The 141,690-nt window shown below is 41.1% G+C and overlaps 5 protein-coding genes and 1 long non-coding RNA gene across 8 annotated transcripts; 3 read left to right on the forward strand and 3 right to left on the reverse strand.

The window, feature by feature from the left end:
- The first annotated feature begins 9,218 nt into the window (after positions 1–9,218).
- LOC121690512 lies at positions 9,219–10,636 on the forward strand. The gene is made up of 2 exons (XM_042071101.1): positions 9,219–10,377; positions 10,508–10,636. Exons 1-2 carry the CDS (start codon positions 9,326–9,328, stop codon positions 10,566–10,568), a joined length of 1,113 nt encoding a protein of 370 aa, XP_041927035.1. The 5' UTR covers positions 9,219–9,325; the 3' UTR covers positions 10,569–10,636.
- A 139-nt stretch (positions 10,637–10,775) lies between these two features.
- Positions 10,776–17,185, forward strand: LOC121690513. 2 transcript variants are annotated; one of them, XM_042071102.1, is made up of 5 exons: positions 10,776–10,962; positions 14,584–14,836; positions 15,902–15,970; positions 16,112–16,278; positions 16,806–17,185. In XM_042071102.1, exons 1-5 carry the CDS (start codon positions 10,859–10,861, stop codon positions 16,954–16,956), a joined length of 744 nt encoding a protein of 247 aa, XP_041927036.1. In that variant the 5' UTR covers positions 10,776–10,858; the 3' UTR covers positions 16,957–17,185. The 2 variants fall into 2 exon arrangements, 1 of the variants encoding a protein (XP_041927036.1); XR_006025104.1 differs by lacking the exons at positions 14,584–14,836; positions 15,902–15,970; positions 16,112–16,278; positions 16,806–17,185 and adding an exon at positions 11,030–11,333.
- Positions 17,186–36,139: 18,954 nt separating this feature from the next.
- LOC121689350 (macrophage mannose receptor 1-like) lies at positions 36,140–39,757 on the reverse strand. The gene is made up of 6 exons (XM_042069081.1): positions 39,721–39,757; positions 38,721–39,086; positions 37,373–37,708; positions 37,089–37,180; positions 36,712–36,826; positions 36,140–36,382 (listed from the first exon to the last, which is right to left on the reverse strand). Exons 1-6 carry the CDS (start codon positions 39,755–39,757, stop codon positions 36,369–36,371), a joined length of 960 nt encoding a protein of 319 aa, XP_041925015.1. The 3' UTR covers positions 36,140–36,368.
- A 1,637-nt stretch (positions 39,758–41,394) lies between these two features.
- LOC121689912 lies at positions 41,395–47,537 on the reverse strand. Of its 2 annotated transcripts, none has more exons than XM_042070145.1 (2): positions 47,154–47,537; positions 41,395–42,982 (listed from the first exon to the last, which is right to left on the reverse strand). In XM_042070145.1, exon 2 carries the CDS (start codon positions 42,954–42,956, stop codon positions 42,123–42,125), a length of 834 nt encoding a protein of 277 aa, XP_041926079.1. In that variant the 5' UTR covers positions 42,957–42,982; positions 47,154–47,537; the 3' UTR covers positions 41,395–42,122. The 2 variants fall into 2 exon arrangements, with proteins under 2 accessions (XP_041926079.1, XP_041926080.1); XM_042070146.1 differs by lacking the exon at positions 47,154–47,537 and adding an exon at positions 43,022–43,056.
- Positions 47,538–50,935: 3,398 nt separating this feature from the next.
- On the forward strand, positions 50,936–120,491 carry LOC121689826 (C-type mannose receptor 2-like). Its single transcript, XM_042070055.1, has 9 exons — positions 50,936–50,942; positions 60,455–60,461; positions 78,757–78,771; positions 79,159–79,318; positions 113,594–113,640; positions 113,978–114,349; positions 114,592–114,921; positions 119,814–119,902; positions 119,996–120,491. Coding segments are annotated over exons 2-9 (1,155 nt in total). The 5' UTR covers positions 50,936–50,942; positions 60,455–60,460; the 3' UTR covers positions 120,137–120,491.
- LOC121689864 lies at positions 58,212–65,031 on the reverse strand. The gene is made up of 3 exons (XR_006024904.1): positions 64,975–65,031; positions 64,292–64,424; positions 58,212–58,433 (listed from the first exon to the last, which is right to left on the reverse strand). It is a non-coding gene; the product is annotated as an uncharacterized LOC121689864 (long non-coding RNA).
- Positions 120,492–141,690: the final 21,199 nt, after the last annotated feature.

The raw sequence follows: 141,690 nt of genomic DNA on the forward strand, positions 1-141,690 counted from the left end.
CAGGCAACTGTAAGACACCATAAATGTCTCAAAGCCTGGATACTATTAACTAGTAGCCTAGTACACGTTTTCTCATGCCATACAGGGTGGCTAGCTGCCTGCCAATCTGCAAGTCCACTCACTGGCAGAAAACAAAGCGAGTGGGTTGGGGACGCCTCACGATACCCTCCCCGGCGAGGAGAACATGTCGCACACAAACTAACCCAGCAGATAGAACTTAGATCGCAGTTTACCTTTAAAAAAATCCATGGAAAACAACATCCACTGAGAAGACAAATCCATTGTTTAAATCCATCACAACTTTTCAGCAAGCCCATTCGCAATATAATTATGTGCAGGCTAGCTAGCCTAAAATCTATCAAAGTGCAACGTTGTTCGGATGTTGTCATTCAATTTTAAGTGTCGCTATGAGTAAGCTATTAGCTAAAGCTAGACAGTGTTGGTTGCAAAATATTTGACTCCCATACGAACAAAACTACACAGCATGTCCTTAAGTCGATGTCCCTTTAATTTGTCAAGAAAGAAATCCAATCAATGTGTGACTCCTCCGCCGCCCGCACGACACAGACAGTAAATTATTATGTGTCCATGAGTAGCAAAATTCCTGTAATTGCATACGTTTCCAATGGCATTGGCTTGGATCATGTTGTGGCTGTTTTTTGGTTTTCTGGCTCTTAAAGTGTTATTTTACTTAAATTAAGTACAACGATAAAGTTTTAAAATGTTCCAGTGTAGCCTTCTCATTATTTTGTATTTTGTAATATTCTGTTGATGGAGGCCTAATATTAAGCCTTACTAGACAAAACTCACTAAATGTTATCTTAAGGCTATCATTGTTATCATATAAATGTTTCAATAGAGTGATAAAAGTCCAAATGGTCAATAAATGAGAAGTTAAGGTATTTTGCCTTTGTATGACCCATTATTGTTTTGCAGATAATGCAAAGGCAGAATACAGTAACTTCCAAATAAGGGTCAAAGGTCAAGTTTGAGCTAATTCTTTTTCATGTAGATACATGTATTCATTATGACAATTACTTGGCAAATTTTCAGTGTCCTACCTATCATACAATTGGCTGGACAACAAAAAAACTTTAAAGTCATTTTTCTCAGTTTCACACTCTGGCGAGTTAAGGTCTTTTGCCTTTGTAGGGCAGCATACTCAGAAGACAAAATGTGTGTTTGTTTGAAACATCTTCCTGGTTGCCTCTGAGGGTGCCACCATCGTTCCAGAACAAAGACATAGATAAATGGAGTGCAATGGAAGCTTCTAGAACACGGAACAAAGACATAGATAAAGGAAACGCATTGGAAGCTTCTAGAACACGGAACAAAGACATAGATAAAGGAAACGCAATGGAAGCTTCTAGAACACGGAACAAAGACATAGATAAAGGAAGCGCAATGGAAGCTTCTAGAACACGCAACAAAGACATAGATAAAGGAAGTGCAATGGAAGCTCAACGATTTCTCCCATGACCCAGCCAGCAGGCATCAGTGATGGGGATGAAGATGACACTTTAAAAGGGCTTTTACTGACGCCTGGAGACACGCATTGGTCATAGTCCCACACAAGCATTGGTAGGCTATATCTTCTGAGAAAAGTCAAACTATTGCCATTTCCACACAACAGTTTTGATTGATAATTCTGAACGCAGTGTTTCATTGTGCAGGGAATTTGTGGTGTGGAAAAAGGAAGTGAGATTTGAGGACGTAATGAGAGATTGTTTTGAAAATGTGTAATCAGAGGAGTGTGAACTACTCGTATGCTTAATTTGCAGCCAGATTGCTCCTAAATTTCATGTTTTGACAGAAAGTGTTCCTTTTCTGCAGGGCTTCCCCTGAACCTGCTGGTTCGGGTGCAGAGAGACCTGTAGTGCCTCCTGGAGGGGAGTGGGGCGAACAGTCTGTGGTTGGGGTGAGAACAGTCTTTGATGATGCTGCACGCCTTACGCAAGCATTGCTTGCCCTGGATGGCCTCGATGGAGGGGAGTGAGGAACCGGTGATGTGTTGGGCAGTTTTCACCACCCTCTGCAGTGCTTTCCGGTCGGAGGCAGATCAGTTGCCATACCATACTGTGACACAGTTGGTGAGGATGCTCTCGATGGTGCAGCGGTAGAAGTTCACCAGGATCTGAGGAGACAGGTGGACCTTCCTTAGTAGGTAGAGGGGTCGAGGTATGGAGGGTCCAAGAGAGATATGGACTCCCAGAAACTTGAAGCTGGTGACACTCTCTACCTCAGTCCCATTGATGAGAATGTGAGTGTGTGTGTGCTAGCTTTAGACTTCCTGAAGTCCACAATGAGCTATTTGGTCTTCTTGTTGTTGTCAGTGCAGCACAGCCTGAGGTCTGTTGGTTAGGAAGTCCAGAATCCAGTTACAGAGGGAGGTGTTGATGCCCAGTTCACTGAGGTTGGTGATCAGTTTAGAGGGGATAATGGTGATGAGTGCTGAACTGAAGTGAATGAACAGCTATTGTCAAGGTGGGACAGGACAGAGTGAAGTGGCATAGAGATGGCATCCTCCGTACTCCTGTTCTGACGGTAGGCGCATTGGAAGGGGTCCAGTGAGGGTGGTAAGCAGGTGGGCCAGGACAAGCCTTTCGAAGCACTTCACGATGATGGGGGTTAGTGCAACTGGACAGAAGTCATTAAGGCTTGTTGTAGTGGAGAGTTTTGGCACCGGCACGATGATTTAAAACACTTGCAATGCTTTCATACATGTACCCACACACACACATACACACACAAAACTCAGTCTAATCACATAGTCTGTACACACCCCATAGTGTGTGTGTGACTCTGGACAACCACAATTGGCACGGTGCTGCTAGTTCCTTAAGGGGTCAGGGAGTGAGGCTGACATCATTAGTGTCTAATGAGCGATAGGAATTCATCATCCATCTATCATTAATTCAATCAATATATCATCATGAATTACACATTGTGTCTGGTGCTGGGCGAACTGTCTGCAGTGTTACCACATGTCCGATAAGCAACACACACACACACACACACACACACACACACACATTGAACTCCTCTCTGAAACGTCACATGCACTGATAGAACCATCTGGTGTCAGAGCAGAGAGGCTTCTCTGAGGGAGATATATAGAGGGAAAAGGAGGGAGAGGGAGAGAGGAGGGGGAGAGAGGGAGAGAGGAGGGGGGGGAGGGAGAGAGGGAGAAGGAGGGAGAGAGAGAGAGGAGGGGGGGAGAGGGAGAGAGGAGGGGGGGGAGGGAGAAGGAGGGAGAGGGAGAGAGGAGGGAGAGAGGAGGGGGGGGGGAGGGAGAGAGGAGAGGTGAGAGAGCGAGGGAGAGAGATAAATAGTAACAGACAGGTGAAGGAGTGATGTAGAGAGAAACAGCATTTGGGGGAAATAATGAGAGAGAGAGAGAGAGAGAGAGAGGGAAGATGGGAGGAGCTGAGGAGGGAGGTAGAGAGAGAGAGAGAGAGGGACTGTATGTAGCGTGACGGTGTGAAAAAGGGGGAGAGAGAGATAGCAGTGTACGTGACTGGCAGGAAAGCAGTGGAGAGTGTGTGAATCATGTCAGGGGATGTCTACGTGTGTGTGTGTGTGTGTGTGTGTGTGTGTGTGAGTGAGAGAGAGAGAGAGTTGTGTCAGGTGATATCTCAACAGCAAGTGCTGGAGTTATCAGGAATGGAAAATGGTTCAAGGAGTTTTATTCTCTTTTTTCCTTCTGTCTGGTACTATTCACTGCCTTCCTGGTCGACACTAATGTGTGCACATGCACACACACACACACACACAAACGCATGCGCACACACACACACACACGCACACACAGTCTTCTTTCAGTGGAGTTTCCATGGCAACGGTTCCCTGTTCTCCCGAGTGTGAGTTGTGTGGCGGAGCAGTCTGGAACACCCCGGCCCTCTCAACTCGGCTCGGACACACACACACACACACTACTAGAGTGTGGCTACCCAACTCGAGCCTGTCCAGGCCCAACGGGTCGGGTCGGGTTCGGACAAATATTTAGAAATGATACTAGGGTTATATGCATGGGATTCTTTACATTTAAAATTAAAGCTTATTATGTTTGGTAACCAACAGGTCTGCTTCACATGTGTGCAAGATTTGTTTATGTAGCTGTGACAACGTATATTTCTGGCGGCACGACAGGCTGTCTTGGGTGACGTTATAAAAAAGTTGATAGCCTATCGGGAGATTTCAAGACTAAAGAAAACAAATCGAATTAAGTCTAGGCCTTCTATGTGGAGGTAGGCCTATTTGCGTTCAATAGGCTACTGTGGTAAAGGCTACCGGTATAATGTCGCCGGTATAGGCTACCGGGATAATGTCGCCGGGATAGGCTACCGGTATAATGTCGCCGGTATAGGCTACCGGTATAATGTCGTCTTGTTCAGCTGGAGGAGAGGATTTCCTTAAGTTGCCCCAATTAATTGTTGATGCTCCATATGGATCAGTGACAGAAGGACTGTAGTTTCAAAGACTGTTGGAGTTCATTTCAAGACTTTTCTTCAATGGTAAGACTAGAATTATATTTCAATAGGCTATGTTTGGGCCTCTTGTGTTAATGTGCCCTATGTGTGACCTGCGTGCATGCACGCTCATCGGATTCTGTCATTAAAAATTCCATTTGTTGTTTGTTCCATGTAATGGGCTAAAGACAGGTTATCCACAAACATGAACCAATCATTTCCATGAATCAATAGCATGGAAATAACTGAGGCATCATCTGCGTCGGGCTCGGGTCGGGTTCAGACATAAAAATGAAAATGCCTGTTGGGTTCGGACGCAACTCTGTTGGACACTGGCCGGGACGGGCCTTCACTGCCAGCACTAATGAAAGCTCCAATCAGACGCCCATTCCACTACTGTTAGTGTAAAAGGCACTGTAGGTCATATGAATTCTACCACACAGAAACATTATGATGAAATCCCTCTCTTTTTACTGAGCACACGTATTACTTTTAATTTCAAACAGAAAAGGATTTATATTATGAGTTATCTTCTCTATTACCACACATTTTCTCTCCCAGACTTCTCTCTCTCTCTCCCTCTCTCTGTCTCCATCACTCTCTGCCTCTCTCTCTCTCTCCCTCTCTCTATCACTCTCTCTCTCTCTATCTCCCTCTCTCTGCCTCTCTCTCTCCCTCTCTCTCTGTCTCTATCACTCTGCCTCTCTCTCCCTCTCTCTCTCTATCACTCTCTGCCTCTCAATTCAATTCAATTCAAGTGAGCTTTACTAGCATGACAAATATGTTTGCATTGCCAAAGCAGAATATACATTTAGACATACATTTACATAGAGAATGCTTGAAATACAGTACATGGCAAATAGATATGCATCCAAGATTAACAAACAAACTGGTATGTGTGTGTGCGTGTGTGGCCAGGGTTGGGTAGTAACGGATTACATGTAATCTGGATTACGTAATCAGATTACAAAAATCAAGTAACTATAATCAGCCCAGATTACAATAAAAAAAAATGTGTAATCAGATTACAGTTACATTGTTGGGGATTACCTGATTACATTTTATCATACAAATAATGCAACTTTTTTATGATAGCCTAGCTATCTTTTAATTTGACAAGCTTCGGGCTTGCCGGTACGATCCCCGACCAGTAGAAAAAATGTGGGCGGGGGAAGTGGTTGAGCACTGCTCTCCCATGTCCACATCCACGGCTGAAGTGCCCTTGAGCAAGGCACCTAACCCCTCACTGCTCCCCGAGCGCCGCTGTGGCAGACAGCTCACTGCTCCGGGTTGGTGTGTGCTTCATCTCACTGTGTGTTCACTGTGTGCTGTGTGTGCTTCACTAATTCACGGATTGGGAGACCAAATGTCCCTCACGGGATCAGAACTTACTAACTTATTTAGTATTGGGGCAGGTCTCTCGGCACACTGCCTGATCTTTTCCTCCTAATCTTAATGTAATGTAGCCCCTTGTTTTAGTGTTACCGTTTACTTTGAGAAAGTCACCAGGTCCCCCTGGTTGAAAAGCATCCCAAAGGAATAATTTTCTCATCCCCACAATTGAAATGGACATGGTGTCATTCAATCTCAGGCCATGTCCCTGGGTCAAAAAAATTGAGCGAAAGCTAAATTCATTGTCCAGGTGTGCCCTTATAAAGGTTAACCTGAGCTGTGCATGTTTGGAGAATAGCGATCCATGATCACATCCATGATGACTAAGTGATCAATTTTGGGATGGGGTGAAAATTTCAACCACCAAAACACCACCCCCAAAGTGGAGAATAGCTATAGAAATGTATTAGTTTTGGGGGGTTTTCAGACAATGGGACCTGGTGACCTCAAAGTAAATGGTAACACTAAAACAAGGGGCTACATTAAGATTTTTGGAGGAAAAGATCAGTTAATTCACACAGGATTTCTTTCCTCAGAGCAAAGAGATTTCTTAGATGTAATGAAATAATAAAGAGAAAAATAGAATGAGAATTCTTTCATCAATTCAGTGGTGGTGTCTTTTACTTAAGGGACATATTTATTGAAGTAATCTAAAAGTAATCCTAAAGTAATCAGATTACGTTACATGTTTTTGGTAATCCAACTGATTACGTTACTGATTACAAAAATTGCCATGATATTTGTCTTTTTTAGATTTACTTTCAGGGCCCAGTGCTGACAGTATTTCTCTAGCAGGTCCAGGTGCTGCTGTAGCCCCTGTGCAGCGGGAGACATCAGCACCAGGTCATCCGCATAGAGGAAGAACTTGATTTCTTTCTCATGTAGAGCAAGGCCAGGAGCTGTAGACTGTGGGAGACATCAGCACCAGGTCATCCGCATAGAAGAAGAATTTGATTTCTTTCTCATGTAGAGCAAGGCCAGGAGCTGTAGACTGTGGGAGACATCAGCACCAGGTCATCCGCATAGAAGAAGAATTTGATTTATTTCTCATGTAGAGCAAGGCCAGGAGCTGTAGACTGGTCCAACTGCACCGCTAACTCATTGATGTAGATATTGAACAGTGTTGGACTGAGGCTACAGCCCTGCCTTACTCCTCTTTTTTGAGTGAAGGATTCTGTAATTCTGTTGCCAATTTTCAGTGTTTTTGTTTTCAGAATACATTGTCTTTATTAACTGGTATACTTTACCCCCTACACCACTTTGTAAAAGTTTATAATATAATCCCTCATGCCAAATCGAATCAAATGCTTTTTTGAAATCAATAAAACAAGCAAATATTTGTCCTTTTTTTGTTTGGTTTACATGTTTAGTTATTAGGGTGTGTAAATGTGGTCCGTAGTGCGGTAATTTGGGAGAAATCTGATTTGATTTTTGCTCAGGACATTGTGCTCCATAAGGAAGGTTACACTGTAACAAATTTCTGTAATTTCTAAAGTAAAAAATTACTATCCTTTTACAAGGCGTAACTGTATATTGCAATGTATTTATGATTAAACAATAATTACAGTAATTTAAAGCTGTAACACATTTTAAAATTACAGCATGGTTATGTTTTCACTTGGTTCTGACTGTAAATGATACATTACAGTTAAACACTGTTAGGCTAATATTGGCGGTTTGTAAGAGGATAGGCACTTGATGGCGGAAGGAGGAGAGCGAACCCAGCATTCATCCACTCAATGAAGAGTAAGTATTATGTTATTAGTCTAAACTATTAAAGAGAAACTAGGCAAGCTTGTATGCATGGTTATGCTACATTTTTCCTGATTTAAAGAGAGTAATTATTTTAGTTTTTAACAATATGACTTTAGTAACCTTTTTTGAGGCTATGCCTTTCACCTGGCATATCATGGCTGGAAACCAACCTTGCAAGTTTCTCTTCAAAATGTGATTCAAGTAGTAACATGCATAGGATTTAATCGTGTGTCAGCCTGGTTTGCACAACTAAAAATAAAGTTAGCTCAAGAATATTTTTCAAACGAGTGTAATCCCAGGCTCTGCAGTTTAATGGAAGACTAAAATGTTAGGCTAACATGCCGCTAGCTAAGGTAGTTAGGTGCTACTGTACATTGTCTAAACTCGGTATGAGAAAGTTATGTGTGTCACCGACAGGATCGAATCAACCTTGAAGTGAGGTGAGGAGAGAAAGCTGCAAAAACAGCATTTTGGTAAGAATAATGTTTCCTTATTTATTTGTGTGACTAACAGCATTTGGCATAATTTTATTCGCCTTAGTTGGAATATATGGGGTGTGGGACTCAAAACTGCACTGTTTTTTGAAGATGTTAACCATCAAACAGCAAGATACACTAGAGTGTTGTGACTGCTGGATTGTATTATGAAGATTTGTGTCGTAGGCCTACAATTTAGTATTATGGGAATTATTATTACGATTCTTTGTTGCGAACTAATCACGAACCCGGTGAAACTACTGGAAGTAAGCGGGCGCCATTACTGAGCTGCTGCTGGGTAGCGTTGCGCCATTACTGAGCTGTTGCTGGGTAGCATTGCGCCATTGCGCCATTACTGAGCTGTTGCTGGGTAGCGTTGCGCCAGTGCCTCCTATGGGATTGGTTGCGTCCACTGGGATAACAGCCCGCGATTTACGACTGTCTCAGTACTTCTTTTATAATGTCGAGTGGGAAAACATGTTCCGTTTTAAACGGAAACATAGCCTACATTGCAGAGCCACTTCAACTTTATTAATATATGGTGAACAAATGTACACAGCCCCATGGTTTTCTGACGTGACGATGCTAGCACGTTAGCAGCGGTTAGCTAACTATACTAACGTAAGTTATCTACAAGTCTGAAGTCTCCTCCAAGTGACAATCATGTTATACACAATAAATAGCATGTAACATACAATGTGGAGCTCCATAGACCGTAAAAAAAAAGATAAGCTTGCATAATTTTTCCTCTTCTCTGGCCATTGTATTCAAACCTTCTTCTGTAAATATAACATATACTTGACATAATGTACAATACTTGCAGTGTTGCCCCCACCGACAACGCATACAGTATGTAGCAGGCAGGCTTGTCTGCTTGCTTGCTCTTTCCTCCTGGTCTCTCCTGGCCCCTCTGCTAATGAGTGGGTGGGGCCAATCATTCAATTAGGCCCACCATGTGCTACTTTAGGAGCTCTACAGCAAGAAGCTCGGTAGGCTGTGGAGGTTTCCGGGGAGACACATGGCGGGAGCGTTTTGTTTGAAGCAAGCAAAAGTTTGGAAACAGGTGTAGCGGTGTTTTGCAAAATCAAAGCAGCATTATTTATTTATTTTTTTTTCTTTCTTTCTTTTGTTTTAGTATCGGGGTTAGTTTGATTTGAGAAATATTTTGCGAGTGCACTGGCCGACGGCCTGTATAGGTCCGGTATACAGTGCGTTTGCTGATATTTCCTTATCATGGAGGGAAATCAGGAGGAGGATTGTTGGAGTATGGAGGACTTAGATGAGGATGATGGTAGTTGGCGAATTAGGAGGGTGCTTAAAGCTAAGAGGTTGAGGGAAAACAAGGAGAAGGAGGAGAAATGGAATGTTGTGAGGTTTGATGAGGATGGAGGAGTTAAGAGTATAGACCCGATAAATTTGACAAAGATAATTAAGAATCAGGTGGGAGAAGTGAAATATGCTAGAATTTTGAGTGATGGAAATTTGTTGATTGGATGTGTCTCTGAAGAGCAGGTTGGAAGGGCTGAAAAATTGCAAACAGTTGGAAAAACAAAAGTAGTGAAGAGTGTGAAAGTTGGTGATCAAGGAAGTAAAGGGGTGATTTATGGGATTCCTTTATCAGTGGATATGAAGGAGCTAGTTAAGAATATCAAAGAAAAGTGTGATGCTGTTCAAAGTGCCAAGCGTTTGACAAGGGGGTTTGAGAAAACGGAAACTGAGTCAGTTGTAATTCAGTTTAGTACTAAAGAGTTGCCCCTGGTTCTTTACTTTGGGTATATGAGATATAATGTGAGAGAGTTTACTCATAAACCAATGAGATGCTTTAATTGTCAATTTGCTTTTGTTGTTCAGGGTTGGAATATCCAAACCTTTAAAAGAACTTCTAATTTTCTTAGTGTATTTACAGTGGAGTTATATGCAATATTGATGGCAGTGCAATGGACTGAACAGATTCAAACTCGTAAAGTGTTAATATGTAGTGATTCTGTATCAGCTATCAATAGTTTAGGGAAAGGGTTATCAAAGAGCCGTCAAGACCTTATATATGAGATTCTACTGGCAATAAGAGCTGTAAAAAGGAGGGGGGTAGAAATGTCTTTTTTATGGGTTCCAGCTCATGTGGGCATTAGGTCAAATGAAAAGGCTGATAAGTTAACCAAGAAAGCTGTGGAAAAGGAAGCTATAGATGTCCACATAAATCTGTCTAAGTCAGAAGGCAAAAGTATTGTGTGGCAGGAAATTATTTTAAAATGGCAACAGCTTTGGGAACAAGAAAACCAAGGGAGGCCCCTCTTTTCTATATCTAGTAGCGTCAGGACTCAGTTAATGTTTCTATATCTAGTAGGGTCAGGACTCAGTTAATGTTTCTATATCTAGTAGGGTCAGGACTCCGTTAATGTTTCTAAACAAAGGAAGGCCCCTCTTTTCTATATCTAGTAGGGTCAGGACTCAGTTAATGTTTCTAAAAAGGGGATGAGACGTAAGGAGGAAATTATTATTGCAAGATTGAGAATAGGACATACATTTCTGAACAGTACTCTCTTTGTTTTAGGAAATCATCAGAATGGATTCCCACAGACAAGAGTTGTTTAGAGTTTTGAGAGAGATTGGAGTAGAAGATCTATCTCTAAAAGGTATTTTAGAAATAGGGTCAAGTGGGAGTGGAAAAAGAATTTTCTTTAAGTTTTTAATGGATACTGGTTTATTTAACAGAATATAGTGTAATGCAGTAGAAGTCCTGTAGATGGCAGTAATGCAACTAATTGGATGCAAGCTGCCGTTAAAATTCGAAGAAGAAGAAGAAGAAGAAGAAGCTCGGTAGGTTCCACTGTTTGTCCCTCGGCTGAGCACTGGGGTCTACCGACCATCAGGTATGTTGCTGCCCTAATGCTGTACACTAAAATGTGCTTGGTTTAGCTAAACTCCATTTCTCTGTAGCCCTAGATGGATGGATGTGCTATCCTCATCTGCTGTCAGTGGGAAAATTGGCATAGAGAAGAATATGGGTATGTATAGCTCTAAAATGAATGGATGTTTGGGGAAATGGTATCAGGTTTGATGTGTTTTGTTTGTCTTCCAGGTAGCACAGCTTTTCCATCCGTGTTGCCCTCAGTGTAGGTCGTGCTGCTGTCTTGTTTTGTTTGGTTTCTGTTTAGCTTTGCTTGCACTTGGCAACTGCCTGCATTGTACTTGTACCCTTTTTGTTTTACTTTACTTTTATCTTAGTTATCAAGTGTCTGTCTATCCATAGGGTCTGGGAGCAACAACTGTTTGTTAATTTGGCAGGCAGGGTTCTCGCTGGCGGGAGGCTAGTTAGTCACTTAGTGGGGGTGCAGTAAAGATGCACATTTTGGTGTGAATTATCAGAATGTTTGCTGTGGTCTGCAGTGTTACTATTTGATTTTTCTTGCTGTGCATGTGCGTGTGTGTGGGCTCTAGGGCACATTCTCAGTAGTCTGTCTCCCCCAGGTAAGCCCCTGCCTTGCTCATCCTGCTCCCCCAGGTAAGCCCCTGCCTTGCTCATCCTGCTCCCCCAGGTAAGCCCCCAGGTAAGCCCCTGCCTTGCTCATCCTGCTCCCCCAGGTAAGCCCCCAGGTAAGCCCCTGCCTTGCTCATCCTGCTCCATCATACCTCCCCTATGGAACCTGTTAGTTGTGATCAAATTTTAAAATAAAAGAGCAACAAGAGAACATAATAAATAGTTTTGTACTTTCCTAACTCTGATTAGTCTTGTCTTTTTGCAGCTATCCCCCCCTTCCTTTTCCCTGGCTTCAGTTCAATAAACTTGGTCATGTTTTCCCTGGAATTCATGTCTCTGCCTTGTGTATACAAACCTGTGTGCAATTGTGTGTTCTCTTAACTCATTCCCTGGGTGCTAGGCCCAGGGTGGTGTGGTCTGGCTACAGTGACGCTTTCCCTCTTCGAAAACCTCACCCTGCTACACATAGACATACACGTCAGTGCGTCGCGTATCAGAAACTGGTATGACACATTTTGCTACGCATCGACGCATAATGGCGGCCGAAGCGTAGCGATGCGTAGCCTTGTGGGCGCGTATGCGTAGCGATGTGTTGACTCTGTAAGAGCCCTTAGTCAGAAACTTCCTATCGTTCACGAATCGTCCATGAACGATTTGTATACTCTTGGTAACGGTTGCTATGCTTCATGGTTTTCCATTGGTTAACTGGGCCAAGATCTCGTGGTGTTAGATGTGCGGTAGTGATGCGCTGGTCGACCATAGGGCAGTGTGGGCGGTTATTTTAAGAGAAAAATGCGGGTTGCGTCAAAATCTGAATAACTTTAAAATATTTGAATTATATTTAGGAAAAAGCTCTCCTTGTCTCTTCCCTGTTCTGTCTTGCATATGCAGCATGTCAGAGCCTTCTACCAGTGTAGCCTGCATGCATCTCCTAAACTCTTGTCTTTCACAACAAAGTGCACTTAAACAATATAGGCCTGATAGACTTGTTTCCCTCCCTCTCATACAAGTTCATGGAGGGGGGAACATGATATCTTCACCTTGTAACATTATGGTCTGACATAAGGCCTGATTTGATATTTTCCAAGGAGGTTTGCATTTAGTCGCTCGGCCTTTTAGAATAATTTTCACCTTAACTGATATCCATACAGCACACCGCCAATTTGCTCGAAGCTCTTGCAAATCACAATGTCAACTTGTCGGTTTCTTTTTTTTCTCTCCATTTCAGCGGGTTGTGTCGGGCTGGATTAATTCAACAGGTTGTGGGTCGGGTGTCTTGATGGGTCAGGTTGGTGCGGGTGTTAAAAATACTTGACCCGCGGATCACTAATGTGTGGTAGTAGATGTGTACGAGTTCAACTTTGCCACTGATGTTCTTCTGTCCCTAGCTGCTATTTGTATGATTTTAGTTTTGGTCATCTCGAAGGCTCAAGGAGGATTAATGCTATGTTGGATGTATATTGAAAGAGTATGTTTTGTCATCAGTTGTAATAAGCTTCCTATAATGCTCTTGGTTGGATAACCACGATAGTGGTAGATAACTAGATTAGATAGGCTATATCGGGGAGATGGTAATGAGAACGAGTTCGACTTTGGCACTCATGTAGCCTACTCAAGGTTGCTTTGGGTTTAATTAGACCTGAAAGAGTTTTGTTGCTATGAAGCTGATATATCCCTGCTCTTTTCTCCAAAACTGTCCATTGAAGTTGTTGGCAGTCAAATATCAGTCATTAGATATCCAATCCAGTCCAGTCAAGCAATTTATCAGTCATCTCATACAATCAGTCATCTCATGCTGGAGCAATTCTACAGGGGCCCTGACCTACGCTGGCCCCTGTGTAGAACCACCTATGAGTGGTTACTTAAAACTCTGCATATTGTATTTGTGTTCTTTTCAAACATACTTTTTTCTGTTTTCTCCTTTTTTGTTCTTCATATACAGAGATGTACCAGTGTAAACAGTGTGGCTATGAGAGTAAAGCTATAGTAGGATTTGCTCGTCATATGAAACTTCACAGTAATGCTCCAAACTGCCCTTTACCTGTGGTGTCCCAAAATGTTCTCGTTCATTCAGAAAATTTGCAGCCTTCAAGTCTCATCTATACAGAGATCATAAGGGATCTAAGTCTCACAGAAGTGAAGAAATTGACACAACACTGATTTGTCAGTTTGAATTTTGTCAGGCTACGTTTATTAATCTGAAGGTTTTCCTTAATCATTTAAAAACCCATATACAAGAGGGCAGGAAAATAACATCCTTTTCGGAGTTGTGACAAATCGTTTGGTGTGAAATCCACTTTTGCATCTCATATCTCGCGAGTACACAAAAACTGTTCTGCTGCACATCTACATGAGGTGGTGTATAAACAACCAACCCAAGAAGCGCAGATTGGAAACCCTTCCCAAATTATGAGTCAGCCATCCACCTCGGTCACGGAAAATGATGAACAGCTGGAGACAGGTGAAAGTAATGAAAGAACTCTTTTTGAGGAACTTTTCTATGTTTTATTTGAAGCTTCAGGCTAAATTGCTTTTACCAGCCTCAGTCATTTAAACCATCATTGAAGAGGTCCAAGAAGTTCACGATGTTGCTCAATCACACCTCTTTTCAAAACTCAAAAGAAAAATTGTCCGCACTTGGACTGCCAGACATGACTGTAACGGAAGTAATTGAGGAACTCACAAAAGATGATATATTAAAAAAGAGTTGCGATGCTGATCTGTACGTAAAATGTTGTTAGTCATTTTTTTGAAAAACAACTTCAATTATGTTGAACCTCTGCCTTTTGTATCTGGGCACAAATGACTCAGGAAAACAATGCTTTGCACAGTATGTGCCAATTAAGGAAACCCTTACTTCTCTCTTTGAATCTGAGGCTTTTAAAAAGCAATATGAAAAGACCCATTCTCGCATCCCCAAGCATGATGTGTTTGAGGATGTATGGCAGTGGTTCTCAACCTTTTTTGAGCAAACGCCGCCCGAGTTTGAGTGGCCCTATCTTTTTATTCCGAGGGAGTTGTACAGCCATTTCAATTTGCTCACCGACATCAACATTCTGGGAAAAATGGAACAGGCTATGGAAGAAAAGGGGAAGCTGATCCTTAGGTTCTTCCAGCACAGACCAGCAGGTACCAGTGCAGATGAGGTTGAGCGCATCCTGGTCAAGTACAGCAAAGAAGAAAAGTGTGATCCATGCCCATGTGTGATTCTGCTGCTGATGGCCCACTTCAAAGAAAAATCTGAGGGGCTCATTTTACAGATCGATGTAAGTATAAAATTATTACACTTTATGTTAGGCTTTAGGCTCTTGAAAATGATATCGGATTGATCATGTTACCCTCAATCGTCAGAGGAGCTAAGTTGTAAGCAAAGATTTTTGGAGCTTGAAGACATCTCACCTTGCATCCAAAAGGCTTCTTTAGTTCTGGCCTAATGGGGGAATCTTGCCTCCTCTCAAACCATCTTTTGACAAACAATCTTCCTTATCCAAAATGTGAACATCAGTGTTCCTTTAAAGACATTGACGTGCAGATTTTGTGAAGGAGGCCATATATATATATATATATATATATATATATATATATATATATATATATATATATATATATATATATATATATATATATATATATATATATATATATATATATATATATATATACATACATACATACATACATACACACTGCTTCCTTCACTGCATATATATATATATATATATATATACATACATACATACACACTGCTTCCTTCACTGCATATATATATATATATATATATATATATATATATATATATATATATACATACACATACATACATACACACTGCTTCCTTCACTGCATATATATATATATATATGCAGTGAAGGAGGCCATCTATATCTAATGGCAGTGAAGGAGGCCATCTATATCTAATGGCAGTGAAGGAGGCCATCTATATCTACTGTAATAGCATGACCATTTAACTGCTCGTCACCATCAGAGCAGTTCTTGTTCTCTGGATGCTGTGACCATGACTCCCACTCCAATTCCCACCTTGATTGACTCATGTGACTCTCTTGTTACATGATGATGGGTGTGGTCTACAGCTCCACCTCCAGTGGTCCAGAGATACAGCTCCTGGTTCCCCATCATCAGGACACAAATGAAGAAGCCTTTTGGATGAAATGTCTTCAAGCTCCAAAAAGAAGTCCAGTTGCTTACAACTCAGCTCTTCTGGCTACCATGATCTGGATGAATAAGAATCTATACAGACATGTTACCCTCAATAGGTCAGTTGACGTTTTCAATTTTTTTGTCGTTTCTTTTGTTGTTTTTTTGTCTTACAGGTGTTCTCAACAGCAGTTGATGTTGAGAGAACAATACTGCTTCCTGCGTCTCCAAGACTCATCGTCTTAGTGTGTTTTTTTGTCTAGAGACTATATGAGACTATATACAGTAGAGACTATATGAATGACACATGTGGAAGGCAATAGAAAGAACATGAACAGAAGAACAATAATAAATCATTATACTCATGTTTATTTAATTATGTTTTGGGTGATGTCTTCACAGCAACAAATTGGATGCTGAGCGTTGAGGGCCATGTGGTTGTGGGTCCACACCAGAACATTGTGGCTGGATTGGCCGCGTTATTCGCATGCTACTATGCGTTCAATTTGGTGTATCAAGAGGAGGCGTTGAACACACTGGAATTCATTCAAAGGTGTGTGCTGGAAGGGGATTGTAGTGGATTATTACTTTGTTACGTTTTCGATCATGAAAAACAAATGGTGTATTTTTACAAAGCTACTTTCTGCTTCAGCGTGGCAATTAAAGCAATTTTCTTTTTTTTTTTCTTTTTTTTTATTGAATTTTTATTTATTTTTTGGGGCTTTTTTATGCCTTTAATGTGACGGGATAGTGGAGAGTGACAGGAAGTGAGTGGGAGAGGGAGTCTGGGTGGGATCTGGAAAGGACCACTGGGCGGGAATCGAACCCGGGTCGCCGGCGTGCAGTGCAGGTGGGGCCAGCAAAATTTCAAAGAAGTTTTAAAGAACCCCCCCCCCCCACACGCACACGCACACAGCGCTACCCTTCACTGCATGTCCTACTCTACCCTACTCTCTGCATGTGACAATAAAATATCCTTGTATATTTCAAAAAATGATGAAAAACCGCAACTTGATGGGTTTTGTCTTTTGTAAACAATGTATTTCATTAAGTGTCTTTTTCCTGATTTTGTGACTTCAGATGCTTCCTAGGGATCAACCTAGCCTCTGGCACAAATGCCACAAAGTGGTTCAGTCCAAGAAGTGGGAAGGTGCAAGAGAAGAGGAACAGCAATGTCAGCCTTCATGTCTCTGCACTCCTAAGAAGGTTAATGGACTTTGAATGGCTTTGAGCCCGTTGCAAAAGAAACAACAATGGCACACTGTTTTGTTTAAAAAAAAAACAAAAAAAACAATGGTTCCAAAATGTGGTTATTTTTTTACACATTTGACTTTGTTGCTGCAAATTACAGAATTAGAAATTACATTAGTTAATTCAAAGTTACACTGTATGGCTGCAAGTCTTGTGCCGTCTGGTGTATGTTTATGTTAGTTTGTTCATGTCTGTGTGTTTTGAAAATATACACATGCGGTATTGAGTGTTAATAAATGTTTTGTATTGTTGCAGCACTGACTCTTGTTTTATTATAATAGCTGAAAATAATTACAATTGACCTGTCGCTAAGCCCCGCCCCCCATTGTTACCGTGTGAAAACTCGGACAAACAAACCAGACTTGATTAGAAAAACATTGTGTACAATGACCGCTGACATTATATGAAAGAAGGCTTTGAGGACGTTTTGGTCGATAAATGGATTTACTTTCTTCCAGAAGCTATCAAAAGGGACTTAATTATGCTATGGAGGGGTGTATTCAAAACTTTAGAATACATACAAGGTGACAAGCAGTTGTGACGAGTAGCCGTGCAAATCCCACTGACGTTAATGCTATCGGAACTCCCCCTATTACCGTTGGTCCCGTATTTCCACCGTCTTGAGTGTACAGTATGTGTCACTTAATATCCATTTCTATACAAACCAAGACAGCAGACTCCTAAAGAAACGCAAGCACCCACACCATAGGTGTATCTAAATTAGCTATGTACCAAAAATGACATTTTACCGTGACTCAAAGAGCTGTAGACAGTGTTGTAAGGCTGCGTGTACACAACCGCTTGGAGCTCCAGTGGAATTTTAATTTCACGACGAGAATTCTCGGTCTAACCGTTCATGTGCCGTTGAAACGGTGTAAATAGGCGACCCATCAGGCCAGCACTATAACTCCGAGCGTGGTAAACAAAATCGGATATTTCAGTCAGTAAATGCTCCCGTTAACAAACAAACCAGAATTTGTTCAAATCTTCACACCTATGGCTACTGAAAAATGTCAGGTTAATTTAGCAAATGTTATTTTGAAGTGTTAAACATCGTTGTTTTAGAATTTCTGAACAAAAGTGGTGATAATTGGGGGTGTTACGATAGCTAGCTAGTGGAAGATTGATGCTAAGATATGTTAGGTTACGTTAATATTTGATGTAGTAAGAATATAGTTGGTTAATGAGCATTTTAATATTGGGATTTAACAGGGAACCTGTGCCCACGTTGTTGGCTTGCGACATTACGTCGAGCTGTTGCAAACGCGAGAGACGTCCTGTAGGCTACTTTTGATTACAATATACCCCGTTTTCTAGCCTCTCGGGGTACCGGCTATCAGTATTACACGTCCCCAATGCAAAACGTTTGACCATGGTTATCCGTCTGGGTTTTTTGAGTTAATAAACTCCATAAATAACCATTAATTTGTCATTTTATGCCTGCCCCCTGTTGTTTCCTATGGAGTTGTCCGAGCTGATGTCCGAGTCCCGTTGAGGCTGGACTGCCATTGGCTCATCAGCGTTCTAAGGGTGGCGCTTAGCGACAGGTCAATTACAAGAAATGACAGTGCTTAATTTGCAAAACATGACAAACATATATTAGCTGTAAAAACATGACAATAAAATAATGAATTATGAACAAGTAACAGCTATTTAGTGGCAAAAATAGTTGGCAGGTAACTGCATGTAATTTGAATGGGATACAAGATAATACTGTAAATTAAAATACAATAAATAGTTGTTTATCATATAAAACAATACATTGTTCTGTTTCATATACGCAAAAAACTGTAAAACGCATGCAGTAATATGTTGTAATTAATGTTTACAGTAATTAACAACACTTTTTCAGCACTTTATTGGCAACTTTTTTGTCTGTTCTTTACTGTAAATTCTACAGGAAATCTGTTACAGTGTACAATTCGATCATTGAGAATAGTTTTAAACAACTTCCCCAGACTACTGTTCACACAAATGCCTCTGAAATTATTAGTGTCCAATTTATCTCCACTCTTGTATTTGTGTGTAATAAAAACTTGGCTCCAGATGTCAGGAAAACAGCCCGAACTTACGGTGAGGTTGAATAGTTTGAGCATTGCTCTTTGCAGCTCAGGGGTGCTATTTTTAATAATTTCCCCTCTAATATTATCAGAGCCACAATTTTTTATTTTTCAGTTTTTTTATTTTGGATTCAAGTTCAATTTGAGCAATTGGGAAATCAAGTGGATTTTGGTTGTCCTTGACTGCCTTTTCAAGAGATTGTAATTTTGTCTTGATAGTTTTGTAATTAGAATTTAATTCTTGGGGCGTAATGTCTTTGTATAAATTTTCAAAATGTTTTTTCTAGATTTCTCCATTTTGAATGGGTAGGTTTTGTGGTTTAGATTTATTCAGATTGTTCCACATTTCCCAGAACTGATTGTTCTTAATTGATTCCTTAATTTTGTTGAGGGTTTTGTTAGTGTGGTTTAATTTTTTTCTGTCTTAGCAGCCATTTGTAGTGCTTCAGTGTTCCATGGTAGTCTTGTCGAAAACATGCAAGCTCGGGTTGGTGATGTTTAAGGTTTAAGAGATGTCTCAGTTTTTTCCTGAGTTGTTTACATTCATCATCAAACCATTTTTCTTCTCTTTTGTTATTTGTTTTTCTTTTGTGAGATATTTGCATGCCAGCTACATCTGCTGCTTTTAGAAATATTTGATTTAATTAATCAGTGGTTTTATTAACACCAGCTTTGCTGATTTCAAATGCTTTTGAATAGTAACATTCAGTGCATTATTTTAATTCTGGGGAGTTTAAAGCGTTAATAAAATGTCCTGGGCTGTCATGAGTCCATCTATACCTTTTGTTTAGTTTGAATAGTTTACTGGACTCAATTTTTGGCTGCTTTATGGTTTTAAGGAAGATGTTAGTCTGGTTATAGTCTGATAGTGGAGTTTGCTGCCTGACAGTGAATGCTTTGAAGGAGGTGGGGTCCATGTCAGTGATTGCATAGTCAACTACACTAGCTCCAAGAGCTGAACAATATGTGAACCTCCCTAAAGAGTCCCCTCTGATCCTGCCATTAAGAATGTACAGGCCTAAGTCAGCCAGCTCGACAGAGGTGCACTAGCTCTTTTCCATTTTTGTTGACAGTATAGTCAAGGCTGTGTCTCATGGGTAAATTTGGTGTGAAGTACAATTGGCTTTGATCAAACACATGGTTGTTACCTTGTGGGTCTACATAGTCTATTTCAGACCCGGTTCTGGCATTTAGGTCCCCACACAGCAGCACATTCCCCTGGGCCTGGAAATGGCTGATATCTGTGTAAAGGTTGTCCATGTATTCCTCCTCATAGTAGGGGGATTCTTTTGGGGGGACATATATGGCACATAAGTATGTCATTTACAGATATACCCGTGCTACTTTGTAGTTTTAGCCAACAGTGTGATTTGCCTAATTGCACTATAGAAATGTGTTTAGTGAGCTTTTTTTTTGTACCACACCAAAATTCCACCAGAACTCTTGCCATGACGTATATTATTGTTTTTTAGGGAGGGAATTACAATTTCATTATATTCCTTGGGACAGTGGGTGGGTGTTTCTGTGCGGCACCATGTTTCGGTAAGAATAAGTATATCAACATTTTCGATACTTTTCAAAAACTCAGGTTGAGTGGTCTTACAACCAAAGGTAGAGGACTAAAGTCCCTGGATATTCCAAACACTGATATGAAATGAGCTCATGTTTGTTTTTTGTTTTTTAAAGAGTGGACCATATTTGGAACACAGAATAAAAAGTTATACAGGTTGATTAGTAATTAATTAATTAATCAAATGTTACATTTACTTTAATTTATTTAAATTTAATTGCAACATCACACACACACACACACACACACACACATACAGTACACATACAGTACACACACACACACACACCCATCGGAGCTACTCCACAGATAAAGGGACAGCTCCGTTTAATGGATGCTTCAGACTTACTACCTAATTGCATAGTTAAAACATTTAAACATTATTGCTTGGTTTAAAGTTGTGTTCAAATTTTGCTGACTTCGCAGGAAAGACTAAGGGACGTCCTTCTCGTTGGCAGGCGAGTTGTGTGCGTATTCATTTGCTTTGGGTGTAATGCTAAATAACTGTAAATACGTGTAAATAAAAACAAATTGTGACTAGCAATGATACTAAAATCAAATCATAAACAAAAATGTTTATGTTTTGAGTGTGAAGCTTCACACTGTACACCCACTGCTGTAAAATTTCATCAGCATTTTTAGCTCTCCCAAATACACATTTGCATAGTCAATGGGTCCTATTGCTTAGCCCCGCAATGTCATTGGATGATAAATGTGTATACATAGGCCTGGCCATGAGGCCATGAACTCATTCGACCTGCAAAGTTTCCTGGAAGCACATCTCCTTATTTCGTTGGACTGGATATATCAACAAATGAAATCCCTAATAAATTATTTGTTTGTAATTATTAGAATGTCTAGATCACATCCTTGAACACTTGACACAAACGGGTGAGAGTGAGAGTGAGACACCTGTTTTGTAAGACCAAGTTGTCAAGTGTGTGTGTGTGTGTGTGTGTGTGTTGTGGTTACGAGAGGTATAAGGAACCATCTAGATCTATATACAATAGATCTCTGATCCCTAACAAACACATTCTCTGGAAGTGAAGGGTGTGTGTCTGAATATGTGTTGGTGTTAATTTGCGTGTGTGTGCGTTTGTATGTGTGTGTGTGTGTGTGTGTGTGTGTGTGTGTGTGTGTGTGTGCGTGCGTTTGTATGTGTGTGTGTGTGTGTGTGTGTGTGTGTGTGTGTGTGTGTGTGTGTGTGTGTGTGTGTGTGTGTGTGTGTGTGTATGTGTGTGTGTGTGTGTGTGTGTGTGTGTGTGTGTGTGTGTGTGTGTGTGTGATCACAGCTTGACTAAGCCCAGGTGAGGAATTGAATAGGTGAGGACGGAGAATATATATATTGCTGGATGTGAGTACTCCGCTATGCATATTAATCAATAATAGACCCGCGGGTCTTAATAAAGAGGAAGAGCACTGAGGTTGAGGGTGAAAAGAAGAGGACACACACACACACACACACACACACACACACACACTTACACAAGAGGAGGAGGGAGTTATGGTTTGAGGCTAGCAGTTATTACACGCCTCATCAATACACAAGCCAGCCGTCAGATAAGTGCCTTTCCTGCAGGGGCCTTCGCAGAGCAGCACATCAGACGAGCTGCTGATAAACGGCTGATATGTTTACAAGAGCGCAGGGATTTCCCAGGGAGGGGTTTTATGAAAGCAAGCGCAAGCAGGGCTGTTTACTTGGGGAGGGGGGTCAGTGGTTCAAATGAGATTGCAGGCTTTCATCATTAAAAGGGGCGGCTGTGGAGCGCTCCCGACTGCCCTGCCCCACGGGCGGTGGCCTTGCCCAAGATGCCGCGTAAGAAGCTTAAAGGCAGAACACTCTCCCCTTGACTTCATCCAGAGGATGCTCTGCCGTTGCCGTGGCAGCAATCACCAAGAGATGGGATGGAGGTGTGAGAACCGCAGGGATGGAAGAAATGAGATGAGCCAGATGACATCAACCTCTGCCCCTCCCTTCTCCTCTCCGGTCCTCTCCCCTCTCATCCTTTCTTCCTCTCCTCTCTGCTCCTCCCTTCTCCTCTCCTTTCTTATTTCTTCCTCTCTTCTCTGCTCCTTTCTGCTCTCCACACCTCTTTTCCTCTCCTTTCTGCTCCTCTCCTCTCTCCCTTCATCTCCTTTTCTTCTCTGGTCTTCTCTCCTCTCTTCTCCGCTCTTCTCCCCTCTCCTCTCTGATCCCCTCATCTCATCTCCTCCCCAGTCCACTCCCCTCTCCTCTCTTCTCCCCTCTCCTCTCCGATCCCCTCATCTCATCTCCTCCCCAGTCCACTCCCCTCTCCTCTCTGATCCCCTCATCTCATCTCCTCCCCAGTCCACTCCACTCTCCTCTCTGATCCCCTCATCTCATCTCCTCCCCAGTCCACTCCACTCTCCTCTCCTCTCCTCTCCTCTCCTCTCTGATCCCCTCATCTCATCTCCTCCCCAGTCCACTCCACTCTCCTCTCCTCTCCTCTCCTCTCCTCTCTGATCCCCTCATCTCATCTCCTCCCCAGTCCACTCCACTCTCCTCTCCTCTCCTCTCCTCTCCTCTCTGATCCCCTCATCTCATCTCCTCCCCAGTCCACTCCACTCTCCTCTCCTCTCCTCTAGGCGGGGATCACATTGGCCAGCGTCAAGCGTAAAGCAACGCTCAGACCATAATAAGTTCTATCTCGTTGTGGTAACACAAACGGTTTGTCTCTTCTCCTTTAGGCATTGCGTTGTGGTTGGAAAGTTGAACCAAGTTCACCGATCAGCTTGTCCAGCGCTAGCGTTACGCTAGTGTTGCAACAGTTCCGCTGTCGAACCATAGAAAACAATAGGAAACCCGCCGCTTGCCGCTGGTCAATGTGATCCCTGCCTTTCTCTTATCTCGGCTGCTCCTCTCCTCTCAGCGTTTGCATCTTCACTGTCCTCTGTCTTTCTGGTTCCTATTACTTCCTAATCCTCCAACTTCCTATTAATTTGCATCATATGCTTAATAAATGTGTAAAAAAAAGAGGATCAGATATTTCTCCAGGCAATAATTACCCCGATCCATATGTAAAACATATTTTACATTTGTTTGTTACGGCATCTCTGTATTTGTGGTTGGATGATGTCCTGCTTGCTGGGAAGTCTCCAAAGCACAAGAGGGCGACATGTCTTTTGGAAAACAGTGAGGCACTCTAGCACACCAACAGGTAGAGAGAGAGGATGTCCTTTGTGTTTCAGCTTGGACTTTGTCACCTGTATAGAGTCATGGTTTTGCACCACAGTATAACAAGTTCATCACAACTTATCAAACTGCTATTTTGACAAAGATTGCTGAAGTTTGACAAGAAGTCAACACAGGAACTCTTGACTCTGTCTCCATTTCCCACCCCCTTGAGATGCATCAAGAGAGACATGACAAGTGTCCCCTGACCGTCTGGCAGGTGAGTTCACAGAAAAGAGTTGACACTCTTTTGAAAGTGTTGCTTTCACTAATCTTAATGTAAAAAATTCCATGAAAGATGGAACTGATTTCAGTATTGGTCTGTCATTCAAACTCTATTTGCTACAATTGGAATTATACATCAGTTATTGAAACCATACGGTGTTTTAATTGTTATTATATTATTATTTTTATTTATTTATTTATTAATCCCTCATTGTTTGACAGCTGAAGGAAGATATCCTTCTTGATGGGAAGCCTGCAAAGCACAATAGGGCAACATTTATTTAAAAACAGTACCTCACCTCACCAGGTATCAGGAGAAGGTTTGTTTTGTATTTTGTAGGTTTATATGTGTAATTATTTGAAAGGTTTATGTTGTACAGTCATTCAGCTTCCACTTTGTCGCCTCTGTAGTGTCATAGTTTTTGCGCCACCATAGTACAAGCCAGTCCCGCCTCTGCTATTTGTAAACATTTGTGTAAATGCACTGACATTTCGATGAATAACTATCAAGAAGTATGACACAGGAATTGGTTTATGCACCGAAGGCTCTTTAGCCAGCTCATACATTTCTGTTGGAGTGTCCACTGTGTCATAACAGCATCTTCTATTATTCAACTTTGACACACGCATAAATCCTTCAGCATCTTAACATGCTCATTCACTATGTGCAACACCCAACCTGGTGCATGTAAACAGCTACGCTACATCAATAGCCATTACAACACACCTGATGCTCCACCCAACCTGGTGCATGTAAACAGCTACGCTACATCGATAGCCATTAGAACACACCTGATGCTCCACCCAACCTGGTGCATGTAAACAGCTATGCTACATCAATAGCCACTACAATACACCTGATGCTCCACGTGCATAAATCAAATTCTTGCAGATATTGTCTGGATTTTTTTCCCTCTGAGATGCTCTAAGACAAAAGTGAGGGGCGGAGCTTGAGGGGGTGCGGCACGCCCCCGGCCAGGGACCCGCAGGGGCCTGGTGTGACTCGAGGGCACCCCTCCCCAACCTCCGGGTAAGGTGGAAAGGGCCTCTCCCACGGCACAAGGCCGGAGGAGCTAAGATCATGCAAAAGGTTTCTTTTCAATCATTTTCATCAGAGTGGGACGTATTAGGCTTACAAGTTGCCCCAGTCAGGACGAGTTATGACTCACGGTTGCTGAAAAGTTTTGAAATTTACTTTGATGATTTAGTAGGTGTAAAATATTGAATAAAATGTTCTGCTGTATGACTGGCTTTATTTTATAAGTATAAGTATATATACTTTTTTGAAACACAAACAGCACACAGTGTACACACAGTGAGGTGAAGCACACACTAATCCCAGCGCAGTGAGCTGCCTGCTACAACGGCAGCGCTCGGGGAGCAGTGAGGGGTTAGGTGCCTTGCTCAAGGGCACTTCAGCCGCGGCCCATTGGTCAGGGCTCGAACCGGCAACCCTCCGGTTACAAGTCCAGAGTGCTAACCAGTGGGCCACGGCTGCCCAACTCTCATATTTTTTTTATCTCATATTTTAACTCTCATATTGAACTTTACGACGTGCAAATTTACAAAATTGAATCAACGATATTGTCTCCTACAGGCGTCAATGAGAGAACACGTACACTTACATGATTTTGGTTTCGATTTTCTAATTGGAGTAAGTCTTTGTGACAACACGTCATGATACATTTGATAATGTTTGATCGTTGTTTTGGTATGAAGCATCTTTTACGTAGCCTAATGAATGCGCTCTAGAAAGTGAAAGTAGCCTAACCTAGGCCTATTTGCGCTCTGTGTCTGAGCTGTCTGCACAGCCGCAATTGATTACGTTCCTCAAATGGAGAACACATCAATCCCATGGTATTTTTTGCCCTAAAATGCATGAAACATGCAAGTTCAAAATCACGCAGGTAGCCACGTTACATCTTCGTTTCATATTTGCCTAGGCTAGGCCTATAGCCTACAATAAATGAATTGAACGAACTCAACTGACAACAGGTATATAAGCCTACTGATTTGGTCATTGAGACTACAGAATACAGACTACAGAATACAGTAGGCCTACAACAAACTTTCTGTCTTTCTGAAGTTTATTTTTGTATTCCGTGGTACAGTAGCCTAATTGCCTAATGTCTTGACAATAGTTTTTCTTATCAGATTGCTGTTTAAACTGACTGCGCCGCTCTGAACGTTCCTGCCAGGTTTATGACGTAAACCGCTACATCTCTAGCCTAGAAATCTAGACGCGCCCCTAGCTAGTCTAGCAACTCTCCATTGGCTTGTGAGCTCCAGAAATCGAAACTTAATCAGGACATTGAAATCGTGTATAGAGTCATTTGGTGGGCTTAACATAATGATTGACTTGAAAACAAATATCCTATTGCGTCCTATTGCGTGCAGAGGGAATTTGAAAGACAACTGATTATCCCGCCCCTCGGACTGAGCACTGCGAACGGTGAGTGCCCAGACCCTACTTTTAAATGTGGGTCTGACTCGCCAGGCTACTACATCTCAGCTCTGGCAAAAACTCATCTGCCTAAACTCATCGTGTGGGAAATCAGATTATCTGTCAATATTGGGCTTTGAAAGTAAGGGATATTTGCTCAGTAATAGTAGGCTACATTTTGTAGCATTTATAGAGAAACCGAGGGGAAGTTAAATTAGAAATTAGAATCGTTGGAAATTGAAAACACATACAAAAAAAGATTCGGGGCTTTTGAAAAGAGATTCGGGGCTTGAGCCCCCGAAGCCACCCCCTCGCTCCGCCAATGCAACCACCCAGCAGTAACTTCTGCATTCAGTGAGATTTGCACCGCCCTAATTTTATTTTTGACTCTTCCCGTCACCGTTGCAACCTCTGAGCGCTCATTCTCCAAGTTAAAGATCATTAGAAACCACTTGAGGAGCACAGTGGGACAGGAGAGACTGAGTGGACTTGCCATGTTATCCATAGAGAATGAGAGAGCAAAGAAAATGGACTACAGAGCATCGTGAACGAGTTTGCGGAGCGCAAGGCTCGTCGTATGCCCTTCAAATAGTGCTGCATATTATTGTTGTTTTATTAGGGGTCATGTAGCCTAATGTTTTTGTTGTTCTCTTGGTTACACTTCATGTACGTTCGACGGACTTCAAAATTACATAGTTTTTTTACATAGCGCTGACGCTTGTAAGACCCGCTGTTGCGGGCATGTGTATGTTGTAAAATTATGTTATGAAGAGTTTAATAAAGGGCCCGGTCATGTGCCCCGCCCCCGGCCCCGGCTCTGACTTGTTCCGCCACTGACAAGAGTCAAGTCTAGTCTAGTCTAGGGCTGTCAATCGATTAAAAATATAATCGAATGAATTACATACTCTGTGCTTAATCTAAATTAATCGCATATATAATTTTTGCTGTGAAAGTATTTGAAATAATTAAATCATTGAATCAATCAATCAAATTAATCATTGAATAATCAGCATTAGTGACATTAAAGTTCAAAAACTCTTTTATTATCATTTTCACTGTTCAAATAATGGCCATAATAATCTATGCTATGACCTAATTTGCTGAGGAAATAAATAAAGTGCTTCGGGAAGAAGTTTTTTTTCACATACAAGGCATTTCAGGCCACAGATATAACCTGGGGGACACAATGAAAATAAATTAACACTTCCCTCAATGTCAACACTATTTCTTTGCATTGATGTGCGACTTTAGAGTTGACGAACGCCGGTGATACGCAAATTCCTTGCTGCAGACATTGCAGAGGACTTTATTTTAATCCACACTTTATTTTTATCAACACCATCATGCAGTTTTTTTTTAAAGTAAATGTTCCAATCAATGATCTAGGCAGCACATTTTCTTCTCTCTCCTTCATTTTACAGTCTAATGGTTACTGAAAGAACAGCTCGGGGTCAAAGGTCATACGGAATCAATGAATTTGTGCTATTGTTTTTTAATCAGTTATTTTTTCTCAAATTAATTAATCAAAATTAATCAGTTATTTTGACAGCCCTGGTCTAGTCACATGTAGCACATGTAAAAACAACGGGAGCAGTGTTGTCAGATTGGGCTTCTTTTGACTTCGTCGGGCGGAAAATAAGCTTTAGGCGGGCAAATAACATTTTAGTTGAATGGCTCCCTATGACAAAATCGTCGTTGGGGCGGTTTTTTGCTGAAGAGGGCGGGTTTTTGAGCGTGACTGGGCGAAAATCACTAAACCCAATCTGGCAACACTGCACGGGAGTATGGTAACAAGAGAGGCATGACAAGTGATTCACACCCCTAGCTGTCTGCCAGGTGAGTACACAGAGGTGCATTGAAGTCACAGTAGATTAGAAGATCACACACATACACACACACACACACAGTCAAGGAACCTCATTTGACACCCTTTCCAGACAGGAGAGTCAGAGACAGGTGACCGACCTCAGGCAAATTATATCAGACAAACACATGCAGTAGTTTAATACAAATGTAATGTTTGACTGCTGCTTCAACTAATTTTCAAAACAACAGTTCAGTTCTGTTGCCACAGAATAACAGCCTCAAACTCATTTGGATGCTACACAGAGAGTGGAGTTGCCAATGTGCACCCAGAATGCACCTGGTACCTGGTATGAACCAAAGATTCTAGAACAGAGCTCTGTTCTAGAATCTTTGGTATGAACTATGTAGCACTGTTGGTGGCATGACCCTTTTTAGAGAACTGTTTGGCCCACAGGTTAGCACTCTGGACTTGTAACCGGAGGGTTGCCGGTTTGAACCCCGACCTGTAGGAACGGCTGAAGTGCCCTTGAGCAAGGCACCTAACCCCTCACTGCTCCCCGAGTGCCGCTGTTGTTGCAGGCAGCTCACTGCGCCGGGATTAGTGTGTGCTTCACCTCACTGTGTGTTCACTGTGTGCTGAGTGTGTTTCACTAATTCACGGATTGGGATAAATGCAGAGACCAAATGTCCCTCACGGGATCAAAAGAGTATATATACTTATACTTATACTTGGGCACTATACATCTACAGTCTACATAATTAATTGTAGATTAGAATTAAAGAGACAACATTCAAAGTACTGGTTGGGTTACTACTATAAGGACAGCAGAGCTCTATGTACATTATGACATTCCTTTATATTACAGGTTAATAGGCTAGCATACAGGTGAATAGACTACCATATAGGTGGACAGGCTAGCATACAGGTGAGCAGGCTAGCATAAAGGTGAGCAGGCTAGCATAAAGGTAAACAGGCTAGCATACAGGTGAGCAGGCTAGCATACAGGTGAGCAGGCTATCATACAGGTGAACAGGCTAACAAACAGATGAACAGGCTAGCAAAAAGGTGAGCAGGCTAACATAAAGGTGAGCAGCTAACATAAAGGTGAACAGGCTATCATAAAGGTGAGCAGGCTGTCAAAGAGCATGCAGAACAGACTCTTTGCACTATGACCCGGGGGGGAATGAGAATGGGGAAGTAGGGGTTTTGCCCTCATACTAACTTCTGTAGCATCCCAGTGCACATAATCTAGATTAGGAGGGGAAGGAGAGAGCATAGAGAGAGGGGATGCACAGTGAGAGGTAGATCACTCTGCAGTGCCAGGGGCTTTAACTGGCACCATTTTGAACTTCCCTGTGGCCAAAACTACATTATTAAACAAGAGGAGTAATGTTTGCCATCAGCACCAGTTAAACTATTAATAGAGACTTTGGCAATGATAACACACTGTTTCAGTTACAATTTAATCCATTTCAGCTGCCTTCAGAGCCTGGACTTTGAAGTGGTAAGGTTAAGACGTGAGCTTTATTTGAATTATACATGTCAGACACGTGAGCAGTCTACTGAGGCCTTATTGTACCACTGCATAGCATCCTGGGGGATGATTCAATGCCAAGTCAAAACATGCCTCCTGTTTTAATCTTTGCTTTATTGTATTATCTTTTTTATTCATTGTTTTTGTAATTATTTGATTACTATATTTTAAATCTTGTGATTTGCTAATGTTTACTGCTTTCTACTGGTGATGTGTAAAGCACATTGAACTTGGTATGACATGCGCTACATCAGTGGTCCCCAAATCATAAAATGTAGTTCAACATGGAAATAGCTCAAATGAAATAAAACTAATAAAAAAGACTTTAACATTCCCAAAAGTATATTTTATTCAAAATGTGTGAACTCAACATGAAAACCTCGTGCTCGTGCCCCGGAAATCGATCAAAGCCTGACGTCATCGAGGGCATCTCATTCATATAATTACAACCAGAGGAGGCAAGACCGAGGGGAGAAGGGGGAGGTGGAAACAAGGGGACAGGCGATTTCCCGGAAGTTGAACCACCAATGGTGGCTGGTGTACCCATCTCTTCGCTAGCCCCCATTGAAGCCCATTCATTTAGGATTTTTTTTAAAATCCCATAACTTCATATAGCATATATCCTGTGACGACATTGTACTATAGCTTCTGTATTCTACATAAACAATAGAAGGCAAAACAGGCTCAGCTAACTCGTATACGTAACGCTGAGTTCCCATAAGAAAAGTAAATTAGGAACAAAATAGAACGATCATGCATTGTTTTTGTTTTTCTTGTCGTAAGGGTCTGTCTATAAGGTGTTTGAAGACGTACTGTGTCTGTGTGTGTTGCATCCCTCACACTCAGAATGCTAATGAGCCTTTAGGTTTTGTATGTGTTCACACCCAACACAGCTGCACACCAGATACCTTTGGCTGCCTGCCAGAGGTACTGTGAGGTTAATACTATCTATCCTACATCTCCGTTGAGACAGAGCTTATTCGGAAGGGGCATGCTTATTTCTCCAAACATCCAATTAGATGCTACTGGGTCCACAACAATTTTCCAGAAACATGTGTCACCTGACAGCGTTGTTGCAAGATTATTTTCTCTATCTCTCTCTCTCTCTCTCTTTATAATATTGCCAATACATTTTGCAAAAATGCCTCTCCCTGTATCTGGAGATGAGATCTCCACCCAGTCAGGCAGAGGTTCCCATGCATGACAGGCTGGCCTTAGATTTCCTCTCCTCACAAAGGCCTAAATGGTACGAAATCACTGTGAAATAAACGTCTCCGACAAAACAGAATCGCTTACTTTACATGTAGCAAGTCAACAGTGACAGCCCGCAGACCCTGGACATCCAGGGCAGAAAGGGGTCACCTCAGGATGTCCAGCTACTAATGTTGATGTCAAATCTCTGAAAAAGAGTGAGGTAGAAAGAAAAACATCTTTCTGTCTGACTGACTGTCTGTCGTGTGCACTGTAATCGACTGCTCACATTTCTCTTCAACCAATCATTACCTGTCCATCAGGAAATCTCTCCTCCTGATTTGTTTCTGTGCTTGTCAATCATTCTGACATGCACATTGAAAGAGAGTGGGTGTGGCTTTGCTATTTCTAAACCACTTTTGCATGTTTTAAACTTCTAGCATCTAGTATTAGTGTCTGATGTCTGGGAAGTGATAGCTTCTGACATCTTGGGCATGTTAGCGTAAGGTGTCTTGGGCATGTTAGCATAAGGTGTCTTGGGCATGTTAGCATAAGGTGTCTTGGGCATGTTAGCATAAGGTGTCTTGGGCTGTGAATCTCCTGCCCTCTGAGCCTGTAGCTGGTATGGGGGATTACTGGACAGAAGGCATACTGCTCATTAATGCGAGGAGGACTTCTGCACTAAAAAACATTTCCCCTACGGCACTCTCTTCTTTTCTCTCTCTCTCCCTACGGCACTCTCTTCCTCTCTCTCTCTCTATGGCACTCTCTTCCTCTCTCTCTCTCTCTCTCTACGGCACTCTCTTCCTCTCTCTCTCTCTATGGCACTCTCTTCCTCTCTCTCTCTCTCTCCCTATGGCACTCTCTTCCTCTCTCTCTCTCTATGGCACTCTCTTCCTCTCTCTCTCTCTATGGCACTCTCTTCCTCTCTCTCTCTCTCTCTATGGCACTCTCTTCCTCTCTCTCTCTCTCTCTATGGCACTCTCTTCCTCTCTCTCTCTCTATGGCACTCTCTTCCTCTCTCTCTCTCTCCCTACGGCACTCTCTTCCTCTCTCTCTCCCTACGGCACTCTCTTCCTCTCTCTCTCCCTACGGCACTCTCTTCCTCTCTCTCTCTCTCTTTCTCTCTCACTTTCATTTTCATTCTCGTTCCCTCTCTCACACACACTTTCTCTTTCAACCTCTCTCTTCGTCTCTCCAGTTCTCACTTGTTCTCTCTCTCTTTATCTCTGTCCCCCCTCTCTCATCACTCTCTGTTCTATCAATCTTTCTGTCACCTCTCTCATTCTCTCTCTCTCTCTCATACATACACTTATTCCAGGCAAGAACCTTCTGAAACATTAACTGAATCTTTTGGGCTTGAGTATACTGGCTGGGTTTAGTGTCTCAGTGCCTGAGTAATAGTATCTTAGTATAGTGGCATGGTACAGTAGTTCTTCTCACTACCTCTACAGGCCTAGTATGGATAAGCCCTTGAAAGGTTGGGGCATACTTATACGTTAAGAGAGCATGCTTATGCATTTTAATAGTAAACAGATTTAACAAAACACTCTCTTGCACTGCCAGGACCCCTTGTAAAGAATAATACTCTTAGAGCGCCTACAGTTACCATCTCCTCCTCCTCAACTTTTACTTTAGGGACACAAAATAAAAACGATTAAAAAACACCATTTGGGGTTTATCTCAGTGCATTGGGTAGTGTTGGAATGGTTACCCCTAAAAAACACCATTTGGGGTTTATCTCAGTGCATTGGGTAGTGTTGGAATGGTTGCCCCTAAAAAACACCATTTGGGGTTTATCTCAGTGCATTGGGTAGTGTTGGAATGGTTACCCCTAAAAAAACCAACCCAGTCTCACTCCCTACTAGTGAAAGGTCTGACGCATGGTCAAGGGTCCTTGGCGTCAAATTCCAACGAGAAAGGTGTACCTTCTGCGTTGTTTTCCGACGTGGGGGTCCGTCAGATAGACATTCATGTTAATCCCTCATCGTCAAATATAGACAAAAGGAAATAAATGTCCATCAAAGGTGATGCTGTCACGTTAGACTAATGATTTGTTTGAAATGATCTAAAAACTAAAATCGCAGACCATCAGAGCCATAGGCTACCTTAGGTGACTTTGATCTTGCATAATTTTATTCAGCTTTGGTGTAGGTAACGTAAGGTAAAATAATAATAATAATAATAACAATAATCTCTAACTAAACTAACATGCGCATATTTCTGTATTGCGACCATTGTAGCCTACAGTTGTAACAGCGTGTAACAGTAGTTTTACTCCCCGTATGTGCTCATTATAATAGGCTCTGCTCCTGCCTAGATTCGAACTCAGAACTGCTTGAAAGTTGCAGACCTGTTCTGGAGATACGTGCATTAACCCACTCGACTGTCAGACAACGCTATCTGCTTCGAGTAGGCCTATTAGGTAGGACTGTACAGTCCTCAGTACACAGTACAGTACAGTACACTCCTCAGTCCTACTCGAAGCAGATAGCAGTCTCTCTGACACTGTGATCAGCAGCACCGGAGCGCCACAGGGAACTGTGCTCTCTCCAGTCCTGTTCACCCTGTGCACATCTGACTTCTGCTACAACACCGAATCATGCCACATGCAGAAGTTTTCTGATGATACTGCAATTGTGGGCTGTATCAGGAACGGGCAGGAGGAGGAGTACAGGAGCCTGGTGGAGGACTTTGTGAAATGGTGCAAACTCAATCACCTTCAACTCAACACTTCAAAGACCAAGGAGATGGTGATGGATTTCCGCAGGTCTAAGCCCACTGTGCTACCAGTCTCCATTGATGGGGTCAATGTGGAGGTGGTAAGCACCTACAAGTATCTGGGTCTCCACCTGGACAATAAACTGGACTGGTCAGCCAACACTGATGTACTCTACAAGAAAGGGCAGAGCAGGCTGTACTTCCTGAGGAGGCTGCGGTCCTTCAATGTGTGCAGTAAGCTCCTCAGGATGTTCTACCAGTCTGTTGTGGCCAGCGCCCTCTTCTATGCAGTGGTATGCTGGGGAGGAAGCACAAAGAAGAAGGATGCTGGGCGACTTGACAGGCTGGTAAGGAAGGCTGGCTCTGTAGTGGGAGCTGAACTGGAGTGCATCACTTCAATATCTGACAAAAGGACCCTGAACAAACTGATCAACATCTTGGACAATGAATGTCATCCACTCTACAGCACTATTAAAAAGCAAAAGAGCTTGATCAGCTGGAGACTTCGCTCACTGCCATGCACAACTGAAAGGCTGGGGAAGTCATTTGTCCCCAGGGCCATTGAACTGTTCAATGCCTCACTAAAGGGAAGAGGAGAGATAGACTTCTCTGCTTAGGGGCCGTTTATACGAGAACGATTGCGAAGGAAGACGACAAAATATTTGATCATAAGTGCCTTTCGTTTACACGGCGACCCCGCCATCGGGGCTTGAAGACGCAAAAATCTGAAGACTCCTTCCAGAGTGTAGAGTTTTGAAGACGACCCGGGTTGCGTCTCCGTCTAAACGGCTAAACCAAAGATCCTTGATTACCTCTCTGGCTAAACTGTCAAATTAGAATGTCTGCGCGTGACGTACCGGGGTTCTATCACACCACCACCCAGTGGTCTGGAATGCATATCCAATCGAATATCACATACTCTTGCGTCTTCATATAAACAAAGATTTCCCCCTGAGAATGCTCTTCTAAACGCGAATAAAAAAATGAAGACGAGACGCCACTTCTGCGTCTTCTCTTTTCATCGTCACCGTAGAAACGTAGCCTAAGTCTGTCTGCCTCTCCACCCTCTCCATGTTTGAGTACTGACTGCCCACTACTGCTTTACTACTGTTTTACTACTGTTTTACCAATGTCCACAGCCTAATGTTTTCACTACTGTTTTACTGCTACAATGTTTTTCATGCTATATTAGCACACATGATCAATGGCTGCGGTCAGGCTTCTGCTACAATACTGAATAGATGAATGGCTATAACCCTATTACCTCAACCTGTTCTTGCACTGACATAGTTTTTTATATTACCTTGTCTACATTATACTTTACTCTCCTATTTGTCCATATTATTTATGCTGGTCTCTAGACCTTACTCTTGCACTGTTGCACTGTTGGACTAATGTTGGACTACTTTTTGCACCTTCACCACGACACTCACTCTCTTGAGCACCTTGCCATGCACACATAACTAAAGGACTATGGTTGGACTACTTTTTGCACCTTTACCATGACACTCACTCCCTTTAGCACCTTACCAGTCCCGGCCCTGTCACTACAAGCGTCATATGCTTGATCACCCTTAAGCACACTGGACTTTTTTAAATTTAATTTATATAGTATATTTAGTATTTAGTTTTGTTAGTTTTCTTATCTTTCTTATCTTCTACTGTCTTTATTGTACAGTGGAGTTTAGTTATATGTTTACACTTATACTTATGCTTACCATTTCTGCTGTAAGTGCATGTTGTGTGTGATGTCTGTATGCTGCTGAGACCCTTGAATTTCCCCTTGGCGATCAATAAAGTATCTATCTATCTATCTATCTATCTATCTATCTGATTTCACTGCAAGGGTTTGCAGCAGGAGAAACGCCTGTGTGATAAATATGGAGAGATGTTTCTGGCTCTGGCTGGGGAGGATGGCATGATGCATCTGAAGAGTATTTACTTCTGAGCGTGTGGTAGCACTGCCACCTGCTGGTTAAGTTGGTATTGCATTATGTGACATCTTGAGGCATAGCAGGTGCAAGCTCCAGTTATTCCCTCCCCGTAGGTCTGTCTGGACTGAGCAACTAGCCAGCTGTGAGGACACTAATGCCCCACTGTCCCTCACTACCAGATTGACATTCATGCTGGCAGGTTAATAAAAACATTAAGTCAAAGCCTTGGCCAGCATATAAGGAGTGGCATATTTAGCATCTGTGACTGACTGTTTACCAATGGACATGGCTGTTTCTTAAGGAAGATCACAATGGCACCTGGCAGGACTATTCACCTGTGTGTGTGTACGTGTATGTCTGTGTGTGTGTGTTGTACTGCATATGATGTCATCATGAAAAGAAACCAGAGAACACAACACTACTACTGATTTTATTTTCCTCAGAGCCAGCCACACACCATAGCATTTTAAGTAAGGCATAATTCATAAGCAGCATTACAATGTAGATAAAAAAGGGCAAAATACATACAACCAATGTGTGTGTGTATGTGCATTTCCATGGCTACATGTATGCAGAAGGTTATGTAAATTCTACTTCGCCTAAACCTATGTACATATTATTTGTGTACTAGAATATGCCTCCACACGCCAGATGCATTTGTTTACTCCTAATGAGGGAGAGATGTAAATAACATGAGCTGCAGGGACGTCCGTCTCACTCTGTTGTGCCTGGAAGTCAAATATACAACATATAATCTGCATCTTTCACACACTACATTTATACATTATAAATAAATAAATAAAATATATACAACATATAATCTGCATCTTTCACACACTACATTTATACATTATAAATAAATAAATAAAATATATACAACATATAATCTGCATCTTTCACACACTACATTTATACATTATAAATAAATAAATAAAATATATACAACATATAATCTGCATCTTTTACACACATTACATTTATAAATTATCAGGCATATTGTGTTATCAGATTGTAATGGTTCGTTCATTTTACTTTTTTGAGAGACTAATTTGTTTACCTCTTTCCTCAGGCCTGTCATCTGTCCTGTCTTCCTCCCTGATGAAGATCTCTCCATTGGCACATCTCTGCCACGACGCCTTCATATCAGGTGCATGAGCCCACGGAGCAACCAGCTACACACACACACACACAAAGAGAGAGAAGACTTGTTGTAAAGCATCCTCTAACTGTAGTTGTATTCTGGCACTTTTTGTAGGCCACAGGCAGAACAGGTAGCGCTCCACTACTGCCAGAGGAACGGACACTCACTCCATCCAGAGTGTGTGTGTGTGGTAAGGTGTGTCTGTGTGTTTGTGTGTGTTTGTGTGTTGTGTGGGTGGGTGGTTACGGTGTGTGTGAGAGAGAGAGAGTGTGTGGCTGCACAATGCCCTTTACCTGATTGAGAAGGTGATCTGTGATTTCTGAAGTCATGTTCTCCTGGGCAGAGCGAATCTTCACCCTCACTATCAATCTCTTGGCCCGTGGAGCTGCAAAATATAAGAAGAAAATCACTGAGACAATGTCTGAGGAGTTAATCAGGACGTGTGTGTGTGTGCGCGTGTGCGCGTTTGCGTGTATGCATGTGTGTGTGTGTGTTTATGTATGTGCGCTCGTATGTGTGTACGTTTGTGTGTGTGTGTTTGTGCGCACGTGTCTGTGTGTGTGCGTGTGCCCCTCACCTCCTGCGCAGATGAAGGAGTACTGTCTCGTGCAGAAGAGGTCGGCCCACCTCCCCGAGTCGTTGGTCAACAGCCCCGCACAGCCCTCGCCGACACCGTTATCCGGCTGCCCACTCTGCCAGTTCCGGAACGAGGAGCCAGTTCCGTCGGTCCAGCTCCAGTCGTCGCTGAAGAGGCCGATCCATATCTGGGCGGCGCCGCTCGGCCTCGCGGCCCAAATCTGACCGCTCTCGGCGTCGGACCCCACGCTGGCCAGGTCTGTGTGGTGCGTCCGGCAGTAGGTCTGTGCTGAGGTCCAATCCTTCTTCTCGTCAACCACCACAAGGCCCCGACTCTCTGGGCAGGGGACCAGAGGAGTATGATGCGGATATACTGTGCACTTACGGAATACTCATACTTATAGAATACTCATACTTATTACACGGCTCTTCATAGTGCTGCAGAATGCTCCATTCACTTGAATGGGCCTTCCCAACGTTCGGCGGTCTGCTAATTCTGAATAACAGACCGTTGCTAAGTATAACAGACCGCTGTCAAGGAAAATGGGCTTTGTGCTTCTAAGTCAATTCTTTCATATGACTACTCAAGGATTGGAACTTCATTCAAAAGTGAAAGTAGACGGTTGATCAGCTGTGTTCTAAAGAATGTTTGAATCAAGTTCAGCGTGTGTTGTTGCGAACTATTTGTTTCTCAGCAAAAGCCATGATGAAACGGTAACAAATAGGCTAAAGGCTAGGCTATGTAGGCTAAAGAGTCATATTGTGGGGAGTTTATTGTGTCGTTTTGGTAAGTAGCCGTGTAATAAGCGGGATAATGTATAGAACGCCGGCCATTGTCGGGAGATAGGTCCCTTCAGGGCGGAACAAGACCCCTCCGCTGCGCGTCGGGGTCCGGTTCGCCCTGTCGGGACCTATCTCCCAACAATGACCGGCGTTTTATACATTATCCCTTACATATAGAATATTCATACTTATAAAATACACATACTTATAGAAAACTCATAGTTTTAGTAAAGCAAGTACTAGTAGAATTGTGCAAGCAGACTCCTTCAAATGAGCTGGCTGTCAAAATACAGACCAGCTGTTTGATGTAGTGCTGCCAGCTTTCTTTAAAGGAATGACAGATGTCATTCTCATTGGTTAAAGGAATGTTACACCCAAAACACACCCATAACTGATTAAGAAACAGAAGACCTTTCCCTTTTGAACAATGCACCTAGCAACTGATCACAAAATTACACCATTAAATTATCGAATGTGGACAGGACACGCCTTAAATGTCTTTAAACTTTGCGTCTCTGACCATTAGTTTCCAATCGCTAAGATAGAGCCCTTGAAGTTGGACTTACGGTCGAAGCAGACGAAATGCTTTATATGGCCGCACGGGTCGCTGAGCCAGGCATTCATGATGCCAAACATGAAGATGTCAAACCCATATATGGCGGCACACATCTTCGGCTGTGCGTTGGGGAGGCCATCGCCCCACTTGCTGTAGCCGGTCTCTCGGGTCGGGTCCGACCAGCGCCACACCAAGGACCTGCCACGCTGCAGCCCGATCCAAACGGGCTCGGCGTAACCGGGGGGGATGGCGGCCGCGATCTGGCCCATCTCTGAGGCGTCGGCAGCGCTGGCCATGTCTGTGTGCTTCAGCCGGCAGTAGTGCAGCGCCTCAGACCACGACCGCTGCTCACGCACAAAGTGGAACTCACGCGCCTCTGTGGAGGAGAGGAGAAGAGATGAAACGAGACGTGGAGAGAAGAGAGGAGAAGAGATGAGAGGAGAAGAGGTGAAATGAGACATGGAGAGGAGAAGAGATGAAACGAGACGTGGAGAGAAGAGAAAAGAAGAGATGAGAGGAGAAGAGGTGAAATGAGACATGGAGAGGAGAAGAGATGAAACGAGACGTGGAGAGAAGAGAAAAGAAGAGATGAGAGGAGAACTGAAGAGAGGAGAAGAGAACTGAAGAGAGGAGAAGAGAAGAGAGGAGAAGAGATGAAACGAGATGTGGAGAGGAGAAGAGAGGAGAGAAGAGGTGAGGAGATTCAGAGAGGAATGTAGAAGAGGGGAGGTAGATGCCTCTTACATGGACATATTACACAGCAAAAACACTTTCATCTTTACAAATACTATTTTCGGGGTTGAAAGGGAATCAAACTTATCAAATTGCCTTATATGAAATGAAAAAATCTAGATGGAGCAAAATAATCTCATCTAAATATGAGAGCAACAAATCGGGATTGAACAAAAGAATCCGAACAAGATGGATTATCTTTCCAAATATAATATAAACAAATAGAACAGAGAAAAGAGAGAATCAGACTAAAGATGGATGGCAGGCAGACATGTTACCTGCTGGGGAACTGTAGTGCAGGACGAGTGGAAACATTCCTGTACAAGCACAAACTACAATTTGAATGATGCAAATCATGAGGACCAAACTGAGGTTTGCAGAATGTTCTACACACACAAATGTCCTCCTTTCAAGCTTAATAGTGACATGTTCTAGAAAGTGTAGTGTCATTGTTGTTATTACTGATCATACTTAATGTAATCAAAGATAAATCCTTTCCAACGTAGGTGGATCACTTTTGTCATTGTCTTAAACAGGTGATGCTTTTCAAAACAGAAATACTAGACTCAACAAAATCATTATGTTAATGTGTTTAAGTGTCCATGGCGCTAAACCAGATCATCAACCATAATCTAGCAGAGATATATGTCTCACTCATCACAGGATCTTGATTTGGGGAAAAAAATATACAAAAATAAGACATTTGCTGTAGGTCTTTTATATTTTGGTGTATTCTGTATGATAATGTAAAATGACCTGATAATATTTTGTGGTATGAGCAGGTTACTCCTGCTAGTAGTTTATAGTAATGCTGCACATGCCCCTTAGTTATTCCTTAAGGCCAAAAGACTCGGTACTGTAGAAGCTGCAGTATAGTTCAAAGTTGCAGTACAGCTCTTTACAGAGGCACTAGAGAGCGTAAGAGAGCGTGTAAAAACACTTTAGGTTTTTAGTGGCATCCAGGCGTCTGTGTGTTCTCTAACTCACCCAAGAGTAGTAGAACTCTCCTGACCCCCTCCATAGATCTACAAATTATCAACAAATGACATGATTGTACACAGATAGAAACACAGAGATGACACAGTGGGTGAAAATTCATGCGTACACACACACAGTAAACACAGGAAAGACACACACACACACACACACACACACACACACACACACACACACACACACACACACAGTAAACAGTTTTAAAACAGAGTGAAGTTGCATGCTGATTTTGTATGGAATGTTCTACTAAATTCTACTAAAGTGCACTGCTCAGTTTTCTGTCAGTCAATGAATTGGGTTTCGAAAACTATGAAAAAAAGTTTTTTTTATTTTTTTTTTAGTAATTGTGAAGTATAAAAGATAACAGTAAACTATATATTATCTTTTTCTGAGTACCTGAAAACCAACCAATCAAGTGTAGATATGCAAGAAACTGAGTTCTGTAGAAGTAAACCTTATACTGTAAACACACATGAAGCCATCTGGATCAGTCTTAATTAAGTCTTACCATGACTGCATGAATGAACCAATGCATAAATCTACCTGTTCAGTATCCAGTAATCAGTGTTTCAGCTTTTTTTCTCTTTTGTCCTGTCTTCACTTCTCTTCTCCTCTCTTGTCTCCTCTCCTCTCCTCTTCTCTTCTCTTCTCTTCTCTGTTTGCCATACACACTGAGAGCTGATTTTGTGTGTGTGTCTGTCAGAATACTGTGGATGAGAATGTGTGTGTGTGTGTGTGTGTTTGTGGAGGAGCGGGGTGTTGTTGGTAGAGCAAATAATCTTGTTAACAAATACACCCCCTGTTAAAACAGACACTGAAACACACACACACAATGCTCGTGGGTGTATTTGGTTAGCAGTGGTCCACAGAGTGCAGGTGGTAGGGGCACACAGGTGCAGTGTGCAGTGGCAACAGAGAGGTGAGAGAGACACACACTGAGGTTGTAACATCTGCAGTTTACTGAGACCAGACATGGACATGGGTCAGTCAGATGGACACATCATCTCAATAGTCTCCGTCAATAGTCGTATAGTAATAAGGCATTACATTATTCAGTTATTAAATGCATTATTAAACATTCCTACATACAGAAGATTTGATTATCAATACAGGCTTTTGATACTTAACTGTGAAGATTTGAAGATGGTATTAACAAATACACACAGAAGAAACTGACAAAATATTGCAAATGTTTGTGATTTTGATAAAAGTAAAAGGAATTTGAAAGACAACCGATTATCCCTCCCCTTGGACTGAGCACTGCGAACGGTGAGTGCCCAGACCCTACATTTTAATGTGGGTCTGGCTCGTCAGGCTAACATCATGACCCAAGAGAAACTGTCACCTGTGACCTCAGGTTTTTCTCATCCTATAACCACATATTTTCCAGTATTGTTGTGTTGAAAAACAGCCTTAGGCCTGAGAAGTGATCTGCAGGAGTATATTAGGATCAAAAGTATTTTATAGTTAGGATATTAAGGCCAGGTTATTGTAGTATACGAGATTATATTCAGCGACTGTAAAATGCATTCAGTCATTCAAAATCCTTCCACTGAGAAACAGAGAAACTTTTTATAACTCAGTTGTAAGTGAATCAACCTTTTATCTCTTCCATTCTCTTCTTCTTTTCTCCTTTCTCTCTCTCTATCTATCCCTCTCTATCCTTCGCTCTCTCTCTCTCACGTCAGCGCTGTCTCCTGATGACGGAGTCGCAGTCCACCGTGGCGCTGATGGCCAGTGGGATGTGTAGTCTGGTGGTGGAGCTGGAGCTGGCGTTGGCGCCGGGGCGCTGAGACTGCAGCCTCCTGCCCGTGGCCCTCCACACCAGGACGCAGAGGAGCGGGTCGGTGATCAGCCGCAGCTGCATGACGAAGAAGATGACGTGCAGCCACACCACGCCCGACAGGATGCCGAAGAAGAGCGCGCACGTGGGCCAGCTGACGCCCAGCAGGGTCACCGCGGCAACCCCCAGCACGTCCCAGGGCCGGGGGGCCACGTGCGGCGGCGTCTTGAGCGTCAGCACGAAGCTGACCACTAGCAGCGCCACGGGCACGGCCGCCAGCACCACGTTGACCACGATGCAGACGGGAGACAGGTAGAAGCTGAGCGCCGTCAGCCACAGGAAGACGCTGATGGGCACGCCGACGGCCGGCGAAGACAGGCGCGCCCAGCACTGCGGGAAGGACAGCGCCATGATGCCCTCTAGCGCCACCAGCTGGTGGAAGTGCAGCGCGCACAGGCGCACGCCCACGGAGACAGGGAACCACACCCAGCAGGGGTAGACCTTCAGGTCACAGATGTTCAGCTGCTCCACCATGAGGAAGGAGAGCAGCAGGAGCTCCAGCACGTCGCTTAGCAACAGGCACGCGGCGAAGGGCGTCACGCGGCCGCCGGACCGCCGGTGGAAGTGCAGCGAGCGGAACGCCCAGCCCAGCGCGGGCAGACCCAGGCACATGCCCGTCATCAGGATGGCCAGCAGACGGTAGTCCACAAAGTTACTCATGCCCATGAACACCATGGTGGACCAGCGTGGCAAGGGTTTACCTGGTGAGAGATGATGAGACCAGGGTGGCAAGGGTTTACCTGGGGACAAGGAGAGAGAGAGAGGGGGAGAGAGATGAGAGAGAGAGAAGAGAAGATGACATAAAAAGAGGATGAGAGAGAGGAGAGAGAAATAGAGGATGAGAGAGAGAAGAGAGAGTCTCATTTCACATATATTTAAGAGTAGTTACAGGCTGGATCCTAATAACTACAGGGGTATATGCATCTGCAGCAACATGGGCAATCTCTTCTGTTCGATAGTAAATTCAAGACTGACAGTTTTTATCAATCAACAAAGCACAAATTGGATTCCTCCCGAACCTCAGATCACATTTTTACACTACACACACTAATTCATAAATATGTTAAACAAGACAAATCCAAATTATTCACTTGCTTTGTTGATTTCCTGAAAGCCTTTAATACCGTATGGCACAAATTATTAGAATATGGTGTTGGGGGGCAAACATATGACGTAATAAAATCAATGTATTCCCCAAGCAAATGTTCAGTTAAGATTGGAAATATGCAAACAGATTTTTCCCCCCAATACCGTGGTGTCCATCAAGGCTGTGCCATGAGTCCAATGCTATTTAATTTATACATACATGAATTGGCTATTAAAATCCAACAATCCACTGATCCTGGCATACAATTATTAGACGCTGAGGTAAAATGTCTTCTCTATGCAGATGACCTAGTTTTCATAGCCCCAGATAAAGTAAGCCTGCAAAATAGCTTGAATATTCTAGAGAAATTTGCAGAAAATTGGTCACTAAAGGTGAACTTAAAAAATGATGAAATTTTCAATTGGCAAAGAACTAATCAAACAAACACAATTAATTCAACAGGAACATTTGATTTGGCAGTAAAAAACCTGAAAGAAAAAGCACAACGATCTTTATGTGCTATCAAAAAGCACAGCGATATTTATGTGCTATCAAAATGCACAACGATCTTTATGTGCTATCAAAAAGCACAGCGATCTTTATGTGCTATCAAAAAGCACAACGATCTTTATGTGTTATCAAAAAGCACAGCGATATTTATGTGCTATCAAAAAGCACAGCGATATTTATGTGCTATCAAAAAGCACAGCGATATTTATGTGCTATCAAAAAGCACAACAATCTTTATGTGCTATCAAAAAGCACAGCGATATTTATGTGCTATCAAAATGCACAACGATCTTTATGTGCTATCAAAAAGCACAGCGATATTTATGTGCTATCAAAATGCACAACGATCTTTATGTGTTATCAAAAAGCACAACGATCTTTATGTTTGATCAAAAAGTCATTCAAGCCAATGTTCCCATAAGAATATGGTCATGAGTCATCAAACCTTTGACCTCCATGGGTGCAAAATATGGGGACCACTTTTAAAATATGAATTTGCGGATTGGGAGAAACACCCAATTGAAGCCCTGCACACGGATTTCTGCAAAAAACATTCTCAAAGCTCACAGAAATACCCTGCATAATGGTTGCAGGGCTGAACTGGGCCAGTTCCCATTCATTTTCAAAATTAAAAAAAGAACTTTAAAATTTGGAAAAAACACATTTAGTGACCCCAATTCAATACCTTATAAAGCCCTAAAAAGCACCGAATTAAATAAAGAGAAGAGTACCTAAATCAATTAATTATAAAGCACAGCAATCTTACTCCAATTCATTTGACAATGTCCAAAATTAAAAAGATTCAATTCAATTAGCAAATATAATCCATCCAAATTGTTTCATAGAAAAAGAAAAATATATATCATATTGGACAGAAATTAATCACAAATATGAATTGGCCCCATATCTAAAAACTCTCAAAGACACAAAAAAAACAGACCTGGTTACCAAGAGAGGTCAGGCTGTGCCACCACTGCCAGGAAAGTAAAATAGAAACAGAGCCACATTTCCTAATAGAATGGCAATTGTACACAGACCTCAGAGAAACCTTCCTTACAAAAGCAAGTAACATACGCCCTGAAATTTTAAATGAAAATAATGAGGGTAAGCTAAAATATATCCTGGGCAAAATTCCAGAAACCGCACTGGCAGCTGGAAAATATGTAGCCTGTCACGAAAGACTAAATGCAGCCGTAAGCCAGTGATTCCACCCCTACTGTTGTTTATCTTCTTTTTTTTCTCCCACTAACAATTTTACAATTGTATTAACCTACTTTTTCTTCCCTCTATTATGTACATTATCATCGTATTATTGTTTTATTAGTATAATTATTACTATTGTCTTCTGTTTTTGTAATGCTTTGGCAATATTGTAACTTGAACAGTCATACCAATATTTAATTAAACTGAATTGAATTGAGAGGATGAGAGAGAGGGCGAGGATGAGATATGCTCATCATGCCATGTCAGCAGGAGTCTCAGTAAGTTAAAAATATGCTCATCATGCCATGTCAGCAGGAGTCTCAGTAAGTTAAAAAATATGCTCATCATGCCATGTCAGCAGGAGTCTCAGTAAGTAACATCTGTCTGAGAACAGAGAGAAGAGAAGGACTGATTGAGTGAGTGAAACAGAGAAAGAGATTAAAGAGAAGGACTGAGTGAGTGAGTGAAACAGAGAAAGACCGAGAGAAGAGAAGGTCTGATTGAGTGAGTGAGTGAGTTTAAAAAATCACATTTCATGACAAAGATTTAAGGAGCTGACAATGAGAAGAAGCAAACTACAAAGTGAACATGTGAAAGAGAGACGATGAAATGCTGCAAAGTGTATGTGTGGAAGACAGACGATGAAATGCTACTCACAGACACGTACAATGTGAGATCTCTTGTGTGTTAAATCTGACTTGGATCAGACTGAGGGGTTATTTAAAATTTGAGATCTCTTGTGTGTTTAAGCTGGCATAGATCAGACTGGTTATTTAAAATGTGACATATCTTGTGTGTGTAAGCTGGCGTAGATCAGACTGGTTATTTAAAATGTGAGATCTCTTGTGTGTTTAAGCTGGCGTAGATCAGACTGGTTATTTAAAATGTGACATATCTCGTGTGTTTAAGCTGGCATAGATCAGACTGGTTATTTAAAATGTGGGATCTCTTTTGTGTTTAAGCTGGCGTAGATCAGACTGGTTATTTAAAATGTGACATATCTTGTGTGTTTAAGCTGGCGTAGATCAGACTGGTTATTTAAAATGTGACATATTTTGTGTGTTTAAGCTGGCGTAGTTCAGACTGGGGGCTTATTTAGGAATCTGTCGTGTCGTCCCTGATCTCTTGTCTCTCTGCCGTGTCATCACAGCAGCTTCCCGGGCGGATGTTCCCATTTTAGACCGCAGCAGGGGTTCCGGCTTTACTTCTGAATCCCTCCTCACTGGGGCCCACTCAAATACATCAGATACTATTACTGTGAGTGTGTGTGTGAGTGTGTGTGTGTTTGTGTGTGTGTCTCTGTGTGTGTGTGTGCTTGTGTGTCTGTGTGCGTGTCTCTGTGTGTGTGTGTGCTTGTGTGTCTGTGTGCGTGTCTTTGTGTGTGTGTGTGTGTGTGTGTGTGTGTGTTTGTGTGTGTTTGTGTGTGTGTGTGTGTGTGTGTGTGTTTGTCTGTGTGTGTGTGTGTGTGTGTGTGTGTGTGTGTGTGTGTGTGTGTGTTTAAATATGTCATGCACTTCCCTCTTATGTCTTATGATGATACCTAAGACAATATGCTAAGCACCCATGGACGGACACACACACACACACACACACACACACACACAGTTTGAAGAGTTACTTTAGTTTAGTGGCTGTGTTCCCATTAGTATCCCTCAGAGTGTTAAATGCTCATTCAGCTCAGCCGTGGGGCAGACACAAGCGGTGGTCTGATGTGGGATGAATAGGTGGTTGTGTTGTGTGGTCAGGGATGCTGTCGGAGTCACGTGACCTGTGGAGAGGCATAGCCCTGCTTCGAGACGCTACCGGACTGACACCACAGCGCCGTCAATCGCTATGACAACAGCGTTGGACCAAAAGACAAGCGTAAGAACGTTTATTTGGTAACAAATTAAAAATGAATCATTTAAAGACAGACAATGCACAGATAGATGCAAAGAAAATCTTAGTTTCAACAAGAACAAGGTCATGAGAAGTTTATTTTTAACCCAGCGTAGCCTTATTTTATCCTCTGTAAGTTAATAACTTTACTACATGAGTGATGTGTTGGTAAGTGTGTGTGTGTGTGTGATCACCTTGCTTTCCAGTCCTGAGTAGACGCTTTGATCAATGTTCTCTGGTCTCAGATGCCGTCTGTATTCTGTGAGAGCTGGGTACATCCACCAGAACAGTGTCTAGAACCTGTTTAGAACAGTGGTTTAGAACCTGTCCGGTCACAGTTAGTCAACAAGAACAGCACTTAGAACCGCATTGGTCAGTCACGTGTCCGATGGTGGCCGCTGGAACCTGCCCCTGTCACATGGAAGAACGCTGAGCAACGCAACAGCCGCCGGCAGCTACACCACCAGTATCCCATCAGCCCTAGCACTGTGTGTGTCATAGTGGTGATGATGTAACCCTGCCCATGCCAGAGTGATGTCAGTTAGTGTGTGTGCTACACACACTTTCACACAGACCACTTCTGTTTATTATGCACACACACACATGTGTACATGCACGCACACACACACACAAGTGTATATGCACACACACACACAGGGCGCTTTACACACGCTGTGCACAGTTAAGTTGTGGCATGTTGCGTGGTCTTGTTTTACAGCTCTGGCATTTACATTGCAGAATGTGCTCTTCCATCCATTCCTCTTGATTTAGTTTTAGATTTGAGATTTTGTCACTTTGCACTAATAGTGTACTTAGTAAATACTTGTTAACTTATTTGTTCTCTACTGTCACTGCAACACCACACTGTTTTAATAAATCCTGTTACAGACACACAGGTAAACAAATTGGTTTTAATTAGGGGGCCAGACAAGGAAGTTCAGGGGACCCAATTAATTGTTTTTCTCATTAGGTGCCAATTTGGGAAGCAAGTCTTCAGGGATTGTGTTGATGTCTTAGATTAGAACAACTGCTCTGACTTCTGTTCCAAACTGACTATATACAGTAGCCCTGGGGCCTCATTTATAAAAGGGTAGCGTAGAAACCATCCTTCATCTGATCTTAGATCATTTCTGAAATGATCGTACGTGTGATTCTGAGAAAACGAACGTACGCACAAAAAAAACGTGCGTACGCCAACCTTCCAGATGTGCCTATTATAAATCACAAATGAACGTCAACTTGTGCGCAACCGGATGGTTTTAGGTCTCCGCCTTGTAAACACCCCCTCATCAATATCATTAGCATATGTTTTAATGAAATCAATGGCCTAAAAGCTGTAGCTTATGTAAAATTATATATTGAAAACATTGTATAGGCCTAGCCTATGCCATCTGATGTTAACTAGCCTATATGCGTCAGTTCGAATAGCTTACCTAATTATGTTTTTTCCAGCAAAGCTTTCTGAAAAGAGATCGTATGCATCCATGTTCATTGTCCTCTGCTCGCTTTCATTCCTTTTGCTTGCAGTAATGTGAATAATCAACATTTAGTTTAGGCCTACTTTGTAGAAAAAAAAATAGGGTAGGCCTACCTTATGAAGGAAAGACCTCTAGGCCTACAGCATAATCCTATACGTTATGGTACAGTAGGCTACTGTACGTTTCCAATATGATCCAGGGTAATATGCTGATTTAGCCTACAAAACAGAGGACTAAATTATAAGCGTGATATGTCATGTAGGCTTAACGTTTCTTTTAGGATAGGCTATGTTTTTGCTGAAAAAGTAGCCTAGTTCGCCGGTCATTATTAATTAATTCTGCATATCTTTGCTATCGTTTTCTTTCAATAATGTCAAATGGCTTAAACATTTTCCTTTATTGTTTGCTTTATGCCTACCTTTATATTTTAGCCTACATTATCCAACTCACGTACTGTCATCTAATCGTGGGCACTGCAGCTGCCAGTCAAAAAAAGCAAACAGGTGCGCGCTCTGCACCTCTTTACGCAACTCCGACGCAACACTAAATATGAAGATGCCCTGCTTTCAGAGGATAACTTCCGTCCCTTGGTTGTGTAGGCTATATATGATATAAAATATCTATAGCCAACATTGTATAGCTTACATTCAAATATTACCTTTCTGTTACGGAGCTGGGAATAGGCCTATGAGCGCAAATTAGGATGTAGTGGAGGCTAAACGCGAGTAAACGCTGTTTATCCACCTCTGCAATTTCAGAAATAGAGTTTAGGCCTACCCACCTCTTAGTTTATCCACCTCTCAAAAGAGTTTATTCACTTTTAACATTCAAAACGGTATTATCCAATACTATCCTATATTCCCAATACTGTACATTAACCTCCACCATTATCAAACATGTTCTGAATGCCTTTTTTAAAAATCCGATACCGCATGGCGCAGTCCACCTCACCGAGATTGCAGAATTCATAGTTCACCCACCTCTTATTTTACCACTACATCCCTGGCACAAATGTAGCATACTTTTCCTCTCCTAAACGAGGGCAATTGGACATTTTATGGTCAATATTAGATTGGTGAGAACACCAAATATACTAGATCACCTGTAAGAATGTTTCAATCATTCTATCGTAGGTCTTGGTGTTTTTTAGATATCATGAAATAAGTAAGCTATACGTTTTTTCACTTTCTTAAGTGGGCTATAGTTCTCATTAGCAGTTTTATGCCAAACCATGAAACATTTAGCTGCGTCCAAAAACGTCTTTAAAAATCTTCTGATATTGATCATGAATATGGCAAAGAAAGACATGAGATCGTTGGTCTTGGAATTTTGAAAATGCATCGCACTTAGACCTCAGATTACTTGCAGTACCCCGGCATTACCACAAGGAAATGGTCGTACGTCAAGTTTGAACCTGACGTGGAGAAAAGCACTTTTCCACGTCAAAGACGGTTTTTATAAATCTGAGCGTTGGCATGGATTTGAGCGTACGCACAGTCTAAGATCAAATCTGTGCGTAAGAACGCTTTATAAATGAGGCCCCTGGTCACATACAAGATCTGTGTCATATTCTGCAATATACCATAACTGTATGACTGTATGTGAAGTATTTGTACTGAAAAAAACATAACAATCTTTGTCTACCATAATCCACTGTTGTTTCTGTGTACAATCTCCTACCATTCTGCATTATGTTTGTTCCTTCTCAATAAACAACACATCCCAAAACAAGCCTGATTCCCACCAATTTTCTGCAGTAACGTTATTACAACTTCCTGAGAGAGAGAGAGAGAGAGAGAGAATTTTTGCAGTGACTTCATGCTCATAACTGAGGTAGATTCATGTTGTGTTAATAACAGGGTTAATTGCAAGTTGCACACAATACCCCCTCAGTGAATGTGTGTAAATGTCATTACATCTATCATTCTTTTTGAATGAATGCCAGTATATATGGTCATTAGGTTACCAGTCCAGTGTACCAATGCCAGTATATATGGTCATTATGTATCAATGCCAGTTTAAATGGTCATTATGTATCAATGCCAGTATAAATGGTCATTATGTACCAATGCCAGTATATATGGTCATTAGGTTACATGTTCACAGTGTCCAGACTGTTTACAGAAGGTTTGAGCAAGAAACTGATGAGGTTTTTGGTGTGGTGGTGGTAGTAATAGCCCTATACTCTTCAGTCTGGGGGTTACAGCTTCAACATGGCAATATTGCTAAAAGAAACAAATGGGACACAAACCCAGCTGATCTGATTCTCTCCAAATAATAGATGACCACCCAGAGAGGATGTGTGTAGTTTTTGGAGAGCTATTGTTTTGCCTGTTAGGCCCTCTCACAATGTGGAGACAGTGGCCCAGAGGAAGTGTCAGAGCCTTCTGTGTATAGGGTCCCTGGTTCAATTCCCATCTGTAACTAAAGCCCATTTAGTAATGCCCATCATAACATTTCTCCTTTAACCTGCTTTGGAAATATCAGTCACTCCTGGGATTTGGAGTAGATACTGTTACTCTAACCATTGTGTAGGCAATAGGCACCACTAGATATGTCTGAGGAAGGGAACAGGCAGGAGCTTGAGGAGCCAGTGGTGCAGCAGCAGCATCAGGGATTACCATCCACAGGGTCTCAGGTTCTAATCCTCCACTCTGCCAGGAGTCAGGGCTCCATGGACCAAGAGAGCAGAGAGCAGGAAGTAGCCAAGGCTGTATCCCAAGAGAGTGGCAGAAGATGGACCTTCAAGGAGAAAGAGATGGGGGGGCTTACTTGGCCCCCCGGAAAAATCCACCTGCCACATAGGGGGGTTATAACCTTTTTCAGGTGGTCAAACTTAACAACTTGTTGCAACATAAAATAGGACCACTAAGATTTTTCTGATGGCTGCCCCGTAGGCTCCCAAACTATTCCACCAACAACCTTCAAATGACTCCATTTGAAATTCTAAGGTGGGATTTGAACCTTGCACCTTTGAGACATCACAGCCATGTATCTGTACTTACCCACTGGACCACCTGCTGGTTTGTGACCAACAGGGCAAGAAGTATATCTGCAACTATAGCTTCCAAAGGGCTGTTTGTAATGGAAGTAGCAGAACTTCCAGAGGCTGGGTTCTATCCTAGTCCACCTCATGGTATGTTCTTTCTACTTCATGATGATACACATTACTTCATCCTACAAAATACACCAAACACCAACTTGCTCATTCTTGAGGTAAGATCAGTACCTACCACCTTCTCATTGCCAACACTGCACTTTTCCACTCAACCACCAACGTTGGCTTTTGTTACTGTTTTTTTCTACCAATTTTATTACTACCATCATGCACGTGTGGAGTCTGTTTGTCAAACCCAATGAATATACGGATCCACGTATTCTGTTCATGTTGAAATTTGTCTCTGGAGAAACCTCCCTCTTGCTGTGTTCCTAGTCCACAAGTTTGCTATAAGTGCAAAGATTCTAAACTTAAATACAAAGCACCTTATGATTCCAAATGGTGTATGTTTCTAAGACGACTAAGACTAATCAGACCTGTTTTTTCAGAAATGACGATAAATATTTTTTTGGAGCTTAGAAAAAAAGTTGTAAAATTGTACAATGATGACATTAAGAGACACTTCTGCTTCAACATATTCACATATTTATTGTCATTGTTCTTGTCAAGTGCTTCTTACAGTATCTTGATAGGGTTATTGTTGCATCATTATGTGTGGACGGTTTTCCTGCATCAGAAGTGTTATGGCACACCACAGATGATTGAGTTTGCTTGTGTCTGTAACCACTCGATCCCTCTCTGTTCAAGCCTCTCTGATAACGTGTGTCTGTTAGTGTCAAGGGGTCACAGGTCTCAGCAGCAGCCGAGAGCAGAAATGACATCACACACGGTCACTGTGATCCATTCTGGTCTGGTGGCAGAAAGTCCACACAGTGGCTACGGACATGAACATCAACAAAGACAGGTTTGATTGACTGGATGTTTGACTTCCCTGTGGTGATGTACAAAGGCAACAAAGCCTTCCATCTTCTAAATGTCTCATGATTCAGCTCAGTATGTTCATTCATTCAACCTCTATCTATTTTTGGGAGTTAAAAGTAGTCCTCATTTTCAGTGATGCCGAGATTATAATAACAATGAAAAAATAAGCAATAAAAGACATGAAATTGCAGAGAGGGAAGGAAAGAATATATGTGGTTGAATTTATTGTCCTACCTTCTACTTCTACTAGTTACGTCTTCAACTACATGGGGTCCAATTAGTTTAAATGACTTTAAATGAATGTTGGTTGTGTTTGATATTCAGGTAAACCTCTTAGTTGAATGATTATGAAGTGGATTATGTGACTCCACATACAAATGATCAAGTTAACATGCACCTATGACATGTTAGTCATATTTGATGATTGTATATGAAAAAAGGAAAAGAAAAAAACATCCTTTTGTGAAACAAATGTACATCAGTGGAGGATTCAAGTTGTGCTGTTTTCATGAGCAGAGTACAGTACAAGGCCACAACCCCTTCCAGCAGTAACTCTCTATGTAGCCTGCATCAGCAGTAACTCTCTATGTAGCCTGCATCAGCTCCTCGAGAACTAATAGCCTCTTCCCTTTACCGTGTGTGTAAGTGTCTGTTTGAGTATATGTGTTTGTATGTGTTTATGGGTGTGAAAGCATGTGTGTGTGTGTATGTATGTGCACGTGTGTGTGTGCATATGTTCATGTGTGTGCATGTGTGTGTGTGTGCATATGTGCATGTGTGTGTGTGTGTGAGCTCATACGTTGAGTGTCTGCAGCTCAGCCTCAGTGTGCTGGGGCAGCTGCCTCTTGGTGGCCTCCCTCCACAGCATGTGGCACAGCAGCGGGTCCAGGATGAGCCGCAGGTTCATGAGGAAGAAGATGATGTACAGCCAGTAGATGGACGTCAGCACGCCGAAGAACAGCCCGCACGTGGGGATGCTGACCAGCACCATGGAGACGATCGCCACAACAGCGAAGCCCCGCGGGCGCCTGTCCACGCGCAGCATGCTCAGACTCGAGCTCAGCTCGGACGACGCCCCCGGCGGAGGAGGCTGCGGAAGCTCCCGGAAGGTGAGCACGCCGTTGGTGATGACGAGGGCGAGCGGCACGAGGCACAGCACCACGTTGACGATGAGCGAGATGGGCGACACGTAGAGGCTGAACGCGGCCACCCACAGCGTCACGGCGACGGGCACCGACACCAGCAGCGATGCCAGCCGCTCCAGACAGAAGGGGTGCGTGACGGCCAGCGTGCCCTCTAGCGCCGCCAGCTGGTGGAAGTGCATGCCGCACAGACGCACGCCCACGGCCAGCGGGAACCACAGCCAGCAGGGGAACACCAGCATGGTGCAGACGTTGAGCTGCAGCACCAGGAGGAAGAGCAGCAGGATGACCTCCAGCACGTCGCTGAGCAGCAGGCAGAAGGTGAAGGGCGTCACCCGGACGCCATCCCGCCGGTGGGCACCCTGCGCCCGCAGCGCCCAGATCACCGTGGGCAACCCCACGCACAGCCCCGGGATCACCACCGCCAGCAGCCGGTAGTCCACCATGTTACTCAGGCCTAGGAACACCATGCTGACTGTATGTGTGTGTGTGTGTGTGTGTATGTATGTGTGTGTACAGTATATGAGTGTATGTGTGTGTGTGTGTGTGTGTGTGTTTGTGTGTGTATATGTGTGTGCGTGTGCGCGCGTGTTTGTGTGTGTGTGCACGTGTTTGTGTGTGTGTTTGTGTGTATGTACTGTATGTATGTGTGCGTGTGTGTGTGTGCGCGTGTTTGTGTGTGTGTGTGCACGTGTTTGTGTGTATGTACTGTATGTATGTGTGCGTGTGTGTGTGTGTGTGGTCAGTTACAGAAAACTTCAAATTTGGATGTTCCTGTGAAAACAAACATGAACATGTCAACGTAAAAAGTTTCAAACTGATTGCCAATGCACCTACTTAACAACTTCCCACCAATGCAATAAGTTCCCTTGAACATAATAAAGGCCCAACGTAATAAAAATCTGTCCTTATAAAATGTAATAATCCCACATAATAATTGTGGCAAGAGGTAAAGAAAGTTATTGCATCCCACAAATGTTCTACGTAACTCAGTTAGTGCAATTCTAATAAGGAAGAGGTGATGAAAACAAGTATGAATCTGTAAGTAAACATGAGCTGGATAAACAAGCTTTAAGCATGTGAGATAAATAAACAAGCTGTAAACACATGGGCTGGATAAACAAGCACGTGAGATAAATAAACAAGCTGTAAACACATGAGCTAGATAAACAAGCTTTAAGCACGTGAGATAAATAAACAAGCTGTAAACACATGAGCTAGATAAACAAGCTGTAAACGTAAACAAGCTGTAAACACATGAGATAAACAAGCTGTAAACATAAACAAGCTGTAAACACGAGATAAACAGGCTGTAAACATAAACAAGCTATAAACACATGAGCTTGATAAACAAGCTGTAAACAAATGTGCTAGATAAACAAGCTGTAAACACATGAACTAGATAAACAAGCTGTAAATGCAAACAAGCTGTAAACACATGAGATAAACAAGCTGTAAACATAAACAAACTGTAAACACATGAGCTAGATAAACAAGCTGTAAACACATGCGCTAGATAAACAAGCTGTAAACACAAACAAGCTGTAAACACATGAGATAAACAAGCTGTAAACATAAACAAACTGTAAACACATGAGCTAGATAAACAAGCTGTAAACACATGAGCTAGATCAACAGGCTGGGCAAGTGTGTTAGTGAGTGCTTCAGACAGGCCTGCTGCTGCTGCTGGTGGCAGTCGGGGTTGAAGTGTAAATAAAGAGGTGCTTGTCTGAGCCGCATGGCACGGCTGGGTGCTGGGGTAGCGCCCGCAACATACTGCTGTCACTCACTCACAGCCCTCTTAAAGGCGCAGTACGCATTTAATAATAACATATTTTCTTTTTTTCTTAAAAGGATGTGGACAATAAATTAGTTCAAAGGGAACTTGATTTCAATAATGATAATATATATTTATAAAGAACAATTTGTGAAACCATTTTGCCTGACAAAGGTTTTCCTGAGACCTGATACCAGACTCTTGACAGTTTTTCGCCTGATGCCATTTTACCTGACAGATTTTTCTGACACTTGACACTTTTACAACTGATGGTGTAATTCCATAAACATGACAGAGGTTTTCCTGAGACCTGGCAGCTTTTCATCTGATGCCTGAGACATGACTATGTAATTCTGTAAACCTGACAGTGGTTTTCCTGAGACTTGGTGCCTTCTCATCTGATGCCTGACACCTAATATGGACATCATACCTCATTAGGATTCTTTGTTTTCTAGATTGTATGCAGTTACAAGTTTAGAGGACACTAAACAAAATAGGAAGAGCTGAAACTGAAGAAAAGGTGTGTAAAGTGTATATAAATTGTTGTTTTATCATTGCAGCTACATCATTAAGTCAAACGTTATCACCTTTAATTAAGGTCCACATCACAACCCAGTAAACATAATCTACTGCAGCTTTAACAACATTTCATCACATCATTGCACAAGCAAACAAATCAGCAATTAACTTTAACAACTTTTGAAAACACTTTTCACAAATGTCATAATATTTTGTTTCGTTGTTACAAAACCTGCCTCTATTCAGAACGTTAGCTGTCTCGTAGTTGTGTATGTTAGTCAGTAGATTAAGTAAAGAGTGTTCTTGCCTTCAGTAGCTTCCGTCGCAGATGATTCCTTTAAATTGTTCAAAAAGTCGTAAATCCACAGAAAAAGTGTGATAGACTGAATGCATGTGAATGTGTGTGTGGGAGAGGTCTGTTTGTGGTGGAGAGAAGCTTAGGTCACACAGCATTCAGTGGCCACACACACACACTTGTGGCTCAGAGCACTGGGGAGCTGCAGAGAGCAGAGATGTGTTTGTGTGTGTGAGCGTGGTGAACAGTCACACACACAGGGGATTGTCCGAGAGGGGCTTCACACACTTACGCATCACAAACCCCCACATCATGCAGCTATTCAGCCAAGTCAGACTGGCCCCCGATTAGGCCTTCAGCTGAGGTCATCCCTGTTCGTGTCGGAGGCTTTCTCGCCACGACAATGACGTCACACACCTTGGTTGCCATGCCAGTGTCAGAGGTTGCATTCTCCAGCTGACAGCTGAATCAAGCTCTAACCACTGAAGGCAGGCACTGATGTCATGACAGTGGAACGGGTATATATAATTTGACAGCATTATTGTTGATGTTAGTCAAATGAAGGGTAGTCTTAATCAGGCTGTTGTGAAACTGGATGCATTAGACACAATGTGTCTGTGACCTGCAGAATGTGCATGCAGATCCCTGATACTAGCTTGCTGTGGCCAGTTGGCAGGGTGTGGAGAATGTGTGCAAAGATTTAGGGGCCTGACGTTTGAAGTCCTTTCCAAACTAGTTTAATGTTGGCACCCTCTGGCATCCCTGGTTAGATTCTCACAATGAAAACATATAGGGGGAAAGATTTCAGTTGTGTTCAGACAAATATCTATTTTAGCCAGGTTAGAGGTAAAAACACAAGTACATTTAACCAGGGGTACAAATAAATGTAGAGGGCACTGTACATGTTTAAAAACTCACTTTTTGTAATACTGCATTCAATGTAGTTGTTTCCATGTTGTAATGAAGGCACATAAATGCCACATTAGTGTTTTAGCACAGTAATAGTACTTTTCATTTAACATTTTTCAGATTTTTTATTATTAAATATTTTGCAGCAATGTTTCAACAAGTAAGTGATTCAAAATCACAACAGTAACAATAGATTAAGTAAACACTGTTTTCACATTCTGACTTTATTTTTGAAATGTGCAGTTTGTATGTTTGTAATTTCAAAAAATGAAGACAAAAAAGTCAAAATAAAGACAAAATAAAAAACAAATGTTACAGCAGTGCTACAGTAGATTTTGTCAATCTGGGAAATGGATTTAACATGGCTACTTGGTTGCCTGGATAGACCTGACATCATCTCTTCACAAAAGCTAGATATACATAACAGCCTCTTTGAACAGGTCTGAACAACCAATAACTGCACAGCAAAATATATCTTCAAAGTTATATCTGTTTGAGAACAGTGCTTCCTTTTGCTGTTGCAGTTCAGGTTGTCCCTCAAAAGGATCAGTTCCGTACAGGGACGTCTCTAGGGGGAGACAGTGCATCCCCTAGGATAAGCTCTGTCTCCCCTGGAGAAATGATCTGTCCATCTGAAAAATTCTGACCTAAGGTGATGTCTTGTGTTCTTCTCCTTCCAATCAAGGTTCATAATCAGAACGTTCATTAAAAGAAATGTACCTATTGCTTTTCTATTGGCCGTTTTGAGTGGGGGCCTGTCACTCTGCTGCCGCTACATTAACAACCAGAGAGCGCAGCAGTCACAGTTCACTCTGATCTGCACACAGACGATAGATTTTGAATCTGTTGGCAGCTCATGTTAAAATGTTCACTGCTCACAACTTTGTTCTTTTCTCATTTAATGCTAGTGTGTTCTTATAAGCTTTTCCTGAAAGTCTTGTGGTTGAACAGTTAAGTTTTGTTTGCACCTTTTTTGTCATTTTAGCAGGCTATTAATTCGCTGGGTAACATAGATGGTCAACTTCAGGCTGCTTAGCTGCTAGTCACATATAAATTGCTAGATCTCTAGTCACTGAAGTTGACACTGAAGTCAATAAAGTTGGCTTTGGGATAAGTAATAATTAGACAAGCACAATCGTTATAATACCAGTTTTATTAAAAAATGCATAAGTGGCTCATTAAAAAACAGGCACCTTCACCCTCCACACAAGCTGCCCCTGTCAAGCTCAGCTCATCTGCTAGCAACACTGAACATGCTGCCCCAGAGCCATGTTGCATCCACGACGGTAAATCCTTTGAACGTATGTCCTCAAAATCCACATGCACCATCCTCCAGCTCTGCATCTCTGTCGGAGACGCCAACATTCTGCCCTCCCTGAAACACACAACCGCATTTATTGAATTTATTGAAAGAATACTGACCTTTTCATCCATGTGCTGGTTTCACTCCCTCTCAGTCAAAAATAAGAAACACCTCCAGAGCATTGTGAACACATGTTCTAAAATCATTGGCCACCCTCTTCAGTCTCTGACATCACTGCACGACTAGGCAACATTAAGGAAAGCCAACTGCATCTTAGAAGATTCTACCCATGTCCTACACAGGGTTTTTTGAATGGCTGCCCTCTGGAAGGCGTCTGCGCTGTCCTCTGGCTAGGACTAACAGGAGGAAGGCCACCTTTACTTTTGAGCCTATTCGCCTTTTGAACTTGAACTTTTGAACTCCTGTCGGTCCTGTTCTTTCTTTTGTCCTGTCTTATATGTTGTGTCCTGTCTTATATGTCCCTATGCCTGCATAGAGAAAATTCAATTCAATTAAAAAAATACAGTTTTTTGAATTGAATTGAATAAGCGCCCATTTGGACAGGCTCTCACTGCTCTCAGGTGTTTCGATGCGGGCTGGTATCAGTCTCGACCATGGCTCGAATATTCTGTCGTACGTGATGCCAGCTTTTGCTTTCCCTGCCGTAAATTTAGTTTAGTCCAATTCTGAAAGAGATGACACATTCACAAAAGTAGGGTACACCAATTGGAAAAAAGTGCTAATAAAAAACAGTGGGTTTCGGCACTGCGCACGTCAGATCCATGTCTGCGTGGCAGGAATACCAGCGCCGGGCAGAAGCCGACAATACCATTGCTCACCAGCTTGGTCAAACTCGCATAGAAAAAAACAGATATTATGTAAAAAGTATTGGGGAAGCTATTCAATATCTGGCTGTTAATAAACTTGCTGTACGTGGGCACCATCACAACGAGGAAGGTCTTTTCATTTGGTAAAAAGACCCTAAACTCGCAGAGATTGCAAAAGCCATTCCCGAAAACGCAAAATACACGTCCAGAATGAGATAATTCAAACTCTTGCCAAAATGGTGCTAAAAGACATCCAGACCAAATATGAGGAGGCCGACTCTCCTGTCCTTTGTATCAAAAGTGATGGTACCAGAGATCGGTGTAACATTGAGAATTTGACAGTCATCATCAGATTTGTCAACCGCAACTCGACCCCAGAGGAACACCTATAGTAATCGGCCTTATTAAATTTAATCAGCTTGATGCGGAGTATGTGTGTGACCAAATTATGTCTCATCTGTCTGACCTGGATTGCAATAGTGAAAATTTAGTGTCTCAGTGTTAGGGACTGTTCGTTATTTATAAACGGGGCCACCGGAGGAAAATAGGGGAGGGTCATGTCTTTTTATTCTTTGAGGGGAGGGTCACCTAACTTTTTTTTGTCTAGGAGGGGGGGTCACCCATCTTTTGTATTAATGAAAACAGCAAAAAATCAAAGTGGCTTGTTTGATTGTTGATTTCTGTCGCCATATAACGTTCTCTTTCGTTCCATAGCTCTGACAACATTGAACAATGAAAATAAGGGAGATTTCCCGGGTTTCTCACGCAAAATACGGAAAATGTCAACATTCGTCCCCATTAACGTTGGAAGGGTTGGAGCAACAAAGTAGCCTACTTTATTCACGCCTAACAGCCTATATCCATTTGGTCAACTTTATCCAGCCCTAAAAAAGCTAAATTTAACTTTGGTTTACTTGTAGTTTACCGTGTAGCCTGACTTTAAACAGTGTGCATGCTTAACATAAAGCATACTTGTGCTTCATTCATCCACACATCTAGCTCCTAACGTTTTGACAAGCATTTCTACCAATTGACCTTGTTCCTGCCCATCTGTAGCTTTGCTGTCTCCATCGTTTCTGTTTTTGTTGTTTGCAAAAAAATATTTATTGGTAACCAGCAACAAGTGCAATTTGTTAATCGCTGTCATTCTCTCTCCTGCCAACAAAAATGTGTTACGCTCCAAGTAGCAGTGCATAATTCTGCTTAGTAAAGTTGAACAAATACATTGGTCATATACATAGCCAGTTTATTGTCTACAGTGTAGAGTTGGTAAGTTATGGTAGGCCAACTTGGAGTGAATATACAGGGGGAATTCTTTGTCTACTCGTAGCCTGGCAGGTGCGCACGTAGACATAGCCTACGGCCGAACACTGCAAGCGTCAATGAATCGTGCTCTCACGACAACCACGTCGTTAACTTAAATAGGCCTAGGTTAACATCACTCTGAGTTTAGCATTTAGTTTCCATGCTTATTGTGTTTCCACAACAATGTTAGTGAGTAAATCTACTGAAATGGCCACCATCTTGGTGAAGTGTGATGTGTAAGATCAGAAAGCAGAGGTTAGTTTAAGGGGGGTAGCATAAGTTGATGTGTTTTCGCGTAAGAGCGTGGGCGGAAGACATCGACATTTAGCCAGGGAGGGACATGTCATTTTTGAAAATGCTGCTGGAGGGTCGTTGGAAATTACATAGCAGACAGGGGAGGGTCATGCTACTTTTGATCGAAGCACTCAAAATCCCTCCGGTGATCCCGTTTATAAATAACGAACGGTCCCTAATCAATATCAATAAAAATATGTTCGATAGAACATTCGATAATTAAAAGCAACACCGACCTTATGTTGTCCATAAATAAATAGGCTAAATATATCTTGCATTGTAGCTAATATGTAGCCTGGCTGGCCATCCTATATCATTGAAATGTATAGTCTGGAATCGAACCATTCACCTCGCTTAATCCAAGGGGCGGGCAGAGAATTGTCTTTCAAACTGCCTAGGCATGCAATAGGCCAGCGCTATGACCATATCCGTATCCGGTCGGCAAAACGGCAAATACATCCTTCTTCGAAAGTGCATTGTGTTGCTCAACTTTCAAAGAAAAGCACAAGCCCAACTCCTCCAAAGTTGACGCCAACGTCAATTCAAACAACCGCTCTTCGTTAGCCATAGCCACCTTCCTTGTTGTTCACCGTCACAGGACTGTCGTTATCCTGTTAAGCCCGCCTTAAGACTCTAACAAAATAGAGCGCTGTGATTGGATGACGTCCACGGCGTCAGCCAATAGAAATCCCTATGGTTTGATACTAGACGTACAGGCTGAGCAAATTAATTTGCCACCGCTAGGGTGCGTCTAGATTTCTCGGCTAGCTAATATGTGCAACTCTACCAGAGTAGGCGATAGAAGTAGGCCTACCTCAACACAGACTCTCAATGAGTCCTTGCCCCGTGCACTCTCTCTCCCCCTCTCAACAAGCGCATCTCTCCTCAGCATGCACATGTAATCCAAGCATTCACAATCGTGCAAGACGACTGGCTAAAATTAAATCCGGTTAGCATCATTAGCACGCTGCACGAATTTGTTCAAAACTGTTGCATTCAAATTGACTGCTAAGTTCTAATCATCTCAATCCCGATGCAAATGGAAAAGTATTTTCCAAGACTCAAACGGGCCTGTCTCAAGGAGAAAAAGTATTAATTTGAAACTTAAACAAACGTGGACAAACTGAAGAGTCTAACCAGTAGACTATGATAAACTAGCAAATTAAGCTACTTTGTTTACAATATTTCCAGGCTTCAACCAGTGCTGATTTTCATTCAGACTATTGTACACATTTATTTGAGTGTATTTCATTATTGTGTTGCTATTTCTTTTCCCTGTTTGCTTTAATTGATAACTGAGGTGATTATAATCAGAGTAAGGTCAGGTTTAAAATTAAAGTGTTTAAAGGGACACCAGGCAACGCTTTCGTGTCAATTAATCATCTTCGTAAATCGGTATATGGTTAAATGACTCATTAAGGGGTGAATTAAGGCTCTCTCGCCCGCCCCTACTGTCTGTAGGAAGAATATCCCACTTGCAAGTTCGGTGTATTCTACCAGCCGTTCTTTAGTCTCACAAAGTCTCAGACATCGCGAGAAGCAGGATCAGTTTTTACATCCAGCATCCCCAGCACAGAGGCAGGCTAATGAAGCGCTAGCGATTGTTGCAAACGTGTGTATAATGGCAGAGCCGGCGAAGAAGCAGCGAAAACCCTTGACGGAAGATGCAAAGAAAAGGAAAAGAACTTTCAGACCGAGCGAGGGCTCGCACATGTATCGACATGTACAGACAGTAGGGGGAGCTTCATAGAGAAAAAGCATCAGGCTTTAAATGTAAATTTTTTCCCTTCTGGTCCTTATCGGAAATAGATTTAAAAAAAAAATAAAAATCAATAATTATCGATATGAAATACACTGATATGAAATACTTATCGTGATACAGTTTTCAACCATATCGCCCAGCCATATTCTGCAGTCACAAACAGTGGGTTTGTGCACTGCAGGGAAAGTGGTGGCAGCTTCCCTGGTCACACTGAAGGAGATGCGATGCGACTCGTTCTGGGAGGAGCATTTCTCTCATTCTGGAAGTAGCAACCCATCTAAAAGGAGCCGGAGACTTAATTCACAACTTGACAATAGTGTTCTCTTGACTACAATAGGGCATGGTGACTGATGACCAAACTGCTCCTAATCAGACTTTTAAAAGGGCTATGCTCAACATTCTTGATAGGGCTATTGTGGAGATGGAGACAAGATTCTCTCGAAGAAATGTTGATTTAATGAGGGCAACATCATTTCTCCTACCAAAATCAGCGTCTTTTCTAAACCCTTCTCTCCTGAAGCCACTTCAAGTCCTTGCAGGCACAGAGCAAAATAATATGACCTTGCAACATGAAATTGCTGTGGCAAAACCAATGTTACTCAATAAACTGTCCACTGATGCAGGAATGTAATGGTCACCCATGGATTGTGCTGGTTGGCTCATGCATTAGTCCATCTGATTTCACCCATGGGTTGTGCTGGTTATAGCTCATGCATTAGCACAGCTGATATCACCCATGGGTTGTGTCCAGTGTTGGGCAAGCTACTTGTCCAGTGTAGTGAGCTAAGCTATCAGTTACTCAACAATAAATTAAGCTTCACTACACAAAAGCTACCACCTATAGAAATATACCAAGCTAAGTTACACAAATGTGTTAAAAAAGTAGCTTAACTACATCAGAAGCTACTTAACGTTGTACCAACCTAATGTCAGATCAATTCAAAATGAGTCTCATACACTGGTTAAAACATTTATTAAAGATCAGGCAATGACCTAACACAGTGTAGAGATTGCTTTATGAGCAGCATAATAAAATAAAAACTGAAGTAATTACTGCTAGAAATAAAACAAAAAGGTTATTGGTCTAGTACAGTACCCAGTACTCTATGAAACAATCTACTGTTATTAGTACCAAATTAAAGGTACTGTGTAGTGTTCTACACATCTAGACATGGCTATGGGTTTACATCCATTGGACATTTCTAGGGAAAACAAAACCCTATAAAAAGACATCTTATTTCTTCAGGGCCTCCCTTAGAGAAAACTTCTTCAGACCTCAATTAAACAAGTCGATTCAAGTAACAAATGAAACTGTTTACAAAAAAACATAATAACTAACGTTACATCTAACACCATGATTAATAAGCATGGCTCAGAGAGTGATCACTGGGACAATAGTAAATTAACTAAACTGAATGACAATCAAAGTCCTGTCAAGTCCTATCAAAGTTTTAGTGGTGGGGGAATAGGGGCTGGGGGGTTAACGGTGCATGGATCAGCCCTTGGCTAGTCCCTTCCCATCACACACTGCTTGCTAGTTAGCTGGGTAGCTTTCGTCTTACTAATTTACATACAACACTTGGCTAAAGTGAGTTGGGATTTACACGCTAGACATTTCACTTGCATACTGCAGGAGGGAAATTAGTGATTCACCTGAATGTGAGTTCAGGTTGGTGTTCGATGTCTTGGACGTTGACAAGAGTTTGGTTTTTGGATTACAAAGCAGACATCTAAACACATACTTTTTATCTGAGGATTCCAGAAGTCTCATATATCTCTGAAGATAAGGCCACAGTGTGGTAGGGTCAGTTGGCTGATCTGCTCGCTCTCCTCCTCTCTCCTCCATCCTGTGTCTGTGTCGTTCTGCAAGTTCCACTGCCATACGCATGCGCATGTTTCCATAGATACAGACAGGAGAGGCAGAGTAGAAGCTTGCGCATGAACATGTCCAACCAACAACTCTGATTGATTGTTCAACTCTGATTGTTGTTTCAAAATAGCAAACCTGGTTTCATTTATTAGTTATGTCCTGGATTTTGTAGCGTTTGTGGACGCTACGTCGCTACTTGATCAAAAAAATAACGTCACTACAGGAAAGTTACTTGATTCATAAAGCGACGCTACGGTCAAGCTACTGAAAAATGTAGTTTAACTAGCTAATATCTTCGCTACATGTAGCGGCGCTACTGCCCATCACTGGTTGTGTCAGCAGTAGGGCTGGGCAATTAAAGGACAATTCTGGTATTTAGCACTTTTGAGTCCCTTTTCTGGTTTGTTTTGGATGAACTAGAGTGGTGGACACCGAAATTCAAACGTTTTTGAATCACCTGTGACTGTTTCAGAGTGGCTGGCTATGGGCATGCACAAACATGTCCTTAAAACAACCCTTAACGTTTGTTTTCACTGTTAAAACTGTGCAACTCACCGAGTGGTTAGTGATGTTCATTGATGTTCCAAAACAAGTAGCGTAGCGAAATACAGTTTCTGTCGTGTTTTATTTGCCATTTTGTAAAATCCCATTGATTTCTGTTGGAAGACTCATTACTCGTTGATATTACTGCGCTACTGGAAACGGAAAGTGGGTCTGTTTACATTTGGTTGTAGTCTTTCCGCGAGACCTTTTTTTACTGTCTATGCTTCAGACTTGAGCTGAAGTTTATACACGGTTGTGAGGTATATGAAAAAATAGTTCCACAATAGCAAATAACACGGATTGAAATCATACATTGCGCTGATATATTTGTTTTTAATAATCAACAAACACCACTAACCACTCGGTGAGTTGCAGTTTTAAAAACGTTAAGGGTTGTTTTATGTTTGTGTATGCCCATAGCCAGCCACTTTGAAACAGTCGCTATTCAAAATGAGCCAGAAAGTCGAGACAGGACCCATGCATAGTCAAAATTTCGGTGTCCACCACTCTAGTTCATCCAAAACAAACCAGAAAAGGGACTCAAAACTGCTAAATACCAGAATTATCCTTTAATCAAATTAATCAATTACTTGTGATTTCCAACAATTAGAAAACAACTTATTCCAAATATAATTATTTTTCTAGATTCAGTTTCATAACAATGCTCTCCTTTTGTCTTAAATTGTCATGTGCATTATCTTTTTGCATGTATGTTTTTCTGTTGTATTGTATTTTAAATTGAATTTAAAGGTTTTGAAAGTGGATGAATTCCAAAATCACTCAGTAATCGTGTTTAATAATTGTTATTTCAATATCGAATAACATAATCGTGATAATGAATTGTTATCATAATCAAGGAGCCCTAGTCAGCAGTCAGGTTGGGCAACATATCAGTTCAAAATTAAGTTGTTATATTTCTAATACTCTGGATGTTTGAGTTTGTAAAGTAGATTTGTGTATGCCCTCTTAAAATACTCATCATTCTCAAAATCAACTAACCTAGAAGTCATTCTGGATATAAAAATATACAAGTGCAATGAATTGCTCACCACCCTGTTGTGTTGCAGTTATGCAAGTCTGCCACAAGGTGGTGATATTGCACTTATAATTCCCATGCCAATTTCAGAGTCACTTTCTACTCTAATCTGAACTTCCTGTTAGACTGCACCACCAACCCCGACTACACACAGCCTTTATAGCAGCGTATGCGGTTTGACATCTGACCAATCAATATCAAGTCAAGTGTTTGCGTCGTACATAGACTTAGAGATCTATAGAGGAATGACTTACATCAGGGCTGTTCAATTAAAAATTAAGTTGGGGCAGATTTTCAAACCAAGAAATTGAGCTGGGCCAGACATTTTCGGTGGCTGGTAGGATAAGCAGCAGATATAATGACACATTTTACTTTACATTTACTTTGCAGTGACAGTATTTCAATACATTTAGTAAACAGTGCAAACATTGCAAAACAGACCTAAAAAAATAAAGGTAAATTGTTGATTAATTGCCCAGGCCTACTGCTTCTTTCTCTTGGTGGCAAGCTGTTTCAATGCCTGCAATCTCTTCTTCTGAAACCCCTTTCTGGCCCTGAGAGCTGCTGCCACCAATATATCTGTCTGCCTGCCTGCCTTCTTTGTATTTGGTTTGGGTGAACCTTCTATAGTTCTGCCTTCCCAAGGTTCTCTGCCCTATACCTCCGGCTTGAGAGCTTGATGTTTCTCACCAACAATGGATTTATAGGGTTGTCCTTGGATGGCCTAGTGAAGAGGTCAATTGATGAGACCTCCTTGGCCTTCAGGCTGGAAGTGTTAGCCTGCATTATGTTTGCCATCACGCTCAAGGATGACTCCACCTGAGGGCCATGAAAGGAGCATAGTGCAGAGAAGGCCATCTTGGTAAGCATGACAGGGTCCTCAGAACTGGGTTGTCTAGAGGCAGTTTTGCTTGCAGATCAATAGCACATCTGGTGTAGGCTTGGATGACCTGTTATAATGAAGACAAATGCTTGAGTAACACAGAGACATATACAGTAAAATGGTTAGAGGTTAGTTCAAGAGCAAAAGTTTTTTTTTAATGTGTACAGTTATTTTAAACAAAATCTGTGTTAACAAGAAATTTACCATAAAGCACTTTTGATGAAGGACAACATGTCCGAAACGTGCTAAATAAATCCACGTTTGGGGAGCTTTAATCGGTGTGTGGACCTTTATTATTTCTTTAATCAGTGTGCGGACCTTTATTATTTCTTTAATCAGTGTGTGGACCTTTATTATTTCTTCTCATTTACTTATTTGGTCCAGCACCTGCACTCTGTCATGTGCGTGCACTCTTTCGTCCCCTCTCCACAACCAGGCCATCATGAGCGCCATACGTAATATTAAGTTTTTAGCCTTTTTTTTTAAATTACGAAATTAGACACTCTAACACACCTTATATGTGATTTTGGGAACTCTGTGATGAATGGAAATGAAATATATGACGATCGAAAACTCATGAAAACGCACAATCTGGACATTTAATCTTAAAGGAGAATTCCGGTGTGATATTGACCTAAAGTGTATTAAAACATGATACCGAGTGTGAACGTATGTCTCATAGCCCATCTCGGCTTGTCCCCTGCACTCCAAAATCTGTCGCTAGTTAGCCGATGCTACTAACAGCTTTTTCAATGGTGGTGCTTCGGCATCGGGCTAGCCATGCAAATAAATCAATGTTTTATACCATTTACGAGGCTCAATGTATCTCCACACTTCATTGGTAGACTTCCGAGGGCCCTGACATTTAAAACGAGACATTGAGAACTTTGAAAAAGCACTGGTAGTTTACTTACAAGACGATTTATACAGACAGTATCTTCACGAAGTTTAGCGTTTGCAGCCATCTTGAATTTAGTAACGATAAGTCAAGCGACGAGTAAGAATGAACAGGTATGATAAGGGATCAGATTCCAAAAATAATTCAGTGGAAATGCATGGATTCCAGTTGCTGCTACTGGAAGAAACTGGAATCCACTCTATGTTGGCGCATAGAGTTTCCGTCTCAGTGCTGGCAACTGATTGTCACCCATCAGTGCAAAAGGTTATGCGGGAGGAGCATGAATTTGATCTTTGGCACTTTGTGAAGAATATGAAAAAACGACTGCTGAAGTGCCAGGATGAACAGTTATTTGAGTGGAGTAAGATGGACTTGTGGTACAGTGCCAGTACATGCAATGGAAGTGCAACAAAGCTGAAAGAGAGGTAGATATCCACTATTGGGCATCTGGGGAGACGACCACAAAATGCGACCACCCTCCCAACACTCCTGAAGAGGAGAGCAAACGTCCATGGCTCCATCCCAGCTCTGCAGTATTTAAACACCTCCAGAGTGTAGTGCTGGACAAACAACTCCTGAAAAAACTTGAGAGTGTCACTGAGGGCATCCACACTGGAAGACTCGAGTGCCTCCACTCTGTCTACACAAAGTATGCCACCAAGAGAAAAAAGAGCTTTCAGGCCCGACTTCGAGTAGCTGCACTGGACCACAACCACAATGTCATCCGTGAGAATGCATCAAAGAGGGGGAGAAGCAAAGGAAACACTACTTTTCAAAGGCTGCTAAGCAGTATGTGGTGGCTCCAGTGAAGATGTTGAAAGACTAGTTTCAGAGAGGACATAGTAGCAGGAGCTCTGAAGAGTTGTGAGGCAATGTCAATCCGGAAAGCACTGAGGGAACATCCAAAGGAGAGAGTGGTGACTATCGCTGTGTACAGAAGAGTCAAAAAAACAGACAAGGATGTGTCAGTATCCTTTAAATAATCCTTTAATGAATTTAACTGGGTACAGTATGTTAACCCAGAGTAAGAGATAAACCTGGGATTTCAGTTCCCAATCGTTCAAAAATGATCAGGCTATGTAAGTAACTATGGTAACATAGGCTCTGAACTTAACCTGGTAGGGGGTAGGTTTTGTTCAGGTTATATTCAATTACGTTCGGTTATTTCAGTGCATGTTCAACCAGGCCACTATTTTTACACTTGTCACACAATGGCGTTTCATTTTGACGAAGATCTGATTGACAAAGAAGCACAAAATCATGTAATATTCATCCATGCAATTCACTGTGAGAGGGCGATAGGCTATCATGTGATGTTGTGGTCTTATCATTTCTTTTCCAAACCAGTTTTTCAAGAGTGCTAGTGTTTTTCAGCTGAATCCTAAATATAGGCTACTTGAAAAGCATTCTCCATCCCTACATTACTCATGGTGGATTAGAAATGAATAAAATACATCTTTAATGTAGGCTATCTAGCCTACACCATAGTGGACATTTGTCTTTGGCCCACCAGACATAGACAGATGGACAAACATCATATCAGACACATTGAAGATATAGTTAAAACAAGTAGGCTACAGTACAAAAAAGGGAAAACGTATAGAAAATTAATAAATAAGTTTAAATATAGACTACATAACAGCTCAGCCAGGTATGCATGTTGTCACTAAGTTTGGTTAAGAATGCTGATGGCATTTGGGATAAAATAGTTTTTTAATGGACTACACTTTTTGCCTCTCCAAATTATGTGCATCGACGATCGCTCTCCGACTGGTAGTTTTTGTAGTGTTGGAGACGCAGAGCATATCGGCAAGCTGTCGGTCGGTGCGTAAAGTTTGCCCTGCGCTAAAGCAGTTCCTGCGCAACTTAATTTGTTTACCTGGACACAAACCCACAAGGATCATTAAAGTGTAGTTTCACCAACTGGCAGGTCAGCATCACTTATTAAAGAAGCACTATGCAGGTCTGGTGATTCCTTCGCTGTTTCTGGGTTTTCGCCTGATTTGGGCTCGCATTTTTCACGACATAGCTCCCCCTGCAGCTTCAGTAGCAAGTGACTGCTAAGCTAAACCCCCATTAGCTAACGAGCTAGCATCAAGAAACCAAGCTAAACACATACAGGGCTCACAATAAAATGGTCGACGAGCAAACACATTGTTCAAGAGACTATAAAAAACGATGTTCACCCAAGGGTAGGCTACTTACAATTTCAACAGCAACAAAGCCAAGTCGGCAATTGGATACTTCCGCTGAGTCACATCCAGATTTCCTCGGACCGGGAACAGAAAGTTGCATATTCGGTTTATCCGCGGAGAAGCGATAGGGGGAGACGAAGCACCCACTAAACGACCCAGAAAGTGTTGTAGAACCATCAGAACAACTCTCCACCTGCATAATTACCCCCCCCCCCCCCCCCCCCCCCCCAAAAAAAATACATGGGCCAAGTCTCGCGACCCCCTTCTCTCTAACCGGCGGAATTTGGTTTCGAAATGTTGTGAGATGGGTATTAGAAGCAGAGGCAGGTAGGGCTGGGGGTAAACGGTTCGATTAGTTGACGAATTAGATAATTAATCTAATGATTATTTTTTTGTTGCTCGATTAATAAAAAACTTAATGTATCTCAAATAAATACCAAACGATCCTCAATAATATACTTTATTAAACAGTTTTGCACAGCAAAAAATCTTCTGCTTTACACAAAATAAAATAAATAAAACATTTGTACTGTTATACAAAATGAAAGGCCAGCCTACAACGGAGTATTAGGGCCACACATGAAGAAAAAAATATTTTTGCCATGACGAGATTAAACTCGACATTTAGAGAATAAAGTTGAAATGTGATGTCGACTTTAATCTTGACGTGTCGACATTAAACTCAACATTTTGAGAATAAAGTTAGTTTGGAGAGAGAACGACTGCTCCAAAGTAGGGTACAATCGGGACGATTGAAAAGGAGGATGAATGAAACATTCCAGTTTTCTTCCAGTGCAACAACGATAGCCATATATCATATTGTGAACAATACTAACCTCCGTTGCTCAGCCAAATACTTTCCTGTTACGTCCTTTGATCACGGAGTTACAGGCGATAAATGCGATGGTCAAAAGTAAACTTCATTAGCGGTCTATATTGTAGGCCTAATATTAAAGAGTGTTTTTCATCTAAAGGTTCGACTTCATGCACTAGACTAGGCATACTAAATGCTCTCCCCAATTCCAGACTTTCAAATTGCATGTTTGTTTGTAATGGATGCCAAACAGCCTAGGCTATTGCTGTCTATGGAGGGACGAATGAAGCTGTCCTCCACACCAGGCAACCCCATTTATTCTAAGTAAATGCACACATATCTATGTTTATAGCCTAGGCCTACTATATTTTATGCAGATGAGAAATGGAAAAGCAGTTAACCCTTTAGGCGCCAGAGGTTTTTTTTTCCGAAACGTTCGATTTTGACATCTTCATTTCAAAAGGCTATATCTTAAAAGTGATAAGAGATAGACTTTCTGTAAATTAGAGAAATATTAAGGATGACCCAAAGTTTATGAAGGGATTAAATGTTTATATCTAATTTGCATATTATGATGTCACATGGTGGCGGCCATTTTGGATTATAGAATTTTCATGAAAAGTCGCATGTTTGAATGATAAAATGCACCACTTCTTTCCCCCCAAAATGTCCCTCACCTTATGTATGCTATATTGCACAATACTGAATGCTCAGGTAAATACTAAGTAGTAAACAAACTGTGTAAATCATTACTAATAAATGGCAGAAACAAACCAAATGCATGTAGCGATAGGCTGGCCTTTTGCTGTAGAGATTTTCCATTTACTACATACAGTAGGCACTCTGATTCCATGTATGGGGCACATATATATTATTCAGATGACACACAAACACAAGTAGACAAGACCTGTTTAGTTCAAAAGCTCACTGCCACGGCAAGGCACAGATCAGGAGTGAGATGACAAGACAAGAGACAATGTTAGTATTTGTTTTCTTTTTGTTGTTTTTGTTGATGTTTTTTGTTGTTGTTTTTTTTCTTAGCTGACAAAGACACACACATCACAAGGACATGAACACACAAAAAAGAACACATAGTGTATGTCCTAAATGGTCAGGGAAATAGATAGCAAATCAACAGTGTAAATCATTACTAATAAATGGCTGACAATTTTTTTTTTTATGTAGCAGGCCTTTTGCTGTAGAGATAATGACTATCCATATCCTATCCATACAGGGCCGGCGTTCCCATCATCTTGTGATAGACTATGCATATAATGGCTCTCCTGCCCCGTGTCACCACCTCTGCTCCTGCTGCGAGCAACATAGCCAGATCTGCCTCGCGCTCGCGTCGAGTGGAGAGAAGTTGCGCAGCTCGGACTAGGCCTAATGTCATTCTCATTGCGACTCGCCACACTGCCTCTACGTTCCCCCCTAACTGTTCTATGAGCACTTCGACCTCGTCTAACATACCCAGTGGCATTAGACAAAGGCTCCACCACGTTACTGTCGCCGCGATTGCGGAGAGGCACACGGTCAGAAGACAGAAGCTAGCGCTCGCTACATGGACATTAGGCTACCTCCAGCCTCGTTCGCCACACCACTAACACCCTGCTAACTTCCCGATGAACACTCCGACCCCGTGAAACATTATTCCCACCACTGACATTGGGCAAACGATTCAACGTTTGTGCTTGGTGTAAGCTAAACTCTCACTTTGTCCAGCTGCATCATTGCAAGGCAGGGACGCATCTGAAGCCTCACTAAACGAATCACCGTCATTTTCTGAAGGCAGATATTCCCCTTCAGAATCAGGGTCCGCGAATAGAAGACCCAACACTTCATTTCAGGTAAACTTTTTTGATGCCATTAGACGATAATTAGACGATACAGAAACATTATATCATTGGAAACATGCGTTATTCTAGCTATATAAATGGCATAGTGCATGGGATGTACGCGGTCACACGTTTACTTTACAGTTATAGTGCATGGTGTTTCCATAATCGCGAGATACACGCTTCACGATGACGGCAATATGATATATGATATTTCAACTTTATTCTCGAAATGTGGAGTTTAATGTCGACATGGCGACTTTAAAGTCGACACGTCGAGATTAAAGTTGACATGACATTTCAACTTTATTCTCGAAACGTCGAGTTTAATGTCAATTTTAAAGTCAACATGTCAAGTTTAATCTTGCCATGGCAAAAATATTTTTTTTCTTAATGTGTGGCCCTAATACTCTGTCGTACCAGCCTGTTTACTCTTTTACAGTACCAACATAACTCTTGTTCAAAAAATGAAAAAGTTGTAGTGCAAAAAAAAAAAAAACACTGCAGTGCACAGTATAGACATTCTTGAGTGTTCAACACAAAATAAAATTCCTGTTTTCAGTTTTACAGTCCCAACATTCATTCATTCATGAGCACTGCGCACCAGCTTATGTGCAACCCTTGCCTGGACATTGCTTCGCTCCTTTATGGCCTCCTTACACTAAACAACTTTGACAATTATGGGAAAGATTCTTGAAAGATTGGAGTCGTTTGAGTAAAGGATGAATTACTCAAAAGTAATTATTAGTTAAAAGACTCTTTCAAGAATCTTGTCAAAGTTGTTTGGTGTAAGGTGGCCATTAGTTGACATTGGCGAACTAGCATACTGAATCATGATACTATAAGCTGGATAACGTTAGTCTAATGTTATGTATTTGACTCGTAAAACGACCACAGCCTGAGTTAACGTTAAGTTGTGACTCGTGAGTTAGCTAACGTTAGACAAAATGTTAAAAGCTACTACTGCAATCTGCTTGTTACCATTAGCGCGATCTAGCAGCTGGGGGTGCCACCCCCGTTTCAGATGCTCCCACTGCTGTTGTGGTATGCCAACTCCATTTGGCAAAGAGCGCAAATTAGTGTTAATTGTGTCATCTATTTTTAATTTAGTCTTAGTCTTGTGACGAAATGTCCTTTTTAGTCTTTGTCATATTTAGTCATTCAAATATCATTTTTGTTAGTCAAGTTTTAGTCGACTAAAAGTCTCGTCATTTTAGTCTAGTTTTAGTCAAAAGAAAGCTAAAGGTATCTTAGTCTTAGTCAGTTTTAGTCAACACATTTTAGTCTTTTTTTATAACAAATTATTTCTGATTACCATTCGAGTCAAATATTGTTTCACACATCTCAATTTTCCAACAATATTGTGTGTCCACAGGGCTACTCGTCTGTTATAATTACTCATTCTGATTTTTTGTCAGTCAGTATGTTACAGCTAAGTCGAGCTACAGTTATAGCTCGGCTGGGATTTGACCATAGACAGTAAAAGATTTGACTGGACCACTGTCATATTCGTAGACCAGTGTTTCTCAAACTGTGGTCCGGGAATCACTGGTGGTCCGCAAGCCATCCCAAGTGGTCCGTGAGCAGACGTGGTAAAATATAATATAGATGAGTTGTTTGCAATATTGAACCAACTTGTATGTAAAAACAGTTCTGCAACACTGTCTATGTAAGATATGCCAGTTTAAATCATACAGTGTGAATCCACACAATAAGCAGTGCAAAGACAATAAGCAAGGTGGTTCAGTGAGTAGGCCTATAGTGTAGACTAATTATAGGCTACTGTTGAAGTAGGTCTAATCTTTTTTTTTTTTTAGCTAGGGTTAGTTAAGTGGTCCTGAAACTGAAAAAGTTTGAGAAACACTGTCGTAGACCAAAGTATTAATGTTTTACTCCGCCTCGCTAGATGGCGATATGCGCCCAAACACAACACATTCCCCAAACAGACTCTCCATCTTAGCCATAGCTAACTTGCTAGCGAACTTTCCATATTAGCTTATGTAACCCACTCAAAGAAATAGCATTCATACAGGATTAGGTTATTTTTAGTACTACATCCAACTTCTTGATTTCTTTTGGTTAAGTTTTCCCTGCACATCATATTTGTCCAGTAGGTGGCAGTGGTGGCGCTGCATAGAGGGGAAACTGCTATACTTTGTTAGAGAAGAAGACCCAGACAACGTGAACAGCAGAACGCTAGTAAGCTGAAGCTGAATTAGAGATTCCACACTGGTTAATAATCGCATTTAAGAGATAGTTACGAGTTTTCCCATCAAGCTTACGTCTAAGTAAGAGACAACAGAGGAAAATATTCTAAGTTACTGAAAGGAATTTACTTTCTTTCATTCCTTTTCTCCGGTGAGTTTTACATGTGTTTCTCATGTGTTATTAGCAGACAGCGTGTTTAATGAGTTTAAGCATGTAAAGTTATCCCTTGTATGTATTTTTGCTGATAACTCAGTTGTTCGATATATTGAGTGAAAATGTATTGATGAGATGTGTGTAAGCTAAAAACCAATCGGAGATTTAACATTAGTTTGAATGATTTGAAGTACCATGCTATGTGAAAGTGTAACGTGTAACTGCGTGGTATGCTAGTTTCCTGTATGTAGTGAATGCAAATGTTCAAAAAATGAGAATAGCTACTACAGTTCATGAATGAGTTTTATTTCCAGATCTGGTAGAGAGTATAAAGAGAGTAATTGAATGTTGCCCTGCTATGCAGGTTGGTTTTTCTTGGATGCATGATTTAAGAAAAAGATTTCCTTTGGAAAATTCGCCATTTGGACACGAGGCAGCAGAGCGGAGGGCGGGGAAGGATCATCTTGCCTGCATTACGAACTGCTACTACTCACCAATTCATTCCATCAGTCAGATAAGCTTGAGATTTCGACCTACTTTAAGAAAAAAACATACTACCCGGGTAGATGGACTTGGATTTATTATTTTGGGGTTAAACAGAGCTCTGTGGTCATTTTATTTTCTATTTCTGTTTGATAACTGATGTAAATAAATGCCGGCAATATGTTCTGAGTTTTTATATTTCTCTCCTCTTTTGAAAAGTTCCTTAGAAAGGCAGCACTTCACTTTTATTACAATAAGTGCCCCTTACACTTACTTGCTAGCAAACTTTGCATCATCAGTCTAACTAGTTAAATAGTTGACATTACATGAGGAACATTTTCGTATGGACATTCTGGTGGATGTTAATTTGTATGAGAGAAGCTTCAACTTCTGGGTATGTAGCATTGTGGCATAAAGCTTAGGTAGTTAGTTGGCTAACTCTGGCAGAAATCTCCAGCGTTCTTGTTCCATGTAGTTTCGTGTTGCAGCCACAGGGTTGCAGCAACAGCACGTAGACTAGCCTACAGGAAAGCTGTTGCGTATGAACTCATTCGGAATATTTTGAAAACGTAACAGCTAGATATTCTGTCTTCTCATTTTGTAGACGAAAATGAAGAGAGATTTTATCTTAGTTCTTATTTAATGCAAAACATTTTAGTCTCGTCTTTTTTCGTCAACAATAATTCATCTTAAGATAGTCTTAGTCAGTGTTTCAGGACATTACTGCCGTCTCGTCATTGTCTCGTCTTAGTCATGAAAAAAAAGGTCGTTGACGAACATATTTCCTCTCGTCTCGTCTGGCGAAATTAACACTAAGTGACAGTGACCCTAAAGGCTATATATAATGTTTATATTAATACATCACCCCATCAATGACTATCCAAAACAGACTGATCTCCTTGCAAACTTAATTGCTGCTAGAAATGGTGGTGTTAGTGGCTGTCCATTAAATGGCACTCTCCTCTCTGGCCAGGATATTAATATCAACCCCAATGCCTTCACAACATCATGGATACACTGAACTGCAGAAATCAGGCCTTTGAATGCAATGGTAAAACAGTCCTGACTCACTGTGGACATCAAAGATTAGGGGGTTCCCTGAACCGCTGGACAAACCCAGGTGTGTGCCACATATTGGTGGTACATAGTAAGGTTTCCCCATCTCTGTGCAGTTCTTTCAGAGTGTAAAACAATATATAAATAAACGTAACATGTTTCTGATGTTCTACCCACAGCATTAGAGTGTTTTGGATCTACTTGTGCGATGCATCCACATAAATTACACACCAATAGTATACAACTGTTAGTGTCACTGTCACTTTATTGTAATTTAAGATTGAATTTCAATGAGGATTAATATGTGATATTTTTACAAATATGTGGGACAGGGCAGTGGCATTCTGTAAATGCACTGTAGGAAATGTAACATCAGTTAGCACACCTTGTGTTTAATAAACACACAATATACTTTACTTGTAATGACCAAGTTAGTTTAAATATGATTTCTCATTAGTGTAAGTGTACTACACAAAGTAAGCATTTGTTTGCACAACTTGGAATACCTATTCCAGATTAGTCTGTAATTTCAAGACAATCGGTTTGCAGGTTTTTTTAAACTAAGGTTAACTAACAGGTAAGGTTAACTGACTAACTAACTTCACAGTTTAGCAAAACTTAAGCAATTCAAGTATAGTTTACTTGATTTAAATGATCATGTTCACTTTTCCACCTCAACATTAACTTACTCCTTTTAGCCAAGTAATCTCAAAAAGCAAAATCAACATAATCAACAAAAGGCAAAAACTGAGTTATACTAACTAAACCTTTTAAGGTATAATACAGTAGCTATTCGATTTTACAGTGCAAATGCATGTGAGATTCAACACATTCTTCCTGCTGTGTGACTGTGGAATTGCTTTGAATTGACATGAATTTAATTCCACTTCCTGTCATTCCAATTCAAATTCAACTTCCTGTGGGGCGGAGCTAATTCAATTCAAATTCCAATTCGTGAATTGGATGGAGATCCATTCTAAAATTCGGAATTTTGCACAAGCCTGCTACCAACCAATACAGACACATTTTTTGGTAATTTGTCTTCTTTGCTGTGGTCGTTTATGATCCGATCAGCAACACAGCCAAGCAAACTGCAATCCCTTGATGTGGGAACCCACAGATTCTTCACAAATTCTTCAGTTAATCATCTTTTTTGCTGTGGCCATTCATGATCCCATCAGCAACTATACAACAAACAAAACACCAACCCTTAATGAGGGCACCAAGAAGTACCACCAAAGTCTTTGGTAATTCCTCTTCTTTGCTCCCACAGTTTCTGATCCAATCAGCAACATAACCAGACCAACTGTAAGCCCTTGATGTGGGCACCCACAAATACCTACCCATTCTTCAGTCAATCCTCTTCATTGCTTTGGTGGTTTATTATCTGATCATTAACATACCCAGTCAAACCGCAAGCCTTTGATGCAGACACCAACAAATACCAACAAATATTTAGATACCAACTACCAACCATTGTCACAAATTCTTCAGTCATTCCTGTTTGTTGCTATGGCCATTTATGATCCGATCAGCAACATACCAACATCCAAGCAATATCATAAATTCTCTAGTCATTCCTCTTCATTACTGTGGACACTGATGATCTGATCAACAACATACACAGCCGACACGCAAGCCCTTGATGTAGGCACCAACAACTACCACTCCAGAAACACAGCAGCAGCGTCTCAGAGTCAATTCAGGTTACAACATGACGCCAAATAGCCATTGGCTTGCCTTTTCAGCAGCCTCCTATATTTGTTACAGCTCCTTTCAGTGACCGTCCTCAAAAAAAGTCTAACAGAAGTTTTGTGGCTGATTATATTTGTGAACTATTTCACTATTCACTAAAAAATATTTTTACAACTTGAACATGATACCCTGGAAACACAGAGTATTGTTATTATTGTTATTATCACATGATAATAGTGTAATAAATCTGCTGGGTAGGAAAAGGTCCCCCTCTAGCGACCCCCTTTGTCCCTTCCCCCAGGAAGACAACTCAGAGAATGTGTAGACCCCACACCACCACGGACGGTACAAAAGTAGCTTTATTTATTTCCACAAGCACAGCCAGGCAGCTCCGGACATTATAATTAATCAACTGACATGATTTGGGGGATCCTCACTCCCAATCCGTGCAAAACAGCAATCCAATAAAACACAGCAATTCATAAACACCACAAAGAGGAAAACATCTCCATTCGGGTATCACAGCACACCATTCCAGTGTTCTCAATAAAAGGTTCCCCGCAACCCTGTCACTAATAAATTATATTGCACAAAAGCTACCCGACTTTAAATTATAAAAACAGACACAGATACATATTGGTCAAATGAGTTATTAAAAGGGAGACTTCCCTGCTCCCTGAGACCCTCCCCTGGGGGCCTGATGGCAAGGGACAGCGAATCGAACTTTCAGGTGGCCAGCGAGGTTCCAGTATGTAAATTCCCGTGTGTAAGTTCCAGTATGTAATTCCAGTGTGAAAGTTCTAGTCTATAAGTCCAGCATGTAAGTTCAAAGGAGTTTGTGCAGGGGCTCACGAGTCCAGTAGTCCAACTCGCCCGCCAGTCGCGGCGTTGGTCTAGGTTTTAACAAAGGCTTATACTAAGGTTTCCTCCCCCCCTACAGCTATCTTCACTGGCGGCGATCCTACTGACCGCGACCAGCACAATTCGTACCCGGTTTTGACCAACGCTCCCCCAGCGTTCTGCCTGGACGCTCCAGATCAATCTCGGACTCTCTCTCCCGCACGTTGCTCCTCTGCATGCTCATATTGTCTCCTACCCAGGTGAGTCCAATTAGGGCAATTAGGCATCAAACGCTCACTCATTATCTCCAGGCATTGCCCCCTCAGTTCACCACAATAACATTGTTATTTTTCATGTGATAAATGGTTTTAACATTGGAAAATGTTAATCTAGCTTGGCATTACTCAGTTGCACTGTTCCATTAGCCCAACACAGCAGACAGCGGTCATATGCAGGAATTAAAGTGGGAGGAACGCAGTTCCGCCACCTCGGATAATTTAATAATAAATATATATTCTTTCATACCAACGATACAGCGCGATTATATTGTTAAAATAATTGGGGAGTTAATTTTCGTGTGTACAGAGGTGACCAAGAAGCTATCAATTCTTGTCCAAAAAGTATTGCTACACCACGATACTCAATATGTTGTCCAACGGTGAATCATTTTTCCCCGTTGCACCGACACTGGATTTTAGGGTTCCCCCACCTGCCAAATCCCACTTTAACCACTGGTCATGTGGCATGCAATGGAAACAGATTCACAAGTAATGTACATTATCATGTTTTCAATGTTTCAGACAGATTTCCTTGTGGGAACCTAATATGAAGCTAGGTGGTTATACCATATCAGAGTCTCTGCTTTAAAACAACTTGTACTAATAAGCAGGGTCTACAGACATGTTTTTACGATGGATGGACATCGAGGTACAGTAGGCTACAAAACAAGTAAAGCCCAGGAGAGTACTGACTGACTTGCTATATACGAACACCCAATACCCATCCATAGTAACCATCATGTCCTTGTCCACGGGGTAACCATCATGTCCTTGTCCACGGGGGCAGCCGTGGCCTACTGGTTAGTGCTTCGGCCTTGTAACCGAAGGGTTGCCGGTTCGAACCCCGACCAGTAGGAACGGCTGAAGTGCCCTTGAGCAAGACACCTAACCCCTCACTGCTCCCCGAGCGCCGCTGTAGCAGGCAGCTCACTGCGTCGGGATTAGTGTGTGCTTCACCTCACTGTTATGTGTGTTCACTGTGTGCTGTGTGTTTCACTAATTTGGGATAAATGCAGACCAAATTTCCCTCACGGGATCAAAAGAGTATATATACGTATATACTTCTTTGTAAAAATCTCCATTTTGGATGTCCACAGATCCAAGTAAACCAGCATTCTCTTTAGAAGGTTTTAAAAAAAATATCTGTGTGGGCTAAAACACTGTTTATGTGTGGACGAAAGACCCAAACATAAAATATCTGGTTATGTGTGTACAGGGCCTAGGCCTAAGTTGTGCTAAATTTGAAATAACTCCCTCAAGGTGTTTCCAGGATATTGTAAAAATACAGTAGGCCCATGTTGTTTTTTGAGAGATCACAGTAACATTGACCACTCAAATCTAATCAGTTCATCTTTGAGTGTAAGTGACTGTGTGCCGAATTTGAAAGAATAAAAAAACTTCCTATAGGCATTCCTCACAAGAATGTGAGGTCACAATGACCCTGACCTATGACCTTTGACCATCAAATTCAAATTAATTTGTTATATGTGAGTGAAAGGCCCTTTCCGAAACTAGCTACACTCTCCCTAGTTAAAGGAACACGCCAACATTTTGGGAAATTATCTTATTTTCTCTGCCAGAGTTAGATTAGATGATACATACCCTTCTCATCTCTGTGTGTGCAGTACCTCAGTCTGAAGCACCCACTGTTAGCATAGCTTAGCATAGTTCATTGAGGTGAGCAGTTCCAACTAGCCTATAGCACCCAAAACTCCAACATTTTCCCATTTACATGGAGAACTCGATTTAGCCGTAAGGGTGATTCCCACCTGAGTGCACACCGTAACTTAGGGGAGTTGGTAGGGATTGGTTTCAGAAAGGGCCAGTGTGAATGTTTGTATCACATTTGCAATTATTTCAGGGATTTTTAGAGGTTTATTCACCACAATGGGATGTACATAAGGTCACAGTGACCTTGACCTTTGACCATCAAAATCTTACAAGTTATTATTTGAGTCCAAGTGACTGTTTCTAGCCCAGAGATATGTTGGAGATATCACATTTGCAAAAATTAGACCTACGGGTATACTGGTGTATGTCATCATTTTGAGCTACCTTAAGGAATATATTACACTCAGGACATTAAATGTAATATTTCTCCATTTGTCCACCATAAATGACCTAAGCATTATTTTCAACCAATCATTGAAGTAGATATGTATTTGAAATCACTGGCTGGATCACACTATTCAGCAGTTATCACGAAAAAAATAAATAAAAAGAGATACATAATACAAACCCGGCTAAAGCACACCGTAAAAAGGCCTTAATATGGCAGCATGCAGGTCACCATTTGTCAAACTATGGGCCGCGGTCCGCAATGTGGACAATGGTCTGCAGAGTGAAATTATTCCCGGGCCATCGTCTGATAATTTGCTGCGTAATTGATCAAGGAGCCGTGGACAGAAAAAGAAAACAAACATTTCTGCAATTAGTAGGAAATACTTGTTTGGTGTCATCAAACATAGAGGCATAGAATTAAGTTGTGGTATGAGCATTTAGGCCTATTCAATGCATGCGTGTGCACGTTGGTAGCAAAGCTAAGCTTCAACCTATTGGAAGGCTATTTAATTATGAAACGCCATTTAATAGAACGACGTGGATTTATGCTAACCTGACCCTGGCCAGATGAATTTCGCCCCGCCTAGCTCCACTCATCCATCTGGAACCGATCCATTGAAGTGTTGCTTCAGAAGGCTGGGCCTAATCAAAAAATGCTTGCATATGATTAAATAAGCCACTTGTCCGTCATCAATTGACGTGCTACTTCAACCACTCACATCGAAGCCAACCTGTGACGCTGATAACAGTCTCAGTCGCTTCTACGCTATGTCACATCTATGAAACTCCCGCCCTGCGTCCTGATTGGCTGTACCATAAAATCGGTTGCAGAAATCACTCTCAATGGAAGAGGTCCCAGATGGATGTGAGTGAAGCTAGGCGGAGCTAAGCGGAACGAAATTCATCTGGCTAGGGTCAGGTTAGATTTATGCAGCACAGACTATATAAAACACTGTCTAGCATTAAGTATTAACTCATTGAGTGCCAAAAACGTAATATTACGTTTTTAGCTTTTTTTTTAAAATTACGAAACTAGACACTAACACACCTTATATGTGATTTTGGGAACTCTGTGATGAATGGAAATGAAATATATGACGATCGAAAACTCATGAAAACGCACAATCTGGACATTTTATCTGGACATTTTATCATAACTCGGTTGCCACTTTGGGTCCAATCAGTGACGCATGCACGTCAGGTCAAAAACAGGCCATTTTCGTGGGTCTATCACTAGGTGGCAGTCTCGCTGATCACTTCCCGGAAAGTTTACAGGCAAAACTTCATATTTCATGAAAGACAATATATCTCAATTTCTAGAAGAAAACAGTGATTTTGATGAAAACTAGCCACTGTTTAGCTTGGGATTTCTCAGGAACAGAGGCGTGTAGAAATACACGGTTTGCACCCACCGAGAGCTTAAAGTCTCACCTTTTAATCGAGCCATTGTATGTGTTCGTAGCTATAATACAGAATATGCTGTGGCTGTACAAAAATCATCAACAATGGTCTAGATTGTTGGCACTCTAGGACAAAGCTTCCGAAAACAGCTTAGCATTCAATGAGTTAAATTCAGCCAAAAGCTATTAATTAGTCTTAGTTAAAGATAGTTAAAGATCTCCAGATCAGTGATTTACGCATAAATGTAATTAAATAGCATAGAAATATTCTATCAGTGTATGATGCTTGCATGAGGGAAACATCCCAAAACAACGGCACCCATATAACTGCTGTTGTTTTGAGAAGTATTTCTCATGCAAGCATCATGCAACAATGCAAAAACAATGAAACTATTGTAGGCCTAATTATATTTTACATTAGTAAAGCAGTACTCTGATGTGCATGTTTTCACAAACGTTTGTGAACAATCTTAGCACTTTAAACATTGACTGTTTTGAAGTGCACGTATAACAATATAGTATAAAAATAATAATAATTGTGATATCATTATGATAATTTGATGGGGGGTGGGAGGAGGGGGTGGGTTCATGTAGGTGGGCCCTATGACCCCAAAGTATGCCTTGACTGGGCCTCAGGTCAAAGAAGTTTGAGAAAGGCTGATGTAGACGACAAAGCAGCAAGGAGGCATTGTATGATCATTTAAACAAGTTTTATGACAAGGTCGGTGAGGATGGGAAAAATCGTACATTTCTGTGCAAACTTTGCCCGCACTTCAGTCACAGTCATTCATTTAATCATTAAATAAAATACAGTACACGTCTTGGTTCAATAGGTTACGTGCAGTCATTTTAATATGTTTTAATAAACATTGAACCAGTCCGGCCCTCGGCTTGTAGCAAATTTGTTTTTTTGTCCCTCTAATGTATTTGACTTTGATATCCCTGGTGTATCTGATATAGGCAGGCCAGAGGCGAGCTAAACAGATGACAGACGTGTTATCCAATTGCATTGAAGTCCGGAATCAGTCAGTTAACATTGATCGTATAGTGTTGTTATCCAATTGCGTGCAGTGAAATTTTCAAATGCGTGCTTGGTGCTGTCCCTCGAGTTGGGCCATTACGTTATTTGTGACCAGACCCTTAATCTTTCAGATTGGGTCTGGTCCTCCAGGCTACCAAACTTTGGAAGCTGGTGTCAAAAACTCCGGCAACCAGGAGCATGTTTCTGCTGGGTCATTCCACCGAATCGGTGCCTTTTGCGTCCCACAACATATATTCAGTTCTAAAGTTGCTTTAACAATAAATACATGTGTAATTTAAACCTAATGTTACTATAGATCATATGCATCAATATAAGACCAAGTAATGCCAATAAAATAGAAGTTTAAATAGTTAAAATCACATAAATATATGCTATGGGTAAGGATTGTGGCTGATTTTGGCCTGTCCCACGCTATGGTTTTTCTTTTTCAACAGTACTTCAGTTGTAAAATGTTGGTAAAATTATACAATTTTCACAGTTTTATATTGTATCAAGTGTAATCTCATTGTTAAGCAATGATTTTGACATAAATAGATATATTTTCTTAGAAAATATAAGTCATTTATCATTGTCCCTTAATTTAATCTCAGTCCTGTTACTTTCACCAAAACCCCCTATAAAATAATGGTACAAACTAGAAGTGACATCATTTAGAAGAAGCAAAGTCAACAGTGGAAGAAAGGGTAAGTTTCTCTCTTCTTAAACGTCATATTTTTCATGTTTTATCAGGGTTGTGAGAGAGGGCATACAAGCATGCAACATCAGTCCTGTTACCATTTTTTAAAGTGTATACATAAACAATTATTTATGAACTTTGATATTACCAATATCTAGAAGTAATAACCTTTCAGATTACATACCATGTGTCTTTCTGACCTTGACCTGTTAGCTAGAAATGAGCATATTAGCATGAAACCATCAGTCCTGTTACCATCAGTCCTGTTACTATCCCAGAGCACCGATTCTGGCCCAGCTGCATAATTCATTCATAGATGGTGTAATTGTTATTTGCAGGGGAAAACATTCAAATGCAATTTAAAGATTAGGACAACAACTTAGGATATAGACATTTATAAAGGTTATTTTGTGTGTTATTGAGCTAAAACTAGCAGCATATGAGCATCGAGCACATGCTTAGTTACCATTGTTTGTTTATGCATTTGTTTTTTATTTGTATACTTATGCTTCTTACCTTGCTGTCTTATTTGCATAGAATTAACATCCCTTTTAATTTGTTATACACTTTTAGAGTTGTTAGTAACATGCCATTAACTGCAGCCGAGAAGCAACGGCGCTATCGTGCTCGTAGAGACCAGGATCCAGAGAGGAGGGAACTGTATCTTCTATGGGAAAAAAACAAGTATAAGAGAGACCGAGATCAAGGAAAGAAAAAAAGTATAGAAGAATGCAATGAGGTAGAAAAGGAGTTGAGGCGGACAAGATGGAGAGCAGACCAGGCAAAGACCAGTGCAGCAAGAAAGGCTGTTGCAGCTGCAGTCAACAGCCTGTCCACACCTCCAGAGAGTCCCGAGTCTGATCACCAAGAAGTAGTTTGCCAAGACCCAGGCCCTTCAAGGTTAGAATAGTAAAAAGATATGTAAAGGTTTTATTGAGTTGCACCATACAAGCAATTATAGAAAGTGGAATGAGGTGTAGGGAAGTGCATTCAAGAATAGACATCACCACCATACAACACCATACAAACATGTACTAGTGGTTATTCCTAAAGAAATTGACAAGCAATATTGGAGTAATTTTGTGTTATGTTTACGTTTCAGACAAAGTCGAGAGGGAAAGAAAACGGTCAAAACAACGCCGAAAACAATTAACTTCCCTGCCGTCACAGCTGGAAAAACAATTGAAAAAAGAACGCAAACAGAAAGAAAGATACCAACGGCTGAAGAAAGAAAAACTTCACCACTTACAGTGGTAAGAAAACGTCTTCTTTTCCATGCAGCCCTTACCAACGATCTCAGAGCACGCTACCAAAATGCCACTGGCGAAAAGGAAAGGCAGATGATTGCAAAAATATGTGCTGGGGGGAAAATTATCCGGAAGTACAGGCTGAGGAAGTATGCCGAGGGGGCATTTGGGTTCTCCAAAAAAAGGTGGAGAATGTCTAACAAAGAACCCCTGGCATTTCAACGCAAAAGAAACACACGAATTGGGGAGACAATTAAGACCTGCGTGAGACAATATTTTGAACGTGATGATGTGAGCCATTTGACAACTGGGAAAAAGCAGACCAAAACAAAAAGCAAATTGAAAAATCAAAAACGATTCCTTATTGACACGATGCGGAATGCTCACAGGAAATTCTTGGCCGAATATCCCGAGAGAATGATTTCGTATTCTTTGTTTTGTCACCTGCGACCTTTTTGGGTGGTCAGTCCAAGTCTGGCAGATAGGGAGACGTGTCTGTGTAAAACACACGAGAATCTAACCTTCATAGTGAATAAGCTCCACCAACACAAGCTTGTCTCACACTGCAACCTTGAAGAGCTAGTGAAGGAAATCGTATGTGACTCACAAAGAAAAGAGTGCATGTATGGTGAGTGTGAGACATGCAAACTTACCAACTTTCCAATGAAGGCCGCTTACACACCAGAAACCATGGTCTCCTACGCTCAGTGGGGAATGGAGGAGCGACAGAGGTCTGAAGGAGGTGAAAGTGTAGCATTCAAAATCACGGTGAAAAAGGTCATGGAGAGCACTCTAGGTGACCTTGTTGAAACATTTAATGACCAGCTTGTAAAGTTCAAACGGCATAGCTTCAACATCAGCAAGCAATTTGCCTTCGTCAGAGCCCTGAAGGCAGGGCTCTCCGATAATGAATGTATAATTCATATTGATTTTTCCGAAAACTACACATGTAAATGGTCCTCCGAGATCCAGGCTGCGCAATTTGGGGGGGTCACACCAACAAGCCATCTTGCATACAGGTGTGCTATACACTGCCCCAAATGCCACACCCACCTGGTTCTGTACTGTGACTTCCTCAAGGCAAAGGCCCGGCTGCAATACGGGAGCATCTTAGGCCAGTGCTGACATACGTCAAGCCGGAACATCCTACTGGAAAGGTGCTACATTTCCTGAGTGATGGACCCTGCTCACAATACCGGCAGCGTGGCAACTTTTTCCTGTTCTGTACAGAATTACACAAATGGGGCTTCACACAAGGTTCGTGGAATTTTTTCGAGGCCAGTCATGGGAAGGGGGCTCCTGATGGAGTTGGGGGGGCACTTAAGAGACAAGCTGATGGCCTTGTCAGCAAAGGCCATGACATCACTGACGCAAGGTCTCTGTACTCAGCGCTGATCAGAGCACACACCACCATCAAGCTGTTCTATGTGGATGAGGACGATATAGAACAGGCAGTGCAGACTATGCCTCAGAACATTCCATCAGTTCCCTCCACTATGCGCCTGCATCAAGTTGTGACCTTAGAAAGAGGTGGTCTTATCTACCGTGATGTAAGTTGTATGTGTGTGGCTATGAAGAGGCTTCAATGCCAGTGCCCTGGATCTCAGGCCTTAAGTTTCCTGCGTGATAACCAAACTCCAATACAAGACAACACTGTTGACTGGACCAATTCTGAGGTCATTGGAAAGTGGTGTGTGGTTAAATATGGAGATGACCTTTACCCTGGGACTGTAATGGCCACAGATGATTCTTATGTCCAGGTGAAATGCATGCATAACAGAGGTCCGAACAGATTCTCTTGGCCTATTCGAGATGATGTACTGTGGTATCTATATGATGACATACTTCGTCTCATCCCTGCCCCTTTGCCAGTCACTGCCCGCCATGTGGAGATACAGAGAGATGTATGGTTAGAGCTTACAAAATAAAATGAGAAGTAGCTCTTTAATTATCTTGTATGGCTGTTCTCAGAATGATATACTCAGTTTTTAAAAGTACTTACCCTTTGGCTGTTCTCAGAATTATATACTGCAAAAATGTCATACTTACCAGAAATCAGTTTTTAAAAGTAGGCCTACTTACCCTTTGGCTGTTCTCAGAATTATATACTGCAAAAATGTCATACTTACCAGAAATCAGTTTTTAAAAGTACTTACCCTTTGGCTGTTCTCAGGAATTATATACTGCAAACATTTCATACTTACCAGAAATCAGTTTTTTTTTTTAAAGTATTTACCCTTGTTATGTCCTGTGGATTATTTTTTTGTAGTTGTATTGCCAGTTGGTTTCTATATGTCCAAAGATGAATTGTTGTAATAAAGATATGTTTTCTTTTATGATGGAAACAGATTGTCATGGCCTAATGTTCCATAGGTAACTAGTACGTATGTGGAAGTAAATCAGTTCTTAACTCTTGTCCATAATGCATGCAATTAACTGCAATGACAAACAATAGGTGACTAAAGACCCTCTCGGTTATTGAGAGCTCAGTCCTGTTACTGTCATTAATTGTTGATTTTTAAAAGAAAAATGACATTCACACTCAAACCGATCTCACCATAGTAACCTGCACTATATTGCATTTTGGACTAGACCCTTTTTAAAATAAATGTCTTGTCAAAGTATACATATTTTTTAATTGTAATGTGATGTCGTCCCTGAAATAGGACATTTTCAGTAATCTGAATGGCAATTATGATATAAAACAGATTTTTTTTTATATGACACAATCTGAATGAAAAGAGGGACCAAAATACTACTTATATATGTGCAAACTGTTGCACATTTGTAATTGGAAGTATTATATAGTAACACTTTAGTCGGTAACAGGACTGAGGAAAATATCAACAACATGAATTAAATAAACAGTCATAAAATAATAAATAGCATAGCTTGAGATGGCCCAACAACATTTCTTGTCATGTTAAGATGTGTTAATTGAATGGGCATTGAAAAAAATCAGTTTAAAAAAAGTATATTTTTCAGATTTTTAAAGTTGAAAAGGCACCGATTCGGTGGAATGACCCTGCTCTTTGTGCGCAAGGAAAATATTATATGCAACTAGCGGAAAAAAAGTGCTACCACGGCAAGAACTAGACCCTAGTCATCAAGCAGCTGTCCAAGCAATTCAACACACCTCACGTAGGTGGCTGTTTACTCGGCTGCTCCTCCGCTCAAATTCGCGTCAGGTCGCTCCGCTCAATTTCGCTCCCCACTCCACTTAAATCATCCCGCTTCAGTGAAAACTTTTCCCGCTCGCTCCAGTTTAAAAGAGGGAAAATAAATACAAGCCAAATTATCACCTTAAACAGAAAACTTAAATCCCAAAGAACTAAGAGCAATGGTAATTTCACTCATAGAACATTTATTTTAAAATGCAACACCGATTGCATCAACAAACACACTTGGCAACGTCAATACACATAAGCATAAAACTATAGGGATCAGTGGGATTAATTGCCTTAAGAATACAGGCTTAGCATCTAAGTTTTACTTTAGCCTTCTACTTGATATGAGGCATATTCAAATTGCTCACGTTTTTCTTTGCTCTCCGTAGCACACTCTTATGTTTCCGCAAAATGTCGGCCGCTCTGGCCTTTAAATTAAAAAGCGCTCCGCGCTGCAACACAAATCCATCCGCTCCGCTCCACTCCTTGCCTGCTCACGCTCTGCGCACTAGCTCTGATCTGTCGTTTACAGTCGCTCATCCACTTGTCACTTTGTGTCAGAAATTAGCGGAGGATAAACTCGTCCTTACGCATCTGTCTGTCTCCGCATATCTTATTACACATAGCATCTCGCCAGAATTTAAAAGAAATCTGTCCAACAAACTTAAGAATAACGTGTTTAAAATAAATGGAGCATATTTTGCAGAAAAAATAATATCTCCTTGTTCATGCCCTTTAGTCAATAGTTAGGCTACTAATCAATTCCTAGTTTCCTTTGGAGTATTATAATTGCCACCCACTGACCTTTCTTGGTATGGCAGTAGTATCTGTGGTCTCAGTATGCTATACAAGCAATAAGTGTATGCAGGTAAGTGACTAGTTAAAAGCAGGGATGGATTAATTAATGAACAGGCCTACCAGGCCCAGGGTCCCAGGAACTCTGGTACTCTACACAAATATGCTACTGTAATATAGGCTTGTATTGGGTTTGTTCATCTCATGTTTGAATGATGTCCATTTATATCCACAAAAGTCACCAGAATCTGTCATTTAAGGAACTATTTATCAAAAGTCTTCTCCCAGGGGAACACACCCCTGGATACCGCTTGACAATTATGTTGATCAGGGCATATATCTTAACACTTAATACTTATATATATACTTAACTATATATATATATATATATATATAACTATGGTAATGAGTTTAACTTGTTTAGGACAAGTTTATTTCAGTTCAGTTTTATGCAAAATACAAACATGAAAAATAGAATAGGCCTGTCATATGACCAAAAATAAAAGAAAACTGTGACAAGGTATCCTTGGTCTGTTGAGGTAACATGATTTAACCATGCCCGCGCTTGAAATTTATCAACACATTACAGTAGGTCCTTGAATTTAAGGATATTGGGCCTGGAAAGTCCTTGAAAGGTCCTTGAATTTGATCTTAACCAAGGTGTGGGAACCCTGTATGTGTATATATATCTGTAAGACACACACTTCTTTCTCTCTCTCCTTCACGCACACATACAATGTCAATGTCAAAATTTAGGTCTAGTTTGCAGGTATTCTAATGTGAGTTGCGTCGTCTTTTGCAATGCAAATCTCTGAACAGCAGGGAGGCTTGTACGTCTGGGGCTGGCTGGCGAAATTTAAATAGTTAATGAACCAAGACGTGCAGGATGGCCATCATAAGGTGTTACCAAACATACTGAGTCAAGGTAGTATAATGATTAGGTGATTTATCAAACATGCTAAGTCATGGTGTTTATTAAAGATGACTTCTGGTGTGCACGAAACTGGAGGTCCTAAGTAAAGTCAAGAGGGCCTTTGGTCACATATTAAAATACTTAACACCAGCAGCACGCACACACGTATACACACACATACAGTACACACACACACATTTATTGTTGTAGGCCTAATATTTAAATCATTCAACGATAAAAATAGCTTGTGTAATGTCTTGATTGAAACATGCTTGGCGCACAAATAAAAGCCTGTGTTCAGGGGCAAGGAGAGCGGACTGTTCCTGATTCTCAGCATGAGGATACATTAGAAGGCTGATGATTGGTGTAAACTTTGACATGAAATGATACACAATTCTGAAAAACGCAGCATTCCATTAATTCGTATAAATCATTCAAGCAGCCAGTCAAGCGGCCAACAAATTTGTGTTTGTGCAGTATGCAATAAGGAATGTCATAGATAGGCTGACGTGATTAAGAAAGGCATTCTGTTCCAAATGTAAAGTTTTCATGATCCAATTAGCAACATATACAGTATATTACATACTAACATATAGTTAGGCTAGCCTACATTAACCAAAAGCACACATTTTGTAAATAACATCACTTATTCTCACCCAATGGTGTTAATGGGAAGAGAAGATAGTCATAGTCCACAGCGTTATGCAGTGTGTCTAGTTACCGTAACAACAGGCTCTTTGCAGAATGCTCTTCAAACCCATAGAGCCTTCTTTGATGTAGCCTACAATAGTCTATCTACTATTTATTCTGTGCATGTTCCAAACATATATTGAAACAAAAGCCTCTTGTTGGTGTAGGAGAACATTACTAGAGTTGTATTTCTGTAGAAAACACTGACGTCTGTGTGTGAGGTGTGCCAAAGTTGATTTTGCATAAAGAAAACATCAGCAATGTAGATCACTGCACCACTTACAGTGGTGCCATTCACACAGAGATGAGCAGCGTAACTGGAAGGGGTGACAACAGAGACGCAACTCAAAAACTGTCTGACAGGTAAGACCATGTTAACTAATGTACATCCTAATTAGGGTTGTCACAATAACAGATCTTTTTTTAATCACAATAATATTTCAAAAGTCATCATGATAACTGCTTTTATCGCAGTAATTAGAGGTAATGCACTAATGAAAACTAGATATAACTGTCTCAAAACTTCTATTAAAATGTATTTTTCTGTATTTCATCATCTAATGGACTGGTCATGGTGATTTTACAATTCAAATGCCAAATGGTATGATCAGTCATACTGTTGCAATGTTGTGTGTGTGCATGAAGTGTAATATCGCAAAACCACCAATTACCAACCATTTCGTTTGAAAATTCTAAAACCATGTTTTTTAATACTTCAAAATAAAATGTGATACATTAACCTTACATTTTTCAGTAGCCATAGGTGTGTAGATATGAACAAAATCTAGTTTGGTTCTTACCAGGGCTTTTACTGCCTGAAATATCCGATTTTGTTTTCCACGCTCAGAGTTTAATGCTTGGCTGGTGGGTGCCTATTTCCAACCTTTCTCATGGCACATCAACGGTTAGACCAAGAATTCTTGTCGCAAATCAAAATTCCACAGGAACTCGAAGCAGGTTTGTACACGCAACCTTACAACATTGTTTACAGCTCTTCGAGTCACGGTAAAATGTAATTTGGTACATATTTAGATACACTTATGGTGTGGGTGCTTGCGTTTCTTTAGGAATCCGCCGTGTTGGTTTGTATAGAAATTGATATTAAGTGACACATACACGTAAGAGGTTAGAAATACGGGACGGTTGGCAATAGGTGATGTTCCTATACCTTTTTTATATCCATGTGTAGCCCTGCCAGTTGAGTTCCTCCATGTTGATGGTTTAAGTTTTTGGCTATGGTCATGGTTACATAACTGAGGTGTTTTACATGGGGACTAACAACATCATAAACACAATAACAGTAAACAATATAAATTGTGAGAGCATCAATTGTAGTAAAAACCTGAACAATTAGCATAACAACCTTAACATCTATCAAGTAAGGCTCAACGGCTAGATTATGGTTTAAACTTTAAACAGTAACAGCTGTGAGTGTGTTGTGTGTGCTTTGTGTGTGTCTGCATATAGTCGTGTGTTGTGTGTGTCTACACACAGCTGTGATTGTGTTGAGTGTGTGTCTGCGCACAGCCGTGACTCGTGTGTGTGTGTGTGTGTGTGTCATGTCTGTGTCTGCACACAGCCATGAGTGTGTTGGGTGTGTGTGTGTCTGCACACAGCAATGGCGGGAGCCCAGAACCCATCCAAAATGTGTTCCAAAATATTTTGTTTAATTTTTAAACTTTACTTTAACCTTAATCTGTTTTTTTTTTTTACCTTTTCTGTATTTAAAATTGTTTAAAATTGAAGGGGTGACAACAGAGCTGCTGCAGAGCCGCAACTCCAGAGCTGGCTGACCCCGTTAACTAATGTTCATCCTAATTGTCACAATAACAGTTTTTTTATTCAATATTTCAAAAATGATCACGATAACTGCTTTCATCACAACAATGAAAAGTAATGCAAAGACTGGATATAACTTTCTCAAAACTACTAATAAAATGTATTTTTATGTTTTTCATCATCTAATGATCAATCTAGTCAAGCACCTGGTCATGGTGATTTTACTATTCAAATGCCAAATGGTATGATCAGTCATACTGTTGCAATGTTGTGTGTTTGTATGAAGCGCAACACTTCCACAATTCCTGCTTAACTCTGCCAGTCGAGTTCCTCCATGTTGGTGGTTTGAGTTTTTGGTTATGGTTACATAAGACATTTTTTTTACATGGCAACTAACAGCATCATAAATACAACTAGAAAGCGCAATTCCAGGGAATTAGCAGTGCATGAAAATGCAAAACATATGGTGTGAAATATATTGTTAAAACAGATGATGTGCTAATTGGCAACCAACATGATGAGGTTTAATATAGTTGAAATGACTGAACTAGGTAGATGAGGTTTAATATAGTTGGAATGACTGAACTAGGTAGATGAGGTTTAATATAGTTGGAATGACTGAACAGATAGGTGGATAGTTTAAAAGGTTAAATTATTTGCTAGGTAGACGAGGTTTAATATAGTTGGAATGACTGGACAGTTAAATAGGTGGATAGTTTAAATGGTTAAATTATTTGCTAGGTAGATGAGATTTAGTATAGTTGGAATGACTGAACTAGGTAGATGAGGTTTAATATAGTTAGAATGACTGAACAGTTAAATAGGTGGATAGTGTAAAAGGTTAAATTATTTGCTAGGTAGATGAGGTTTAATATAGTTGGAATGACTCAACAGATAGGTGGATAGTTTAAAAGGTTAAATTATTTGCTAGGTAGATGAGGTTTAATAGTTGGAATGACTGAACTAGGTAGATGAGGTTTAATATAGCCTGGCCACCTGGCCTAGGATTCTAATTGCTTAACGGCAGTCTTAATAGAGCCATATTGTATGCTTAAAGCCTGAGACAGAGTATATAGTTTAAAAAATGTAGCTAGTGTAATGAATGTTGATAGACAGAAAGTTGAATGGATGTTGATAGGCAGATTGTTTAATGGATGTTGATGGATAGTTTAATGGGTGGATGAGTGAATGGTTTGAAGAGGATGAATGGATAGAAAGTTGGATGAAATGTGTCTTATATCCTTGTAGAATGGAGAAACACAGAGAGAGTTGGTCTAGTTCAGTAGAAAGCAGTTGATACAGGTGCAATCAGTTGAACTGATTCTTTGATGGGGCCTAGATGAGCAGCTGGAAGATGATACAGGTGCAAATCAAGTTAATTAGTCCATTGTGATGTCATCAGCCCATGTTAAGTCTATGGATACATTTTGAGTAGTTTTTAATTAATAGTTTAAAAAGTATAAAAGTTACAAAGATGGAAAAATACAAAGCCCACATGTCCTAAGTAAGACCTACGCAACGCAGTTTGAATGAAGTTACTACGTTAAACGGTTGAAGCTGAATTAACTGCGTTAGAAGAAGAAAAATAACTAGAAAAGCATTTCCTGAAGGAAATACAGTGCATGAAAATGCAAAAAATATGATGTCAAATATCATACAGAGTAAAAACAAACTATATTGGTTGCTAGGTAGATGAGGTTTAATATAGTTGGCATGACTGAACAGTTAAATAGGTGGATAGTTTATATAGGTAAATGATTTACTTGGTAGATAAGGTTTAATATAGTTGGAATGATTGAACGGTTAAATAAGTGGATAGTTTAAATGGTTAAATTATTTAGGTAGATAGTTGACGATAACTGACACTTGGAATGGCTCTAATGTTTGCTAGCAGTTATGCTAACTATGTTGACAAAGATAATAATGTTAACCAAGTTACTATGCTAACTAGCATGCTAACAATGTTAAAATGCTAAGTATGCTAACCATGTGACTTAGCTAATTATTTTTAGCAGTTATGCTAACTAACATGCTAACTATGCTAACCATGTTACTTAGCTAACTTAGTTAATCATTTTTAGCAGTTATGCTAACTATGGTAACTAACATGCTAACTATGCTAACCATTTTACTTAGCTGACTTAGCTAATCATTTTAAGCAGTTTTGCTAAAAATGCTAACTAACATGCTAACTATGCTAACCATGTTACTTAGCTAATCATTTTTAAGAGTTTTGTAAAAAATGCTAACTAGCATGCTAACTATGCTAACCACGTTACTTAGCTAATCATTTTTAGCAGTTTTGTTAAAAATGCTAACTAACATGCTAACTATGCTAACCACGTGACTTAGCTAACTAGCTACAGTGGGTAGGAGTCATAGTTGATGACAAGTAACAGTTACAATGGCTGAACAGTTAAAAAGTTCAGTAGTTTAAAGGGTTAAATTGTTTAACAGTGAAATATTGTAGTGAGGACTTTTATTTTGAAACAGTTTTTGGCAGAGGAAGCAGTTGAACAGGATGTGTAGTCTTAATAGGGCCAGTTTGTATGCTTAAAGCCTGAGACTGGCAGTTGATCCAGGTGGCCCGAACACCTGCCATAGGATTCTAATTGCTGTGATGTCATAAAGGCCCAATGTTAAGTCAATGGGGAAATTTTGAGTAGTTTTTAATTAATAGTTTAAAAAGTATAAAAGTTACAAAGCTGAAAAATACATAGCACCCATGTCCTAAGTAAGACCTACGTAACATAGTTTGAATGAAGTTTCTACGTTAAACGGTTGAAGCTGCATTAAATGCGTTAGAAGAAGAATAAGAATAAGAACTAGAAAAGCATTTCCTGAAGGAAATACAGTGCATGAAAATGCAAAAATATGATGTAAAATATCATACAGAGTAAAAACAAACTATATTGGTTGCTAGGTAGATGAGGTTTAATATAGTTGGAATGACTGAACAGTTAAATAAGTGGATAGTTTAAATGGTTAAATTATTTAGGTAGATAGTTGACGATAACTGACACTTGGAATGGCTCTAATGTTTGCAAGTAGTTATGCTAACTATGTTAACAAAGATAATAATGTTAACCAAGTATGCTAACTAACATGCTAACAATGTTAAAATGCTAAGTATGCGAACCATGTGACTTAGCTAACTTAGCTAATCATTTTTAGCAGTTATGCTAACTATGCTAACTAGCATGCTAACATGCTAAATATGCTAACCATGTTACTTAGCTGACTTAGCTAATCATTTTAAGCAGTTTTGCTAAAAATGCTAACTAGCATGCTAACTATGCTAACCATATGACTTAGCTAACTTAGGTAATCATTTTAAGCAGTTTTGTTAAAAATGCTAACTAGCATGCTAACTATGCTAGCATGCTAACTATGCTAACCATATGACTTAGCTAACTTAGCTAATCATTTTAAGCAGTTTTGCTAAAAATGCTAACTAGCATGCTAGCATGCTAACTATGTGACTTAGCTAACTTAGCTAATCATTTTTTGCAGTTTTGCTAAAAATGCTAACTAGCATGCTAGCATGCTAACTATGCTAACCATGTTACTTAGCTAACTTAGCTAACTAGCTACAGTGGGTAGGAATCATAGTTGATGACAAGTAACAGTTACAATGGCTGAACAGTTAAAAAGTTCAGTAGTTTAAAGGGTTGAATTGTTTAACAGTGAAATGTTGTAGTGAGGACTTTTATTTTGAAACAGTTTTTGGCAGAGGAAGCAGTTGAACAGGATGTGTAGTCTTAATAGGGCCAGTTTGTATGCTTAAAGCCTGAGACTGGCAGTTGGTCCAGGTGGCCCGAACACCTGCCATAGGATTCTAATTGCTTAACGGCTCTATTGTGATGTCATCAGCCCATGTTAAGTCTATGGAGAAATTTTGACTAGTTTTTAATTAATAGTTTAAAAAGTATAAAAGTTACAAAGCTGAAAAATACATAGCACCCATGTCCCAAGTAAGACCTACGTAACATAGTTTGAATGAAGTTTCTACGTTAAACGGTTGAAGCTGCATTAAATGCGTTAGAAGAAGAAGAAGAAGAAGAAGCCTAGGAAGAACAGTACAGTGCATTTTCATGCACTGTAACTAGAAAAGCATTTCCTGAAGGAAATACAGTGCATGAAAATGCAAAAATATGATGTAAAATATCATACAGAGTAAAAACAAACTATATTGGTTGCTAGGTAGATGAGGTTTAATATAGTTGGAATGACTGAACAGTTAAATAAGTGGATAGTTTAAATGGTTAAATTATTTAGGTAGATAGTTGACGATAACTGACACTTGGAATGGCTCTAATGTTTGCTAGCAGTTATGCTAACTATATTAACAAAGATAATAATGCTAACCAAGTTACTATGCTAACTAGCATGCTAACAATGTTAAAATGCTAAGTATGCTAACCATGTGACTTAGCTAACTTAGTTAATCATTTTTAGCAGTTATGCTCACTATGCTAACTAACATGCTAACAATGTTAACCATGTTACTTAGCTGACTTAGCTCATCATTTTAAGCAGTTTTGCTAAAAATGCTAACTAACATGCTAGCATGCTAACCATGTGACTTAGCTAACTTAGCTAATCATTTTAAGCAGTTTTGCTATAAATGCTAACTAGCATGCTAACATGCTAGCATGCTAACTATGCTAACCATGTGACTTAGCTAACTTAGCTAATCATTTTTAGCAGTTTTGCTAAAAATGTTAACTAGCATGCTAACATGCTATGCTAACCATGTGACTTAGCTAACTTAGCTAATCATTTTAAGCAGTTTTGTTACAAATGCTAGCTAGCATGCTAACTATGCTAACCATGTGACTTAGCTAACTTAGCTAATCATTTTAAGCAGTTTTGTTAAAAATGCTAACTAGCATGCTAACATGCTAGCATGCTAACTATGCTAACCATGTTACTTAGCTAACTTAGCTAACTAGCTACAGTGGGTAGGAGTCATAGACTATGTCTCAAATCGCGTACTTCTGCACTTACAATACCTAATTTGAGTGCATGAGGGTGTTCACACTGAAAATTCCAACGACACGAAGGGCGCTGCAAGTTCCCGGATGGTGCACTCATAACGGTCAAAAAGCTGAGTGTGCAACGCTGGACACTTTTCGCCCTTAACGGACGCCATCTTGGCCAAATAGCGGAAGGGGAGGGAGCGTTTTCAAACTCGTGGTAATCGCGGTTGAGAAAGCTGAAGCAGCAGCAGTGGAAAACAGACTTTACGGAGGTACAAGCAAGTTATAACATAAACGGTTCATGTTTTGACACAGTATGACCATGTCACTGTCGAATTGAGGACGCCAATAAAGTTATATTAAAATGTTTGCGATCGTCATTTCCGTGAAGTGCACGGAGTTAGTGTTTGATATGAGACAATACTATTTTGTTAAAATTTGCGCACTCCGCCAGTAAGCACACAGTGCACATAGTGTACTACACAAAAGTGTACTCACATAAGTACACCAATTGAGACAGACTCATAGTTGATGACAAGTAACAGTTACAATGGCTGAACAGTTAAAAAGTTCAGTAGTTTAAAGGGTTGAATTGTTTAACAGTGAAATATTGTAGTGAGGACTTTTATTTTGAAACAGTTTTTGGCAGAGGAAGCAGTTGAACAGGATGTGTAGTCTTAATAGGGCCAGTTTGTATGCTTAAAGCCTGAGACTGGCAGTTGATCCAGGTGGCCCGAACACCTGCCATAGGATTCTAATTGCTTAACGGCTCTATTGTGATGTCATCAGCCCATGTTAAGTCTATGGGGAAATTTTGACTAGTTTTTAATTAATAGTTTAAAAAGTATAAAAGTTACAAAGCTGAAAAATACATAGCACCCATGTCCTAAGTAAGACCTACGTAACATAGTTTGAATGAAGTTTCTACGTTAAACGGTTGAAGCTGCATTAAGTGCGTTAGAAGAAGAATAAGAATCAGAAGAATAAAGAAGCCTAGGAAGAACAGTACAGTGCATTTTCATGCACTGTAATAAGAAATTTTGGAAGAACAGTATAGTGCATTTTCATGCACTATAACTAGAATAGCATTTCCTGAAGGAAATATAGTGCATGAAAATGCAAAAAATATGATGTAAAATATCATACAGAGTAAAAACAAACTATATTGGTTGCTAGGTAGATGAGGTTTAATATAGTTAGAATGACTGAACAGTTAAATAGGTGGATAGTTTAAATGGTTAAATTATTTGCTAGGTAGATGAGGTTTAGGGGCCGTTTATACGAGAACGATTGTGAAGGAAGACGACAAAATATTTCATCATAAGTGCCTTTCGTTTACACGGCGACCCCGCCATCGGGGCTTGAAGACGCAAAAATCTGAAGACTCCTTCCAGAGTGTAGAGTTTTGAAGACGACCCGGGTTGCGTCTCCGTCTAAACGGCTAAACCAAAGATCCTTGATTACCTCTCTGGCTAAACTGTCAAATTAGAATGTCTGCGCGTGACGTACCGGGGTTCTATCACACCACCACCCAGCGGTCTGGAATGCATATCCAATCGAATATCACATACTTTTGCGTCTTTATATAAACAAAGATTTCCCCCTGAGAATGCTCGTCTAAACGCGAATAAAAAAAAGAAGACGAGACGCCACTTCTGCGTCTTCTCTTTTCATCGTCACCGAATGACTGAACAGTTAAATAGGTGGATAGTTTAAATGGTTAAATTATTTGCTAGGTAGATGAGGTTTAATGTAGTTGGAATGATTGAACTAGGTAGATGATTTTTAATATAGTTGGAATGACTGAACTAGGTAGATGAGGTTTAATATAGTTGGAATGACTGAACTAGGTAGATGAGGTTTAATAGTTGGAATGACTGAACAGTTAAATAGGTGGATAGTTTAAATACAAGGATACAAGGAAGTTTATTGTCACGTGCATATAGTTACTGGAAGTAAGAAATGCAGTGAAATTATGTCTGGTGTCAGCCTATTTGTGCATTAATGGGGGGGGAGGGGGGGGGGTAAAAAGTGCAGTAGAAGAGGGGTTTAGTAGATTAAGTGGCAAGGGCTGCATAAAAAAAAAAAAAGGTGGGGGAGGATTGGGATTGGGGGTGGGGGGCACCAACAAGGAGCACCCAAGAGTAACAGGGGCAAGGAAAAACTCCCTTACCAAGGAAGAAACCTTGGGCAGATCCACGGCTCAAGGGGCTAACCCAACTGCCAGGGGTCTTGGTGTGTGTGTATGTGGGGAGAGGGCAGTGTGCAATATGTGTGTTGGAGAAGCTTCCTCATGAGACAATGTGCTGTGTATTGGGGGGGGGGGGGGGGGCAGTGTGCTGTAAGTATGTTGGGGATGTGTGTTGGAGAAGCTTCCTGATGAAATAATGTGCTGTGTATGTAGGGGGGGGGCAGGGACTTAATATTGCAAGCAGAGTACTGTATGTATGATGTATGTGAGTGATGACAGTGAAGATGTGTGTGTGGGCGGGAGGGGAGTGGAGCAGTGTGTGTGTGTAGTGTGTGTGTGGGTAGGTGGGGGCAGTGTGCTGTAAGTATGTAGAGGATGTGTGTTGGAGAAGATCCTGAAGACAATGTGCTGTGTATGTGGGGGGGAGGGGGGCAGTGTGCAGCAAGTATGTAGAGGAGGCTTACTGTAGCAAGCAGTGTGCTGTACATGTATATATGTGAAGTGATGACAGTGATGATGTAAGTGTGTGTGTTGGGGGGGGGCAGGGACTTACTATTGCAAGCAGAGTACTGTATGTAATGTATGTGAGTGATGACAGTGAAGATGTGTGTATGGGCGGGAGGGGAGTGGAGCAGTGACTGTGTGTGTGTGTGTGTAGTGTGTGTGTGGGTAGGTGGGGGCAGTGTGCTGTAAGTATGTAGAGGATGTGTGTTGGAGAAGATCCTGAAGACAATGTGCTGTGTATGTGTGCAGCAAGTATGTAGAGGAGGCTTACTGTAGCAAGCAGTGTGCTGTATGTATGTGAAGTGATGACAGTGATGATGTAAGTGTGTGTGTTGGGGTGGGGGGGGGGGGGGGGGGGGGCGCAGAAAGGCTAGGCAATCAAGGACATGGGTAGATGGAGGAGAAATCAAAAATAATAAATAAAAAGTGTGCAAAAGTTGGAGAAAGTCAGATATGTGTGTGTGTGTGTGTGTGTTTTGACGTGTGATGAAATAAGAAAATAAATAAAAGGTCTGTAGCATAGGGAGAGGGATGTAAAAGTGCTAAAAGTCTTGTAGGTGTGTGTGGGTGTGTGTGTGGGTGTGGTCATGAGTGCTGAGGAGTGAATGTGTGCAAAGTCAGTATAGTGTGAGTTCAGAGTTCGGATGGCCTGGGGATAAAAACTTCTCCTGGTTAAATGGTTAAATGATTTGCTAGGTAAATGAGGTTTAATATAGTTGGAATGACCGAACAGTTAAATAGGTGGATAGTTTAAATATATTTAAATTATGTTGTGGACAGAGGAAACAGTTGAACATGATGTGTAGTCTTAAGAGAATGAGACTGTATGCTTAAAGCCTGAGAAACTGACAGTTGATGCAGGTGGCCGGAACACCTGGCCTAGGATTCTAATTGCTTAAGTGCTCTATTATGATGTCATCAGCCCATGTTAAGTCTATGGGGAAATTTTCAATAGTTTTAATTAATAGTTTAAAAAGTATAAAAGTTACAAAGATGAAAAATACAAAGCCCCCCCATGTCCTAAGTAAGACCTACGTAACATAGTTTGAATGAAGTTTCTACGTTAAACGGTTGAAGCTGCATTAAATGTGTTAGCGGAAGAATAAGAAGCCTAGGAAGAACAGTACAGTGCATTTTCATGCACTGTAATAAGAACTAGAAAAGCATTTCCTGAAGGAAATACAGTGCATGAAAATGCAAAAATATGATGTAAAATATCATACAGAGTAAAAACAAACTATATTGGTTGCTAAGTAGATGAGGTTTAATATAGTTGGAATGACTGAACAGTTAAATAGGTGGATACTTTAAATGGTTAAATTATTTAGGTAGATAGTTGACGATAACTGACAGTTGGAATGGCTTTAATGTTTGCAAATATGTTTACAAAGATAATAATGCTAACCAAGTTACTATGCTAACTTGCATGCTAACAATGTTTAAATGCTAACTATGCTAACCATATGACTTAGCTAACCTAGCTAATCATTTTTAGTAGTTATGCTAACTAACATGCTAACTATGCTAACCATATGACTTAGCTAACTTAACTAATCATTTTTAGCAGTTTTGTTAAAAATGCTAACAATGTTAGCAATGTTAACATGCTAACTAGCTAACAGTTAAAAAGTTCAGTAGTATAAAGGGTTAAATTGTTTAACAGTGAAATATTGTAGTGAGGACTTTTATTTTGAAACAGTTTTTGGCAGAGGAAGCAGTTGAACAGGATGTGTAGTCTTAATAGGGCCAGTTTGTATGCTTAAATTGCTTAACGGCCGTATTATGATGTCATAATCGGCAATGTAAATAAAAAGTTTTTCTTTAATAGTTTAAAAAGTATAAAAGTTTCAAATTTGAAAAAACATACCAACCTGATCTGTTTGAAGACCTACGTTACAAAGTTTGAATGAAGTTTCTAAGTTAAACTGTTCAAGAGAAATTGCGTACGGAAAAAGTGGTAAGCGGAATAATAATAATAAGAAGAAGTTGCCTAGGAAGAACAGTACAGTGCATTTTCATGCACTGTAATAAGAAGAAGAAGTTGCCTAGGAAGAACAGTATAGTGCATTTTCATGCACTATAATAAGAAGAAGCCTAGGAAGAACAGTACAGTGCATTTTCATGCACTGTAATAAGAAGAATTCGGATAACAGTAGAGTGCATTTTCATGCACTCTAACTAGAAAACGCAATTCCAGGGAATTACCAGTGCATGAAAATGCAAAACATATGGTGTGAAATATATTGTTAAAACAGATGATGTTCTAATTGGCAACCAACATGATGAGGTTTAATATAGTTGGGATGACTGAACAGTTAAATAGGTGGATAGTTTAAAAGGTTAAATTATTTGCTAGATAGATGAGGTTTAATATAGTTGGAATGACTGAACAGTTAAATAGGTGGATAGTTTAAAAGGTTAAATTATTTACTAGGTAGATGAGGTTTAATGTAGTTGGAATGACTGAACTAGGTAGACGAGGTTTAATATAGTTGGAATGACTGAACAGTTAAATAGGTGGATGGTTTAACAGGTTAAATTATTTGCTAGGTAGATGAGGTTTAATATAGTTGGAATGACTGAACAGTTAAATAGGTGGATAGTTTAAATGGTTAAATTATTTGCTAGGTAGATGAGTTTTAATATAGTTGGAATGACTGAACAGTTAAATAAGTGGATGGTTTAAAAGGTTAAATTATTTGCTAGGTAGATGATGTTTAATATAGTTGGAATGACTGAACTAGGTAGATGAGGTTTAATATAGTTGGAATGACTAAACAGTTAAATAGGTGGATAGTTGAAAAGGTTAAATTATTTGCTAGGTAGATGAGGTTTAATATAGTTGGAATGACTGAACAGTTAAATAGGTGGATAGTTTAAAAGGTTTAATTATTTGCTAGGTAGATGAGGTTTAATATAGTTGGAATGACTGAACAGTTTCTCAGGCTTATAGCATAGAATGAGACTGTATGCTTAAAGCCTGAGAAACTGACAGTTGATCCAGGTGGCCTGGCCACTTGGCACAATATTCTAATTGCTATGATGTCATAAAGCCTGAGAAACTCACAGTTGATCCAGGTGGCCTGGCCAGAGCCATATAGACCCTTTCAAGAGAGTTCCATTATCAGCATCATAGTTGGCCCCACAAGACTTCCTTTTCATTCCATATGTTATCTTAATGTAGAGGAAGTAGATTGGGGCCCAAATAGAACGTTCAAGTATTGTTTTTGTTTTAACTGTTGAAAGGGTCTATATCAAAGATTCTAGAACAGAGCAAGATAGATCACAGGCCGGATAATACGTTGGATATGTGGAAGTACGTTCTATGACTCTATGGGCGCCATTTTGGTAAGCTGAGGTGGGGTGGCCACGTTCAGTCCTATGAGTTCGTCGTGGAGGCATATGACCAGGTATGTTTAATTTAAATGTTATATTGTATTTTGTTTAACGATATTTACATGTTTAAACTGATATGTACATAATCGACTTTATATGTTAGTACTAGGCGAGTTGAAATATAGGTCAAAATGTTAATTTCTTAATTAAAGCGAGAGCTAGCTATCACCAGCTGGTCAGATTCACTGCCAAATTACCGAGGCTCGCTGACTGACTAGTGATTTATGGACTGGTTTTAAAATGCCTCTTTCATTTGTCACCAAGTCGCTGTTAAAATGGACGTTTATTTGATGTTATTGTCCAAGAGATAGCGCTTTAACCATTTGCAATCAGCTGTTTTCCCGGTCTTCGCAGCAGTAGAAGCATGGCCAGCTACTAGTTAGCTTAGCTGTTCATTTAAATTGGCAGCAACTGTCTTTAACGGTGGATGGGTCTTCACAGCTACAGATTCGATATGGTAATTTAAAAAAAAATCTTTCCCAACAGATGTCTATTTTTTTTTCACAAGAGCCACATTGGCAGTGCAAAATTAAAGAGAGCCACTTTTACAACATACTAACTCACCTTTGCAAATGTGCCTTTCTACATATACATTGGATATCCCACAAAAAAATAAATAACACAGCCAATACAGCTAAATGTATACAGCCAAGGCTTAATAACTTCCTTTCACCTTCATTACTTGGGTGAAGGGAGAAGTATAATTCAGATGTTTGCGTTTTTCTAGTGCAGTATTGTATGTTTATGAAGCACATTTGGAAAAAATATATTGGCTGTGTTACCACAGCCTACAGTGGGTCCCATTTAGAAATGGCCACATAGCACATTCGCGCTTTCCGTGATACACGCAGCTACATGTATTACAACTTATCGCCACAAAGTGGCAGTTTAAGTCCACTGTAGCATTGCCGGTAAACAGGGCAGTGAGATACTGTAAGCAGAACGAAACTAAAGATCACCTCGTTGAAGTCATACAGTAGACTAGGCTAAATCCGAGCCTACTTTTGTTTTTATCAAGCTGGGGCCAGAGATGATGGCCTTTGGCGAACAGTTTAGGCCTACTCAAAATGAGTAAAACCAAATTTGGCGAAATCTCGCCAAAGCTGCATGCGAGCCACCAATTATAGCTTGCATGTGGCTCGCGAGCCGCGCAATGAGTAGCACTGGTCTGGCAGAAGTATGTGACTGAGACTATTTCCAAAGTGTTCAGATGGAAGCCAGTTGATAAACCAGGGAAAGCAACCAAGCAGTTAATGTAGAGTCAGTGGTTGAAGTTATTTTATTATTATTATTATTATTATTATTATTATTATTACAATTCATTACAAATGTTAATATTTACAGTAAAATAAAAAATAATGTGTCTGCAAGTGTGATTAATATATTGATACATAAATAGATACAAATAATAATTATGCTTTATTTTACAGGCCCAGGGCAGCAGAGCACATCATTTGTGTGAAACTTTTTTTAGTTTTCTGGATGGCTTTTTTGCAGTGCGGTGCAGCTCCCTGTTTTTAAATTTTAGAGCATACTGCACACGCACACTGACAAAGGTGGCTACAATTTTGGCCTTAACTCCCTCACAGCACAGAGCAAGATCTTTGTACGTTGCCTGGTTCTTGATGGCTTTGTTTATTATAAGACATATGTTGTCTCTCGCCATGTTTGTACCATCAAACTCAACACGGAAAACTTTTTCGCAGTCAGTGCAGAATTGCAAAAAAACTTCCGAGGGAACAAGGAGTGACCCAAAATCTGAGTTTGTTGTATTGTATGCCTTATGATGAATGAACAATTGAGTTTGGTCATTTATGTAATTTTCACATGACAAGAGCACACCTCTACAAGTGCCGCATTCATGTGCACTCAAACATCGCCGGCATAGATACCCTGCAATGTAGCCAAGAGTATTTTTTTCAGGGACATCGAGGTAGAGTGTGTTGTATGGCGTAGGTGTGTTTTTTGCCGGTGGCACACTTACATGGGCAGGCTTAGATGGAATAGTTTTTCCTATGCTTTTTAGGCTGGTGACATACCTGTCAGCATCAGGAATGCAGTTAGCCCCAATCACTGGCTTGATCAGTTCAGCCACCATAACCATCCTTAAAGCACACCTGAATTCTTTTGATGAGGGGTTATCCCTGCAGCCGCCTTTCCTTCGAACAGTCGCAAAGAGGTTCTCTACAATATCCTGGTTTAGCCTTGAAGTGAACAGGTACTGTAGCTGGTAGGCGGACTGCAGGTGATCCCACAGCTGCCTGACACAGGCTATAGCTAGCAACCATCCTTTGACAAAAAGCACATTCCTAGAACCAAGTACCTCTAGGCCCTCCAGTATAGGGACGCATTCCTGGAGGAATTTTATGTGGCCAGATTTAGCTGTCAAAGGACGCTTGAGGGCTTTTGTGTCCCTGTAGAAACGGCTGTTAAATGCATCAAACAAGCTGTCAATGCGCTCTACAAATTCAGCGGTGTAAGCTGCCTCACCAGGAAGTTTACCCAAGGCAACATATGTGTAGAGGCCTGCTGCTACAGTGTGGGACAGAACTTGGACGGCTTTGTTAACACGCATTTTTGAAAAGCTGTTCAGCTGAAAGTGCTGTTTGGTCAATTTGGGTGCTTTCCTTATAGGTAATTGGGAGTCGAATTCATAAAATTTCTGGAGGTATGACCATTTCACAAATTTAGTCTCAGATCCTTGGCTTATACGGAACACATATTTTTCTAGATTTGATCTAGTGTTTTTAAGCAGGTGAGGTGGATCATGGAGGGCAAAGATCTTCTCCCCAGAATACATGAAGAAAGGCTGCTCAGAGGTAATGCCTAATTTTTTGAAAAGGGACACGTTGTTTGTCCCTTGGTCACAAACCACAACAGTTGTTAGTAGGCCTATTGCTTTAACTTTATCTAAGCACTCTTTCAGCAGAGCTTCTAAGATGTGAGCTGGTATAGCATCTTTTGAAAGAAAATACCCAATGGGCTGCTTCCACCTCCCTGTCAACCCTCTAACCATGAAGACTAAAGCGTGGTTGGCTGTACGTCCAGTCTTTCCCTGTGAGCCAAAGTCCTCAAACCCCTCCACACTGTCGCTACTGGTGTTGTATGATAAGCCTGATCTTAAGCTCATTTCATCAAATGTGATTATGGAAAGTTTTTCCTGTAGGGTCATGTCACTCACTCGACTGGCCAGCGTGTTAAATACAGAAGGAGAGAATCCTGGCCTTATCTCTGTCCCACTAAGCCACCTGCGTAGAGACGGCACAGATGGTAACATAAAAATCTGTTGACAAAATGTGTATGCCCTTGGCCCCTGGTGATATAAGGACAATGCAGTGACTTTGTCCGAGTTTGTCCATCTCCTCCCTTTCAACTTACAGAAACGGCTGGAGTTCCGCAGCTGTGACCGAAAGAAGGAGAGGGCTGGTTCCTCCAAAAAGTTGCCAGCACCTCTAATCACATTTTCAGGTGACATATATGATTTTCGAGTTGCCTTGACAAGGCCCTGTTTTAGTTGCTGCACCTGCTTTTTAAGTCTAAATGTCCTTAGACGTTCTTGTTTTAAAAGCCTTAGGTGTTTGGCAGTAGGAGGAGTAGCAGCAGCAGTAGGAGCAGTAGCAGCGTCAGGATCAGGAGGAGGTATGAAGCCATACAGTGCAGATGTGGAAGGAGTGTCATGGTTAGCAGCAGTGAGGAGTCGGCTGTAAGTGTGATCCGCCCTTACTGCCAGAATCTGACCATGGACTGGAAGTGCAAACATAAAGCACTAGTAGTAATATGTGTACTTATTCATTAATTTAGTAATTAATTTATCTTTAATGTAAAATCTTTACATTTCATGCATGTAGAATTATTTTATACATTAAACATTATTTTTGAGTTCACCTTTCTGTGATGTGTCTGTTTTTTTTAATGTCCTCCTTGTGCTCTTAATGTGAAGAGGTGGGTTGGGGACTTTGAATATGGTCGGAATAGCATTCCAATTCAATCTGTTCCTCAGCTGATTTGTGAACTGGCTGTCCTCAAAATGCTCAGCACACAGACGACAATTGAAGTTTAGGTAGCTTGCAGTCCGAGTTTGCAGGTCCTGTCTACGACAATTTTGGACCCACTTTTGGCACCTAACAGATTGATGGAAGTGGAGTCTGATGAATGATGGTAACGTTTGACAATGTTTACTCGGAAAACTTTTCCACCTGTTTAATTTTAGCATCGTCTCGACTAGGTTAAGTTGTGGTGAGCTAACAATGTGTTTAAAACATATTTACAGCTGTGGGTAGATATGCCAGTCACATCATAAGCAAACTGTATAGCCTCTTGTCTTAGCAGATTAATAAAGTTCATAAGGTTAATGGTAGCGGGCTAGATCCTGCCTAGATGCTGTCACTAAGTTACATGCTAGCAATGTCACGATTACGTTTGTTGCTAGCTAAACTACCTTAACCCACATTTGTATGATCTGATGCTTATGCCTAATAAATTACCTCTCCTTGTTGAGTGGGAATCTAAAAAAAGACAAACCGGGCCTTTTACATTGCCGGTTCCCGCAGTTAATTGCACCGCAAAATGCTCTTGAAGATACCATTATTAGTGAGTGTAGTATCTGTTAGTATCAGTAGGCTACCAATGACAACCAGCTGTTGGCGATCAGCTGTAAACGGTTAAACAGCAACGGTAAAACAGCTGTTTCAAATGGGGTTAATGGAATTAGAATTGTGTCTGAAATGTTACGTCCGTGCTGGCTCAGTGCATACCAAATATTCTAGAGCGGAGCCTCCACTACATCCCTGGCTGTGGCCAATTGACTGCTTGCCAGTAGGTTATTTATATTTTTCTGCACAATAAACAAATGTGTTCGTTCAACTTTATGCAGCAGAACCATGCACTTGGCCAGCCTAGAACAGGAACATTTTGGAGAGGGAAGGAGAGAATGAACACACGCAAGAATCTGTAGGCTAGGCTACGTGTGGTGGGTTAGCAAACAATGTTTACATAATGCATTAACTCAATAATAATAATCGGATAATAGGTCGATTCGGACAAATAAAGCCCGCCGGCCACCAAATAGGCCTAAGCTAATATGCTGCCTACAGGGCTATCAGTCCACGAACACTAGATGACATTGTTTCGATTTAACTAAATTAAATAAGAGCTCTTCTTAATATTTTTATATTGTTGGTTGGTTTAATAGGCTACGGTTGCCAATGAAAAGTCGTCGTCCACACCATGGGTCTCCAACACGTCGCTCAAGCTCGCTTGCTGAGCTCTTTTGATCTTGCGAGAGGTTGAAGCAGTCCTACACATTTGCACAGTTGTTGCCGCGACTCAGCCTACGAATTTAATAAAAAGTAAATAACTAAATGTGGCTACGCAAAAATAAAGGCATGTGCTTATGCAGCCTATGAGTAAATAAAATACCTCGGCCATAGGTATTTGATATTAGGGCCTCTCTGCCTAGGGCCTAAATAATAGACCTATTTACCTCTCCTTATTCAGTGCAAACTTGGAAAAAGATCAATCGGGCCTTTCACACTGTCAGTTCTTGCAGTTCATTACCGAGTAAAAAAAAAAAAAAAACAGCTGGCAACGTTAAAAACAGCTGTTCAGATGGGCTCATAGAATTGGAACTGTATATGAAATGTTGTTGAGCTTACCAAAATGGCGCCCTGTCGGGCTCAGAGCGTACTTCATGCCTATGACGTAACTGATCTATCTTGCTCTGTTCTAGAATCTTTGGTCTATATGGTGATCCAGGTGGCCTGAACACCTGGCATAGGATTCTAATTGCTATTGTGATGTCATAATCTAATGTTAAGTCAATGGGGAAATTTTAGTAGTTTTTAATTAATAGTTTAAAAAGTATAAAAGTTAGAAAGTTGAAAAATACATAGCTGAAGTCACATAAGTAAGACCTACGCAACGCAGTTTGAATGAAGTTTCTACGTTAAACAGTTGAAGCTGTATTAAACGCACAAAAAGCTAGAAGAATAACTAGAAATGCAATTCCAAGGAATTACCAGTGCATGAAAATGCTAAAGTTATGATGTAAAATATCATGTATAGTTAAAACAGATAATACAGAGATGGTTACTACGGTGATGCTAGGATAGACATGGTGGTTGCATAGCTTAATAAAAGTTGATAGTTTAAAAGTAGACCGTTTAAAAGTTGAAGGTAAATAGTTTAAAAGTTGTTGACAGACTGGAACTTGAAGGAATGTTGAATTTTCAAATAGTTTAATGGCTGTGTATAGGTAGATATTTGACGATAACTGAAAGTTGGAATGGCTCTAATGTTTGCTAGCAGTTATGCTAAGATTTTTAACTATGTTAACCATGCTACTTAGCTAATGTTTTATAGCAGTGCTAGCAATGCTAACCTGCTAAGCATGCTATTTAGCTAACGTTTTTTAGCAGTGCTAGCAATGCTAACATGTTAACCATGCTACTTACCTAACATTTTCTAGCAGTTTTGTTAAACATGCTAACTATGTTAGCAATGCTAACATGCTAACTATGTTAACCATGTGACTTAGCTAACTTAGCTAATCATTTTTAGTAGTTTTGTTAAAAATGCTAACTAGCATGCTAGCATGCTAACTATATTAACCATGTTACTTAGCTAACTTAGCTAATCATTTTTAGTAGTTATGCTAACTATGCTAACTAGCATGCTAACTATGCTAACCATGTGACTTAGCTAACCTAGCTAATCATTTTTAGCAGTTTTGTTAAAAATGTTAACAATGTTAGCAATGCTAACATGTTAACTTTGCTAACCATGCTAACTAGCTACAGTGGGTAGGAGTCATAGTTGATGAAGTGTTGACATAGTTGATGACAAGTTAAAAGTTGTTGATAGACAGCTAGTGAATGTATATAGTTTAAAAGTTGAATGTAGATAGTTTAAAAGTTGTTGATAGACAGCTAGTTTAATAGATAGATAGATAGTTTAAAAGTAGACTGTTTAAAAGTTGAATGTAAAAAGTTCAGTAGTTTAATGGGTTACATTGTTTAACAGTGGATTATTGTAGTGAGGACTTTTATTTTGAAACAGTTAGAAGAAGAAGAGAGTCATCTGCTACAGTCACAGTACACTTGCAGGTAGCTCCGTTAACATTGCATTGTTACAGTCAAGCCCAGAGAGTACTTTACATATTAAAACACTGCACATGTAAACCAAGCAGGCATTCACATCATATATTTTTATATTTCCATAATTCCCAGTATTGCCATAAAGACAAACATGAAAAGTACTGAACATTGCCCACACACTCATACATAACGAGAGGTAAAGACAAATTAATCATTCTACACACTGACGTGAGTGTGTCTGGAAACAGCCATGACCTGTGAGTGTGACGTGTGTTTTGTGTGTGTGTGTGTCTGCAGACAGCCGTGAGTGTGTTGTGAGTGTGTCTGCAAACAGCCGTGACCCGTGAATGTGTCGTATGTGTCTTATGTGTGTCTGCACACAGCCATAAGTGTGTTGTGTGTGTGCTTGCAAACAGCCGAGAGTGTGTTGTGTATGTGTCTATACACAGCCGTGAGTGTGTTGTGTGTGTGTCTGCACACAGCCGTGAGTGTGTTGCGTGTGTGTCTGCACACAGCCGTGAGTGTGTTGTGAGTGTGTTGCGTGCGTGTCTGCACACAGCCGTGAGTGTGTCTTGAGTGTGCGTGTCTGCACACAGCCGTGAGTGTGTCTTGAGTGTGTTGTGTGCGTGTCTGCACACAGCCGTGAGTGTGTCTTGAGTGTGCTGTGTGCGTGTCTGCACACAGCCGTGAGTGTGTCTTGAGTGTGTTGTGTGCGTGTCTGCACACAGCCGTGAGTGTGTTGTGAGTGTGTAGTGAGTGTGCTCTGTGTGTGTCTGCACACAGCCGTGAGTGTGTCTTGAGTGTGTTGTGTGTGTGTCTGCACACAGCCGTGACATGATGGGAGGGTGGGGGCCCAGGACTCTGTGATTTAGTTTGTAACTTGTATTTGAATTACTTTTTCTTCATTTTGAAATTTTACTTCAAATTCATCTTTTTTTATATATATTTTTCTTTGTTTATAATTGTTCATTATAAAGGTTTATTGTTTTTGAAAGTACTGAAGAAGTCAGTCAGGTCTGGTAAAATACAGAATTGATTTTATAATTTTACTATTTGTTTTTAAAGCTGTTAACAGTTTAGCGCCATTATACATCACAGATCCACTAAGTCCGTACTCTGCCTCCAGGTCACTCAGGTCATCGTCACGGCAACTCCTCTCAGTCCCCCACTCGCGCCTCAAAACAAAAGGTGACCGGGCCTTTTCCATCGCTGACCCTAGGCACTTAAAGGGATACTCCTGAGTAAAAACAACCGGGGCTCTATTAAAGGGATACTCCTGAGTAAAAACAACCTGGGCTCTATTAAAGGGATACTCCTGAGTAAAATTCTCCACTATTGTACAGTGGAGTTTTGTTATATGTATATACTTATATTTACCCTTTTTGCTGTAAGTGCATGTTGTGTGTGATGTCTGTATGCTACTGAGACCTTGAATTTCCCCTTGGGGATCAATAAAGTATCTATCTGTCTATCTATCTATCTATCTATCTAAATTGGAATTGGCATGGGAATTTTAAGTGCAACATCACACCATGTGGCGGACTTTTGTAACTGCAACACAAAAAGGGTAACGATTCATTACACGTGTACAATTTCCTTTTTAGAATGAGTTTTTAGTTTGATGTTGGGAATGATATGAGTATTTTAACAGCGCCTGTCACTGCAATACACTCATAGTCTATTCATTGTTATGCTTTGTAATTTTACTTTTGAAAGTTAGTTATGATGTTTTTGTGGATGAACCACACCATAGGAAATCTATCGCATAGAGAAGCAGTTTGCATATTAGATGTCAGTTGACAACTCTCTTTGTACCAGATTTGACTAAAATGTTGTCTTATCAGATTTAAACATTTAATGTATTTCACTGACTATAATGAGGCTCAATACTCAACACTATTATCTCAGGATTTAAAAATCAGTCTTGACACAACTCTACTTGGCACACTCATCCAGAGCATTAGAAATGTAACAGCTTGATTTTGATCTGATATGTTGCCCAACCTGTGACTGCTGAGCGCTGACACAACCCATGGGTGAAATCAGCTGGGTTATTGCAAGAGTTGACCAGCACAACCCATGGGTGAAATCAGCTGGGTTATTGCAAGAGTTGACCAGCACAACCCATGGGTGAAATCAGCTGGGTTATTGCAAGAGTTGACCAGCACAACCCATAGGTGAAATCAGCTGGGTTATTGCAAGAGTTGACCAGCACAAATCAGCTGGGAGTGTATTTTATGTCAGAAACACCAAACAGTGTGTTTTGTTGTGTGTGTTTTTCTCCTTGTTGATGTGTCTCCAATTGATCTTCTTTGTTCAGGCCCTCAGTCATGACTCTACTTCTCATAGCAACACTGCTGGCCTCAGGTCAGTGTGTGTGTTTATGTGTCTGTGTGCTCGTGTGTGTCACATCACATAATGCCAATATGTAATTGTATTGTATATAGTGTGTCTGTACGGTGTTGTTGTGTCTGTAGTTTTTGTGTGTGTGTATGCGTGGTTTGTGTGGATGTGTGTTGATCTGTGTGTGTGTGTGAATGTGTGTACCTCAAGTTCTCTCTAACACCTACTCAATCCACTACTCCTGTAATGTGTGTGTGTGTGTGGTGTGTGTGTGTGTGTGTGTGTGTGTGTGTGTGTGTGTTTGTGTGTGTGTGTGTGTGTGTGTGTGTGTGTGTGTGTGTGTGTACTCCTCTCCTCTCAGGTCTGGGCAGTCTCTCCTCCTCTGTGCCACATCAGTTCCATGTGGTGAAGGAACAGAAGAGCTGGACAGAAGCTCAGCAGTACTGCAGAGAGGAGTTCACTGACCTCGCCACCATAGACAACATGACAGAGATGGAGAAGGTGAAGAGCATGATCCATGAAGCAGGTGCTGGAGATGCTTGGATTGGGCTGAAGAGGGGAGAGTGGCAGTGGTCTCTGGCTGGCAGGGATTTCTACAGAGAGAATGAAGCAGAGTTCAGGAACTGGGATTCAGGCTATCCCAGGGGAGGTCAAGAGAATTGTCTTATGAACGCAAATGGAAAATGGTCTGATGACTGGTCTACTAACATCTGGACTTTCATCTGCTATGATGGTGAGAATCTAACTCCTTTCATTCAGAAAAAGATTATTCATTCTCTCAGCAACACATGCATCCAAACTGTGCAGATCTACAAATCAGTGAGTAATGACCTCATGTACACTGACATTAGATCAGACTCACTCATGAATACAGACAGCCACACTGTACAACTAAACAGTTTGTCTCACTCACACTAGTTCAGACTGTAAAGCTGTGCTGGTTCCCAGTTAACCATGACCCATGCATTACCACAGGAGGAAACTCCACACATCCCTATGTGCTGGTTACTGAGGGGAAGAACTGGGAAGATGCTCAGATATACTGCAGAGAGAAACACACAGACCTGGCCAGTGTGAGGAATCAGGCAGAGAACGACCAGATAAAGGACATTATTGGAGGAACTGCCTGGATTGGCCTGTTCAGAGATGCCTGGTCAGAGTGGTCAGATGGCAGCAGCTCCTCATTTCGCCACTGGAACACTGGAGAACCCAATAATCCGGGTGTGGGGTGCACTCAATTTACGCCCAGTGGTCAGTGGAATGATGTAGGCTGTCACAATCCTAGTCACTTCATCTGCTATGGAGGTGAGTCACTGACAGATTATTCTTTGTTTCTGCTTGATGGGGGTTCAGACAGACAACAGCATGATCATGCTGAGGACCTAAAGATGGTGGAGTGGGTGTGTTGTGCATTGACATTGTCCCCAGTGGTCAGTGGAATAATGTAGGCTGCCATAATCAAAATAACTTCATCTGCTAAGGTGTCCAGACTTCTCCTTTTCTCTGCTTGATGGGAATTCAGTCCCAAACTAGAAGAGCACTCAGAGCGCAGACCTCCACCAAGGTCTCACAGCTCTGGTCTACTCAAGTCAAACTCAGAATAGCACTCAGAGCGCAGACCTCCACCAAGGCCTCACAGCTCTGGTCTAAGGAAGTCAAACTCAGAATAGCACTCAGAGCGCAGACCTCCACCAAGGCTTCACAGCTCTGGTCTACTCAAGTCAAACTCAGAATAGCACTCAGAGCGCAGACCTCCACCAAGGCCTCACAGCTCTGGTCTACGCAAGTCAAACTCAGGAACTCCAGTGGTGTATTTCACAACAGCAGAATTAAGAAATCCAAGATAAGAGATAAAGCAAGGCTTGACCTGGCGTTGTCTGGTCATCCTAGCTCAAAAGCACGCCACTCCAAGGTGAGTAGGAGTGATAGGTCAAGCCAGGTGGAAGTAATTTAGGATATATGTGCGTTCTAGTCTTTCTTCAAAATAAAAAAGACACAGAAAATAGTGTTATTCACACCAAGTGAGCAACAGCTTTTGATAGAGACTAACAATGGAGTGAAGTTATTCATCTTACCAATATAATTATTAAGATCAATCATAAAAGCAGGAACAAATGGCCAAAAACCAATGAATTTGCTTTTATGGCTGTGGTATTTAAAGGTCTCATCTCATCGTTTTTTCATTAATTTTGCAGTGGTCTGTAGTATTGATGAATGCCCTGTGAGCCGGTTTTGGTGAAAAAAATGCTGTCCTGCGTCTGTTTCATGCTGTTCTAGTTTGGTGGGGAAGGTGGGCGGGGAGGAACGACTGGATTTCGCCTCTAGTCATGAATATTAATGACATGCTAATGAATTCACCTCTGATTGGCTAACAGTACTGTGACGCTTCCTCCAGTGCGTCCTCATCCGATTCTGCCTGTGCTATGCTCCATATTCAACTTTACAGTGCTAAAACCTGGCTAAAACTCGAGTCAAAACTGTTGCACAAAATGTCTTCGGAGATACAACTTCATGTGTTTGATCCTAGTATTCGAGTAGGAAGAAGAACTGCTTCCTGATCGTTTCTCTGTGAACGTTGGTTTAATAGAATGGTAACAATTGCCTGTCAGCTTAAAATTTCTCCTAAAAGAGGTAAACGTTTGTGACAATCGTCATCTTGCTTTCAAGTAATAAACAGTTGGAAACGTTTTAAAATAAAGACCTATTTCTTTACACAGTCAAAAGTCTTTGCAATCTTCCTAGTAGATATTTTACTTCACAACACAGGTAAGCACCCTAAATGCAGTTCAGCCACTGACCTAGCCTGCTAATGCTATCGGAATAGCTAGATAGTTATGGTTTGAATTCCATGCTACTATCATTGAAAGACCACTTGGTCATAGCCCAATATATAGATAGATCTAAATGCAAACACGCCTACCTAGCTATATTTTGCTGGAATTGTACCAGAATGCCTACAGAAGCAGAGAATGTGTGCTGTAAGACTTCTCCGGTAATGAGAACTATGGCTTTGATAGCCTGACATTGGCAGAGGTTAGCCTACTCAAGTTGTTTTCTGTCACGTATGACAGAAAAAGTAGCCTACTATAGGAATCTTATAGTATTTTGGGACTAAATATTACAGTAATCTTATAGGAATACTATAGTATTTGGACATACTATAGGTACTATAAGACTACTATAGAAAAACTATAGCGGTTACAGGATATTATAGAGTTATTAGTAGTACTTCTACAGTATGTCCCAATTATTCCTATAAGATTACTATAATATTTTGTCCCAAATACTATAAGATTCCTATACTACTTTTTCGTAAGGGGATTGGTCATGTGGTTATAAAAATGGGCAACACCAGTACCCCTGTTGTCTGTATGACCCTGTACCCAGGATTAGAACCAGTCTGCCTTAGCATAATGTACTCCCTTCAAAATGCACTAAACATTCGACTATGACAACTATGGCCCTCTGTGAGACTGAAGATATGAAAGGTAAGATAAACCTTTAGCTTAAAAGGGACAAAAACTGATGAAACTCCTAAAACAAATATACAAAACAGGTCAATTGTCTATAAACAACTTTATTATATTTACATACAGCAGTGGTACTCAAAGTGTGGTCCGCAAGTTCTCTCAAGTGTTCCACAAGTAGATGTGGTAAAATATAATAGATGAGTTGTTTGCAATATTGAACCAACTTGTATGTAAATCCAAACAGTTCTGCAACACTGATGTAACCTATGCCAGTTTAAATCATACGAATCCTCTGACACCATAAGCAAGGTGCAAAGACAATAAGCAAGGTGGTTCAGTAAGAAGGCCTATTGTGTAATATACTGTTGAAGTAGGTCTACTGTTTTTTTTTTTTTTTGCTAGGTGGTCCGTGAAACACTGACAAATAGTAATATTGCAGTCTATTAAAATAATGCAAACACAAAACAAGAACATCCAAACTATGCACAGAATTAACAATGTCCTCTTTTTGCCAGATGATGCAGACATCATCGTCATATGTTTCAGACATAGTGCTGGGATTATTTAGGGAAAAAGGTCTGAGTTGTTGTTTTGGCTTGTATTGTCCTGGGGATCCGAAGGGACAACACACAAAACACATCCGTTGGCTGTGATGATTTTATTACATTGCTCTTTGATTGCGCTGGGCCATAGGTGGAGCCATCAGGTGTTATTGTGGAGATGTCGCTTTCATCCTCCTCCTCCTCTTGATCAACCCGAGGTCTTCTAGCTGGCCTTGGATGAACAGGCTTGATGGCAGTAGAGGTAGCAGGCCCCCATGCCCATGGTGTATCCGAAGTGCTTGTATCAATACTCATACTTTTCATGAAGTATTCTGTTTGGGTACCTAAAGTAAATAAATGTGTATTACTGTCAAGTTACAAGATACTAACAGTACACAGGACATTCACTATCTCACAAAACTGTACTGGCACAATGGAAACAAAAATATTTTAGTGACTGTGGTAAGGTGTATGATGTACTAAGTAGCACACCCACAAGAAGACATTCGGTAATATCAATTCTATCTGTTATGCAATTCATGGGTTTCATCAGGTCCATTTACACAGGTGTATTAATCAAGCACCATGCAGTCTGCATTCATAATCGAGGTGCTTGATTTTATACACCTGTGGAAAGTGACCTGAAGAAACCCATGAATTGACTTCCCAAAACATTGACGAGCACATAAGAACCTGTATTAGACTACTAGAAAAAGACTTCTAGAAACGAACTAGCGCAACAATAAAAGTTAGATCACAAACCTTTGCTTCTAACGTGATGACCTAATGTAGGCTAGAAAGCTGTGTAGCCTGACATGAGGATGTGCTCTGGAAGACATACAAAACACTAAGTAAACAGCAAGTAATCAAACAAAACATCATTGTATGTCAATGTAATAATGGCAAGAAGACATAAATTAGACTGAAGTGTAAATACCTGAGCTCTAGTGATAGCAACTTAGCCTAATAGTGCAGGGGTATTGTGTTTTTGATTTTCCCTGTTTAGACTAGAACAATACCCGTACTTAGTTGAGCATAAAATATTGTTGCTAATATTATTATTTGTGGTTTAACGCTTAGGTTAGAAGATTATAGGTTCAACAAGCTAAATCTCTGGGTAGTGTGGTCAGTTTCTTATGAGTGTAGCTACACCAGGCACGTAACTGAAGCATTCCGTTCGCGTTATGTACTGCAACAATTAGCTTCCAATAGGTCTAATCAATGGAAGTTGCTACACCTGGCGTGTTAGTGGCCTGTAGGCTACGTTCGGGAAAATAGACCATTCCTCTAATGGATTTTACCAGAGCCCTTCCTATTAGGCATTCTCTGATTTTACACGTCGCGAACAGAACACTTCAGTTACGTGCCTGGTGTAGCTTCCTGTAATATAGGCTAGCCTAAGCCTAGCTTGTACCCTTTTCATGCATGCTAACGTGAAGAATATGAACATGCTATTTTGTAACAGACGTTAGGTGGAAAAGTTTGTTTGTACTTACAGCCTGTGAGCTGGTGGTCGATCGTCATGACGGTACAGAACCAGGTTTTCAGAACATCGATGCAAAACCACTTTCTAAGGCAGTGAGTGTTGTCGAAATGATTGGAACACAGAACTAATGTTGCACTACTTCGGTGGTGGTGTTCCAACGATAAATCCAAACCATTTCTTCCTCAACTCATGTTTCTAAGGCAAGACATGCAACATTGATGTGTTATTGCCAGAAATAAAACAGGCACGATTTTTTTTCTGCCATGTTGGCAACTTGCTGTTAGCTCCTACTAGCTGCAGAGAGACAATCCCCTAGCCGCAAAATCTTCCAGTCTTCCTGTAGGCGGTCACAAGCCAAGGTGGGCGAGGCCATGAATAGTCAGTTTCCCTTCGGCGTCATTGGGAAGGGCTCTTTCTGATTCGCTTGTTTTTCCGTGTATTTTCTTTCATTGGCTAATGCGGGCAATGGGGGTAGAAGATCATTTTCACGTGCAGCATGCATATGCAACTTGGAGTGAGCTATAGTATTTCGAAAGTAACAAGTATTAAACGGTTTGTCAGTGAATGTGACCTTTAAGAATAAAAGATTTATAATGAAGTATTTTAGCTTCAGCCTCTATCAAAGAAAACATCCTTAAAATTAAATAAAAAAACAAATGTGAGTGGAAAATCTATGTGCATGTGTGTGTTGCCCTGCAGATCCCAAAGATGTGACGAGAGTGAAGCTTCAGGTAGCTTCTCATGTGAACATCAATGACCCTGCCATGCAGCAGGCCTTCCTACAGCAGGTGAGTCCAGACCCCTACAAGTGAGTCTGTGCTGGAACGTGTGACTGTCCATGGTGAGAGATGGTTCTGAATGACTTGGGTTCTGTTCTCCAGATTCAGCAGAGACTGAGGGAGAGTGGGATGCCAGCAGGCGCCAAACTGACCTGGATGAGACATCCGGATGGACAGATCTTCAAAGAGAAGAAGGAGACAAAAGAAGAGGGGAGGAAGAGGAGGAAGAGAACTGAGCTCTAAACACTCTGCTGCTGTTCATGTGATGTATGAAGTGTGTAAACTGGGAGATGGACACACTGACGGCACACACAGGGCAGTAAACTGAGTGCTCAGCACGTCCAGTTTGTACTTTCAATGACAAAAAGTCTCACCTGTTAAAATCCTGGTCAGTCATTTGTTTTGTTTTACTTCCTTTGTGTCCACCATAATGACACCCCTACAGAATCACTTAAACTCAACTAATTATAAACACGTCCACCTGAAAGAAGTAATAATAGACTTGTCACACATAGATCTGTCTTTGGTTTGAGTTTTATGATTCCAATTTGACCTTCTCTTCTGTCTTGGCTGGTAATTTCTTTGGTAATACTGAATTTTCGGGAATTTATAATTGTTTGAAAATGTTACTAATTAAATAAAATATCTACTCATCAAAATAATATTCTGTTCCTATTCAGAGTCATTTGTGTTAGTCTCTACACTTTATTCTACTAAGTCCTGGAGTCTCCAGTGATAATTAATTAAACTATTTTTTGTCTCAGTAGCTTTCACCTATTGAACAAGTGTATGTCATGACTAAATAAAACATCCCATGAACATTTGATACATTGGAACAGAAAGACAAAACTGATGAGTTCTATTGAAGTTCAACATGTTTATTCAGAAGATACAACCGGAACTACAAGCAGACACTAGGTGGCAGTACAACTCATTAACGACACTCATTGTCAAATTACTGTATTACAACACTCCCACTAAATTTTACAATGGCATTAAGGCACTTCATACTAAATTATATTACTAAGAGCCGTGCTCTCCTTCACATAGTATAATGTCAAGATAGTTATTTTAGACTAAACAAGCAAAACTTGTAAGACTCCCTTTTTTTACTCCTTCTACCTTTACATTCACATTTTTCTTTACTCAACACAAAAACAGTGCCTATACCAGTACATGCTTTGTCTAGAGTCAGCGCCATACATCATTTAAAAAAAAAAACAGATTTTTAGAGATTGTGTGTGTGTGTGAGTGTGTATATGTTGGTGCATGTGTACCTGATTTGGTTATACATTTTGTGCTTTTCTGTGAACAGAGCTTCTACTGTTGACATCTGCCTCTGACAGATGTCTCTATGCAAATACAGAAAGAGACAGAAATTAACGCTAATTTCGCATATCATATTTCATATCTCAAGCCCATAACTCCTGGGGCATTTTACAAGATGCATGAGCATACCTTGGCAAATAATGGCCTAAAATACTCATATTTTCATTCTACATTGATCTCCTTTTGCACACAGCTTCAAAAGACCAGGGGCCTCATTTATAACGCTTCTTACGCACAGATTTGATCTTAGACCGTGCGTACGCTCAAATCCATACCAACGCTCAGATTTATAAAAACCGTCTTTGACGTGAAAAAGTGCTTATCTCCACGTCAGGTTCAAACTTGACGTACGACCATTTTCTTGTGGTAATGCCTGGGTACTGCAAGTAATCTGAGGTCCAAGTGTGATGCATTTTCAAAATTCCAAGACCAACGATCTCATGTCTTTCTTTGCCATATGCATGATCAATATCAGAAGATTTTTAAAGACGTTTTTGGACGCAGTTTAATGTTTCATGGTTTGGAATAAAACTGCTAATGAGAACTATAGCCCACTTAAGAAAGTGAAAAAACGAATAGCTTACTTATTTCATAATATCTAAAAAAAACGCAAGACCTACGATAGAATGATTGAAACATTCTTACAGGTGATCTAGTATATTTAGTGTTCTCACCAATCTAATATTGAACATAAAATGTCCAATTGCCCTCGTTTAGGAGAGGAAAAGTACATTTGCCCCAGGGATGTAGTGGTAAATTAAGAGGTGGGTGAGGTTATTGTACAATATTGGGAATAGGATAGTATTGGATAATACAGTTAAAAGTGAATAAACTCTTTTAAGAGCTGGATGAACTCTAATAAGAGGTGGGTAAACTCTATTTCTGAAATGTCAGAGGTGGATAAACTGCGTTTACTCGCGTTTAGCCTCCACTACATCCTAATTTGCGCTCATAGGCCTATTCCCAGCTTCGTAACAGAAAGGTAATATTTGAATGTTTATACAACGTTTTTTTGTGCGTACGTTCGTTTTCTTTGAATCACACGTACGATCATTTCAGAAATGATCTAAGATCAATTGAAGGATGGTTTCTACGCAACACTTTTATAAATGAGGCCATTTGATTAGAGGCCAGAGTATGTGGGGGCAGTGTCCTCCTAAGTAGATGATGTGCAATGTTGGGCATTTGATTAGAGGCCAGAGTATGTGGGGGCAGTGTCCTCCTAAGTAGATGATGTGCAATGTTGGCCATTTGATTAGAGGCCAGAGTATGTGGGGGCAGTGTCCTCCTAAGTAGATGATGTGCAATGTTGGGCAGAACACTCCAAATGGGGCTGGGCTCCATGGTGTTGATTAAAGTCTCAGTGTTCCTCTCTGGCAACCTCCATTCCCAAATGTAAATGTCTGTGTGAAGTGGATGCCATTCTGCTCTGGGTGACCAACTGTCTGTGACTGAGAACACTGGACTGTGTGTGAGATCTGACTGGGGCAGTTTGGGGGAATCCCCGGGAAAAGAGTGGGGCATTAACAGGAAGGAAGAGCAGGCACAGAGACACAAACACACACACACACACACACACACACACACACCTCACCACACACACACACACACACACACACACACACACACACACACACAAGCATCTCACCACACACACACACACACACACACACACACACACACAAGCATCTCACCACACACACACATACACACACACACACACACACAAGCATCTCACCACAACCATCTTACCATAACAACAGGCTCTTTGCAGAATGCTCTTCAAACCCATAGAGTCTTCTTTGGTCATGAAGCTATTGTACAACAGTCTATCTACTATATATTCTGTGCATACTCCAAATGCCTCTTGTTGATGTAGGAGGACATTACCAGAGTTATATTTCTGTAGAAAACAGTGACGTCTGTGTGTGCGGTGTGGCAGAGGTGAATTTGCATACAGAACACCACATCAGTGAGGTAGAGAGTAGCACCAGTCACAGTGGTGTCATTCTCACAGAGACGAGCAGCGTAACCAGAAGGGGTGACAACAGAGACGCAACTCCAGAGCTGTCTGACAGGTAAGACTCTGTTACTTAATGTCCATCCTAATATAACCAAAATTAAGACAGTGATGTAAAGCATCTCACCACACACACACACACACACACACACACACACACAAGCATCTCACCACACACACACAAGCATCTCACCACACATACACACACACACACACACACACACACACACAAGCATCTCACCACACACACACACACATACACACACACACACACACACACACACACACACAAGCATCTCACCACACACACACAAGCATCTCACCACACATACACACACACACACACACACACACACACACACACGCATCTCACCACACACACACACACATACACACACACACACACACACACACACACACAAGCATCTCACCACACACACATACACACACACACACACACAAGCATCTCACCACACACACACACACACACACACACACGCACACACACACACAAGCATTTCACCACACACATACACATACACACACACAAGCATCTCACCACACACACACACACACACACACACACAAGCATCTCACCACACACACACACACATACACACACACACACACACACAAGCATCTCACCACACACACATACACACACACACACACACACACACACACACAAGCATCTCACCACACACACACACACATACACACACACACACACACACACACTTTGCTTGTAGAAAAGCACTGTATAAATGCAGATTATTTACACTCACACTGACAGGTACATGCATACTCAGGTGCACACACACACACTGACAGGTACATGCATACTCAGGTACACACATGCAAATCAACAAACTTGTAGAGAAATGTGGTTCTGTCAGAAACTACAATATAGAAAGCTCTTCGAAACCCCCCCCCCCCCCCCCCCCCCCCACACACACACACACACACTCAGGAACTGTCTTGCAGATGGGTTTCACTGGAATATGGCAACTGGGGTAGATGACCTCTCTGCTTTTCTCTCTCCATCTCTCTCTTTCTCACTCTTTGTCTCGCACACACACACACACACACACACACACACACACACACACACACACACACACACACAGACACACACAGATGCTCAGGAGGTAGAGTAGTTGTTCGGAAATCCGGGATGTGGCCGTTTTGGTCCTGGCTCTTCCTGACCCAGCTGAAGTGTCCTTGAGCAGGTTGGTGCCTTGCATGCCAGCCTCCATTGTCTGTGTGAGTGTGTGTGAATGGGTGAATATGGGGCTCTTTGCTCATAGGAGTAGGAAAGCTCTGTATAAATGCAGACTATTTACACTCACACATACTGACAGGTACATGCATGCTCAGGTACACATAAACACAAGTCAACAAACTTCTTAAGTAGTGGTCATAGTACACACAGTTATACAGTTTGTGTTGTTACCATAACAACAGGCTCTTTGCAGAATGCTCTTCAAACGCACAGAGTCTTCTTGGTCATGAAGCTATTGTACAACAGTCTATCTACTATATATTCTGTGCATACTCCAAATGCCTCTTGTTGATGTAGGAGGACATTACCAGAGTTATATTTCTGTAGAAAACAGTGACGTCTGTGTGTGCGGTGTGGCAGAGGTGAGTTTGCATACAGAACACCACATCAGTGAGGTAGAGAGTAGCACCAGTCACAGTGGTGTCATTCTCACAGAGACGAGCAGCGTAACCAGAAGGGGTGACAACAGAGACGCAACTCCAGAGCTGTCTGACAGGTAAGACTCTGTTACTTAATGTCCATCCTAATATAACCAAAATTAAGACAGTGATGTAAAGTCACTCAACAAACTCAAAAGGTACCGCAACACCTTTTATATCCATGCTTAACCCTGCCAGTTGAGTTCCTCCATGTTGGTGGTTTGAGTTTTTGGTTATGGTTATGGTTACATAACAGAAGTTTTTACATGGTGACTAACATCATACACACAATAAGAGTAAACAATATAAACTGTGAGAGCATCAGTTGTAGTAAAGCATTTATATTTAAACAATTAGCATAACAACCATAAAATGATTATCTATGACGTAAGGCTCAATAGATTATGGTTTAAAAGCTTTTCTTGAATGTGCCATGGCTATCACTAGAAAGGACAGCGTTAAATAGATCATTCCACCAGCAAGGAATCACAAATGAAACGAGTTCTGTCCTGACTGACCTCTTGATGATGCTGATGGAAGGCCGAGACAACAGACGTCCATCAGAGGACCGCAGTGCTCTAGAGTAGAACTGAATCACAGGGTTCAGATAGGATGGTGCTGATCCAGTGCTCTAGAGTAGAACTGAATCACAGGGCTCAGATAGGATGGTGCTGATCCAGTGGTCTAGAGTAGAACTGAATCACAGGGCTCAGATAGGATGGTGCGGATCCAGTGGTCTAGAGTAGAACTGAATCACAGGGCTCAGATACTGTAGGATGGTGCTGATCCAGTGGTCTAGAGTAGAACTGAATCACAGGGCTCAGATAGGATGGTGCTGATCCAGTGGTCTAGAGTAGAGTAGAACTGAATCACAGGGCTCAGATACTGTAGGATGGTGCTGATCCAGTGGTCTAGAGTAGAACTGAATCACAGGGCTCAGATAGGATGGTGCTGATCCAGTGGTCTAGAGTAGAGTAGAACTGAATCACAGGGCTCAGATACTGTAGGGTGGTGCTGATCCAGTGGTCTAGAGTAGAGTAGAACTGAATCACAGGGCTCAGATAGGATGGTGCTGATCCAGTGGTCTAGAGTAGAGTAGAACTGAATCACAGGGCTCACATAAGATGGTGCGGATTTAAAGTTAATTCTGGCACCTTTGTGGCCTACACGTGTCCTTTTTGGCATAGTAAAGACCAGACACACGACCGCATTTGGAGTCACCTGCTACAGTCGCCGTACACTTGCAGGTACTGTAGCTCTATTTACATTGCATTGTTACAGTCACGCCTAGAGAGTAATTTCCATAGTAAAACACTGCCCATGTAAACCAAGCAGGTATTTACATTTATGATTTTTATATTTCCATAATTCCCCGTATTGCCATATAGACAAACATGAAAAGTACTGAACATTGTTCACACACTCATAACACACACACACACACACATAAGAGGAGATAAAGACAAATGAAGTGTGATGTGTGTGTCTGTAAATAGCTGGGAGTGTGTTGTGTGTATCTGCACACAGCATTGAGTGTGGTGTGTGTGTCTGTAAATAGCTGGGAGTGTGTTGTGTGTGTCTGCAGTCAGCCGTGAGTGTGATGTGTGCAGGGATGGATTACTGCACGGGCCTACCGGGCACAGGCCCAGGGGCCCAAGGGGTCAGGGGGCCCTGAAGCCCAAGCCTTTGCATGTAATCATTGCCTCAATATCAACAAATCGATGTAGGCTATGAATCTGATTGAATTTAGTATTGGCCATCCCCAAAATGCACCAGAATACAGGAAATCACATCAAACAAATTAAAAAATTTCAGGGGGAGGACCTCTAAACCCCCCCTCCCACATATACGACAATAAATGGGGGGCCCTTAATACATCTGGGCTCAGGGGCCCAAAAGTTCATAATCCGCCCATGGATGTGTGTGTGTACGCAAATAGCTGGGATCTGCACACAGCACTGACCTGTGAGTCTGTTGTATGTGTTGTATGTGTGAGTGTGTCGGCAAACAGACGTGAGTATGTTGTGAGTGTGTCATGTGTCTGCACCCAGCCGTGAGTGTGATGTGAGTGTGTTGTGTGTGTGTGTGCACACAGCCGTAAGTGTGATGTGTGTGTGTGCACACAGCCGTGAGTGTGTCATGAGTGTCATGTGTGTGTCTGCACACAGCTGTGTGTGTCATGTGTGTGTCTGCACACAGCCGTGAGTGTGATGTGTGTGTGTGATGTGTGTGTCTGCACACAGCTGTGAATGTGATGTGTGTGTATCTGCACACAGCCGTGAGTGTGATGTGTGTGTCTGCACACAGCCGTGAGTGTGATGTGTGTGTGATGTGTGTGTGTCTGCACACAGCAGTGTGTGTGATGTGTGTGTCTGCACACAGCCATGACGAGATGGGAGGGTGAATTAGTTTGAAATTGATTTTATAATTTAACTTTTTTGTTTTTAAAGCTCTTAACAGCTTAGTGCCGTTATACATCACAGGTCCACAGACCCGGCTGCAGACTACAGTGACAGAGGGGCCCAGCAGTGCTACTTACCACCTACTAGGCTCTTACTAGGCTCTTACTAGGCTACTTACCACCTACTAGGCTCTTACTAGGCTCTTACTAGGCTACTTATCACCTACTAGGCTCTTACTAGGCTACTTACCACCTACTAGGCTCTTACTAGGCTCTTACTAGGCTACTTATCACCTACTAGGCTCTTACTAGGCTCTTACTAGGCTCCTACTAGGCTCTTACTAGGCTACTTACCACCTAGGCTCTTACTAGGCTCTTACTAGGCTCTTACTAGGCTTGTGACAAATGGTCAGAAAGGGCTTTAGTTTTTGAGATACCCCTACCGGAGGTAGAACTAAACCCAACAATGTTTTTCCTCATCTCTAAGGTCTCCCATATATGAAATGGATTCTTGGCTAAAAATATTTTACTGCTAAGGTTGTTAAATTAACAGATATTGTTATAGACCCCAAAACCAAAAAAGGACTAAAATATAGCCTGTCCGTATTGGAGTTAAGGCATATAAATTAGTGCAGATCAATTACACAAGCTCTGAGACCTTTGAAACTTGGCATGTTTATAGTCAGGAAGTCGCTTTACCTACAAGAAAAGACTGGATGTGAATATCTTGATGTATGGAATGAGTAGAGACATGCAAACATACACCTAAAATAAGCAGACATGCAAAAAATTAATATCTATGCAGAATGTTTTCATTTACTTTGTGGCTGCTTTGCCAGGGATTATCATAGAAACACATATGATGGCTTGTTGGAAAGGTGGGGTTGTACTGAATCCAACAATACCAAATATGTAAATATAGTATGACGAATTAGGGTGTTCTGTCACTCAATGTATGAGGTGTCCAAAATGAAAGAAAACAGAACACTGGCAAAATACAGTCTCAAGTCCAAATCACATGATCAGTGGTGAGAAGAATGTTGACAAATTCATTGTTACTGCAAGGTAAGTGCTGATCTATATCTACATTTAATAATGATACATTTCATATGAAACACAGATCCAATTGAATCAGGTTAACATTGGAATGAAACACCTTTATTAAAGGAACCGTATGTAAGAAAAATATTTCAATTAATCATAAAATGGCCCTGATATGTCACTAGACATTAAGAAATCATGTTTATTTCAAATACTTATATCACTGACAACAGTAGTCCGGCCAGGATATTGTCATTTAAAAAGTGAAGTTGCAGCCCTCAACTGATGTTGATGTTGTGTTTTGTCATGTCGTGTTTTGGCCTGATGCGCCACCCTCCACCTATCTACTAATCACGAAGTCAGTAGTGTTTCTGCATCTGGGTTGGCAACCTCGAGTCAGGGGGGAGGGGGAGGGGATACACCGCTCTTCAGAATTTTGAAAGTGATTGCAGTACCAGTTTTGGCCACAATCTTACATATGGTTCCTTTAAAATATTTACATTTACTTGAATTTTGTTTTGGTCAAGTCATTACTGAACTAGATGTACCGCATAGCGGTACAAAATATGACCGCCGCTCAGTCCTGTACATCCGTTCCGCGAAAATAAATCACACTTTTTTCATAAACAATTTTCATTTAACAATTTGTCTCCATATTTTACTCCATCCCCCACTCTTGAAACTTTTGTGTATGCTTGTTTGGCATGCCTGAGTGTGTGTGTGCGGCTGCACAGAAAGTACCCTACTGGTGCTGAAAAGGTGAATAGATTGTAGAATAGCCAAAGAAGATGTAGAATTGTTATAAAACCTTTAAAATCTCTAAACAATCACAAGTAGGGCAGTTCATCACAGTTCATCCATTGCAACTGGATTGATGAAAGGTCACTTACACCTGTAGGCTACATTGTATTTGGGAAAAGCAAAAGGTATCAGCATAATGTTATTTATTTATTTATTTATTTTTTATGTATTTTTAAACAAAAACATCTCTGTCAGTTCCATGCCGTTTTCAACAGCTATCAAAAACAAAGGTCATTTTTGGATGGATGGATTTTTTGTGAATGTTTCTTCTTCTACATAAGATTTTAGTCATCTTTAGTTCATGTAATACTTTATTGTCGATGCACAAATTAAGTAACAGTAGTCTGAAACGTTATTGTTAATGCACAAATTAAGTAACAGTAGCCTAGTCTGAAACAAAATGCTGTTTTACATCTAACCAGTGGTGCAAATAACTGACATGTCCAAATGGGCTTTGATGAAATGCGTCGCTAGACTGTTCATACACATTTTAACGGGCCAAAGTTGAAGAGCTTTTGTCCGTTATTGTTAGTGCAAATATAGGCTGATTCATGTTCCCTTGCATTGTTTAACTGAGGTCCATGGCTAGTCTGGCTTTCATCAGACCAAGCTCAATCTTTTAAGCAATCAAAAAATAAATAGCGGGCAGATCAGGCTGGGTTCACCCAGCCTAGTCCATAGGCACCCGATATTGTTTAATTTTCCGATTGAGATATACACGCTCTGGCTATTCTAAATGCAAAAATGCATCAGGGAGTTATGACAAAACGGTAACTAACAAACTAGATCCTAATAGAAAGCTGTTAGCTTCCCTAAGCTACAGGTAGGATTATAAGGTAGGCCTATTTACAACATAAATTGTCAATAGGCTATGCTGGCGACACAAATAAAATCTCCTTTGGAAACCAATGGCTTACGCCTTACAGTATCAAGCGGACTTAAACTGTCATATCGTGGCGAAAAGTTGTAATAACATTCACGCAGCTCCATGAGTCAAGGAAAGCGCGAATGAAGTAGCCACTTCTAAATGGGACCCACTACACAGTAGCTTAAGGTGTTTTGCTAAAGCAGCCATAATGAAATGAAGGTGTCATTGTTTGGATACTTCACACACACGTGCTTTTTAATTTCACAGACTACAACTACCAAGCTGTAATCAAAGCACATCGATTCCCCTCTCACAACCTGCACGCACTTAAAACAAAATAAACAGGCGTCTCAGTCTCACGCATGTATAGGCAAAACTGTATCAGACCGGTGTAACGTTGGTAAATCTTCCATTGCACAGAATGATTTTGTAGCACGTGCAATAAATGACAGTCGAAAGATAAAAACAGTGCTGCTATACAGTTGCTTGGTATAACCGCATTTATAGTTTTCTACAAATGCAATAAATCAAATGCCTCCATCACTCAACCAACGCTAACGGTAACATTACCTAGGTCCTTATTGATATTACAAGATTAACGTACCTGCAGTAAAAACCAAGCATGTCCGATAAACATCCTCAGATTTATTTCGGCTTCAAGAAGAAATGGGAATTACACTTCATGTGAACATCGTCCTATCCTTATTAGATGTTCGCTGCGGTAAATTACAGTCCTTGTATGAAGCGTCCATTGTTTTTTCCAACCCACTTTTAACTTCCAACAAAATTACGTCTCACTGCAACGATGCGCCATCTAGTGGACAAACAACTACTACTCGCCAATACTGAAAATGCAGCCATGATGATGATGATGAATATTTATTTTGGCTTTCTTTTAATCCTACTGATTTTCATTTTTTACCGGGGGGGCAAATCACAAATGAGTGATTATGAGCCAGGTTGATGTGGGCCCTTGAGACCAACATACCATAAAAGATTCACAGAGAACTGTGTCTGCCCTACCCTCCTTTCGGGGGGTCCAGTCCAGCGGGGGGGCTGCAGATGAAAACGAAAAATGACGGTTCCATGCTATCCATGTGGGGGGTACATGCCCACCAAGTTTTGTGTACCCCGGTCTTTCAGTGTCCCGGGAATCCTTGTTGGTGTACGTCACTAAATGTACACATAAATTATTTTATTGTAAGGCCCCCCATGAACGAAAGTACACAAAACTTGGCATGCATTCAGAGGGTGTCATAATGATCCTACACTTTTAATTTCGTGCAGTTTTGACCTTGTCAGCCAGAGATATTGAGATGAAAACACTTAATTTTTTGCTTTTTAATTTTTAACTAGGTGGCGCTATACATGAAATAAGTGGTAATGGGATGGGTTGACATGCCCCCTTAAGACCAACATACAAAAAAAAGGTGGACCTCCTAGGCCCTACGGTTCTCGAGATATTCACAGAAAACTGTGTCCGGCCACCTACAGGCCAGTTGGTGTATAGTAACATAAATTAATTTATTGTGTGGCCCCCCATGAACGGAATTCCACAAAACTTGGCGTGCATACAGAGGGTGTCATAATGATCCTACACTTCCAATTTCGTGCAGTTTTGACTATGTTAGGTCACAGATACCTTCAATTACACCACCTCATTTTTACTTTTTTGTGTTTAACTAGGTGGCGCTATACATGAAATGAGTGGTTATGGAATGGGTTAACATGGCCCCTTGAGATCAACATACAAAAAAAAAATGGTCCTCCTAAACCCTACGGTTTTCGAGATATTCACAGAAAACTGTGTCTGCCCTACCCTCCTTTCGGGGGGTCCAATTCAGCGGGGGGGGCTACAGATCAAAACCGAAAAACGATGGTTCCATGCTATCCATGTGGGGTTACATGTCCACCAAGTTTCGTGTACCCCGGTCTTTCAGTGTCCCGGGAATCATTGACGGAAATTTGGGCATGCGAAAAATAAAAAAAAATAAAAAATCTGACTAAACCTATATGACCACCGCTTCGCTGCGCGGCGGTCATAATAATGGAAAATAATATTGTTAGCTTTTGTCTGTCCAGACCAGCAGTGGACAGTAGAGCCTACACTGCTTACTTCACCCCTAAGTAGCTAAACAGTTAGTTGTAGAAACTACTTTCCCTAGCTAAGAAAGTACATAGCCTTCTGACTAATGTTGCATGTGTAATTCAACTTGATTTGCATTTCAATGAAATATCTGAAATGTACATAATTTTTCCTTTTCACTAGTCTCTTGAATTATGGAGAATGTCTTACAGCAGGGCCCGAATTATCTTTTTGTCTTTAAGGGGGTCTCTCTATCTCATAAAAAGTTGGCACACCCCGCGTATAGCCTAACAAGGCGATACAATTAAATAGCCTAGGCGCGAGTGGCGCTTTTGCGCAGTAGCCTATATGCGCATGATAGGCCTAGACACACGCACATAATAGAGATTTTCATAGAAATTGATTCCTTTTAATTCATTTCAACATATTATTGATTGTAATATTCCATATTTAATTTCAATATCACAATACAAAGATAGACTAAAGGATTTACTCTGAGTGCCATTCTCAATTTCACAACGTAGGCTAACTCATTTGAACCAGACCACCGTCTCAGATAGGCTATCCTCAGTGTCAAACACAATAATGCATGTAGTATAACTTATACACAGGGAAAATGCACTAACTGGCAGAAAAATAATAAAGCCATTGCAGCCAAACTATGTTCTAGTATTATAGGCTAATGTGCACATAGTAACAACACCTGGGCGGTCAGTCGTCTCGTGTGTTGAACCGTGGGATTAAATAGACGAACAATTTTGGAATTTGCACTGAGATGTTGTCGGGTAGCCATTGAATAGGCTATTCCGCCATCAGAGATTGCTAACAGGTGTTTCAAAATATCTGGGAACTTTCCGGAGCTCTGAATGACAGAGGATAGCTACAGATCAGTTCACAGAATCATTGAAGTAAGCTGCATTATGGGCCATAATTTATGGCTTTGTTAATCAACATAGAAGCAGGGCTCGAATTACGTGGGAGCCAGAGGGAGCCGAGTTCCCATAGAGTGAGGACTGGCTCCCATGAAAGCAACAAAGTCAAAAACCTGAGGGGGTCTCTGATATCTGAAGTTGTCTGGCATTGTAATTTAATCTTAAACAACTGCTCATTATCCATCCCTGTGCGATCTCTTACCATTAAAGACGTTAAATTAAAATATAGGCTACTACGGGACGTAGACCTACACTACGCTCTTGAACGCAGCATGACACTTCACCACCACACCACTAGACTATATGAGCAAACCGTATCGATTTGACAGCACTCGCAAATCTGAAGAAGTCACCCTGCTTTGATGTGAGTGTTTTGTCTATTTGCATTCATTGGGCTAGCCTACGTGGTTTGATATGTGCTGAAAAGTCCTGTTTGCTGTTGAACTTGTGCTTCACCTATTCTGTGTTGATTGACAAAGCCATAAATTATGGCCCATAATGCAGCCTACAATGATTGTGTTGTCTGATGATCTAGCTATCCTCTGCCATTCAGAGCTCCGGAAAGTTCCCAGCTATTTTGAAACACCTGTTAGCAATCTCTGATGTTGGAATATTCAATGGCTACCCGACAATATCTCAGTGCAAACTCCAAAATTGTTCGTCTATTAATTTTCCACAGTTCAACACATTAGCCTACTAGAACATAGTTTGGCTGGCTTTATTCATTTCTGCCAGTTAGTGCTTTTTCCCCTGTGTATAAGTTATACTACATGCACTATTGTGTTTGACACTGAGGATAGCCTATCTGAGACGGTGGTCTGGTTTAAATGAGTTACGTTGTGAAATTGAGAATGGCACAGACTAAATCGTTTAGTCTATTTCTTTGTATTGTGAAATTGAAATGAGATATGGACTATTACAATCAATAATATGTTGAAATTAATTAAAAGTAATCAATTTCTATGAAAAATCTATGTCTGTTGTGTGCGTGTGTCAAGGTAAAGCCTAGGCCTACCGTGCGCATACTGTACTGCGCAAAAGTGCCACTTGCGCCTAGGCTATTTCATTGTATCGCCTTGTTAGGCTATGCGCGGGGTGTGCCAACTTTTTATGAGATAGAGAGACCCCCTTAAAGACAAAAAGATAATTCGAGCCCTGCATAGAAGAGGTAAGGCGCAAGTTCAACAGCAAACAGGACTTTTCCGCACGTATCAACCCATGTAGGCTAGCCCAATGAACGCCTATGTAAATAGACAAAACATTCTCATCAAAGCAGGGTAACTTCTTCAGACTTGCGAGTGCTGTGAAATCGATCGTATGCGGTTTGCTCATATAGTCTAGTGGTGTGGTGGTGAAGTGTCATGCTGCGTTCAAGAGCGTAGGGTAGGTCTACGTCCCGTAGTAGCCTATATTTTAATTTCACGTCTGTAATGGTAAGAGATCGCACAGGGATAGATAATGAGCGGTTGTTTAAGATTAAATTACAATGCCAGACACCTTCAGATATCAGAGACCCCCTCAGATTTTTGACTTTGTTGCTTTCATGGGAGCCAATCCTCACTCTATGGGAGCTCGGCTCCCTCTGGCTCCCATGTAATTCGAGCACTGTCTTACAGACATTGGATCCAAAGCTTTGTATCATTTGTGGAAAACATTTTGAAAAGGGCAAGAAAAAAGATCCCTATGTCCAAAACCCCACTGTAGAAGGCCTCCAACGCATACTTACCCTTGCTCAGCAGAGAGAGAGATGGTGATGTCCATAAAACTCTGGCTCCATTTACAGATGATAAAGTTTCATATCATGTATCATGTAGAGCGAACTACTGCAGTAAGACAAAAATCAGTGAGCAGCAGCAAGTTGCAAATGTTGAGAGTGAGAGCACATCTGCACCAAGAAGGCTGAGTAGGGTTGATACAACATCATTTCAAATACGGAGAGATTGTTTCATTTGTGGGAAGGCCAGCTCTAAACCAGAACCTCACAGCAATTTCAACTGGAACAAGCGCAAGTACCAGAGACAAGGTCCTTCGGGCAGCTTCTGAAAGGCTTGATGAAGATAAAAAGGGAGATCCAAGGTCTAACAGGAGCCAAGGAGCAGGACCGGAGCACTCAATGCTTAAAGTGATTTTTATTAGTGCAAACTGACTAACGTTTCGACACCCATGCGTCTTCTTCAGAGTCAAAACCAAAGATGATGAAGATGTACAACTTTGAATTCTTTCATGCCCAAATCTCTTTGCATACAATACCAAATACCATAAAATGCCTTGCACACTACATATCTAAATGAAATATAGCAGAAGCCATAGAAAAGAATAAAAACGCAGACCAATGTCTATAACAAAGCCTTTATTAAGCTCACTGAAGACATTGATAAAACAGTATTGTCCAAAGGTATGAAAGTGAGGACTCTCAACTCGTTCACTGATAGCTATGAGAACATACTAAAGACCATTGCTGAGCAAGAAGGTGTGTCAACACAAGAAGTATATATCAACTGTTCCCACTTGAGACGCTGAACATGGAATTGTTGATGCTCCATCAACAACTTTTACCAAAATGAAGACACCCTAGATGGGAAGAGTGCAACTCATGTTATGGCATCGTTGTGTTCCGAAGAGGCCAAGTCTCCACAGCAGATAAATGCCCATAGCACAGGTTCCACAGAGGTCCCTCACCACCTTAAACATGTTTGATATGAATGGAGATAAACTTTACAGAGGTCCCTCACCACCTTAAACATGTTTGATATGAATGGAGATAAACTTTACAGGTACATTTTGTTCATTCTTTTGTCCCTTCTTCACATTCAGGGTGTCTTCATTTTGGTCAAAGTTGCTGATGGCTGCATCAAACATTCCATGTTCAGCAACTCCAGTGAGGCCAGTTGGGATGTAGACACCACTCTCAGCAACAGATGTGACAAGTGCCTGACTTCTGTATAGGAAACACAGTAACCATTGCACTGAGCTCATTGATGACTGTCTTACTACCAAACTCATGATGTATCAAAATGGGAAGTCCCAGTGTGATTGGCGTATGGATGTGACAGCTCTGTTCAATGAGATCATGACAAATTGCGATAACACACAGATTCTCCTTTGAAGCTGGGTCATCATTAACCTGACTCTCGCTAGATGAATTTCGTTCCGCCTAGCTCCACTCATCCATCTGGGATCGATCCATTGGAGCATACCTGTCAACACTCCCGTTTTTCCGGGGTTTCTCCCGTATGTCAAGGTCATCTCACTGCACCCTCCCGTTTTGTTATTTCTCCCGGCCAATTCTGCCAAAGTCATCTGATTGGAGGGCCGGCTATTTCTGAAAATGCAATGTTCTTTTTTTCATTTTTTCAAATACCACACACAACTGCAAACAGAAAGTGCAAGTGTTTTTATCTAGTTTTAGACACCTGTGCTAGCAACCTTAGCTTATAAATAAAATAATGATAATATAAATATTAATACAAATTATAAAACAAATGAAAAGCATAGAAACAGGTATGTGTGTGTTTCACACCAAATAAAAATATTTTCCTCTCATAACTTTTTTAAACCTGGCAAACTATAGGCGTCAGGGTTAAGAAAGCAACACCATTGGATTTTTATATCAAATTTTCAAAAGGCCATGGCTTGAAAGTGGTCAGAGATAAAGTCCTACTGTAAATGTAAAAATCTTTGAGTAAAACAAAAGTTTATGAAGGGGGTACATTTACCCATCTAATTTGCCAGTGGATGGCAAGCACCTCAAATTATGCACCTTTCTAAATACTAGATGAACATATTTGAGCAGGTTTACTTTCCTTTTTTCATATTACCCACATAACAAATTAACAGGAAAACACCTAAGATGTATACCAACACCTAAGATGTATATGGTTTCTAAACCACAAGGCCTACAATAAAGTATTCTGGTCAAATCAGTTCCTATTGCGGGTAATCAGAAGTTCGCATCATATTGCGGGTGACTTTGTAGTTTAGAGCCCTATTTCTACTAGCCCTGCTGTCTGTACCACGTCCATTACGGACACTATCATCACGATTACCACTGCAACCTCCAAGCTATGTTGGGCAGAGGGTCGAAATAAGCATGGTATGCTTAGTGGACACCGTCGTATACACGCAGACAGCACCCAGCACCTCCATTCAATAGACGATCGATCGATCATAATCTCCAAAAGGATATTCTCCTTCAGATTTAGAATAGGTGAATAGCATAGCCTACCTAAGACTTCATCACACGTAAACGTTTTTCAACATTTGGTGTAGGCCTATTTCTGCTTAATTTCTGCTTCAATTTATGCAACACTATGGCCTACATCGCTTCCGCGTCATTACAAATGCACGTCTTTGTGTTTCTCACGTGTAATACAAGTATTTCCTGAAAACTTTGCGCAGCGATTTTGGGTTTGTATGAAGCTCTGGATGTCTAGCACATAATGGAGCAGAGTACAAATGAGATTTGTCACCGTACTTGGAACTATCGTCTATTTTAATCAGTATCGTTGTTTGTCGCGATTAAAAAATAGTCTCAAGGGCCAGATTACATTATTATTTTGACATACGTTGCGGGCCGGACGCGGGCCGGGTGTTTGAGACCCCTGGATTATTGAGTGTTGTTGATACACTGAACCAAATCTGACAGCAAGCAGCTTTGGAGTTTTAGAAGTAGGCTGCAGGCAGGCAGCTGGTGGATACATAACTGGCATGCGTAAGGTAATGGTAAGGTAAAAGCAACGACCGAAATGCAGTGTTGAAACACGTGTATGAAACATATTAAATATGCAAACAGAGATCCGGTATAAACACTCACACCTTCATCTATTGACGTGCTACTTCAACCACTCACATTGAAGCCAACCCGTGACGCTGAGAACAGTCTCACAGTCGCTTCTACGCTAGGGCACATCTATGTAACTCCCGCCCTGCGTCCTGATTGGCTCTACCATACAAACTGGTGCTGAAATCACTCTCAACGGAAGCGATCCCAGATGGATGTGAGTGGAGCTAGGCGGAACGAAATTCATCTGGCGAGAGTCAGGTTAGGTCATCATCACATGTTTGGTAATCTCTGTGGGCATGTTAATCAACACACCAGTTCACAAAGTCATACAGGATGTTGGGTACATATTTGCTGCATTGGAAACATAATAGACAGTCACTGCTGACATATTACTCACCCGTCTACCTGATCCATGCTCTTCCTCAATATGTCTGCAGCCCTGTGTAATATTTGGATTTTATGTCTGTGAGTTTAGCAGCTTCCCTCAGTGCACAATATGGTCATACTATCTGAGCAGATCAGATCTGACTGTCTTGGACGTGGAACAAATGCAAGCCTGTCTTTGTGCTGTATCAGCTTTTCCTTTAGTTTCCAGGATCTATATTTCTTGTGTTGAACTATGGACACACCTTCTTGCTCAGCAATGGTCTTTAGTATGTTGTCATAGCTATCAGTCGAAGAATTGAATCCTCACTTTCATATCTTTGGACAATACTGTTTTATCAATGTCTTCAGTGAGCTTAATAAAGGCTTTGTTATAGACATTGGTCTGCTTTTTTGATTCTTTTCTATGGCTGCTGTTATATTTTGTTTAGATATGTAGTGTGCAAGGCACATTTTATGGTATTTGGCATCATGTGCAAAGAGATCTGGGCATGAAAGAATTTGAAGATGTACATCTTCATCAAGCCTTTTAGAAGCTGCCCGAAGGACCTCGTCTCTGGTACTAGGGACAGCCATGGCCTACTGGCCTACATGGCCTAGGGGTTCGGGCATGTAACCGAAGAGTTACCGGTTCGATCCCCGACCCAGAAGGAAAAAAAGGAAAAAAGTGGTTGAGCACTGCTCTCCATCCATGCCCACATCCACGGTGCCCTTGAGCGAGGCACCTAACCCCTCACTGCTCCCCGAGCGCTGCTGTAGTAAAGCAGCTCACTGCTTTGGGTTAGTGTGTGCTTTACCTCATTGTGTTCACTGTGTGCTCTGTGTTCACTAATTCACGGATGGGATAAATGCAGAGACCAAATTCCTTGTATACGCAAGTATACTTGGCCTATAATTTACATTGCGCCTGTACCAGTCGAAATGGCTGTCAGAGGTTCTGATCTAGAGCTGACCTTCCCACAAATGAAACAATCTCTCCATATTTGAAATGATGTTATATCAGCCCTACTCAGCCTTCTTGGTGCAGATGTGCTCTCACTCTCAACATTTCCAACTTGCTGCTGCTCACTGATTTTTGTCTTACTGCAGTAGTTCGCTCTAGATGATACATGATATGCAACTTTGATTTTGGAGGAAATATCATCTGTATATGGAGCCAGAGTTTTATGGACATCACCATCTCACTCTCTGCTGAGCAAGGGTAAGTATGCGTTGGAGGCCTTCTACTGTGGGGTTTTGGACATAGGGATCTTTTTTCTTAAGCAGTGTAGGCTCTACTGTCCACTGCTGGTCTGGACAGACAAAAGCTAACAATATTATTTTCCATTATTCAGTAATGACATGACCAAAACAAAATTCAAGTGAATATGTAAGGGATAATGTATAGAACGCTGGTCATTATGGGGAATGAATTTGTCAACATTCTTCTCACCACTGATAATGTGATTTGGACTTGAGACTGTATTTGGCCAGTGTTCCGTTTTCTTTCATTTTGGACACCTCATACATTGAGTGTCAGAACACCCTAATTCGTCATACTATATTTACATATTTGGTATTGTTGGATTCAGTACAACCCCACCTTTCCAACAAGCCATCATATGTGTTACTATGATAATCCCTGGCAAAGCAGGCACAAAGTAAATGTAAACATTCTGCATAGATATTAATTTGTTGCATGTCCGCTTATTTTAGGTGTATGTTTACATGTCTCTACTCATTCCATACATCAAGATATTTACATCCAGTCTTTTCTAGTAGGTAAAGTAACTTCCTGACTATAAACATGCCAAGTTTCAAAGGTCTCAGAGCTTGTGTGATTGATCTGCACTAATTTATATGCCTTAACTCCAATACGGACAGGCTAGTCCTTTTTTGGTTTTGGGGTGTATAACAATATCTGTTAATTTAACAATCTTAGCAGTAAAATATTTTTAGCCAAGAATCCATTTCATATATGGGAGACCTTAGAGATGAGGAAAAACATTGTTGGGTTTAGTTCTACCTCCGGTAGGGGTATCTAAAGAAATTGGGGCCATTGTCACTAGCCTATACATGCATGTTGCTAGCTGCTGATAACTTAGTTAAAGCAACACCAAAGAGTTTTTTGTACCTTAAAATAATGTTTCCAAAATTGTTTCAGTGGTTCATCAACTCGTAACAGGGTGAACGGCACTTCTGCATTCGCTTCGCAGCCCTCTATCGGCTATAACCGCACTATGCAAGTTTGCCAGATCGGGTAGTGGATCTGTGGTTTGATGGATTGAGACATAAGAAACTACAAATTTGACTTGCATCTGATGTCGCAATACATCATACTTTCATAAAATCATGCAACTTTCTCTACCTTGTCTGTGGACATCGTTATTTGCTAAGCTGGTGCTGGATAAACAAATAGTGTGCGTGCGACAGAGGAAAAGTTCTTTGGTGTTTCTTTAATTTGACTAGTTAATTTGCATGCATGCATCATTTGCACTGTGGTGTTGATAATGCTAACCTTTAGTGAACACCGTGCTGAACTGCCATTCTGTGCTGTGGTGTTGATAATGCTAACCTGCCATTCTGTGCTGTGGTGTTGATCATGCTAACCTGCCATTCTGTGCTGTGGTGTTGATGATGCTAACCTGCCATTCTGTGCTGTGGTGTTGATCATGCTAACCTGCCATTCTGTGCTGTAGTGTTTCTAATGCTAACCTGCCATTCTGTGCTGTGGTGTTGATCATGCTAACCTGCCATTCTGTGCTGTGGTGTTGCTAATGCTAACCTGCCATTCTGTGCTGTGGTGTTGATGATGCTAACCTGCCATTCTGTGCTGTGGTGTTGATAATGCTAACCTGCCATTCTGTGCTGTGGTGTTGCTAATGCTAACCTGCCATTCTGTGCTGTGGTGTTGATAATGCTAACCTGCCATTCTGTGCTGTGGTGTTGCTAATGCTAACCTGCCATTCTGTGCTGTGGTGTTGCTCTGCCTCCAGGCAACTCCTCTCAGTCCCCCACTTGTGCATCAAAAGGGTACCGTAGGCTGTGGAATAATCTCCCCCCACACCAACACATCAAAAGGGTACAGTAGGCTGTGGAATAATCTCCCCCCACACCAACACATCAAAAGGGTACAGTAGGCTGTGGAATAATCTCAAAAGGGTGGCATAATCTCAAAAGGTGACCGTCGCTGCCCCTAGGCTGTGGAATAATCTCCCACCACACAGCAAGTCCTGCCCTACTGCTGACCACTTCAAATTAAACTAGAGACCCGTCTGTTCTCTCTCACTTACTGTATAGCTCAGTCTGAGGCCACCTTTTGTTTTCTTTTAAAGATACATTACATTACATTAGCAGACACTTTTGTCCAAAGTGACTTAAATATATGTCAACTATATTACAAGGAATTACATTGTCCCTGGAGCAACTTGGGGTTGAGTGCCTTGCTTAAGGTCACAACGGTGGAAGCCGA

This window comes from Alosa sapidissima, chromosome 18 (genome assembly GCF_018492685.1).
Source record: "Alosa sapidissima isolate fAloSap1 chromosome 18, fAloSap1.pri, whole genome shotgun sequence".
Lineage (NCBI taxonomy): Eukaryota > Metazoa > Chordata > Actinopteri > Clupeiformes > Clupeidae > Alosa > Alosa sapidissima.

Coding starts and splice junctions, on each gene's coding strand:
- LOC121689350 (XM_042069081.1), bottom strand. CDS start 39,757: ATGTTTCCACTCGTCCTGCACTACAGTTCCCCAGCAG. Junction 39,087..39,720: donor GCACTACAGTTCCCCAGCAG/GTAACATGTCTG, acceptor TCTCCTCCACAG/AGGCGCGTGAGTTCCACTTT. Junction 37,181..37,372: donor CTCCTTCATCTGCGCAGGAG/GTGAGGGGCACA, acceptor TATATTTTGCAG/CTCCACGGGCCAAGAGATTG.
- LOC121689912 (XM_042070145.1), bottom strand. CDS start 42,956: ATGGTGTTCATGGGCATGAGTAACTTTGTGGACTACCGTCTGCTGGCC.
- LOC121690512 (XM_042071101.1), top strand. CDS start 9,326: ATGGAGGGAAATCAGGAGGAGGATTGTTGGAGTATGGAGGACTTAGAT. Junction 10,378..10,507: donor GAACAAGAAAACCAAGGGAG/GCCCCTCTTTTC, acceptor AAACAAAGGAAG/GCCCCTCTTTTCTATATCTA.
- LOC121689826 (XM_042070055.1), top strand. Junction 114,350..114,591: donor GACTTTCATCTGCTATGATG/GTGAGAATCTAA, acceptor GCATTACCACAG/GAGGAAACTCCACACATCCC. Junction 119,903..119,995: donor AGCAGGCCTTCCTACAGCAG/GTGAGTCCAGAC, acceptor TCTGTTCTCCAG/ATTCAGCAGAGACTGAGGGA.
- LOC121690513 (XM_042071102.1), top strand. CDS start 10,859: ATGCAAGCTGCCGTTAAAATTCGAAGAAGAAGAAGAAGAAGAAGAAGC. Junction 14,837..15,901: donor GGCTCATTTTACAGATCGAT/GTAAGTATAAAA, acceptor TTTGTCTTACAG/GTGTTCTCAACAGCAGTTGA. Junction 15,971..16,111: donor CTCCAAGACTCATCGTCTTA/GTGTGTTTTTTT, acceptor AATTATGTTTTG/GGTGATGTCTTCACAGCAAC.